The 138,057-nt window shown below is 42.8% G+C and overlaps 1 protein-coding gene and 1 long non-coding RNA gene across 2 annotated transcripts; both read right to left on the reverse strand.

Moving 5' to 3' along the window:
- Positions 1-8,536: 8,536 nt before the first annotated feature.
- Positions 8,537-52,417, reverse strand: LOC115459099. The gene is made up of 3 exons (XR_003940204.1): positions 52,221-52,417; positions 50,660-50,730; positions 8,537-8,592 (listed from the first exon to the last, which is right to left on the reverse strand). It is a non-coding gene; the product is annotated as an uncharacterized LOC115459099 (long non-coding RNA).
- A 25,643-nt stretch (positions 52,418-78,060) lies between these two features.
- Positions 78,061-131,215, reverse strand: LOC115459100 (F-actin-uncapping protein LRRC16A-like; the record flags this gene model as incomplete). The annotated part of the gene is made up of 4 exons (XM_030188966.1): positions 78,061-78,635; positions 92,528-92,668; positions 114,325-114,558; positions 131,137-131,215. Coding segments are annotated over 4 exons (609 nt in total), but the record flags the coding sequence as incomplete, so codon positions are not given.
- Positions 131,216-138,057: the final 6,842 nt, after the last annotated feature.

Raw genomic sequence — 138,057 nt, forward strand, 5'->3', positions numbered from 1 at the left:
TGGGGCCATATTCCCATGTGCAGAGCCTTTGTTCTGCAGTGAGTAAAAGCCCCCCCCCCCCCCCCAAAAAAAAATGGCCCTGTGGTAAGATTACCTCTTACTGCTATGGCTATGTGGCGGGGAGCACATACCGCCACCCCGCTACCCATTGGTAACCCCCCTGTGTATTTTTTTTTAATCCAGCAGTGCCGGAAATGGTGGGCACTGGAGGTGGAACTACTGCCGGCAGCCGCATTGGGCTAGTGGTAGTTCTGGGTTGCCACCATGCGGCAACCCTTAAGTAAAAGGGCCCCTAAGTAACACAATATCGTCTACATACCGTGTTTCCCCGAAAATAAGACACTGTCTTATATTAATTTTTGCCCCCCAAAATGCGCTAGGTCTTATTTTCAGAGGCTGTCTTATTTTTCGGGGAAACATCGGGGTTGGCCTGCCCGCCCTCCGTCGCTCCTGGAACTAACCTTAAACGCCTCCTTTCACCTTCGCAGCAAGCAGCAGCAGGGCAGGCCACTCCTTCAGTTCCGTGCCCCGCCCTCACCTGACGTAACGTCCGTGAGGGCGGGGCACGGAAGGAAGGCGAGGTCTGCCCTGCTGCTGCTTGCTGCGAAGGTGAAATGAGGCGTTTAAAGTTAGTTCCGGGAGCGATGGAGGGTGGGTGGAGGGGGGGGCCCAGCGACCTCGGGTAGGGGGGTGGCTTGCCTGGCTCTCAGCGGCCCTGCTTTCAAACAAAAATTTGCTAGGTCTTACTTTCGGGGGAGGCCTTATATCTACCAATTCAGGAAAACCTCTACTAGGTCTTATTTTCGGGGGATGTCTTACTTTCGGGGAAACAGGGTAGGAGAAATAATAAATCGTCCTAATTTGTAGAAAAGCTTCCATTCCACTTATATACAGATTAAATAAAACGTGGGATAGGGGTGAACCCTGTGGTACTCCTTGTTTCATACTCCCCTGCCAGTATACTTGGCTAGATCTCATCCCCAGGAAGTATTGGTTGCACAACTTTGGGCACGGTATATAGAATCCGGGGATGTGTATTTTCAGCCTGGTGCCAAACTTCCGATAAAACAACCTGATAGACATTGCTCTCCAAAGCAAATTTTCAAAATTTTGGTATCCGAATTACTCTCTTTATATACGGATAGAGAGCTTAGACATGCATTGGATGTGAAGCAATAAACACAGGCAAAACCAATTAGCACAAAATGTTCATAACAGTTCATGGATATTCATCTTTCATTTGTGTTCACTGATTGCTAATTTTGAGTTCGTGCTGAGTTTTGTTTATGGAGCAATGAAGAAAGTATTTGGTCTTGTAATCCTATTAGAAAGATGTTTTCCTAACAAAATGAAAGGAAAAGTGTTAATTACCATTTATCTTTGAGACGTGACATTGTCCTATGCATAAAAACAGTAGACACTCTGAAGGGCCCTGAATAAGCTTGGCATGAGGAGTGTTTTAACATAACTTGTGTTCCGGACTGGACTGAAACCGGTTTCTAGAGGAGGCTGCTGTAGTCTATCGGATATGTTGGTTCATTCTTGTGCTGCTGTTGCTATCATTTGAAAGAAGCACTTACAGGTGAATTTTGAAAGAGAAGGGCGCCCATCTTCCGACACAAATCGGGAGATGGGCGTCCTTCTCGCAAGGTCGCCCAAATCGGCATAATCGAAAGCCAATTTTGAGCGCCCTCAACTGCTTTCCATCGCAGGGATGACCAAAGTTCACGGGGGCGTGTCGGCAGTGTAGCGAAGGCGGGACTGAGGCGTGCTTAGCAGATGGGCATCCTCGGCCGATAATGGAAAAAAGAAGGGCGTCCCTGACGAACACTTGGGCGACTTTACTTGGTCCATTTTTTTTCACAACCAAGCATCAAAAAGGTGCCCGAACAGACCAGATGACCACAGGAGGGAATCGGGGATGACCTCCCCTTACTCCCCCAGTGGTCACTAAACCCCCTCCCACCCTCAACAAAAATCTTTAAAAATACTTTTTTGCCAGCCTCTATGCCAGCCTCAAATGCCATACTCAGGTCCATCGCAGCAGTATGTAGGTACCTGGAGCAGTTGTAGTGGGTGCAGTGTACTTCAGGCAGGTGGGCCCAGGCCCATCCCCCCCAACCTGTTACACTTGTGGTGGTAAATGTGAGCCCTCCAAAACCCACCACAAATCCACTGAACCCACATGTAGGTGCCTCCCTTCATCCCTAAGGGCTATGGTAGTGGTGTACAGTTGTGGGTTTTGGGTTTTACCCAAGGTAAGGGAGCTATGCACCTGAAACCTTTTTCTGAAGTCCACTGCAGTGCCCCCTAGGGTGCCCGGTTGGTGTCCTGGCATGTCAGGGGGACAAGTGCACTACGAATGCTGGCTCCTCCCATGACCAAATGGCTTGGATTTGGTTGTTTTTGAGATGGGCGTCCTCGGTTTCCATTATCGCCGAAAACCGGGGACAACCATCTCAAAAACGACCTAAGGATAACCATCTCTAAGGTTGACCTAAATTTTATGATTTGGGCGTCCCCAACTGTATTATCGAAATGAAAGATGGACGCCCATCTTGTTTCGATAATACGGGTTGCCCTGTCCCTTTGCAGGGCCGTCCTGCGAGGACGCCCTCATGAAAACGTGGGTGCCCCGTTCGATTATGCCCGTCTACATCTCCTTTAGATTGCCTACCATTCAACAAGGTAGCAGTCCCGAGAGCAGATCAATAATATGAAACTCAATTCACAATATTACTACTCCCTTGTTCATAATGTCGGTTGATACAAATGGTGCTTGTTTCTTGCTCGGCTGTGCTTTGCTGAAGCAGGGTGTCTCCTTTTGCGCAACAAAGGGCTGCCAAGTTTAGTAACGCATCGATGCTTCATGTTCATATGGCCTCACTATGGTGGTTTTGCTGCCTTCTGCTCTTTTAGGACATGTAAACTTCCCTTTCTGCTATATCACAGCTTGTTGACATGAGTTTTCTCTGATTATTACTAAGAACGATTATCACAAGATAACAATAATATCATTTATTCCCCAGACTGAATATTTCTTAGGAAGCAATGTTTAAAAGACTAAAAGGTGTCTTTTTTATTTATGTAAAAGCATGGCATTGAACAAAAACTAAGCTATTTCAGTGAGCATTGACGTTAACAGAGTTCAAGATCCAGAGTCTTACAGTGGTGTTATCAGTAATTATTTGCTGTCAAGAGTATCAAGATTTGGAAATGTCTCAAGTTATCAGTTTAATGATTGTGGCTTTGCAAAATGTCATGAGATATTATTGATGTTAAGTGTGACTTTTATGTTTGTTCTATTGAAATCGTGTATGTTTCTTTTGTAATCTGTTTAGGATTGTAGATGAGGTGGAATATAAATATTTTAAATAAATAAATAAGCAAGCAAGCTTGCTTAACAGAACAAACAAACAAACAAAATATATAGTAACAACCACAGTTGGTCCAAGGGCCTGGAAAGGGGAGGAGTAGTAAAAGTACATTTTGTTCTTAGGAAAATTATAAGCAGTTCCAGTATGTTAACTGGAATACATTATAAAGCTGTAGGGACCGGATGATTCTGGAGAATTATCATAGTATTACTGAACCTTTTATTTCTAGGACACTGGTCGAATTCCAGCCAAGGTAATTTTTGTGAAATGACACAAATCAGTGATCAGCACATACCTGGGGATTCTATATAGCATGCCTAAATTTCTGCGCGGAATTCCAGGCGCATTCTATAACTTCTCACATAACTTAATTGGGTTAACAAGCCAATCAGTGTTTTTAACAGCACTTAGCAAGCAATAATTAGCACTAATTGGCAACAATGAGAATTTATACACACAACTTGATAAGCATATGCTATAATGAACTGCGCCTACATTCTAAAGTGCACAGTTCAAAATGGGTGGATTTATGGGTATTTTGAAATTTACGTGTATAGTTGCAGAATATGGCCTAGTACATGCAAATCTATGCGCTGGGATTTATGTCAGGTTTTCTTGGTGTAAATGGACTGTGGTAGATTTAGGCACTAAAATATCAAATTAAGCGTATTCTATATATGCCTCTAAATCTAGGCACTACTGATAGAATACGCTTAGGCGGAAATCATTTTTGCACTGATTTTTTAGGTGCCATATAAAGAATCTGGCCTGTAATGTAAGCTCCTGTTGGACTCCAATGCCTCAATAACTTGTGCTGCACACCTCCTCACTGACTTGCCACAATGACAGAGAGACCAGAAGCTCCAACATGGAAAATCTGTGCTTGGCTTTCCTGTACACACCAACTTGGGCTGGTCTTTACTTTCTCTCTTCTGCATACCTTGAGTAATTTGTTAGTGTGCCCACATAAAAACTAATTAAAACTCCCAAATTAACAATTCCGTTATAAAAGAGGACACTGACAGTAAAGACTTGGTCATAATTGTCAGCAATTTCATTTACTTATAATTTCTGTGTATATGCAAATAGAATAGGTGCAAATTTTCTTTCCTTTCTGTTCAGCATTCCATAAGAAAAGCAGAACTACAAGTCTCTATATGCAATGGGGTAAACCCAGCAGGGGATCAACCTTGCTGGGTGAATCAGGTGGCAGCTGAGTCCAGATTTTCAGGACAGGCTGATCGGTCTTGGTTTTACTCTACTGCATGCATTATTCTTGCTTTATTAGGGAATGCATAGGGAAATTGATCCAGCATTGCAAGGAAGTGAACTACCACTGGATTACCCTGTCCTGAAAATCTGGAGTCAGTGGCAACCCTATAAATCCCCTCTCCATTCCCAGCTTGCCAGACTGATCTTATCTTACAAAAGAACCCTCACACTTACAGCTAAATTTCTTGTATTACATTAAGATGAAACCATTTTTTAAATAAAGGCTTGCAAGAGATTAATAACAAATTAAAGTAAAATTCAGAATTACAATACCAGGCACAGTTCTATAAAAGTCTTATGATGACATTCTGACCTTTTAATAAGAACAATGGAGCAGAAAGTGAAACACTTAACAAAGAGATATACAGTTATATTTGTCTGTATCTTTATAGAATGTTAATTCATTTTCTACTTCATATTTTCAGTGCTTTTTTCTAGGCAGGATGTCAGACTCACAGAAACAGAAGGCCTGTGTGGCCCGCGTTGTTGATCTGCAAGGGCAGGCTTCTACATGGAATAGCAACATTCCATGTAGAATCTCAAATAGGGAAAAGGAACTGGGACTTGACATACCGCCTTTCTGAGGTTTTGCAACTACATTCAAAGGGGCAATGGAGGGTTAAGTGACTTGGCCAGAGTCACAAGGAGCTGCAGTTTGAATTGAACCCAGTTCCCCAGGATCAAGGTCCACTGCACTAACCACTAGGCTACTCCCCCACTTGCTGCCTACTAGGAGCACAGCTGGGATCAAATTCATGCTATAAAAAAGCATATTTTACATGACAGAACTAAGACATTTAGGCCCTCATGATCAAAGCAAACTCAAAAGCAGACCCTTACATGGTCTGTAGCCCCGCCCAGTGAATCCCAGATGCAGTGGGCGGTGCTGGGCGCCGCCATTTTGGGCGTCGACTGACTGGAAGAGGAGGGAGGCAGGCTGCGTCCCTCCTCCAACAAAAGGTAGGGGGGCCGGGAGGGGGGGTGTGACGACACCACAGCACACCACGAACCATCAGGGAATCTAAGGACAACGCTGGGGGGAGGATTTGGGGTGCTGGAGGTCCACCGGACCTCCAGCCCCCCCCCCCCCCCCGTCGATGGATCACAGTGGGAGATCCTTTGGCCGGAGCGGCCAATCAACGATTTCTGTGGGTTTTGGGGGCATGGAGACCCACCGATCCTCCAGCCCCCCCTCCCCGTTGGTGGGTTGGGAGGGTAGGATAGTGTTTTCGGGAGGCGGCGTGGGGTTCGGGGGTGCTGAGACCCACCGGATCTCCAGCCCTCCGTGAACATGGGGGGGGGATCATGGGGGGGGGACCGGAGGTCCTCCGGACCTCCAGCCCCCACCCCCATCGCTGGGTGGGAGGGTGGGAGATGGTTTGCCCGGCGGCGGTGGCCGAGTTGTTCGGGCCTCGCAGGCTGTTTGACAGGTTTGGGCTTTTGACAGCCCAGACCTGTCAAACAAGTGCGGGAGGATTGTGCGGAGTGCATGCTCGGCACAATTCTCCCGCACTTTAAACATGATAATCAAAGATAATAGCGCTGCTTAGATTTGCATGCATTATCTTTGATCATCGATGCAGAAAAGCCCTGCGCTGTCCCGGCGCTATTTTAGGGCGCTGTTTGGAACAGCGCAGGGCTTTTGATCATGAGGGCCTTAGAGACAGGCTGAGCCAGTCCTGGTTTTACTCCTACTGCATTCACCCTCAATGCATGTAATAGGAGTAAAACAAGGTCTGGTTCAAATTGCCCCTGATGACTGGAGTTGTCTGATAGCTCATAAGCTTTTCATATGCAAACTATAGGAGCAGCTACAGCTGAAAGGAAGTATATCCTTAAGGGTTGCAGGAATGCCTAGTCCAAATAGGGCCATGGAAACCTTCCAGAGGCACAACATGCATTTATAGCCTATTGCGAAGAGATAGGCAAATGCTACCTTTAAAACATGTCCTATACCATTTTAAGGAAGTATAGCATTGTGTGCATATAACCAATATGAACCAGAATAGCTCTTCCTGGGAGATGGCTATATTTTAACATGAATGTGACAGGGTCAAGGCTGGTATGTACATGACTGAAAGATATGTATATGCTATGAGATATTTAATTGGATGGGAAGACAGGAGAAAAAGGTGCCATAGCATCTGAAAAAAAGCTCTGGTCTACTTCTCCTTTTCTCAGATAGCTCCTGCATAGTGTCTACCAGAGCAATTCATTCCCCTTGCTCACACCAGCTCTGAACCTTCCCTCTGACGCAACTTCCTGGTCCCACAAAAAGGAAGTTGCACCCGAGGGAAGGCTTGGGCCAGCACAAGCTCAGGTCCCTTCACAGTAGATGGTACGTCTCTGTACAGCATTTCCCTGCTCTGAGCCACAGTTTTTGCTGCTGTTCTAATTGTATCCGGTTTGTTGTCCTGTGATGGTCTGACTATAGCTCCATCCAAGCTCTGCCCATGGACCACTCTGGCACTGTCTGGATAATGCTGAGGTGGTCGGAGGATACACATTCATCAGCACAATCCTGTTAATGCCACTGACTATCTCTCTCGCTGGCATTTATCTGATTACTAGCACCTGCTAACAGTAAAAGTGCCTTAGAATGCTGCTGCAAAGTGTTGGATGTCTTGCAGTAATGCTAATAGAGAGGTAAAGAAAAGTTTTAAATGCTGAGGAGAGGGACAAGGTCCTTTGAAGGGCAAGTATGGAGGAAGCAAAGTATGGCTGGTAATATTTGAAAATAAGAAGGCAGACGATCCGCAAAATCCAATGTGGAAACAGAACAGAGCAGATCCTGTTCAAACTTCTTCTACACCTATAAATGTACTCACTCTGCTGCTCCCCAGTATTTCTCCACACTCATCCTTCCCTACACCCCTTCCCGTGCACTCTGCTCCATGGATAAATCCTTCTTATCTTTTCCCTTCTCCACTACTGCCAACTCCAGACTTCACGCCTTCTGTCTCGCTGCACCCTACGCCTGGAATAAACTTCCTGAGCCCCTACGTCTTGCCCCATCCTTGGCCACCTTTAAATCTAGACGGAAAGCCCACCTCTTTAACATTGCTTTTGACTCGTAACCACTTGTAACCACTCGCCTCCACCTACCCTCCTCTCTTCCTTCCCGTTCACATTAATTGATTTGATTTGCTTACTTTATTTATTTTTTGTCTATTAGATTGTAAGCTCTTTGAGCAGTGACTGTCTTTCTTCTATGTTTGTGCAGCGCTGCGTATGCTTTGTAGTGCTATAGAAATGCTAAATAGTAGTAGTAGTAGTAATGAATCAATGGTATAGTTCAAACCTTTATTCTAAAATGATCGCTTGACATAGACTGTGTTTTGCCCACAAGGGCTGCGTCAGGGGCTTGAAATAGAAACAAGACTCAATCCGGAGAAATAAAACCAGCGCGATGTCTGATTGCAGCAGGCATATGATGTCTCTCCTCTGAGCTAATTTATTTAGCCTTGTCTGGAGGGAGACACCGCGCTGGTTTTTATTTCTCCGGATTGAGCCTTGTTTCTATTTCAAGCCCCTGACACAGCCCTTGTGGGTGAAACACAGTCTGTGTCGGGCGATCATTTTAGAATAAAGGTTTGAACTATACCATTGATTGATCTGCTCTGTTCTGTTTCCACAATATTTGAAAATATTCAGTTAAAAGAACATTTATGGTGCACTGCAGCAGATATCCTGTGAAAGGAGGGCACTGGGCGAGCGAAAAGTGATTCATCCAGGAAGATGAATAGATGTGTTTTGGAAACTCTAGAAAAACTCTTAACACGTGAACATCTGACTTGGTCTCTCTCCCTTTCCAAAATGTAAAGAATAATAAAACGCACATATCAGCATACCTCTAGTATTTGTAAGCGTCCATCAGAAGTCAATCATATGCTGCCATGAATCGCTCCTTCACTTTCTGCACCTTTTCTGCTGTGAGCGCATTCTGAGACAGGAAGAAGGACAGAGGGTTAGAACGGCAGAGCCCCATTACAAAGGAAGAAGTAACATTGCTGCTAATACCTTCAGCTTGTAGGATTAGGGAGTAGTACTCACTGAACATGAGCACAAAGAGACCCAAATGTAATGTTTTGTCTGGAACTAGCAATTTCAAAAGCACAAGTGCAATGTGCACTTAGGGCCAGATTCAATAAATGGCACTGAAAAGTAGGAAAATCAGAAGCCAGTGCTATTCTCCAAAGGCACTCCAGGGATGAGCACCCCTTTATACAGTAGAGCTTAATGGGGATTCCCATGCCCAACTTTGGACACAAGGACGTCTGCCAGCTGAAACCTGCTGTAAATCCTGGCACATAAGCTGGGCTCAGATCAGTGGTGTAGCTACATGGGGCCACGGGGACCTGGGCCCCCTCAAATTTGCTCTGGGCCCCTGGTTTGGCTGGTGGGGTTCCCCAACCCCTGCCAGCTGAAAACTTCATCCAGTGCCAGCCAAGGTATTTGCGGTGGTGGTGCTTCCGCTGGCGGGGGTTGAGGACCCGCCAGCCAAGATGTACAGCAGCAGCAGTAGGTGGGGAGTGGCAGTCAGCGAGGTGGCAGAGGGGGTGAGGTGGTGGACCAAAATGTGCCCTCCCACCTTGGACTTTGACCCCCTCCCACCTTGAGGTCTGGCTACACCCCTTGCTCAGATCCCCGGAGCTGTAACACTGCACACATAATTTGAGAATGCCCCGACCTGCCCATGTCCCTCCCATGGCCACTCCCCCTTTTGGGTTGCATCCTATGGGATTTAGGCACCCAGGCTTATAGAATAGTGTACAGCCAGATGTGTGCACAACCACTGTTCCCACTAAGCTGAGCAGGAGTCCTCCACCTACAGTCCTGCCAGTGGGGGCTGCTGTTTCACTATCACATTTTCAATAATGAGGGGCACAGGACTCTAGGGAATCTGCCTATCCCTAGTGATTGAAAACACCATATTGAAGCCCACCGCTCATGGGCAGCAATGCAGTTGGAGGACTCTCACTCAGCTTAGAGGAAATAGTGTGCACAACCCCTAATTGGTGCCAATTAATGTCAGTAATTAATTGTTACCAACCAATTACTTATGTTAATTGGCTCGTTCATCAATAAAGTTGCATGCATATTTGGGGATCATAATCACATTTTGCTCTCTGTTACATCACATAGACAAGTGTCTCCATACCAGGGGCATAGCTACTAAGGGGCCATGGGGGACTGGGCCCCCATAGATTTGGCCCTGTACCCCCCTGCCGATGACCCTCTCAACCCCCCCTTCCACCATCAACCCGCCGTCGCCGTCTGCTACCTTTGCTGGCGGGGAACCCCAACACCCGTCAGCTGAAGTCTTCTTCCTTCGTTCACAAGGCTTCGTTCTGTTTCTGTGAGTCTGACGTCCTGCATGTTGTACGTGCAGGACGTAAGACTCAGAAACAAAATGAAGGAAGAAGAGGGCCTCAGCTGGCAGGGGTTGGGGTCTCCCGCCAGCAAAGGTAGGCGATGGCGGGCAGGCGGGGGGGGGGGGTCGAGAGGGTCATCGGCGGGGGGGGGGGTCAAAGTTGTTGGTGATGGTGCAGGCAGCGGTGCTGGGAGGGACTAAAATGTGCCCCCTCACCTCGGCTCTGGACCTCCCTCCCGCCGAAGTCTGGCTATGCCCCTGCTCCATACAGAACACTTTTTAAAGAAAGTATAGTACAGTTTTGGATAACAGATGATACTTCCAAAAACTAGGCACGTATTCAGATGTAATATTTCAACACAGTTTTCTTTATTACTGTTTTCTCTCGAACATTCTTCACCATTTTTTCAGAAAATAAAAATAGGGTCTTGGGTATAATCCTAGACTCCTCACTCTTGAAGCACAAATCAACCAACTATGGAAGAAATCCTTTTACCGCATGCGTCAACTAAGACTGCTGAGATTCTATTTCAAAGTTCACATTTTACAATACTTGTCCAGATGCTTGTCCTGTCCAATCTAGACTATTGTAACTCCTTATATAATGAACTGAATAGTAAACTATTATCAAAACTTCAACTCATCCAGAACACTGCTGCTTGTTGATCTTCTGACTAAGAAAATTTGAAAGTGTCTCCAGACATCTACGAAAATTATATTGGCTAAACATCAGAACTTGAATCACCTTCAAGTCAATCTGTCTAGTCTTCCAAGTGCTTTGTGGAAATACATAGTAACATAGTAGATGACGGCAGAAAAAGACCTGCACGGTCCATCCAGCCTGCCCAACAAGATAAACTATATTTGCTACTTTATGTGTATACCTTACCTTGATTTGTATCTGTCATTTTCAGGGCACAGACCGTATAAGTCTGCCCAGCACTATCCCTGCCTCCCAACCACCGGCTCTGGCACAGACCGTATAAGTCTGCCCAGCACTATCCCCGCCTCCCAACCACCAGCCCCGCCTCCCACCACCGGCTCTGCCACCCAATCTCCGCTAAGCTTCTGAGGATCCATTCCCTCGAACAGGATTCCTTTATGTTTATCCCATACATGTTTGAATTCCGTTACTGTTTTCCTCTCCACCACCTCCCATGGGAGAGCATTCCAAGCATCCACCACTCTCTCCGTGAAAAAATACTTCCTGACATTTTTCTTGAGTCTGCCCCCCTTCAATCTCATATCATGCCCTCTAGTTCTACCGCCTTCCCATCTCCGGAAAAGGTTTGTTTGCGGATTAATCCTTTCAGATATTGAATGTCTGTATCATATCATCCCTGTTTCTCCTCCTCCAGGGTATACATGTTCAGGTCCGCAAGTCTCTTCTCATATGTCTTGTAACGCAAATCCCATACCATTCTCGTAGCTTTTCTTTGCACTGCTTCAATTCTTTTTACATCCTTAGCAAGATAGGGCCTCCAGAACTGAACACAATACTCCAGGTGGGGCCTCACCAACGACTTATACAGGGGCATTAAAACCTATTTTCTTCTGCTGGTCACTCCCCTCTCTATACAGCAGTGGCGTAGCCAGACTGCCAATTTTGGTTGGGCCTGAACCTAAAGTGGGTGGACACAAAATTTTCTCTCTAACCCCCTTCCCCAGCAAAATTTAGTCACACTAATCAGATGCATTTGTCACATAGGGGTAAAGTGCTGCTTTTCAGTGCATCAGGTTTCAGAAAAGTATTTAAAAGCCTAACACCCTTTTCAATGAGCTTTCAGAGGCCAAAACCTCCTGCATCAGGTCAGCATAACGCTGTTATGGTATCCTCTCCTGACCTAAGAAGGAAGTATTGGTCTCTGAAATTTTATTAACACAGGTACCATATTACTTTATCCTAAATTAAAATAAAATTATTTTCTTTACCTTTGTGTATGGCCATTTACTTTTTCTCATTGTGTTGCTCCCAGTCTCTAGATTCTGCTTTCCTTCGTCTATCTCTTGCCAGGGTTTCCTGTCCATTCACCACCTATGGCTTTTCATCTTTCCTCACCCTTGTTCTCCACATGCCCCTTCTCTTATTCTCCAGTCTTTCCCTACTCTGTCCTCTCCCTCTTTCCATCCAGCAGCTCCCCTCTTTCTTTTGCATCCAGCGTCTCCTTTTCTCCCTACCTTTCCAGTGTCTTCCCTCTTTCTCTCCTCATCTTTCCACCCATCTACCCTCTCTCCTGATCCTTCCATCTAGTGTCTCTATCTCTCTACCCTTTTCTGTTCAGTCTCCCCTCTCTCTCCACATCCTTCCAGTCTCTCCCCTTTCTCTCTGCATCCTTCCATCCATCTCCCATCTTTCTCTCCCTATTCCTCCCATGTCCAGCGGCTCTCTCCTTCCCTCCAGTCCCTTCTTCCTCTCCCTCCCATGTCCCAGCGGCTCTCCCTTCCCTCCAGTCCCTTCTTCCTCTCCCTCCCATGTCCCAGAAGCTCTCTCCCTTCCCTCCAGTCCCTTCTTCCTCTCCCTCCCATGTCCAGCGCTCTCTCCCTTCCTCTAGTCCCTTCTTCCTCTCCCTCCCATGTCCCAGCAGCTCTCTCCTTCCCTCCAGTCCCTTCTTCCTCTCCCTCCCATATCCAGTAGCTCTCTCCCTTCCCTCCAGTCCCTTCTTCCTCTCCCTCCCATGTCCCAGCAACTCTCTCCATTCCCTCCAGCCCCTTCCTCCTCTCCCTCCCATATCCAGTAGCTCTCTCCCTTCCTTCCAGTCCCTTCTTCCTCTCCCTCCCATATCCAGTAGCTCTCTCCCTTCCTCCAGCCCCTTCTCCTCTCCCTCCCATATCCAGTAGCTCTCTCCCTTCCCTCCAGTCCCTCCTTCCTCTCCCTCCCATATCCAGTAGCTCTCTCCCTTCCTTCCAGTCCCTTCTTCCTCTCCCTCCCATATCCAGTAGCTCTCTCCCTTCCTTCCAGTCCCGTCCTCCTCTCCCTCCCATATCCAGTAGCTCTCTCCCTTCCCTCCAGTCCCTTCTTCCTCTCCCTCCCATATCCAGTAGCTCTCTCCCTTCCTTCCAGTCCCTTCTTCCTCTCCCTCCCATATCCAGTAGCTCTCTCCCTTCCTTCCAGCCCCTTCCTCCTCTCCCTCCCATATCCAGTAGCTCTCTCTCCCTTCCCTCCAGTCCCTTCTTCCTCTCCCTCCCATATCCAGTAGCTCTCTCCCTTCCTTCCAGTCCCTTCTTCCTCTCCCTCCCATATCTAGTAGCTCTCTCCCTTCCTTCCAGTCCCTTCTTCCTCTCCCTCCCATGTCCAGCAACCTCTCTCCTTCCCTCCAGCCCTTCTTCCTCTCCCTCCCATATCAGTAGCTCTCTCCCTTCCCTCCAGTCCTTCTTCCTCTCCCTCCCATATCTAGTAGCTCTCTCCCTTCCTTCCAGTCCCTTCTTCCTCTCCCTCCCATGTCCCAGCAACTCTCTCCCTTCCCTCCAGCCCTTCCTCCTCTCCTCCCATGTCCCAGCAACTCTCTCCCTTCCCTCCAGCCCCTTCCTCCTCTCCCTCCCATGTCCCAGCAGCTCAGCCATTTTTCCTGCAGTCCGCCCATCCGCATCCTTCGCGCTGTCTCTATCCCTTTTGTCCCACGGAGGCAGCGCTTCCTTCCTGTCTTCTCCCGAAGCTCCGCTGCATCGGTCCCCTGCAAGTGGAATCCTCCTTCGACGGTCGCGCTGCGCTGCCATGCACACGCAGCTTCGCTCCTCCCCTGCTGCGTTCATCCGGCCCTAAACAGGAAGTGCATCACAGAGGGCAGATAGACGCGGCAGGGGGAGGAGCGTAGCTGCGTGTGCAATTGCATGGCAGCGCAGCGCGACCGGCGAAGGAGGATTCTACTTGCAGGGAGGGACCGATGCAGCTGAGCTTCGGGAGAAGACAGGGCAGGAAGGAAGCGCTGCCTCCGTGGGACAAAAGGGATAGAGACAGCAATGCAGCTGGGCGGGCCTGGAGGGAAAATGGGTGGGCCTGGGCCCGTCCAGGCTCACCCGTGGCTACGCCCCTGCTATACAGCCTAGCAACCTTCTACTTACGGCCACCGCCTTGTCACACTGTTTCGTCGCCTTCAGATCCTCAGATACTATCACCCCAAGATCCCTCTCCCCGTCGGTACCTATCAGACTCTCACCGCCTAACACATACGTCTCCCATGGATTTCTACTCCCTAAGTGCACCACTTTGCATTTCTTCACATTGAATTTTAATTGCCAAACCTTAGACCATTCTTCTAGCTTCCGCAGATCCTTTTCATGTTTTCCACTCCCTCCTGGGTGTCCACTCTGTTACAAATCTTAGTATCATCTGCAAAAAGGCAAACTTTACCTTCTAACCCTTCAGCAATGTCACTCATAAATATTGAACAGAATCGGTCCAGCACCGATCCCTGAGGCACTCCACTACTCACCTTTCCCTCCTCCGAGCGAATTCCATTTCCACCACCCTCTGGCATCTGTCCGTCAACCAGTTCCTAATCCAGTTCACAATATGTCAGAACTACTGATCCAGCTTTTCTCCAGTTGCTTCTACAATTCTGCCAGACTCTGAGAAAGCACATTACTGAAATACCCTTCAGTTAATAACATAAAATACAAATGTCAGGCTAACTCCATATTCTCCTTTTGTGTCATTGCAGAATCCGCTCAGAATCTAATTATATTCAACTCTGCAAGAAACTGAAAACCCTACTTTTCAACAAATTTTAACTATTGATGTACCATACGTCACCATGCTAATCTAACCCTCACATCTTTTCCTTACTGGAGTGGTTTGCCATTGTCTTCCCTAGGCATCTTTATTAACCCCTCCCCCCAGGTACTCATTTACTGGCTGGCCAGCTATCTGAAAGAAATCCCAGTATGGGATTCAAACTCAGGTCATGGGTGCAGAAGGCAAGTGGCCTACTGACAGCACCCTGAGGCCTCAGATAGGTGCCACTGAATATCATGTCAGAACCTGGTCAGCAGTTTAACCACGCAGGAACTGCAGGTTAAATCCCGCAGAATATCAAATTCTAATTTCCTAGAATAACTGAATGTAATTTTCTACATAAATAGTGCCATTATTTCTATATGGAAATGGTTTTTACCATGCCATTCTAGTGTGTGCCCCATGCACCTTCATTAACCAAAATGTATTGATCCGAAAACATTGATAAGAGAACATTTTCAGCAAACTAAAAGCACAGCTCTGAGAATATCCTGTAATAATAGATCTTCAAATATCACATGAGAGTCATAAAAGCATAGCTCAGAAGATATCCTGTAATAATGGATTTTCCATTACCATTTGAGAATAATATTGGTTTAATCATGTTTTGCCTCTCTCCCATCCACTCATCCACTTTTGCCCTGTAAATACCACTCATCCCTATATTATAAAATTAAATGCATAATTTCTGTGAATTTATTCTGTCCCTTCCTGAGAGTTGATTAGAATCAAATTATGTAGTTACACAACTGGTTAGACTAAAAGAGGATCAGAGGTCCACAGAGTTCAATTTGTTTACAATTCAACAACAGTAAAAAAAGTATGGTGGTCAGCAATGCACAACTGTTTCTTCTACATTTTCCAGGGTGTGCAGATGTGTCATATTGCTTAGCACATAATTAATGCTAGTGAGTATAGGGGAAGGGTGTGGAGTGTTTCTACATAGTGCCCGCTACCAAAGTCCCAAGCTCAAGTATTTCTTCCTCATTCTCTGTATATTTCTCCTCTTAGTTTCTGTGTCTTTTTGCTTTGTTGTACCACTTCTCACTCCTTCTGAGCTTTTCTTGTATCTTTCAGCTTTCATCTATCCACCTACTCCCTTTTCCTCTCTCTCCTAGCCTTTAAATCTTTATAGTTGTCTCCTACTCCTTCTTCTCCTTATCATTTCTCATCCATAACTAGGATAATTCTATAGCAGGACACCTGGTAGGTGCTCATGTTCCTTGGTAGAATAGTTGCTTAATTGAGTATATACATACAGTGCATCCACTTAGGCCAGCCATAGAGCTGGTCTAAATGTGTGTCTATATGCCAGAGATACACATGTAACTTATAATATCTATAAGTTATATAGAGGGTGCTCAGATTTGCGTACTTAAATTTGGGCATGATTCTGAGATGCATTCACAACTAACTTGGGTAACGTGCCAATTAGCATCAAAAATTGGGTGCTAGCAATCAATTATTGATGTTAATCAGCACCAATTTAGATCTGCAGACTGCGCAGAAACACATAATGTGTTTTCACGTGGATCTGACATTTCTGCCTCGTTCTCTGCACCTTCGTCCATTAGAACGCTTTCAGTGCCAAAAACTCGCATGGAAGTAGCCATCTTAATGTTAGTGCCAGATTATATTTATTTATGACATTTATACCCCACATTTTCCCATACAGTTTTGAGTTCAATGTGTCTAACAAGCCAATGGCATTCCTAGGGGGGGCGGACACCGGGGCGGCGCCCCACCCCCCCGGGTGCAGCGCCCCCCCCCGATGCAGCGCAGACCCCCCCTCAGCGAAGACCCCCCCCCCCCGTGAAAGAGCCCCCTCGGGTGCATGCGCTGGAGGGGGGTGCCGCAGCGCGCGCCTGCTGCGGGTTTACTAACTTTGCTCGTTTGCTGCAGCTCCTCTGCCCCGGAACAGGAAGTAACCTGTCCGGGGCAGAGGGAGCTGCAGCGAACGAGAGAAGTTAGCAAACTCTACGCAGTAGGCGCGCGCCACGGCACCCCCCAGCGGCGTGCACCCGGGGCGGACAGCCCCACTGCCCCCCCTGGTAGACCACTGTAACAAGCTAAAAAGGAAGTCATTACAAAATATGAAACAAAATACATAAACCCACACATATCAATAAGGAAGAATCACAAGCATATAAAGTATTCAGAATAAAGCATAATGGGTTGAATAGGGGTGGGGGGGATTAAACACCAGGATCAATGACAGAAAAGATTTCAAAAACTTACAAACAACCAAGTTGGGATTATATATTTTCCAGCAAGGAATTCCACCAATAAGTACCATTCCCCCCCCCCCCCCCCCCCCCCCCCGGAAAGTGCCGCATTTAGGCATTTGCATGTACACATACTGTAGACATGGCATAAGAGGGCATGACTCATTGTAGATGTGTGGCTGCCAATTTACTCTAGTATTCTATAATGTAATCTGGGCTCCTAGATGCTTTTATAGAATTTATGCTCAATGCGTTGCATCTATGTGTTTAACTTTGGTGTCCAGTTACAGAATTGCTCTCTATGTGCACTTCTGGCCGACCCACTTCAAAAAAGATCTAGAGTAACTAGAAAGATTCAGTGAAGAGAAACAGAAATGATAAAGAGGATGGAGCACATTCATTATGAAGAGAAGCTAAATAAGTTAGGGCTTTTCAACTCGGAGAAAAGATAACTGAGAGGGGATATAATAGAAGTTTTTAAAATTATGAGTGGGGTGGCACAGTTAAATACAGACTGGTTGTCTAATCTGTCAAACAACACAAAACAAAAGATCACTTCATGAAACTAATGACCAGCAGGTTGAAAACAAATTGTAGAAAGTTTTTTTATGCTGCGCATAATTAAGCTGTGAAATTTGTTGTCAGAGGATGTAGTCAAGATGACAGACTGGACAAGTTCCTGGAGGAAAAGTCCATAAAAAGAAATTGTTATCCAGGTAGATTTTGGCAAGCTATTGTTTATCTCTCTGGACATGAACTAAGGGAAACGGATCTACTTTTGGGTTCTACTGGGAACTTGTGTCGAGGACTGGAAAGTTCAGCCAGGGGGAAATAAGTAACCAGGGCTAGAGAAAGACAGCAAGGCCCAGAGCAGGAAGAAGCAGACTTCCAGCCTATTCTTACAAAACAGATGTTTGACGGACCAGAGGGGTAACTGTCAGATAGAAAAAAAAACGTTTACCTTGTAAACTCTATCCACACTGTAATTCTGCTGTGGTCTGGTAAGTTTGTTTACTATTGAACTCCAAGCTGTGAGAGGAACAGGTTTCTGTATGTTTTCCTTTTGACCCACCATATTCAAAAGTATTTGTTCACTTTCAAACTGTGGTCTGGCTGTGTTTGTGAAGGCTTCTCACCCTATGCCCGCTCATACTATCAGTCCTATTGTGAACTGATAACTGGTTCAAGGATAATAAATAGGGTAGGATTACATGTCAGATTTTCCTAATGGAGAAAGGGAGAAAACTGAGAGCACTGGGACTAGTAATTAACAAATTCATTAATGATCTGGACAACAGAACAAATTTGCAGATGGCACAAAATTAAAGCGCAAGCAACCTGTGAAGAACTAAAGGAGGACCTTGCAAGACTAGGGTACTGGACATCTAAATAGCAGATGAAATGTAACATTGATAACTGCAAAGCAATGCACATAGGGAAAAATAATTGTAACTACAGGTACCAGATGTCACATGATCCAGAAAGAGGATCTTGGAGTCACTGTGGATGACTCTCAGCTCAGCATTTATTTATTTGACAAATTTATATCCTGCTCCATATAAAGTTCTGGGCTGGCTACAAAAAAACATACTTAATAGTTAATACAATTATTATATACAACAGCATACAAACAAAGACAAAAATGAAAAAAGCCCAGTTTTTTAAAATCATATGATCAGGATAAATACACTAACTAATGAGTCTCAATACCATATGCCTCTTGAAACAGCCATGATTTAAGTTCTTTATTAAACTGCACAAAAGAAATAATACTACAGAAAGATACAGGCAATTCATTCTGTAGTTTAGGTCCCATAACTCTAAACATGGATTTCCTATTAGGTTCTAATCGGATAAGATAAAAAGATGGAACCTCAAATAAATCTTGGGAACCTGACCGTAAAGTCGTAGTGGGCTGATAAAGTTAGAGGCAAGAACAGGTGAGAACATTTAGTGAAGTGGTTTATAAACCAAACAAATAATCTTGAATTTAATTTGTTGCTCTATTGGTAGCTAATGGAAATTTTTAAGGATAGAGGGTAATATGAGTGTACCAAGGTACACCTGCCAATATCCTCATAGTCCACAATACACTCTGCTTTAATCTAATACAGATTCAATAATAGCTTCATTGATAATCAACCAAGGCGTTTGTTGAAGAGACGTCAGATTAGAATACTTGCCTCTGAAGTGGCTATTTATGAGCCAAGCATTTTGAACAGAGAGGCAGTAACGCAATCCTCATATGTCCCATATTTTTACAATTTTTAAATTTTTCGTTAGATTGTCATATTCATAGCTACTTTTCTTATTTCTATTAGATTTTTTAGTTCCGTCTTTAAATAGTAATATAGTACCCAATGTCACCAACATAGATCTATGTTTCACATATTGCTGTTTCAAGGTGGTCTCCTAAAAGGATAAATCCAAACAAAATGCTCAGAGTTTAGTTCAAGATTATCATATTCACGCCTCAAGACAACATTAGAATTAGAACTGTTCTAACCTAAGTTTTAAATAGCGGTTTCAACATGGCCGCCAAATGTTTCAAAAGGCACGTATATAAAAATATGAAGAAATGACGTTATATCCAGCATCAATTGAGCTACTAGGCTGAATCAGCTGACTAGGAAAAAAACGTCAATGGAAAATTCAGAGGGGCCAATGGCTCTCATTAATTCAAATCAATGTCATTCCAGTCAATGTCACTGCCATTCTTGTGTATGTAGCCTCAATTATGAAAGCTTCCCAGGGCTCTGCGTTGCCTGGTAGCTGCATCCTTCATCTGAGGATCTGGAGCGGTTGCTTGGGGAGCAGCTTTCAACTTCTTCTGCAGCCTGCTTCTTCGCATTGGACTGCTAGGTCGCTCTCATCTCATCCTGTTGCCACTGTCCAATCCACTGTGTTCTCTACAGGCAGTGAAGGGGGATTCAACCTACACCTCGGCCTCCAAATATCATCTGAAGTCCTTCCTACCATCATATTTATGGGCCATTTTGGACTTTCTCACCTTTCCTTTTTGTTTCTTTTTATCTTTTTTTTTATTTATTTATTTATTTTTTTTTAATTTAATATTTATTCATTTATCCATTTTATTACAAGAAATATCTTGCTTAAGAAAGTATACAAAAATGAGGCAGTTACATAACTGTTAGGAAATGTTAAGAAAATATATAAAGAGAAAAAAAAAAAACAATATACATTTTCAAGGTAACCCATACTCAAGTCCATAAATTTGGGATCCAAGATTAGGATATCTAAGGGAGTTTTACAAAAGGAAATATATAACGGATGATGCAAAACTAGCTAAGTGGAGTTATCTTATAATTTATTGCTTATCCACTTTTACCGAAGCAATAAGTGCCGATACGTGGGCTGGTTCCGTGAAAACATATTTCTTCTCCCTAAGCCTTATTATGCACTTGCAGGGGTACCTTAAAAAAAAGGTTCCCCCCAAGTGCAGAACCTCAGGCCTAAGGAGCAAGAATTGCTTCCTCCGTCTTCTAGTCTCCTTGGAGACATCAGGAAATAATAATATTTTTAGGCCCAAAAAAGGTTTCTCTTTATTACGGAAAAATAAACGGAAGATCCAGTTCTTGTCTGGTAATAATGCAACCGTCGCCACTAACGTGGCGGCAGTTGCTAATTCAGAGTCAGAAGTCTGAAGCAAAAGGGAGACATCAATCGGATTATCAAGTTGGTTCAAATTTTTTCCAGGAATATAATATGCCATATGTTTCTTTTTATCTAATCAATTTCTGCTATCATTGAACTTGTATCCCTCTAATCTGGCCACGGCCTTTCAGTGCATTTCCCTTCCCTTCTCCCTCTGATTCTTCTGCCCTCTTAACTGTCATTGTACTTGATTTCACAGTTCATTGTAAGCCGCTTTGAGGCTGCTTTAAGTGGTATAAAACGGGGTATAAATGTTCTGAAATAAATAAAATATATATATATATATATATATATATATATATATATATATCCTCTCTTTTCAACCAGTTGTATTGTGTGTTTTACCTAGGACATATTTTATAAGTACCTATACACATAGGTGGAGTCTGGGAGGACTGACACCTAATGTGTGTAACTTATAGAATACTATCCAGCTTATTTTCGAAAGAGAAAAATGCCTGTAGTGCGACCTAAATCGGGAGATAGACGTTTGTCTCGCAAAGGCGCCCAAATCGGTATAATCGAAAGCCAATTTTGGGCGTTTCCAACTGCACTCCGTCGCGGAAACGAATAAAGTTGATGGGGGCGTGTCGGAGGCATGGTGGAGGCGGAACTGGGGCGTGGTTATCAGCCGAGGAGAGATGGGTGTCTTTAGCTGATAATCGAAAAAAAAAAGGCTTTTTGACCGCGATTTTGGGTCACTTTTTTTGGACCCTTTTTTTTCACAAACAAGTCCCCAAAAAAGTGCTCCAACTGCCCAGATGACCACTGGAGGGAATCGGGAATGACCTCCCCGGACTCCCCCAGTGGTCACTAACCCCCTCCCACCAAAAAAAACCCACTTTACAAACTTTTTTTCCAGCCTCTATGCCAGCCTCAAATTTCGTACCCACCTCCATGACAACAGAATGTGCTCGATCCTCTCACAGCCTTTCCCTGGGTCAGATGTGGCTCTCGGGTGCACTACAGGGTCACATCAGCATTGCATTGTGGTGGGTGTAGAGTATTGGGCTCCGTGATTTCATTAGATTGTGTTACAGTCTCACGATGTTGGTAGTTGGTAGACTCTTCTCCCATGCTGCTTTCCCCCCTGCCTACTGTGTCAGAGTGTGCCCTGTTGTGTTTCCTGTTGTAGTCCATGCGGTAGTGGCCATTTTTGTAAGCCAGTTTTAGATCCCTTTCACATGTTAGCCACGTTATAGAACTTAGTTCTTACCTTGAATGTGGCTGAAAGAGGGCATTGTACAGCATTCTGCCAGCTCTGACCTACTGCTAATCTCAGTACCAGGGAGACTCGTTGCCAGTGGGGCACAACCTCTGATCTGTAGTTAACTGTGAGTAAAGGCGGTTATTCCAATAAAGGACGTTTTCAGAGAGATTAGTCTTCAGGTGTCAACTGGTGTGCCAATGTTATATAGCAGCAACCAGTCCTAGAGGCCTGCGTGTATGCAGGTCCCTGGAGCACTTTTAGTGGGTACCGCAGTGCACTTCAGCCAGGTGGCCCCAGGCCCATCCCCCCCCCACCTGTAACACTTGTGCTGGTAAATGGGAGGCCTCCAAAACCCAGTGTACCCACATATAGGTGCCCCCTTCACCCCTAAGAGCTATGGTAGTGTTGTACATTTGTGGGTAGTGGGTTTTGGGGGAGGGGGGTTGGGAGCTCAGCACCCGTGGTAAGGGAGCTATGCATGTGGGAGCTTTTTCTGAAGTCCACCACACTGACCTTGGGTGCCCAGTTGGTGTCCTGGCATATCAGGGGGGCCAGTGTACTACGAATCCTGGCCCCTTCCACGACCAATCGGATTAGGACGTTTTTGAGCTGGGCGTTTTTAGTTTCCATTATCGATAAAAAAAACAAACGCCCAGCTCAAAAACATCCATTTTTTCGAAAATTCGGTTTGGCCCGCCCCTTCACGGACCCATTCTCGGAGATAAACACCCATGGAGATAGGCGTTTCCGTTCGATTATGCCCCTCCACGTTACACAGGTACCTCCAGTGCTTAGGTGCCCACTTACATAGTTAGGACTAGATTCAGGAAATGTTGCCCAAATTTGGGCGCTGAAAAAAATGTGAACTGAGCGCTCTTTAAGAAATGGCATCATTTATAGAATAGCGCGTAGCTCTGGGATCCGTGCCTAACTTTTGGAATGACTGTTTACACCAACTGAAACTTGGTGTAAATCCAGGTGTGTAAATGAGGCACGGATCCCCCAAATTCTATGATACTGCACATATCTTTAGTGAATGCCCATGACCCTCCCATGGCCATATGCCCTTTTCAGTTGCAGGCTAAAAGATTTATTGAATAGCGCTTAGCAAGATGCACGTAAAAAAAATCCAAATTGTTGCCAATTAACCTCAATAATTGATTGTTAAGGGCCAATTATTGACACTAATTGGCTCATGACTCAGTTAAATTGCATGCACAATTTTCAGTGCCATATATAGAATCCAGGGGTTAACGTACATAACTTATAGAATACTGTAAGTTACACAGATATCTTCATTGCTTCGGTGCATGCATTTAGGTGAGTGGAGGAGTGGCCTAGTAATCAGAGCACTCTTGACATCCAGAGGTACCGAGTTCAAAGCTCACTGCTGCTCCTTGTGATCTTGGGCAAGTCACTTAACCCTCCATTGTCTCAGGTGCAAACTTAGATTGTGAGCCCTCTAGGGACAGGGAAATACCCAGTGTACCTGAATATAACTCACTTTGAGCTACTACTGAAAAAGATGTGAGCATAATTCAAATAAATACATTTGCACCAGCTCTGGCTGGCATAAGTGCTCTTGCCTAAATTATAGGTGTGCATTTTTGCTGTTAAGCTAGTATTCTATATAGAAAATTTGACATCTATGTTCCTTTACAGAATAGGCTTCTGCTAGTGCCCACAATGCTTTCAGTGTAAAGGCAAGAACTATTTGTATTCTAATTGCCCAGCTAAGCATACAAATAAGCTGACCAAAACAAAGGCGGAGAAGAAAGAGGTGAGGATTTCCGATGCTGCAGGAGAAAATTCTGATAAATAGAACCAAGCCTAAAAGCAACCATATCATGATGCATAGGTTCGGGAGGCATGGGGAATCTTTTCAAAGACACTGAACTGGATAAGGATGATGAAGTCCCTAGCGGATGGGAGAAATGTTTCTGCATCTTGGGAAAGCACTATAAAAATGCATTGTAAACTACTTAATGGAGAGAATGGGCTCGGGGAGTCTGTTCTGCCTCGTATCACCTTATGCCTGGAACAGACTCCCCGAGCCCATACACCATGCGCCCTCCCTGCCCATCTTCAAGTCCTTACTCAAAACCCATCTCTTCTCCCTTGCTTTTGGCGCCTAACCACCTTCCCCATTCATGATACACTGACTACACTGACTACATAGTTTGTTACCTTTAGATTGTAAGCTCTCTTGAGCAGGGACTGTCCTTCCCCATGTTTTAACTTGTACAGCGCTGCGTAACCCTAGTAGCGCTATAGAAATGCTAAGTAGTAGTAGTAGTAGTAGAATGTGGTCGTCACCACCAAGGATGCATTATTTGTGCCATAGTTAAACATAATTTGATTTCTGTGAATTATGAAGTTCAAATTAGTATATGTGCAGCCCATTATAGCATTGTAATGTCATAAATGGAGATGATTTTATTATAATTACATCTGCAAAAGAGAATTGATGGTTTGAATTGGACTCTTGTGACACAGCGAGTCTAGCAACTGGGTGCAATCACAAGTCATGTCAGCTGCTTTGGCACTGGTACCTTGCTCATAGTTATGTTAATGTGATTCATCAGCTTGAGAAGGGGAAACTAATAAGAAATTTTAAAGCATAGCTATGCTGAGTGCCTGCATCCTGAGGGGACTGTTGTATTCATTGTAAGGTGGTGAGATCAGGGAGGTGATCTTCAGCTGGCAGCATTCAGTGTTTACTGCTGACAAAATTATGCTTGGATATTCAATGCCAGGCTGCATCTGTATGTCAATGTTTTATTTATTTATTAGGATTTATTTACTGCCTTTTTGAAGGAATTCACTCAAGGGAGTGTACAAGAGCAACTCAAACATAAGCTATAGACAATTACAGCAATAAAAATATTCAAACAACAATACAAAGTATGGCATAATATGCTACATTACAATGTCAACCCAATACAGAATAAAACATTTTAATGGACAGCATAGGGTGTAAACAAAGATGGAACATATAGATAGATAAGATAGAATAACAGGAGTAAGAAAATAAGGTTGCAAATAGGTCAGAAGTTAAACATTAGCTTAGCTAGGGTAGGAGTGGATAAACATGAATGGTGTCATTCTTTGTGTGTGAGACTAGCAAGTTAGTTACTTCTTCCATTAAATGCCTGGTTGAAGAGCCAAGCCTTCACCTGCTTCCTGAAGTACAGATAATCTTGTGTTAAGCAAATAGTGCATTCCAGACTGTGGGGGCTACTCTGGAGAAGGCTTACTTGCAGGTATCACATTATGTGATGTCCTTTGGAGAGGTGTGGCTAGGGATACTCCTGAGGTGTGTAGAGGGAGATCTTTTTCTTCAAGTACTCTAGGCCATTTTGAAAGTGAATAATACTGTTATTGGGTCCCAGGCCTGACTTAGGTTCAGGATTTAAAATGAGACAAAAACTTATAGGCCTGTGTCTCTGACTTGAACTTCAGTGTTGCTCAAAGGCATATAAGCTATTGGGACACTGCAGAACAAACAGAAAACCGCAAGGGTGGGGGTCTAACTGACAGGGTAACATTGTTTAGCAACATGGTGGCCACAGATGTGTTAGTGAAAAACAGTACAAAATGGCTCCTCAGGAAGATGTAGCAATATGGTGGTAACAGATGTTTTTGAAAAGCAAAACAAAGATGGCTTCATAGGAAGACGACCAGTTGGTGTTTTGAGGAAGATATGGTCAAAAATGTAGAAATGAGGGGGCTTGCTGAAATTTGTGGTAGAGAGATTCAATAACAGTTGAATCTAAAGATGTAAACATGTTTACAAGATTTGAAGCTACTCATTACCATAGTCAATCAGTGTTAACTATGACATTAACATAGATCCAATCAGGTGTGCTTACTATTATATTACCTGTATCCTGAGTGGACCTATAAAAATAAGTGTACTTCCTACTTCAAACCATAGAGATAGCCTCAGAACTGCTCTCTCCCTATGAGAAACCAAATCAAATTGTATCTGAATTGACAAGCAACTCAAATGCTTTCTCATGGGTAACTTAAAGTCTTTTATATCTATTAATTGGCTTTGGGAATCTCTCATAAGAATATGATTTTATTCATATAACTCCTCTGTGTTGCTTGCTTTGGTAAGTAAATAAAACTATAAAAGAAAATATCCCTTTTATTCTCTTCATTACTTCTTATCTGTCTTTCTATTTGGTAAGATTTAGTTCACCGGTATACTTGGTGAAGGAGCCAGTAATGATTGACAGCAGCCTGTGGTGATTTGTTCATCTCTGGCTAGTGGTTTGGCCACTGTCCAGGAGAGGATAAATACACCCTAAAATATACAAAAGTTAAACATGAAGTTTGAAATTTGGCCCTGTATTGTAATGGTGGCCAGTGAAGGTTTTGCAAAAATGGTGTGATGTGGTCACATTGTTTACAACCTTCTATTAGTCTTGCTGCAGCCTTCTGAATCAATTGGAGCTGGTGCAGACCCTTTATAGTCAGACCAGTGTAGAGTGCATTACAGTAATCCAGTCTTGATGTTACCATGGCATGCACAACTGAGAAAAGGCTTGCCTTCTCAATGTAAAGAGACAGACAGCATAGAGGTTTTGGTGTCAGGTATGTGCCCACTTGTGTTAGGGACCCATAGAAGCTCGGTTTTACTTGAGTCCAGGCAAAGTTTGTTGTTTTTAGCCCATTCTTGAATCGATGTTAGACAGGTAGTCAGTTTATGCAGGGCTGTGGGTAATTCAGGTTCAATGGGTATGAGTAGCTACACATCATCTGCATAGATATAGAACTGAGTGTCCATTGACCGACTCAGCTTGGCTAGTGGCTTGAGGTAGATATTGAATAGGTGACAGTATCAGTCCCTGTGGTACCCCACAAGTCAGTGCCCATGGTGGTGATGAGGTGCTGCCGAGCACTGTGGACTGTTGCCTGTCTGATAGATAGGATCTGAACCATGCAATTACTGTTCAACTAATACTTCTTTCTACCAGTTGTGCTAGCATAATATTATGGTCTACAGTGTCAAAAGCTGCTGAGAAATTTAGCAGTACTAACACCGAGGCAAATCCCATGTCTCAGTTTCTGTGAAGATCATCTAGAAGGGATACAAGGACTGTTTCTGTTCATAGGCAGTCGGTGGCCCAACTGTTTGGGGAGGCTAAAGGGGGCGGGGTTAGGGGTGGGGCTGGGGGTGGAGCTTAAATCCATAATTGTCTGATAACACAGAAAAAATAAATAAAAATAAAAGTCACAATTAATACCTTTTATTAAATTTAGATATTAGATATGTATCATATGTCAAAGAATAAAGTGGTTGCTCAAAGCATATTCTAAGCACAATCGCTCAACTGCAAAACACTGTGCACAACTTTGTGCAAAAACACACTCAGAACCTTACTGTACCATAAATATTACACTGGGCAGAACCTAATACACCAATATACCACCCATACGGAAAATGCAGACTGTCAACAATTTGAAACAAGGGATCATATCATCACACTTCTCATGTAGAGCCACAAAACACCCTAATTCATGTTTAATGTGGGATAAAATGCCATAAATAAGTAAATAAATATACACTTTTAATGTTGAGCACCTGATTATCAAAGTGGACATATTCCAAACACTATAATGAATATAAAATGATCTTTTCTACCTTTGGTGACTTTTTCTGATCATGCTGGCCCAGTATCCGATTCTGTTGCTATCTGTCCTCAGTGCAGGTCAGGAAGTCATCCTCGTTAAATATCTCCCTGGCAACCCAGGACACCTCCAGCCAACCCCCCCTGCTCTCCCAGCAGTAAAATAAACAAATTAAACCATAAACCCATTTCTACAACTGGTTACACAAGGCTAGAGGGCTTTCACTGCAGCTCCTGCTGTGAGGATAGAGGTAAATCAACAATTTAAACCCCTCAAAGCACAGCAGGGGAGGCTTAGCCTCTCCAAGCCTCGTATACCGGGCGCCTATGTTTCTGTTCCATAACTTGGTCTGAATCCAGATTGACAAGGATCTAGCCAGTTTCTATCTTCTAGCCAATCATTGAGTTGATCACAGACTGTTCTATAAGTTTTCCTAAAAATGGGATGTTGGATACTGGCTGGTTACTTTCAAGTTTGTCCTCATCAAGGTTGTTCTTCTTTAGCAAAGGATACAGCACTGCCCTTTTTAATGCTGTTCATACTTGCCCATTAGAAAAAGAGATGTTCACGATTTTTGTGGCGCCTTCTATTAGGCCCCTGTTTGCCTGCTGCACTATCTTTGATGGGCCGAGGTTGAAAGAACAGATAGTTCATCAAAGTTCTCTTAGGATTTTGTCAAGGCCCTCCTCTGTTACTGGGTTAAAAGAGTCCCATATGTCTGTGTCAGGAGGGGGTGAGTTTGTGCACTCCTGGTTAGCTGATAGGAGACTGGGTGGGACTGCCTGTAAATCCTGGAGGAGATTTTTTAATTTTGTTGGCAAAGTATGCAGCAAAATCACTGTAGTTCAGTTGTGACTAGGCAGGCTGGTTCTGTTGTGGATGTTGCAGTAGGCTGTTTACTATGCTGAATAGGTGGTTGGTTGAATTGGCAGCCTGTTTGATGCATTAAGAGAAATGTTTTTTGGCTGCTGTTAAGGCTTGGCGGTAGTTTGTCATGTGATTCCTACAGTTTAACCTGTACTCATCAAGACAAGATTTATGCCATCTACTTTCCAGTTTCCATCCTTCATGCTTAAAGGTCCAAAGTTCTGGAGAAAACCAAAATGAGCTTTTTTGAGTAGGGCATAGTACCTTTTTTAGTGTGCTGTTTTCTCTAAGGTCTTAGCTAAGTGTGTATTCATTAATTAGTTTCTGAGAAGCAAACACTAAATACATTACAAATTACACCATCCTGCTTATAATCGAACAAGAAAAATGCCCAAGTTCCGACCTAAATCGGGAGATGGACATTTATCTCACAAAAACGAATAACGCGGTATAATCGAAAGCCGAACTTGGACGTTTTCAACTGCACTCCATTGCGGAAGCGTACAAAGTTGACGGGGGCGTGTCGAAGGCGTGGTGAAGGTGGAATTGGGGCGTGGTTATCGGCCGATCAGAGATGGGCACCTTTCGCCGATAATGGGAAAAAAATATGCGTTTTTAGCGAGAATTTAGGGCACTTTTCCTGGACCCTGTTTTTCCACGAATAAGGCCCCAAAAAGTGCCCTAAATGACCAGATAACCACTGGAGGGAATCGGGGATGACCTCCCCTGACTCCCCCAGTGGTCACAAACCCCCTCCCACCACAAAATATGCCGTTTCACAACTGTTTATTTTCACCCTCAAATGTCATACCCACCTCCCTGGCAGCAGTATGCAGATCACTGGAGCAGTTATTAGGGGGTGCAGTGGACTTCAGGCAGGTGGACCCAGGCCCATCCCTCCCCTACCTGTTACAATTGTGCTGCTTAATGCTTATTAGTCGTCCAACCCCCCAAACCCACTGTACCCACATGTAGGTGCCCCTCTTCACCCCTTAGGGCTATAGTAATGGTGTAGACTTGTGGGCAGTGGGTTTTGAGGGGGATTTGGGGGGCTCAACACACAAGGGAAGGGTGCTATGCACCTGGGAGCTCTTTTACCTTTTTTTTGTTTTTGTAAAAGTGTCCCCTAGGGTGCCCGGTTGATGTCCTGGCATGTGAGGGGGGACAGTGCACTACGAATCCTGGCCCCTCCCACGAACAAATGCCTTGGATTTATTCGTTTTTGAGCTGGGCGCTTTCATTTTCCATTATCGCTGAAAAACAAAAACGCCCAGCTCACAAATTGTCGAATAAAACATGGACGTCTATTTTTTTTGGAAATACGGTTCGGTCCGCCCCTTCACGGACCTGTTCTCGGAGATAAACACCATGGAGATAGACGTTTTTGTTCAATTATGCCCCTCTATGTAATCTTAAGGCTCTTTATATTCATCTGATATCCCTAGTACCTTAAGAAATTTTAATTAAACAACTCTATTAAACTAAGATCCAGACAGCAGTCTAGCAGCAAGAGGGGTGCTATCCAGTCTTTTGCATTGAGTGTCACATGTATGATTATCTCCCAGTTGGTGAGAGGTTATATATGTGTGCTCAATGCAAAGAGCCCCCAGCTCCCGGAAAAAGAGTCCATTTTCTTGAGGCTAGAGTGGCAGACTTGGAGGAGCTGAGAGAGGCAGAGAGGTACATAGAGGAGGCCTATAGGGATGTTGGAGAGAAGTCCCATCTCCAGTCTGGCAGCCCCTTTGCTGCCTTGGAGTAGGGAGGTTTTCTAAAAGGAGAGCATCACCCTGGTGAAGTTGGAAGTAATCCTTAGCCAGGACCAGCCCACCAGGTGATGCAAAGTTGGACTTAGACATCATATCGAAAATGCCCCTCTCAGTATTTTATAGACCTCTATCATACCCCCCCCCCCCCTCCCCAGCTACCTGTTTTCCAAGTTGAAGAGACCTAACCTTGGAGCAGGAGGAGTATGGAAGGAGATAAAGTTAGAGTTACGTCCTTTAGGAGGGTCTTTGGTTTCCTGTAGGTCTGGAGTTGCCTGCCATTGACCAGGAGGAGAATTGACCAGGAGGAGAGAGAGGGGAGTCCTAAAAACTGGAGAGATCCACTGGCTGTGAGAGGCAGGTTGTGGCTCCAATAAGTGGCAATTGGGAGATAGTGTGCTGTGGGTGGGTAGAGGAAGGCCCAGCCCAGGAGCCGGAGACAAGAGCCAGGGAGAGCTTATCCCAGAACCAGGGTGGACCAAAGGTGGGGTCACCGCTGGAGGAGGGTAAAGTAGAGGAGTACAGCCTTTGGGGGAAAATCTCTCTCTACAGGATAGGCACAGATAGGAGAAGATGTGAATACCTGTAAATACAACATTAAATATCCTGTACACATAATTCGGGGAAGAAGAGGAAAAGAGAGTTCCCCTTTGTGAATAACAACAAGGACTGTGTTGGACTGATAATTTGCCAGTTGCCATTTACCTGTTGCAAGAGTTCACATAAAGAACTGCATTTATTTAAGACTTTTCGAGTACTGTGGAAAGAGCTGAGGGACCCGATTGGCTCCAGAGGGTAAAATATAGCCTCTCAAACCCCCAGATTGCTATTCCAGACCATTGATCCACTCCCAAGCTCAACTGTATATTGTGCTGGAACTGATGAGTGAGAGGAGATTGGTCCTGAATGTGAAACTGAACTGAGATCTGTTTTGTGGCCCAGGGACAGAGCTTGTGCACTGTTGAGACCTGGGTTACACAAGTTTCACCTCTTCTGGGTAGCCCTAGAGAGGTCAGGAAAAATCCATACTTTCTGTCCCTCAAACAGACTTGGAACCTTCTGAAAATACAAACGCATCAATGAGTTCAGATCCTGATCAAATACAAGAGTAACCGATAAAGTAGCTCTATCCACTACTGCAGTTGCAGCTTGCAAAACTCCAGATGTATCTAGACTACTATATGACTCCACCAAGGCATTCTATTCATTCCCAAATTCTCGTACAGTCAATGGCTTCTTCTTCCTTTTAGGCAAAAAATAAATTTTGCCTACTGGTGGTAAAGCTTCCGAAGGATATTATACCTCCTCAAGAAATCTTTTAAATGTTTCTAATGGAGAAACTGCACTTATCTTGGAGAAAGTTCAATAATGTATATTAAGGTGTCTCATTTGATTCTCCATTTTTTCCTTTCTTCTATGCAGCAGTTTTTTGTCTTTAATTATGGCAAATTGAATTTCTTTTATTTTCCCAGTCTCTATCTTCATCATGCTGACTTGTTCCTCAAACTCCTTCACACTACTTTGGTGTGCTACAGTCAAAGTTAAAACAAATTGAACCATAGTTGATAGTTCCAGAGAACTTTTTTGAATAGAAGCTTCCAGTTGGGTCAAAGCTTCACCCAGCAGGGGACTCCTTACCTGGGGCTACAGTCAGAGCCGCCTCCAAGGACGGCTGTATTATTCCAGTTCTCCTGGTTCCAGGGGTAGATCCCTCTGTATCTCCTGGACATCTCCTGCAGGCCAAATCAGGACCTCTGGCATTTTCCACTACAGTGGTAGGAAGTGCCGCTTCACCTTCTGGCATTTCCACCATCCCCGCCATAGTCCACATCTGCCGGAGCACTGGGTGAATCTGGTCTAAAAGGGAAAGAAATGGTTCTCCTGGTAGCAGAGACTATCCCTGCATCTCAGACAATGCTGGGACTTTCTTCTCCTCTTCTAATACATTAGGGACTATGAGTGAGTCAAGCATCTGCTGCTGAACTGGTGTACAGGTAGCCTCGGGGGGAAAGACCTTCACCTTCCCCTTAGGTTTCGAATGCATATTCACGAAAGAAACAGAAAGTGTTAGCAAACTCTCTTTTGTGAGTTTTCTCAGTTGGCCATCTTGCTCCACCCCCATTACCTTTGGATCCCTTTTTAAAAATAAGTGTTACATTGGCCACCCTCCAATCTTCAGGTACAACAAACCATTTTAATGACAGGTTACAGTTCACTAACAGCAGATCTGCAATTTCATATTTGAATTCTTTCACTACTCTGGGGTGTATACCATCTGGTCCAGGTGATTTACTACTCTTTAATTTGGCTCAGTACACCTTCCAGGTTCATTGAGATTCCTCTGCATTGTCACCCTTGAAAACCATATCTGGTACAGTTAGATCTCTTACATCTTCTTCATTAAAGACCAAGGCAAATAATTCATCAAGTTAGGACCTTTTCTGCTGTCTTCTGAGCCAGTTGAAACTAAGTGATTTTTGGAAATTTGAACCCTGAAGTTGGTTTAATAGTTTTTATGTTTAAATATTTTTATTGAATCACTAAAACAAACATATCAAAGGTTCCAAAATCCTTACAACGTGTGATCAAACAAACCAACACAAAGCCCAAGCAAGGTGATATTATAAATGAATATTCAATTTCTCTCCTCCTATCGAACCCCCCTCTCCAAAATCCCCTCCTAGATCTTGCAAACAGCCCCCGCTCAAAGATCCCATACTTCCCTCTCCCCTTCATTGCCTCTTCTTCAGAAAAAAAAACCTACACATCATCAACACATCTCTCCCTTCCCCCCCCCCCCCCCAGGGGAAAGTCAGATGTTCTCCAAATGTCCAAGAAAAAGAAATAATATAGGTACCAGAAAGAAGATAACAAACTGTCACACCTCCATTGTGTTCAGGAATGTAGAGCACACTCTCATAGATAAAGTACCTAAATAGGAATTCTAAGTTATCCAGATAGTTATATGGTTGCTGGCACTGAATATTGCTGGTCTCCAGGTAACTCCTAGTTCTGCTTACAGACAGCCTCAGTACTATATGGATAGTACCAATATGGTGGCATTATCCAGATAATCTGATCACTCCTTATTTACCATTCAGAATCCTACTCTCTCTTAATGATCAGCGACTGCGCATCCCCACTCCATGCAGGACGCAATGAAGGAGATTCTATATATGAAATCAGTGCCAATTAAGCATGTTCTATAATTGGTGCCTAGATTTAGGCGCCAATTATAGAACACACTTAGTTGATAGTTCAGCATCTAAATCTACGTGCATCCATTTACACCAATGAAAACATGGCATAAATCCTAGCACATAGATTTAGACGCACTGGGCCATATTCTGTAAATAGGCACATAAATTTCAGAATGCCCACGAAATACCCATTTCCCCGCCCATAACCATGCTCCTTTTTGCCTGCACGAGTTAGAAATTCGGCACACATTGTTACGGAACACGTTTAGCGACTTGTGTGCCTAAATTCTAATCAGTGCCATTATTGCTTGTTAACTCATTAGCTTGTTAAGCTTGTTAAGTCATGCACATTATTACAGAATCCATGCCGATTTCTGCACTGGTCTCTAAGCGCGCTATATAGAATCCAGGGGGATATGACTCCACTAGGAACCATGCATTCTATTGCACTGCACTCATTATATTATGTAAACTGTCCTGAAAGTTAATTCTCTAAGCAGTGGCGTTCCTGGGGGGGCTGGCACCCGGGGCGGATCGCCGATGCGCCCCGCCCCCCCGGGTGCAGCGCCCCCCCCAATGCAGCGCGGACCCCCCGGCGAAAGGACACCCCCACGAAGGAACCCCCCCCGCCGGGTGCACGCCGCCGGGGGGGGGGGTGCCGCACGCACCTGTCCTCCGTTGTTCCATGCTTCTTCTCTGCCCCGGAACAGGAAGTAACCTGTTCCGGGGCAGAGAGGAAGCATGGAACAACGGAGGACAGGCGCGTGCGGCCCCCCCCCCGGCGGCGTGCACCCGGGGCGGACCGCACCCACCGCCCCCCCTAGGAACACCACTGTCTCTAAGACAGTATTTCAAGTTTTAATAAACCTGAAACCTCACTTCTTATGGAATTCACTTCCAGCTGCCATATTTATGAAAGTTTAGATTTTCTTTGAAGGCTCACTTATTCTTGCAAGCCTTTGGTGTGCAAGTGGGTGACAGTACTGCCTGAAGGATCCACTGAAACCCCGTAGTCTCTTCCCCTTTGCTAAGTGGTCTTTGTGATCTGTGTGACTCTTGTCGGCTGAATGCTTAATCTGTTTCATTGTACTATTTTATGAAGCTCTAAAGTTTCTACTACTTGCTTTCCTGTATTATAATAGTGTTCCATTCCATTTTGGCAATGCTTTTGCTGTTGTTTTAGGAAAGGCAGTATATTAAATCTAATAATGCTATTGAAAATCCAGGTATGCCCCAGGCAACACTGTTTATTCAGGTAGCATCATCTGCTGCCTGAATAAATTGCTTTGTCTATTGTACAATGACAGAGGCCCAGTTCCATAAATACAAACCAAAAGACAATCTAATCTAATCTAAAATGACACTTGTAACCCGCTTATTCCCCATAAAGTTCCGAAGCGGCTTACAATCTAAGGGGTCCTTTTACAAAGGTGTGGGAGGGCTAACGCACGGATAGAATGCACCCAATCGGCAGTGCACCAGGAGGTAAGTCCAATTTTGGCATGCGCTGAATCCTGCAGTAGAAAATAATTTTCTATTTTCTACCACAGGAGCGTGCCCACGTTGGCACATGCTGCATGGTTACTGCATGGGTAGCACATGAGCCCTTACCGCTAGGTCAATGGGTGGCGATAAGGGCACAGGCTGTAAATAGGTGTGCGCTAGTTTTAATATTAGCTCAGGCCCATTAAAAAAATAGCCTTTTTCCCAGCCATGGTAAAAAATGGCCCAGCATACACCTAAAAGATGTGCCCACACTACCGCAGGCCACCGTTTACTGCGGCTTTGTAAAAGGACCCCTAAAAGAGCCTTAATACATTATATACAATTAACTAAAGTACAAATATAAGCCAATATATCTGTTCAAGCACCCAACTGAACATACTTTTAGAAAGCAATGTTTTCAAATCTCTTCGAAATAACAAATAAGAAGGTTGGAATTTTATAATGGGTGGCAAAATATTCCAGACCTGAACAGCTTGATAAGGAAAAGAAATGAACAAAACCCTTTGATATCTAACTCCCTTAAAGGAAGGACCAACCAGATCCATTTGATATAACGATCGGGTAGTACTTAGTCTGATAGAATAAGAAACCAGGTGAAGAACCTGCTCTGATATCAAACCGTACCGAATCTTAAAAATAATACAACAAGATTTAAAAAGTATTTGTGCCTGAATCGGTAGCCAGTGTAGCTCCCTTAACAAAGGAGACACGTGATCAAATTTATTCATTCTAAAAATCATGTGAGCGCTGTCTTTTGTAGCAATTGTAAACTATCCTTTAGTTTAACTGAGATACACAAATATAATACATCACAATTATCCAACTGAGCTAAAATGAGGCTTTAGACCAGCAACTCAAAATGATATTTAGGAAAGTAAGATCGAAGAATTCATAACTGTCTTAGTTTTTTTAATATCTTCCTAAATAGGTTATGAATCTGCAATTCAAAAGCTAGAGAAGAATTTAGAATTACTCCTAATACCCTGGAGGATTTTTCGACTTTCATCTTCTCATTTTGCCCTATACGGATTGATTCAGGTAGAGATTCTATTTGGTTAGTAATCCAAAGAACCTCGGTTTTACTTGTGTTTAACTTTAACATAAACGATGACGCCCAAGTTTTTAGCTTCTCTGTACATTCAGTTGCCTTACTTGATGTGTGCATTAAGTCAGCATATATTCCTCTTATCCATTTTTTAAATTTGTATGAAGTCTTTATTTAATATTAAAACATAACAATATGCTCATTTTTTTTAGAGCACATGTCAAATTGTGTGTCTATATTTGTGTGCCACTGGGACTGGTTCTTGGATTGTGTAGGTGCCTATGCTCCCTTTATAAAATAGTCTTAAGATAGGAGCCTTCTTGCATTTGTCACATAGGTGCCCTGTTATAAAATCACCCCCACTTTAGATTCCATCCGATTAATACTTCCCCACACTAAGCAGGCCCACTATGAATCAACTAGGCACAGTGCTCTTTACTTTTTGTCCCCCCAAACTATGGAATGACCTCCCTAATCAGATACGTAATGAACAGTGCTTTGTTAAGTTTAAGACACTTTTGAAGACGCTTTTTTTTTTCAGCAGGATTTTCACTCTGGGGGGGGGGGAGGCTGAAGGCAGGATGATCCTGTTCATTGGAGTAGCCTGGAATACTTTGGTTATATGACTTATCTCGGTGTGAATATGGTCCTGTCCTGTTTTATAATGGCTTTCCTGTTCCTTTGATTTTATTATTTTTAGTCGATTCTTCACTGCTTAGATCCATTTGTTTGGTGTAGGCAGACTAAAACGCTTTAATAAACATAACATAAACATGCAGCCAAGGTTTCAAGTCCATACTGGAGGGTGTCAACATGATTTCACATCACACTGGCAGCTGAAAAGTGCAACGCACCAGCAGAAATTCAAGGGAAGCCCTCTAGAGACTGTACCTGAATGTAGTTTACCTTGAGCTACCAATTGACAAGGTGTGAGCTAGATCTAAACTAATCTTTAAAAATAATGCTTTGGCAGGCATGCTTGCCAAGGTCTGCAGCACCTACTACTTTTTAAAATAATCATCTTTCTATCCCTTTCTCTTTCCCCCAAAGGAGATCTCTTTGACTGGTAATCTGATCTCCCGCCCACATCATGTCTCTGTTTGCCTGGCATGCATTCTGAGGATTTATACAATCCAGCTAGGATAATGTCTGATTGCCTCCCACTGTCTCACAGTATGCCCTGAGGCATAAGCATGTCTGTCAGAGCATATTACTTGACAGGTCTTATTGTTTAATTATTATCTGACAGAGCTGGAAGATGACAAACAAGCCTGGTGTAACACTAAGTAGTGTGTTTCCTAGGGCAACGCCCTTCACCTCTCCTGATTGCTAAATGTGTGTAATTTTTAACCAGATATTTAATATGAAATCAAGATGAACACAACAGAAAATGCAAACTGTTGCACTGGGTGAATAGTACCAATATTACTGCCAGGGCCGCCGAGAGGGGGGGACAGGTCCACTAACTGTTGTTTGGCAGTTATGTGTGCACATACACACATAACTACCAAAATCCCACCCAAGAGCTATTCTGCAAAATACCTGCTTAAAATGTATTGGGCTAGATTCTATATATGGTGCCAAAAAAAGCGCTATTCTATAAGCCGAGCTTAAAGTTGGGCACAGTTTATAGAATAGCACTTATGCCCGGAAATCATGCCTAACTTTAGGTGAGCTCAATTGCACCAACTGAAACGTACTGCAAATGTATGCGCCTACATTAGGCACGTATTCCCATTATTCTATAACAACATGTTCTAATTTTAGGAATACCCCCATTACACCCTTGCCCATCCCATATCCACAACCCCTCTTTCCGATTGTGTGTGAATATTACATATGGATCCCGGGCCTAAATTTACACGTATAAATGCCAATTAAATCTAGTTAGTGCCAATAATTGCTTGATAAAAAGCCAATTATTGGAGCAAAATTGGCTCATTATTCATTAAATTGTGCACACAAATTCGGCGTGCGCCCAAATATGCATGCATAATTTTTGGTGACTTTTAATTGGGATACATCTGAAGGTACTCAAGGAACTAGGAGATATCCATTGCCTCAGGTACAAAATTAGATTGTGAGCCCTCCAAGGACAGAGAAATACCCAGGCCCCCTTTTACTAAGGCGCGCACACGTTTTTAGTGCATGCTAAAACTGTAGGCGCAGTAAACATTAGAGACGCCAATGCATTCCTATGGGCGTCTCTAATGTTTAGCGCGCCTACAGTTTTTGCATGTGCTAAAAAACGTGAGTGTGCCTTAGTAAAAGGGAGCCCCAGTGTACCTGAATATAATTCACCTTGAGCTACTACTGAAACTTGTGTGAGCAAAATCTAAATAAATAAATTCTTACGTTGTATACAGTATATCTGCTAGGTTAGTATTCTATAAAGGAAAGTGGATGTCTACATTCCTTTAATGAATAGGCTCTTACCAGGCACTCATTGGTTGTATAAGCTGAGTATTATGAAATTTTATTCCACACATGAAATTTTATTCCTTTAATCTGAGGTGAGCATAACAGTGGCTGAGGGCAGAGTTGGTGCAGAGCTGGCATTTTTAAAAGTAAGCACCTACATTTTCTAAAATATTTTGGGTGCCCAATAGAAGGTTTAAATGTGTGTGAATGTGAGTGTGAGTTTAAGTGGAGCAATTTTCAGAGGGAAAGTATTTGAAAACTGATGTAAAAGTTAAACGGCCCATTACAAATTATCCTCCTGGAGGGTAGAAAGTATTGTGAGTAAGTGTGTAAAGTGAATCAGTTCATATCATGTACTTAGATTTACAGAAACCATATGATAAAGTCACACATGAGAGACTCCTTAGGAGGCTGGACTTCATGAACCCTCGGTCTGATATAGCATGATATCTTTATGTTTATTAATACATTTGATATACTGCTTATCTTATGCAATACAAAGCGGCACACATTAAAAATGTGTCTTATGTTCTCACGCAGGATTTAGAAGATTAATTTTCTCCTGTTTTTGTGCATATGTTAATAAAGTTGGTATGGCTACGCCTTTGGGGTATTAGTATGACCACCTGAATCTAGGGCTTTGCAAAGCATTCTGGGGAGTTTCTCAAAGTCAAAACTTTTGAGAGGGGAATAAACTTCAAGTCACACAGATTCAGTTAGTGAAGAGAAGAATCTCAGTGGGTTGTTTACTGCATTGTGAGCCATGTTTAGTCACAGTTTTCGTTCTATTCCTTTTTTTTCCTTCACCATATCACTTTTATCCTGCAATAGAAATTCAGTTTCTTGGGGGTTCTTGCTGTTATTTAGTTTAGTTTGATTTCAGTAATTTGATAAACTGCCTTTTCTTGTGTATATCAAAGCATTTCTGTGGCATAAAAGACAGCGGTGTCGTGTTGACCCTTCATTAGTCTCTGTCCCTCCATGGTTTGGCATTATAAAAGCTATACAGACCCAAATGTCTCTCTCTTCATGTATGTGCTCTGTATCTGAACATCCAGTTCCTCCCCTTTTCCTTTCAGTCTGGCCCTTGTTGAATAAGCCATCTGTTTCTCCTAACCTTGAGCAATTTCTGATAACATCTGCCAGAGACAGTTTTATCCTGGTTAAATATTTTCTAAAAAATTGACAATGACAATAGGAAAGGCACACCATTAATGTTCTGCTTTTCTTTATAATGGCAACCAGGATGCTAAAGCAAACAAGACTAAAAGGATTATGTTTTCTTCTGTTTCACCATGTGAACATTACACTGGAAAGGGCACACTTACCTTCGAATTCTATATATTGCACCTTGATTTCCACGTGGAAATGGAAGAGTATTCTATAACAATGAACAACTATAGTAACCCAAACCTTGTAATATTTCAATGCTTAAAAATAGTGAAAAAGCACTTATCTCATAGCACAAATGAAGTGCAGAATAGGCATCTGGTGAATTCTTCCAACTCGCCCCTGGGCCAATGATGGCCAGCGTTTCGCTTAGCTGCTTCAGGGTCCCAGACGGCAGAGCAGTTTTCAAAGAACGGCACTCCAGAGCCGTAACAACCATCGCATCCACAGTGGCCAATCCAGCTCACAAGTACCTGGCAAGATCCCAGAATAGTAAAACAGACATTATGCTGCTTATCCTATGGCTCTGGAGTGCCGTTCTTTGAAAACTGCTCTGTCGTTTGGGACCTTGAAGCAGCTAAGCGAATCGCTGGCCATCGCTGGCCCAGGGGCAAGTTGGAAGAATTCACCAGATGCCTTTTCTGCACCTCATTTGTGCTATGAGATAAGTGCTTTTGAGCACTGAAATATTACAAGGATTATATATAATTTTTTTTTGCTTTAAACAATCAAATGAAGTTGCATATATTTTTTGGAAGGTTTTTGCCAATGATGAAGTACAGATCTAGTTGATCGGAATAGCCCTATAATTTTTGATTTTGAGCTACTTTGAGACTTTTCCTTCCTTTTTTACTATAAGTTTGTTTCTTTACAATGAGTTTGATTTTGATATATTTGTGCTCCATATGTTGACATTACGTGGATTACTTTCTGTTTTGTTTTATTTAATTCTATAACAACACGCATAACGTAATTGGTTAACTAGCTAATCAGCACTGTTAACTGGATGTTAACAAGCAATTATCAGCATTAATTAGCATTAATTGAAATTTATGTGCACAACTCGCTAACAGGCTTATTTTCGAAAGAGAAGGGTGCCTATCTTTCGATACAAATCAGGAGATGGGCGTCCTTCTCACAGGGTCGCCCAAATTGGCATAATCAAAAGCCGATTTTGGGTGTCCTCAACTGCTTTCCGTCGCAGGGATGACCAAAGTTCACGGGGGCGTGTTGGAAGCATAGCAAAGGTGGGGCTGGGGCATGCCTAACACATGGGCGTCCTCGACATAATGGAAAAAAGAAGGGCGTCCCTGATGAGCACTTGGGCGACTTTACTTGGTCCATTTTTTTTACGACTAAGCCTCAAAAAGGTGCCCGAACTGACCAGATGACCACCAGAGGGAATCAGGGATGACCTCCCCTTACTCCCCCAGTGGTCACCAACCCCCTCCCATCCAAAAAAAAAACTTTTTAAATATTTTTTGCCAGCCTCAAATGTTATACCCAGCTCCATGACAGCAGTATGCAGGTCCCTTGAGCAGTTTTAGTGGGTGCAGTGCACTTCAAGTAGACCCAGGCCCATCCTCCCCTACCTGTTACACTTGTGGTGGTAAATGTGAGCCCTTCAAGACCCACCAGAAACCCACTGTACCCACATGTAGGTGCCCCCCTTCACCTCTTAGGGCTATGGTAGTGTTGTACAGTTGTGGGTATTGGGTTTTGGGGGGCTCAGCATACAAGGTAAGGGAGCTATGCACCTGGGAGCAATTTGTAAAGTCCACTGCAATGCCCCCTAGGGTGCCCGGTTGGTGTCCTGGCATGTCAGGGGGACCAGTGCACTACGAATGCTGACTCCTCCCATGACCAAATGGCTTGGATTTGGTCATTTCTGAGATGGGCATGCTCGGTTTCCATTATGACTGAAAATCGGGGACAACCACCTCTAAGGTCGACCGTTTCTAAGGTCGACCTAAATTTCACGTTTTGGACATCCCCGACCATACGTATTATCGAAACAAAAGATGGACAGACATCTTGTTTTGATAATACGGGTTTCCCCGCCCCTTCACCGGGACGTCCTACGAGGATGTCCTCAGGAAAACCTGGGTGCCCCTTTCGATTTTGCCCCTCCACGCGTATTCTGTAACATGGTGCTCCTAAATTCTACATCACATAGTTGAAAAGGGGGCATGATCACAGGTGGGGTATTGGCGTTTCTACAATCTATGCACATTATTAGAGAATACACCCGCTCTGTGCCCAATTTAGGCATCAGGATTTACACCAAGTAAAGCATGGCCTAAATGGACGCAACCAAATTTGGTCGTGTGGTGAGCTGCTCATTGTATTCTATATATCACACAGAAATTTAAGCTGATTCTATAAAATGTAGGGGTACGTTAGAAAATATGCCTAGGCATATGTTTGTTCCATGTGGATTATTTAGGCATCATATACAGAATCTACCCCTTAGGGGGTAATTTGAAGCCTATGTGAGAATTCAAAATGGTGCCTATTTTAAGCCTATTTATCAAGATGGACTTGGGGAAAACCCACTGTTCATTTCTAGGATAAGCAGCATAATGTCTGTTTTACTGTTCTGGATCTTGCCAGGTACTTGTGCTTGATGGACCTTTAATCTGTCCCAGTATGGCAAGCTTATATTCTTATGCTCTTATTAATAAAGGCAACGTAAGCACCCATGTGCCTTTAGACAACAGACTCCCAGAAACAACCCCAACAGCGCACAAATACTCTCACACAAACTTACTCTGTAAATATGATCATGCACTCTAGAGGTTGCTCATGTATTTTATGAAATACCATACTTCACGATTCCAACCCCACCCCCCACCACTGTCACACAGTCAAATCATGTTATAAAAGCTCTGTTCTACCTGTAAAACACAGACAAAGCCTTGAAAACATATCCCCTAAATAGGGGACAGGCAAAGGGATTAATGTACATGGGGGAGGGGGGAGTGGGTAGTGCCTAACGTTAGGTGCTGGAATGATGTATACTATGGGGGAAATTTGATAAATGGTGCTGAAAATCAGGCACTGATAAAAATTGGCGCTCAGCGTTATTCTATTAAGGGCGCTCCGAGATGAGCATTCTTTCTAGAATAGTGTTGAGCGCACAATTCTGCCCTCAGCTTTGGGCACAGGGACTTGTGCCAGCTGAAACCTGCTGTAAATCCCGGTGTGCAAATTGGATGCGGATCCCTGCTATTCTGTAACACTGCATGCATCTTTTGTGAACACCCTTGACCTTTCTATGCCCCTCCCATGGCCACACCCTTTATTTATCTATTTATATGCACAGCTTTATTTCTTCCAATGACATCAGCTAAGATGAACATTGCATTATGTCAAATGAAATATCAGCACAAATGAATGCTGTGTCTTGGTGAGTGATGTTGGGCACATTATCCCCTTGAGAAAGCCAAAGATAGTTCTGGGCGAAACGGGACCCCGTCGGGCTTATGAGATAAGCGTGCTTACCTAATTCAGCTGATTAGCTATTTATAAGAGACTTTTATAAAAAATTGCAAAAATTACAAATATATTTTTGGAAGAAATAAAGATGTGCATATAAATAGATAAAGAAAATAGTGATGATGGAAGTTTTTTGGCCAGTGATGAAGTGAGGTTCTGCTGGTTACTGTATTCATTGAAACAAGAGAGAGTACGACAGATGCGTGGAGGAATTTTTCCTCCATTTTTCATTTTTTCCTCTTTTTATTGTTTGATATTTAGTGGGTGCAATACGGTGTGTTTAGACCAAAATATATGTTTTTTGAAAAATATTTCCCTTTTATATCACCTTCATCACACATATACCCATTAATTCTATATATACCCCGGGATTCTATATATTGCGCCAAGATTTCCATTTGGAACTCGAAGCATATTCTATAACAATGTGCATAAGCGAATTGATTAACAAGCTAATCAGTGTTGATAATTGGATTTTGACAATCAATTATCAGCGTTAATTGGCCTTAATTAAAATTTACACATAGAACTGTCTAAGCATATGCTATATGTAGTGCACTCCTAAGTCATGTAGTTGAAAAGTGGGTGTGGTCATGGGCGTGGCCATGGGTGGGTTATGGGTGTTTTAAAAAATCTGTGTGCGTTGTTATAGAATACACCCTTGTCTGTGCATAATTTAGGCATTGAGATTTACTCAAAGTTTTCTTGGTGTAACTGCCCTCAACTAAATTTAGCTGTGCGGAGCAGTGCTCGGCATATACTATATACCACATGGAAATTTAGACCTATTCTATAAAGTACATCTAAATGAAGGCGTACTTTATAGAATGTGCTTAGGTGAATTTTATTTTGGTGCCGACTTTTTAGGCGTGATATACAGAATTTAGTCCATAGCACACAAAATTGCATGTGTAAATTTGGGTGAGAAATTTAATTGCTTAACGAGACAATTAGTGCTGATAATTGGGCACTAATAATCTATTATTGGCGCTAATTGGCAATAATTGTAATTTACATGCACATCTTTATAGTCACTATTCTATAAAGATGTGCATGTAAATTTTTCCATATGGATCCACAAAAGGGGCATGACCATGGGAGGGGCATGGGTGGGTCGGGGCATTTCTAGGATTTGCATATAGTGTTATAGAAGTGGGAGGATCTGCACCTAATGTAGACATGGGGATTTACACCAGGGTTCAGTTGGTGTAAATCCTCATGCCCAAAATTGGGCTCAGATCGCAGTGCTAAGCATCATTCTATAAACAGTGCTGAACCTGGAGTGCTGTTTATAAAATAGTGCTTAGCGTGCATTTTTTGGCACCCATTTACAGAATTGAGTCCATAATGCTTGATCTGGCCCCACAGAACATGTGCTCTAGGTGGCAGGAGGGCTGCAGGGAAGTTTCTCTGAAATGCTCCTTGAGCAGGTGGGGGTTGCTGCAGTAGAGTTATCATCTTCCCTCCCTCTCTCCTTCTGTGGGATCAAGTGCACTGCCTCTACAAAAGTGCACAACTCCAGCTAACTCTGGACACTAGACATAAACTCGAATCCTCTGAGCCACACAATAGAGCATTGCAGCTTTTTTACCCTTTTTTTCTGTGAAACATTTGTATGTAGCATTTTGAGGACAATTCTAAAACAGTACATCTATACTTAGAGGGGCATTCTCGATATGACGTCTAAGTCCGACTTTGGACATTTTGCAAAAAACGTCCAAAACCTAAATAGGAAAGAAGGTCATTTTTGAAAAAGAAAAATGTCTATCTTTTTTTTGAAAATACTGTGGATGTTTTGTTTTTTGGCCCATTTTCAAACAAAAAACGTCCAAGTGCAAAATGCACAAAATCAAGTCATTGGTATGTAGGAGGAACCAGCACTTTTAGTAGACTGGTCCCCCTGACATACCAGGACAGCAATAGAGCACCCTAGGGGGCACTGCAGTGGACTTCATAAACTGATCCCAGGTACACATCTCACCACTGCTCTCTTACCTTGTGTGCTGAACCCCCCCCCCAAACCCACTACCCCCAACTGTACACCACTACCATAACCCTTACAGGTGAAGAGAGCACCTATATGTGGGTACAGTGGGTTTCTGGTGAGTTCTGGAGGTCTCACGGTGTCCTTCACAAGTGTAACAGGTAGGGGGAGGTAGGAGCCTGGTTCCTCCTGTCTGCAGTGCACTGCACCACTACTAGACTACTCCAGGGACCTGCATGCTATTCTAATGGACCTGAGTATAACATCTGAGGTTGGCATAGAAGCTGGCAAGTAATGTTTTTCATCACATTTTTGGGGGTGGGAGGGGGTTAGTGACCACTGGAGGAACAAGGGGAGGTCACCCCTGATTCCCTCCAGTGGTCATCTGGTTATTTAGGGCACCTTTTTGTGCCTTATTCGTTATAAAAGCAGGTCTAGCTCAAAACGTCAAAGTTTCAGACCTGGACGGTTTTGTTTTGTTCTACTATGGCTGAAAAATGTTTAAGTCTTAGGAACACCCAAGTCCTGCCCTGAACATTCCCCTGAAATGTCCCCTTGAGATTTGGGCGTACTTCTGATGGACTTCATAGAAAAATGTCTAAAAATAGGTTTCAAAAATACTGATTTGGACGTTTTGTGAGAAGCATCCAAATGTTGCTTTATGCTACTTTTTAGACATTTTTCTCTTTTGAAAATGAGCCTGTTAGTCACCTAAAAGATGCCTATGTAGTACCTATTCTATAAAGGAAAGTAGAGCCTACTTAGGTTGCATATGTGTCTAGAATTTAAGAATGAGAACTTCTGGCAGCCATAGAGCTGGTGTGCATGCTCACACCTGAACAACACAGATACAAGGTAAAAAACTTAGATTGTGAGCTCACTAGGAACAGAGAAAGTACCTGTATATAATAAGCATAAATTGCTTTGGATGTACCGCAGAAAGGCAGGATATCAAATCCTTGACCCTTTACTCTTTACACTTGTAACTTATAGTATCCTATAGGTTCACATTTAACTGTGAGTCCTGCTTATTTTGCACCCAGACTCCGCCCATGTGTTCATCTATCTGTCAAATAACACATATGTGTATTTAGAGAATAGTGCTTATGCAAATTTTCAGCATTTATGCTAGTATTTATGCAAATCATTGAACCTAAAACCACAAGATGGGGAAAACACTAAAAATACTGGGAAAGAAACTGGAGCCAAGAACAATAGCATTCCACATTGATCTTGAGATTGTGCTGCTCATGTACAGAAGTTTTTCAATTTAAGTCTTGAGCTGAAGATATGTTTGCATGCTTTCTGAAACGTGGATATCCACATATGATTATTTTAACAGCATAAAAAGGGCATTGTATGTCCAGCAATCATTGTTATTACATCCATCTCAATGATCTAGGGATTCACGTACTACCCTACTTGAACATAGCTTTTCATATTAAAATATATTATCAAACCTTGTTAGCACATTTTACAGTTTCATGACATTTTTTTCCAATGCCCTAGATTTACATTTTCCATGGCATGCAATCCATGGGAACGTCTGATTCAGTTAGTTTTCCAAGAAGAATCTGCAGAATTTATAGCAATCTAGGTGGGTCATATTTCACGTGGTCACTGTTTAGTTTGCAAGCATGTGATTGTTATGGGCTATATACAATATCCTATTTTGAAGCACACATTTTATTTGAGACAATGGACTGACTGTGGCTCCAGTGGGGTCATTTGCATGATACTTTGCCTGTGCTATAAGTTTTATATTGGCCACTTACAATGGACTATCCACACTCGCATAGTAGAACATTTGAGCTGTATCCAGAGAGGTGTAATGGAGGCATCCCTGGTACAACATTGGATTGACAACTGACAAGCAGCTGAAGCTCTCTGTTTTGTGATTTTAGAAGTTCCATAATTGCCAGAGGATGGGAATTTATCTGCACTTTTGTGGAAGAAGGAACAGAAATGGATATTGTGTTGGCACACAGAGGAGCTATTTGGCCTTAATCGAGAGGTGGAGTGGTAGACTTTTTTAAATTAAAATTTTTACAGTAACATTTATACAATCTTTTTCATTTAACACATTCTATATTATTTTGGACACCATAATTGACATCTACTTTTTAAAATAATCTGTACTTTGACTTTATTGGTCAGTAGTTGTTAAAGCATCAAATCAGCAGCCACTCCCTGATCATGTGACCCTTTTCTTATAAGGAGGAAGGGTGACCAGGGTTAGTCAGAGTCTTTCATTTATGCGTGGATTACATCAGAATGAGGTACCCTTATCATTCAACCTAAATTTTCTTTTGAACATCATTGTTTATAAATTTACTTGATGATTTTGCTCTTTCATAACAATTTTTTCATTTTTTTAGAGATTGACACATCCGCCCCTTTTTGTGTTGAACACACTAAAAGTTTCTCATTTTGGGTTGACTGATGCAGCAAAAGCAAAACATGGTCCATGTCAGGACTCTCTAAAGATAAATGGCTTATGTACAACATGCTTTGAAAATATCTATTTATATGCACTTTTTCACTTTGAATTTATATTGTCTTGAGAAGAATGAGTTTTAACATGTGTGCAGTGATTAGAAATATGTTATTAATTTATTTTGAAAAATTTATAAGATGACATACAGAATAAATCTGTTTCAGCTTAAAGAAACAATGTTTGGTAGTGTTGGAAATGTGGGACTTGAAACTCATGGAGCTGTCAAGAAGACCACTCTATCCAGGGCATGAGCAATGAGAGGTTGCTCCTGCCCAAAGACTATTAGACCACCAGCGAAGGGAAAGGGAAATGGGACTTGATATACTGCCTTTCTGATGTTTTTGCAACTACATTCAAAGTGGTTTACATATATTCAGGTACTTATTTTGTACCAGGGGCAATGGAGGGTTAAGTGACTTGCCCAGAGTCACAAGGAACTGCAGTGGGAATTGAACTCAGTTCCCCAGGATCAAAGTCCACTGCACTAACCACTAGGGTACTCCTCCACTAAATTACTGGTAGGCCCCTTGGGGGGGTCTGGGGGCTCTTTAAGGGATGGAAGGCTTGATTGGGGCTGTAGGAGGTTTGATTGATGAGTGGGGGGAAACAATCGGGGAGAAGATGTTACAGGCTGCAGGCTCCGGCCTGGGAGTATCAGGCAGAATCTTTGAGGCCCAATGCTCCCAGACTACTAGAATAATGCTCGCAAGCATCACTAATCCTTTTCCACAGTAGACAGCAACCTGTGGATTTGTTATATTGCAGGTTGCTGGCTCACGTGATAAATCAAGGTGCAGTGAAAGCTCACCATTTATCGCACCTTAATAAGTTACCCCCTTAGCTTGATAGAACATTAATACTTATTTTAAAAAAAACCTTCTTATTAATTCCATCTATCAAGTTACTTAAAGACTGATAATTTTCCATCACTGGAACTGAAGGAGAATTATTTTCTCTATGCCTGGTTTCTAGTCTTTCTGCACTGAAATAGCAATGTCAGAATGTTTGTGTTCGAGTACAGTGTGGAAGATAAAAAGAGCACTCGGGACATTTTCCATGAGGGGGTCTTAAGAAAATGACTAAAGATTAATTCTTTTTTTAGTGACTGCTCCCTTTTCTCTTTATTCATGAGTCACACTCTGCAGCACCTTCAGCTAATCTATAGCTTACGCTTTGACTTTATGATCTGAATCACTTGGAAGAATAAACATATCTAGAGCAAGGATGGGCAACCACAGTCCCCAAGGGCCACAACCCAGTCAGGTTTTCAAGGTTTCCACAATTAATATGCATGGATTTGATTTGCATACACTGCTTCCATTATATTCAAATAGATCTCATGCATATTCATTGTAGAATTCTTGAAAATGCGATTGGGTTATGGCCCTCGAGGGCTGTGGATGCCCACCCCTGATCTAGAGTTTACCTAGGAATCAAGAAACCAATTGAATTAGTTTTTAGTGTCAAACTGTGGGCTAGATTTACTAGCGTGCTTTAGGATGCTAGCGTGCATTAATGTAATTTGACACACACCAATGCAAGCTTCATTATTATCAGTGAGGTCTATTTACTAAGGAGGTTATTTATTAAAGGTTAGCTCTTGCTAATTTATTTGCTGCACTTGTATCCCACATTTTCTCACCTATTTGCAGGCTCAATGTTGTTTACAAAATGTTATAGCAACATGTACACATTATAGGATAAGAATTTCAGAATATAGATACAGATGGGTACATAGAATATCATAGCAATCATATTAATGAAATAATAATTTTACAATTATTACAAATAAGAGTGCATAAGTAAATTATATTGGATTGGAAGTGGGTTGAAAGATCAACATAACATAACAAATTGATATCAGGACAAGATATAATATTCAGTCGTGAGGATGTAATTAGGATGAACAGATAGGGTTCCTTAATAGTTGTGGCTGGAATAATTAGGAAGTCAGATCGTTATGGGGATTTTATTGGCATTTTAATAGCATTAAAATACACTATCTGCTGCAGGGCCCATTTTATTCATGGGCAGACTGGAAGATTCACATAAGCTTTTTTGTAAAGCTCTGAAAACCTGTTTTTTTGAAAAAGCTTTTGAAATATAACACTACTTACTTAGGAAACCACTCAGGTAATTAAAAAAGTTCTCTATACCATATAGAAGATATAAATTAATGGAGACAGAGTATGACTGATTTGGGGTGTATGAATGCTGTAATGAATGTTTATGTCCTCTTCGGTATAGAAGTTGTCTGTGCTGTCCTATCATACAATGGAGGTCATAGCTTAAATTATATTATATGTTATTTGTATATTTTTTGATATGTAAACCGTTCGGATTTGCTATGCAATAAGTGACGGTATAGTAAATAAACGATAAATGATAAACGATAAACTACTGTTGGGTGTCATTTAATGTGATGCGTTGAAGAAGGATAAGGTCCCCACGTAGACAATAACAAGGTGGAACAGTGAGGCAATTGATCAAATAAAGACAATCCAATTAAAAATACCAAGACGTCTTTTATGCTATATTCATCAACCAGGGTTCATGGCACAAATAAAAGTGCTCGACACAGCTGTGTTTCAGCAAGTAATGTGTGCGTCAGGAGTCACACAATTTTAGAGATGTATTACTGACAGGAAATGGGGATGAACAACAAAGAACTGCCAAAAAAATAGACTACTGTGCACTATATGGGATTCAGAACACTCCTTCCCCTATTAGTATAAAAATATCAGCAAACAGTTAAGGTGCTCTCTCACTCTCTCTCTCTCTGGAGCAGCACTCCGTCTCCTCTAACAGCATGCACTAAGTACATAACTGACATTAACTTCCATTAAAGTGCATTAACACATGCTAACACATTAATACAAAGTAATTTAAGCCCTGTATTTATAAATGGAGTAGTGGAAGCAGATTTTTTTTGTGGTTTTATAGCTCATTGCTCCATGGAGATAATCAGAGGACCAAAAGTAAATAACCATAATATTTAATGTTTTCATGATTTCATATGCATCTGTCATAAACTGTCTCTCCATTTGAATGTGATCCTGTTGCTGAGAGAGAAAACAAATTTATCTTGTAGGTTATGCTGGTTTCTAAGGAAACCCTAGCCTGATGACCGTTAGAAAAACAGAGATTAAGCAGCACAACTTGTAATGGATGTGAAACCTTTTATTACACAAATTGGTACTTACATTTGATCCCAATTTCTTCAGCAAGTGGCAAAAGAAATCATCAAGTTCTTTTCCTTCTATGTAACCATTATCTAAACATAATTTTTAAAAAAATGTTGTGTCAATATTTTTGCTGACAGGATTCCTGCATCAGCATTTCATATGCAACCTTTTCCAGTTTATAAAAATATCCATGTGCACGGACAACCCATCCTTTCATGTGATCTTGATTTCTTTTTAAAGAAAACTATCATATTAAGCCATCATTTCTCAATACCTCTCAAACTGCCAAAATATAAATACCAGTAAGCCACCATTTTCACTTTTGTATATGTTAAAGTAAGACCATTATTTACGAGAAAATGTAAAACATTTTCAATTTGAACCCCTTATTTACAAATTTTCAGATGTAGCATGTTTAAGAGGAAGAGATGGGGGCAGATGAGAGACATAATGGTCAAGACCTCTTAATTTTCACTGTTTGCATTTTGATACACTGTACACTCAATCAAGCACATCACGTTTTTCTTTCCTTTCAGGACTATAGTGAAATAACATTCTTATCAAATTTAGGGGTCCTTTTACTAAGGTGCACTAATGGATTACGCAGCCCTTTTACAAAGAGGCAGTGAGCCCAAAGTGGGCTTACTGCATGCTACACTGGTGCTACTGCCAACCCAACGTGGGTGCTGGTGATAGTTGTAGCCCCGGCGTCAGCCATTTCCCATGCTAGGGAAAACTGGCCCATATATTTTAGCTTGGCACTATCCCGGCACTAATAGGGCAGTATCACGTACTACCCAGTTACCGCCAGGATAGCATGGGAGCCCTGCTCACTACCCATGCTCCCCCTCATGTGGCTACATAGTAAGAGAAATCATACCTCATTGCCATGGCTATTTTCAGCCTTTTTACCTGCCGCAGTAAAAAGGGCCACAGTGCACAGCAAAAATGGCCCCCAAAGCTAGCACAGGGCCTTTTTTTAACCACAGAATGGTAACAGGACCCCTTAGTGCATGCTAACGATTAGCACGTGCTAATTGCTAAGAAGCCCATAGGAACAAATCTGAATATATATTAAATTGACTTTTTTTTAACTGCCCCACAAAAATAACACCAGTATTGCTCCTAGCCTTGTCCCTGAGCACGAGGAAAAGATATTCTATAAAGTGCATGCTCCCATTTATTACTGTTATTTCGTCTCTCTCACCCTCTGGCTTCTTCCTTTGAACCATCATTTGCAGACTAAAAACGCTTATAATTCTGAAAGGTACTATGTTAGAAACGTTCAGGGCTAATTTTTCATATAACATAATTAAATGTACGGTGACAATATGGCTTTGATTAAGACAAAACGCATCGTGGCGTTTCTGAAAGTTGTCTTTTGCACCTGCTTGAAAACACAGATCTGAAGCAATTAAGAAGGAAGAAAGCAGAGATTGTGTAACAATGCAAAACAGCCAACAGGTTTCTTTTACCCATTTAACTCAGGGCAGGTTTTAGGTTTTTTCTTTTTCTAACCTTCCCTCCCACCCCCTGCAAAATGGGAAGCTCCATTCTTGATCAGTGCTGCAGTACTTACCGTCCACATCAAAGTGCTGCCAGATCTCGAGGAACTCGGCAGCGTCCAGTTTCAGGAAAGAGCTCTCCATGGTGCTGAAGTGGAAAGCTGCTGGAGCGTGGAGGGAAAACTTCGACTGCAAACTTCCCACTCTTTTCTTCTCTTTTAGCTTTCTTTTCTTTTTTTTTTTTTTTTTTGGGGGGGGGGGGGGGGTAGATTTTAGGCGCTCTCTCGCTTCTCTTATCTGATACACCGCTTCTCTAACTGAACATTTATGGCTCTGTGGTTGGGAACTGCTGCAGATGCGCTGAAGTGCAGTAGAGTGCCGGACTTAGAAGAAAAAAAAAAGGGCATAGCCCTGAGTCACACCCACACGCGTGCGCTTTCAGCAAAGTGGAGTCTGGGACGCTGGCTGTAGAAAGAGGAGCGATGCTCTACTTCGTCATACATTAAGCAGCTGATGATTGTCTTTAAACGTCACGATCTCTTGTGCTCACAGGATATGTGCACCTTTTACGTTATTTAAAAGGGCTAATCCCTGCAAATTTGCAGTTCCATCTCTCCATTCCGTTTCCATGCCATAGTAAAATACAAATGCAGTTTATAGTGTACCAAGAGAGAGCTCAGAGAGGATCTAGTGAGCACGGTGAAGGAGTTGATAGATTTTAGGAGACCAGAGTGGTCTCGATGAATTAGACAAGAGTGGATGTAGTCTAGCTTCATAAGAGTGGTAAGGAAGAGGAGGTTTGAAAATATAGGCTGTTTGGTCTTACTTCAGTGGTGGGAAAATATTTGTGTGAAAATTAATAACAGCATTACCGAACGGAAAGATAGTAAACTAGCTACCGCGAGTTGCAAAATTGGTGGAAGCAGTGCTACTTTTGTCAGATTGTGCCAAACAAATTGATACTTTTTTTTTTAATCAATTTGATGTCTCAGGAATTAAGTGAAGGACCTACTGAACATAGCTTAGATTTCAGCAAAGCTTTATTTGCATTGAGCATCCTGGGGATGAATCCTGAGGTGGTGGGCTGCTTTAGGAGCAGGTGGAGTGATAGACAGCAGAGGGTACTGGTAAATGGAAACACTGAGAAGAGAAAAGTGGTTGTTGAAGTGCCTCAGGGTTTTTTGTGAGTAATTTTGGGGGGGGGGGGGTATTTAAAAGGAAATGTCTACCTTTTGTAATTGTTTTCAGGAGGCAGTTGGCAGAATGAGAGATGATCTAAGTAAGCTTGAAGAGGAGTCAAATGCTTTGCAGTTAAGATTCATTGCAAAAAATTGAAAATTCATGCATTTGGGGTGCATTCAGTTGATGAAGGTGAATACAGTGGGTTGGTGGTGGATAAGAAGTTGACGTGCACTGATCAGGAGAGAAAACATAGGGTGATAGTATCTGATGAACTCAAGGTAGCAAAACAGAGAGATCAGAGCTAGCAGGGTTCTGGGGTTATTAAGCATAAATTTGATCATATACATTCATCCCAGTTTGGATTTAGATCATGCTTTAGTACTGAGCTCCTTCAGTTGATCTAGTTTCAGAAGTGAAAAAGATGCTAAGTCAAGGAGGTCAAATAATCTTATTGTAATTCGATATATCTACTGCATTTGTCATAGTAAATCATTCTGTATTATTATCATGATTTAATGAGATTGGTATTGCAGTACCTGTCATAAATTGGTTTGCTGAATACTTTTGTAACAAAAGTTATTATGTTTACAAAAATAAGGTTTGGTCTGCAAGTTGGAATTCTACTAGCTGAGTGTCAGAGCCAGTGTGGAGCTGGTTTATGTATCTTTCAGACAATCTGAATTTAGCTGGATGCAGCTAGTCTTGTGCTGTCCATTTCTATGTTTTAAATTGATCTGCTGGGAGCAGCTTTCTTAGTTTAGAGTATTTCCACTCTTTATCTTGGCTTGTTTCTGGCTGGATCAATGTTTCCAAGTGTCTTGTTTCATGAATCTTGTTCCTGTGGCTTAATTTGTGGTCCTGAATCCTTGTTCCTGAGTTCCAAGATTCCTGTTGTGCCTTGTTTCAGTCCTTTCCTGGTATTATTTTGCTCCCCTTGTGCCTTGACATTTTCCCCTTGTTTAAATTGTGTACTGTAAGGTAGAGTACCATTAAACTTGGTATATGAAGGCAAAGTCCATTAAACCTGCCTTTGGGATACTCTGTGGATTCAGCATTTTGTTTTTGCCATTATAAATAGAAAGGTGTGGTAGCTGTGTTAGTCCACTCTTAAAGGTTATCAATAGAAATCAAACAAAATAAAACATGGAAAAGAAAATAAGATGATAACTTTTTTATTGGACATAACTTAATACATTTCTTGATTAGCTTTCGAAGGTTGCCCAGATCGGAAATAAGCAAATGTGGTAGCAGATAGTATATATAAGAGAAACATCAAAGCATTACTTTGACAGTCTGACAGAGTGGGAGGGTGGGGGTATGCATGGGGACATCAAAGCATTTCATTGATATTCTAACAGGATGGGTGTTGGTAGGTGAGAGGAGGGTGATAAACAGAGAAATACAACTTTATGGTTTATAATGGGCTAGAAAACCCAGATCCTTATTAAGTCCTGTCTGTTGGGTGTCAAAATATTCAATCATTCTTATTTCAAAGGTCTTACATTCCTGTATTGTTTTAAAATTACCTTTCAGTATTCTTACTGTGAAATCACTGGTGCAGTGTTCTGGTCTTGTAAAGTGTTGGCCCACAGGCGTGTTTTTTCCATTGAAAGTGTTTTTTCTATTGGTTACTTCTACAAGGACCCCACATTCCTGAGGTTGCCTATGTCCTAGACATAAATACATTTTCAGATGTTTTTTTACTTTTGGCATGGTAAGATTTGCATGTTATTGCTACATTATTTTTTTTTATCTCAGTTCTATAGAGACAATGTTATTCTTCTTACAGTATGTGAGAATGTAAAGGTGACTGTCTTGTTTCCTTTTTGGTGACTTTGCTCATCTGTTTTCTCATATGGTTGTATATGATATGTCCCATCTTGGATAAAGTAGTGTAGCTGCCATGTCAATCAACTTGAATGTACACAAATAAGGGTTAAGAGAGATGATACTGGTTTCATTGGACTAAGTTAATACATTTCATTCATAGTCAAACAGAGAACAAACATAGGGCAGTGGACACTGGGGGCACTGAAGGAGATCTAATAAGCTCTTAAAGGGACCTCAGCCTGAATACCTGACAAATCATGGTAGGGGTTACAGTACTTCAATGGCTCCCAGCACCATATCAGATCCCTTCCAAGTTATTATTGCCCATCTGGTCTCTCTCTTTTTCTATCTACCTTGCCAATTCCTTATCTGCCATTAAGGCCTCTTTGTTCCTCCCAACACAATCTATTGACCATCCCCTCCTACTACAAAATTAGACTTAACAGCATTAGAAATTCCTGCTTTAGTGTATTGTCCCATCTGTATGGAGTGATTTACCCCTAGACTTAACACCTCTGTGAAAAAATTCAAATCCTCAAAAGCCTATTATTTTGGTCAAGCATTCCTTAAGTGTTAGAGATAGCCCCATGTTCTTCTCTATGGTAATGCCCATGTGTTGGCAGTTATAGTATGGTTTGTATATCCTTCCCGTTTCCCTTCGTTCCTATTGTACCACATTTGATTCTCTTATTCTCTCCCTATTAGTCACTAATCACAATGCAACAATGATTTTGCTACTGAGAGAACAACATGTGATTTATACTAAATTGAACCCGCCGATTCCAAATATGAACTCCGAATTTGCCTGACATGTCTAGATTTTAAGTTATACATGCAAAGCCTATTCACTTATAATATTAATGCTTGGGATGCATTTGTGCTAGTAGTGCAGAACTTCCTTGGGAACAGACGAGCTGAAAACTATGCTGACAACATGCTTAAAGCATATGTACAACTTGGCTGCCGAATGTCATTGAAAATGCATTTTACATTCCCATCTTGACTTTTTCCCACCCAATTTGGGACACGTAAGTGACGAACATGGAGAGAGATTCCATAAAGACATTTCTACAATGGAGAACAGATATCAAGGCCGCTGGAATCTCAACATGATGGGGGACTACTGCTGGTTTTTGCAACGGGAAAATATGACCGGTCACAAACGCAAAAGCAGATGCCTGAAGCACTTTTAACAGTACTGGGCCTTGCTGAAGTAAGACTTTTAAACTGGAATATGAGAGCTTTTTGAAATTTTGTTATTCCATTACATTTTCATATACTGTTTACTATGAAAACTTTGATGTAGATCAGGTAATTGTTGGAGTAAAACTCGTTCTGTAAAAAATTATTCAATGCTTTCCAAGTGCTTAATTCATTTGGGCAAACTTATGCATAATAAAATTTCCTGATGTGTTACAACAATTCTGACTTCGGATTTGGAATACGCACTGAATTTAGTATAGGACAAATGGTTTTTGCCCAGTAGCACACGAAAAGTTTTTGTTGTTGTGCTGTGATACGCTAGACTACTGCAATTTCATTTATCTAGGTTGTTCTTGTGCTAATTAAAACAAAAACTCCAATCCATAAAAAGTAGAGCTATTAGATTACAATGGGGCTCATTTTCAAAGCACCTAAACTTACAAAAGTTCCATAAGTTACTATGGAACTTTGTAAGTCTAAGTGCTTTGACGATATGCCTCCATATCATGCTCAGAAATTTGATCATATTTACTCATTACCCTGTTATCATCACTGACTCCCTGCTGAGCAGCGAATAATATTAAAACTATTGACTTTTAAGGCTTTCAGGACTGGTCTCCTCCATTTTCTAGCAACTCTTACTATTCCATATTCTTCCACCCATCTTCTTCGCTCAATTAATGATCATCATCTGGTTCTTCCCAGCCCCAAATCTGCTCAGCTTGAATCTACAAGACACCAAGGGGCTCATTTCCAAAGCACTTAGACTTGCAAAGTTCCATAGGTTGCTATGGAACTTTGTAAGTGCTTTAAAAATACACCTCCACATAACTTTGTATGTCTAAGTGCTATGAAAATGAGCCCCCACACCTTCTACTTCATGGCCCATTTCTTTTGGATCTCTCTTCCCCTGAACATCTATGCCAAATTCTTTCAAAAATTTCAAATATGCCATAAAAACCTGTCTTTTTCATCAAGTTTTTAACCCTACATAAGATCCCACATTGCATCATTACAGCGGAATCCACTGCTATTCCACTACCTTTCTCCCTACATACCTTTCTTTCTTCTTTTCTCCCCCCTATTTTTCATTATGATGATCTTTGAGTCTGATTGATTTTAGGATGAGTGCATTGTTCATTCCTGTGTCTTATTGTCGTTCCTTTCGTACTTTGAAATTTGATTTTAGTTTGTAAACGCTTAGATCTGCAAGTTACCATAGGCGGTATTGCAAGTTTTAATAAACTATAAGCTATTATTTAGGAATTCTGGTACAATAATTTAGCTCATCTTGTCCTGCCTTCTCTTCCCTCATTATTTCTTTGTTTTGCCCCCCCTCCCCCCATCCAGTTTTTGTTCATTCCTTGAAACCTTTATTTTATTGTTAACTGCTTAGATTTCTCCAAAATGATTTGTGGTATATCAAATAAAGATGACTATGAAAGTATGAAGTTAGAGTACCCACAGGAACAGCAGAAAGTAGAGAGTTGGAAGGATGCACCTGCCTTTTCATCCTCTTCTCCATCCTTAACTCAGGTCCAGCAGAAGCCCTCCTCTCTCCCTCATCGCACTCGACCCCGGAAGCTGTCTTGTAAAATATTAGAGGTATGGAGACATTTTAATGTACTTGAGGATCCATGGTATGCACACTGCAGTTACTGTAGGAAGCACATGAATAGAGGAAAGCTGAGGGGTCATCTTACCAACTGTGACATAAAGCATCAGACACAGTAACAGCACCCTCTCCAGGCCGGTACAAGGGAAAGCGCTGATCCTAGGCTGGGAAATTGATCCAGAAGTGGAAATAGAAACAGTGGAAAAGCATAGCCCCCAGTGAGGTGGCATGCCAGCAGCACCAACATGCATCAAAGCAAATCAATGTGAAGATGGGGTGGTGTTCAGCCACACTGTCAGAGGACAAGCAGCCTCACAGGTGATGACATGGTACATTAAGGAATTACGTGCCCTGGATGACCAACCCCTGCGGGTGGTTGAGAACATACTGCCTGATATTTAAATCATTTAACCAGCCAGGAACGGCTCCTGGCTAGTTAAATGGCACTTAACCGGCTATCCAGCAATATTCAGCAGAAGATTGCTAATTAGTGCTTAGCAAATAACCGGTTATACCGCGTGATATAACTTGCTATCTGCTAATATTCAGCCCATTGCCGGCTAAGTTTGGTGGCCAAATTAGACTGCTGATGTAGCAGGAATGTCTCTGACTGGTTTCAACTTAACCGGCCATAAAACACCCGGCTATTCAATAATAGTCACTGGAAATGGCCCAGCATTGAGTATCCATGCTCAGCGCTGACCGCAGGAGTGAGTCCAGCTAACTCCCATGGTCAGAAGGTCAGGCCCATGGAACTTAAGAGGCTGCTGATTCTCTTAGCTCCTAACTCTCAAGTGCTCTACAGCACAGCTTTCAATAGGCAGGTGATCCCCAGTCTGTTTAATCAGTTGTATGCGCAGCTGCAGGCAGAATAAGTGACCACAGACTAGAGAGAGACACAAAGTGAACTGGAAACCTCAAGAAGGCAGATTCTATATGCAGTATGACAACAGAGAAATAAGAACAGAAATTAATTTCCTCCTGCGCTGTGCAAAATACAAAGATATCAGAGACACACATTTCTCAACAGTAACAGAGAAAAGTAAGGACTTCTCAAAAAAGAATGAGCAGGAGAAACTCTGCATAATCCTGGGGAAAAAAAAGAGAACAGCAATTACAGCGACAAAAGATGTTGAATCCTGCCAGCAAGCATGAAATATGACCTGATCATGGACAATGCAGACCAAGATCAGAACCAGGGAATTGCTTGTTATTAACCTTTCTGTACATAACTTTATTTTACTGTGGTTTTTTTCTCTTTACCAGTAAATGTATTACTTTGGCAACATCTATAAAATTGTCATGCCACTGGCTCTGGGGGTGGAGTCAGCACTTAACCAGTTACGATAACTGCATAAATAAGACCACATCAAACGCCTATCTTTATGCGGTTCTTCGTAGCCAGTTAAGTGCCAAATATTGCACTTAAGTGGCTGTGTTTTAGCCAGCTCCCTACACCTGGAAATTCAATGCTGGAGCCCAGACAAGGCCGGGCATTGGATTTCTGGGTTTAACACTGGCGGCAGTCAGCAAAATGCTGATCACTGCCAGCTGAATATCGGGCTCATATAACACGCATGTACATTTAGTGGGCCTTTTACAAAGGCTTGCTAGTGTTTTTGGCAAATGGTAAAAATAAGCGTGTGCTAAACACTAGAGATGCCTATATATTCCGATGTCATGGTCTAGTTAAGCAAAGATACTTTAATAGGATCGTCAGACCAGCGTGTCTGCCTCTATAATGGCTAAATTGAGCCAAGCATGTTTCAAGGGCAGTACCGCAATCCTCATCGATCCTAATTTTTATCGATTTTCAATTTAATACTTAGCTTTTCAGCTTCAGCAGACATGCATAATGGAGACTCGGTATCACCGACATAGATCCATGTTTCGCTGTATGCTGTTTCAAGGTAGTCTCCTATTTTCTCATAGCGGTTTTCTTAGAAACAGCATACAGTGAAACATGGATCTATGTCGGTGATACCGAGTCTCCATTATGCATGTCTGCTGAAGCTGAAAAGCTAAGTATTAAATTGAAGATCAATAAAAATTAGGATCAATGAGGATTGCGGTACTGCCCTTGAAACATGCTTGGCTCAATTTAGCCATTATAGAGGCAGACACGCTGGTCTGACGATCCTATTAAAGTATCTTTGCTTAACTAGACCATGACGTTTTGAATAAGGATGTACTTTATGTGAATTTGAAGCTGAGTATAATGAGATAGTTTATTTAAGCACTCCCTTCACCATCTAACAGTTATGTATGCCTAGTGAATACTCTGATCATATATTCCGATGGGCATCTTTAGCTTTTAGCGTGCGCTAAAAATGCTACCATGTCTTTGTAATAGACCCCCTTAGCATTTGCACTAGCACTACAGATGTGGTCATACGTAAACACCACTAATGGATATTACCTGTTATGCTAGTATTCTGTAAAGGAAAAGTAAAACCCACTTTTCTTGGAGTGGAGGAGTAGCCTAATGGTTAGTGCAATGGTTTTCAGACCCTGGGGCAGTAGCCTCTTCTTAAGCATCTGGGGCAGGGCCAACAGCCACGCGCCTGCTCCGCACACCTCTTGCTGGGAGGAAAGGTCTGGTGATGCGTCTGAGGGGAGGCACAGCGGTGACCTGCCCCGGATGGTGAACAGGGAATGTCACACCCTGGGGAACTGGGTTCAATTCTCAGTGCAGCTCTTTGTGACTCTGGTCAAGTCACTTAAACCTCCATTGCCCCAGGTACAAAATAAGTACCTGTATTTAATGTGTGAATCACTTTGATTGTAACCACAGAAAGGTAGTATATCAAATCCCATCCCCTTTTCTTTCTTTGTTGAATAGGTTCTGAAACTGGAAAAGTATAGATTATCTATGTGCACATATGATGGTGAATCAATAACCAAAGTAGTGTCAATAGCAGGGCTTCAGTCCTCACATTTAAAGCGAGTCTTTTAGACTATGCATGCATGAACACTGAGCATATGCAGCAGGGCCAATGTCAGCGTCAGCTCGAGGCAAGTGCTGCTGGCTACCCAAGGAGGAGGAAATCTTCAGCTGCCAAGGTTTAGAGGTCCCAGTCAGCCACAGTAACAGTGCCACAATTTTGGGTGGGCCTGAGTCCAAGATGGGTGGGCTCCAGCCCACCCAGGCCCACCTGTAGCTACGCCACTGCCTACTGCTAATTCCTGGGAATTGCAATCAGAACTTAGTTTCATTACTAGACTGATTTTTCTTTTAAATACATTTAAACTCATTTTTCAATAGAACACATTAATTACTTGTGCAGAGTACCATGTTAGGTACAGTGACCCATATGTACAGTACTCTCACTCAGTCTGCACTTTGATATCTGAAACACTTCATTTTAATGTTATAATGAAATAATGGAAGCTTTAGGGAGAAACAAATATGGTAAGTAGGCAATGAGCAGTAATAAACACTGAATAATTTATTTCTCCCAATCCTTAAACCATTTTTTTAATTTTATTTTTTTCTCTGTGTGATCAGTTGTCTGGTTTTCTCTTAGGAAGAAAAGGGACATTCTATTCTTGTGAGAGAAGCAGAACAGCCATACTTGTGACTTGTCTTAAAAGACTTTCTTAAGAAGTGCTTAGAGAACTTCATGGCACGTTATCTCAGGAACGAACTGATGGGAAACCTGGGAGGAGCGTGCACAGTTTATTTTTCCTAACCCATAAACAGTTTTTTAAAATGTAATAAACACTGTAGCAAGTGCTACTTTGCAAGTGTAATGACAAGTTTAATAAACCTCATCATTACACTTGCAAAGTAGCACTTGTAACAGAAAATGAAGGCAAAAATTGTCATTCCAATCTGAATCCCAGTTATGTTATGAACAGCCTCATATATTGTAACAACTCAAAAACATCTGAATGCTTTTAGACACACACAAGCCTCTTAGGAAAATATTGGAGAGATTAAAAAAAAACTCAACTCAGAGAAGAAAAATGAAACAAAGAACGAAAAATGAAATAAAGAACGAAAAATCTCCAGCAGCCACCACCAACAGTCCATCACTTTAGCTGCAGTCAGTATTCCTGAAATATGGATGAAAAGTAGACTCTCTTTAGTGCTATCTTAAGGTTAGTCTCCTGTCTAAGGTACAGGGGAAGAGCATTCTTAAGGATGGGTTCAAGACAAACAAATATCAGGTTAAAATTAAGCCATTGGTGGTCACTGTTTTTTAAACGTTGACCACTCCAGACAGAATTAGGCCCCAATATTCAATGCTGGGCCACATGCAGACACTGGCTTTAACCCATTAGTGCCTAACGTTCCCATGTCAATTTGTTCCCATGCAGTCAGGCCTCTGGCTCTTATGCAGGACCCAGCCAATTTTCAATTGAGATCCACATAGTAACATAGAGAACCATAGAAAATGAAGGCAGAAAAAGATTGTGTGGCCTATCCACTCTGCTACTCTCTCTTCTTATTCCTTAGTGATCCTATGGGCTTGTCTCATGATTTCTTGAATTCAGATACAGCCTCCATCTCCACCAGGAAGCCGTTCCACACATTCACCACCTTTTCCGTGAAGAAATATTTCCTCAGGTTACTTCTGAGTCTGTCCCCTTTCATCTTCATCCTATGTCCCCTCATTCCAGAGCTTTGTTTCAATTGAGACTCACCTCCTGTGCATCTACCCATGGCTGGTGCTAGGGTCCCTGGTGCTCCCCTGCAAACTATCAGTCAGTGATCCCTCCTCTGCTCCAGCATCTCCTTTCTCTCTTCTCTCTCCCCCTTCTCCCATCCCGCCCTCTTTTTCAGCAGCCCAGTGCCTTAAAAAGTGGAGAACAAAAGTGGTTTGTTTTTTTTAATTTATTTTGACAGCTTCTTAATTTATTTGAAAGTTTCCCATATCTAGATATATGAAATAAAATTGAATGTCACTAAAACAGTTTCAAGAATTATTGTAGCTGGTAGAAACAGCACTAATAAAGTCTGTATTTTGTGTTCATTTTTCTATACTGTTCTATACGATATAGTAATACATGGCCAAATTTCAGGGAGGATATCCTGTTTACTGATGGGAACATCTTAACTGTTGTAATCTGCCTTGGGAAGGAATATACTGTGAAATTAAATAGAATTAAAATTAAAATCTTCTTTCATTGGGGCACATGGAATCACATCTTCACCGCATCTCTTTTGTACAACTGGAATATTCTGTTTTGAGCATGTTTCAGGGACAGGTAGTTTTCATAAGTCAAAATAATAAATATAAATATAAATATTTTCTTTCATGCAAATCTCTCATTTGTTTAAACATAACTAAATGGCCTATAAGCCCCTAATGCAATCCATTAGTTTTCTTATATCTTGTCCTTGTGATGAGTGTGACATACTGTGCCCAAACCTACCCACCAGCCCCTCCCGCACATAGCCCCCTCCCACTACAGCAGTTGCCACCACCCTTTCCCACATTCTACAACCCCCCCCCCCCAACTGCTGCAGTTGCTGCCCCCTTCCCACACACTAAAGACCTCCATGGTTCTACCTTGAAGGGCCCTGGTGGTTTAATGGCTTCTTTGGGGGCAGCAAAGAACCCCACTCTTTCCTGCCCACTGTCACAGAGGCCACTACACCACTTGGGCAGGCCCTTCAAGGTAGGACTTGGGAGGGCTGTAGCGTGTGGCAGCAGTGGCCAATGGAATGCAATGGGTAAGCATTGACAGTTTCTGGTGCCCCCTACCATGCATACCCTGCTTAACGCGTTCCGCAGGTCTTGCATCTACCCCACATTCAGCTTACCTATAAATATTTAGAAGAAAGGTGCATGTACCTTACAGATATTCAAAATGATTTAACTGGTCAGAAATGGCCACTGACCGGTTAAATCATTTGTTTGGGGCTATCTGCTAGTTTTCAGCGGCATTTAACTGGTTATGGCCACTGCAAATTAGCAGTTATTACCTAAATGAAAGCTGGCTATTTTGGGGACATTCTGGGGGCAGAGTCAACACTTGGTCGATTACGTACCGATATTCAGCACTTAACCGGCCAGGGTATAAATGGGACTGCATAAAACACAGTCTATCTTTATATGGTAACCATTGACTGGTTACGTTCCGAACATCAACTTAACCGGCTACGTGTTATTTGGAGCTTCATAAACTGGATGTTAAATTCTGAAGCCCAGAAATGGCTTGGAATAACTGCGGTGGAGGAATAACCACTCACCATTGCGGCTGAATATTTACCCCATAATCACTGAAATATATGACTACAAACTCTTCACGAGAGCTGTGGATGACTCCCACTGCAGAAGGGTCTAAGTTCCTGGTATAAAAATTACAGTGCTTACTAAGCTCACACACAGGTAGCTGTGGGAGGAGGGGAAAGCACAGTGCTCCCTCTGCTGGGAAAAAAAGTAAAGGTGCCCACGTACTCCAGAGTAACATTTTAAAACTGGATTGCTGGCAAACAGTCGCATCTCTAGACAGAAATATTTGGGATGGCAACAGGGAGGCAAGCCATAGGCGCCGACTCCGTGGGTGCTGTGGGTGCTGGAGCACCCCCAATATTTTTCAAACCTGTCCTCCTTGCCTTCCTGCCGCTCAGCCAGCGCTTAAACTCATTTTACCTTTCTGAACTGCACTGCAGTGAAAGAAGCAGAGTACAGCCGGCTCCGTCTTCAGCAGCTTTCTCCTTCCCTCTCAGCTGTGGTGGTCCCGCCCTCATTTCCTGTTTACACAAGGGTGGGACGCTGAGAGGGAAGGAGAAAGCTGCTGAAGAAGGAGCTGGCTGTACTCTGCTTCTTTCACTGCAGTGCAGTTCAGAAAGGTAAAATGTATTATCCGGTTTTTCTGCGGGCCTCCGTGGATGTTTTCTGCTTGAGTTTTCCTTGTTGTGGATAGAGGGACGCTCACTAGTTTTGCAGGACTGACAGAAAGCTTTTTTTTGGGGGGTGGGGGTTGTCGTTTGGGCTGGAGATGTGAGCCTTTCTGCGTTTGAAAGGTTTTGGGCTTGCTTGCTGGGAGTTGGTGCTGTTAAGAATGACGGAGAGGTGGCTGCTCTATCCACAGAGTTAAACTTTCCTCACCCTAAAGGGAAGATTTCACAAGCGTGGGGAGGGATACTCTGAAGATTGCTCCCAACTTCAGCTGTCTTCCGTGGATGTTAATCCTTTTCTTGAATAAATATCACCCTAGACTTTTCTTTCCTTCTCACGGGCACCCCTGGAAAGGAAGCTGGCAGGGATGTCTAATCTCAGGCATAATGATAACTTGCCAATGCCAATGAAACCAATTCTGCGTTTTCTGAAATAGGAGGCTAGTATCATGGGTTCAAAGATGAAAGATCTGTCCTTAGCTTGTTCTTTTCGTAAGCAATATGAGGAAGGTTTTCTTTTGCAGATGATACCAAGATCTGTAACGTCATGGAAGGCATGGGTAATGTACTAATGGAGGTCAAGTGAAGCTTGACAGTCTTGATTTTGGCTGCTAAGACTTAATCCTAAAAAAATGCAGGTTCTTGAATTCAGGTTTTCGGTGCAGTACATGGGATGAAGCATTGTGTACCAACGAGCAGGATCTATGGGTGATAATATCTGATGAGTTTAAATGGCTAAGCAAGTAGATAAGATAATGCTTAGGTATAAATGGTCAGGGGTAGCAAGCAGAAAACAGGAGGAGATGGCAAAAGTTTTTAGTAAGACTTTATATGGAGTATTGTGTGAAGTTCCTTTTAAAAAAAGGTAAAAACCAGATGGGGTCCATCCAGACTCTGGTTACTAAAATGGTCAGCAGCCTTCATTATAAGTGGTATAGTAACAGTTAAAAAATACTCTGGAGGAAATGCAGGATGAAATAAAGACAGACCTGTTCAGAAGAGCATACCCCACCGACCCAACATAAAAATACCTGGACACTTGCGACACAATGTAACCAAAGACCATAACGGACATTACCTGACTCTTCTTCCCCCTTTCCCTCTCTAAGTTCTCCCCAATTGTACCTACCATACATGTACCTCATTCTACCACAATATCACTTTGTATTCATTCATACCATGTATTTGTTCAGACCGGAATCGGCTAACACCGTTAACAGCAATATGTAAGCCACATTGAGCCTGCAAAAAGGTGGGAAAATGTGGGATACAAATGTAACAAATAATAATAAATAATAAAAGAGGGGAGAAATCGCTTAACATGGATGCAGGGGAGGGGGCAGGGAAGAGGGGAGAAATCGCTGAACATGGATGCAGGGGAGGGGGCAGGGAAGGGGGGAGAAATCGCTGAACATGGATGCAGGGGAGGGGGCAGGGAAGAGGGGAGAAATCGCTGAACATGGATGCAGGGGAGGGCAGGGGAGAGGTGAGAGTTGCTGTAAATGGATGCAGGGGAGGGCAGGAAAAATGCTGGACATGGAGTGGAGGAAAGACAGGAAGTAGATGCACATGGAGGGGAGAGGAGAAATGCTGGACATGGATGGAGGGAAGGGAGGACAGGAGGAAATATACATGGATGGCAGGGAGAGAGGAGAAATGCTGGACATGGATGGAGGGGAGGGAAGACAGGAGGAGATGCACATGGATGGAGGGGAGAGAGGAAAAATGCTGGACATGGATGGAGGGGAGGGAAGGGAAGAGAGGAAGTGAAATGCACATGGATGGGAGGGGTGGAGAGAGAGGAAAAATGGTGGACATGGATGGAGGAGAGGGAAGAGAGAGGAAGGAGTTGCATATGGATGGAGGAGAGTGAAGAAAGAGGAAGGAGATGCATACTGACAGATGAGGGAAAGGGAAAAGAGGAGAAAAACTACACATGGATGGAGAAAATAGACGCTGGATGGAAAGAGGGAAGAGAGGGGGCAGACGATGGAAAGGAGAGAAAGAGGGGTCAGATGCTGGATGGAAAAGGGGGAAAGTTAAAGATCGAGGAAAGAAGAAACAAGAGACTGGGACCAACACAATTAGAAACAGTAAACGGCCAGACCACAAAGGTAGGAAAAATGAATTTTATTTTTAGTTTAGGATAAAGTAGTGTGGTAGCTGTGTTAATAAATACAGAAAATGGAAGTAAGGTGACATGTTTACTGGACTAATTTTAATACATTTTTGACTAATGTTTGGAGACCAAACCCTCCTTTCCCATGTCAGAACAGAATACCGTAACAGCAGTATACTGTCCTGACCTGAGGAAAGAGGTTTTGTCCTTTGAAAGCTAATTGAAAAATGTATTTAGTCCACTAAAATGATATCATATTTTCCATTTTTTGTTTTATTTGTATTTGTTAACCTATAGTATAGTGATTGAAATATGTCAGTTTTTGAAATTTGCATCTCTTTATATTTGCACAGTACAAGGGGACTGAGGGGTGGGACTGTTCAGGGAAGAAATCCTGGTGCAGGTTGCAGGCAGCCTTTGAGTGGTGCTGCCACTGCCCAGGTGAAGACTGCAGCAGACAGGATTTTAAGGTATTTGGGGGGGGGGGGGGGGAGGGGACGCACTGCCTGTAAAAAAAAAAAAAAGTTTCAGCACCCCCAATCATTTTGAAAAGTTGGCTCCTATGAGGCAAGCTAGGTATGGAGGGGAACAAGGCAAAGTGATATTTTCACATATGTCCACCACCCCATCACACACTGCTTCCCCAACTCTCTTTTTTAAAATTAGTAACATAAGATAGCGTGAATTTCTAGGCAAATGATCTGCAAGATCCAGAGCAGCAGAAAATAGAGACCACGGAAAAAAATAAAATGATATTTATTTCCAAGTCATCAAAACAGCAAACAATTTCCTTTAATCGCCCAACATGGCTATGTTTTGTCCTACAAGGGCTACATCAGGGGCTAAACAAATAGCCAGCAGGAGCAATCCAATGTTTTCCCTGTCAGGTTACTGTAATACAGCACTACAAACTAACAAGAGGTTTGCATTTACAAGTAGTAGCTACAGCAGCCACAGCAACCTGACATATAGGCTGCCTTGAAATGAAAACAGCTGCTTTTGTTTTTTTTAATTTTTTAATAACACTTTATTCAAACATCAGAAAATAACACAAGCTGATTGCCAACAATGAACAATATTCCTCTTCATACAAACTTTACCATCCCCAATCCTCCCCCACCCTAAACCCAGCACTCAAATTTGTAGGGTAGGCTAACGCCCGAGTACTGTTAGTTAAGTAACACCCAACCATTGGCAATAGGGCTGCCAAATAGCTGAGAATTGACCCATAGTATCATGTTTGAGAGCAGTCAATTTAGACATCAAATGAATGTAGGAGTGGCCTAGTGGTTAGAGCACCAGTCTTGCAATCCAGAAGTGGCTGGTTCAAATCCCACTGCTGCTCCTTGTGATCTTGGGCAAGTCACTTAACCCTCCATTGCCTCAGGTACAAACTTAGAATGTGAGCCCTCCTGGGACAGAGAAATAGCCAATGTACCTGAATGTAACTCACCTTGAGCTACTACTGAAAACGGTGTGAGCAAAATCCAAATAAATAAATAAAATAAAAATTGTCCAGTGGGATTCACCTGTTTCCACACAGCTGCCAAGCATAGATGCGCAGCTGTCACCACCATGGTTATTAATTATAGCACAAAACAGAGAGAGGGTTGAAAGCACAAAATAAAGTCCAAACAGCCTTCACAAGCAGGGCACAACCTTTAATTCTACATCATATATCATTGACCCGACATGGGCTGTGTTTCGGCACAAAGAGTCTGCATCAGGAGTTGTTTGCTCTTAATTGTCTAAGATGAGAACAGCTGAAAGCTGAGTTCACATCAAACGTGACTAAAATCCGCTCCAAATACAAGCATAAAACACCTGCTTGAGTGCAGCATCCTTCCTACTTCAGGCATAATCAGTGGTGGTGTTACCAGAGATGCTCCCAACATCTGTAAAGCTTTAACAAATATTAGACCCCCCCCCAATCTCCCTCACTTGCGCATCTACAACTGTCTCTGGCAGCCCTTGCAAACGCAGATTGCAATGGTGTGATCTGTTCTCCATATCTTCTATTTTGAGAGCTGCCGCCTCCTGCTGCTGCTCCAATTGTGCCACCCAGCTGTGTAGCCGCTCAATATTCTCTCCGTGCATCTCCAAACGCTCCTCCGGTTCTTCCACCCTTCTGCCCACCTCATTCATGTTCTTTTTCAATTCCTCTAAAGTCTCCTGAAGCTCTGAACGCACAAAAGTGATATCAGATTTTATTTTCTGGAGCCATTGCTGCATTTCATTGTGAAGGGATGTGAGCTCTACTTTCGCAGGTGGTACAGGACCTGCCCACAAGGCTCCATTCGCCACCATCTTGCCGACACGGTGCAAGCCTGTTCTCAAGCACAGAATCAAAATGCAAACAGCTGTTTTCATGACTTGGAAATAAATATAATTTAACTTTTTACGTGGTCTGCTTTTTATTCTGTTGTTAGCATGAATTTCTATGCATAAAGAAAACCTCTCCCTCCAGCTAGTTTCAGCTACCAAGTAAAGCCACCATTATAACTGATAACACCATTTAATAAATTCTACTGTGTGGCATGGTTTGGATTCTCTAAAGGATTGGACAGAATCCTAATATAAACCCTGAAATTCTAGTTCTTGTATCACAAACTCCATATAGCAACGGAGAACACATCATACAAAAAATATTCAAATTTTGATTACCACTTCAGGAAAAGTACACCCTCCTTCCACCGACAGACACTTTGGGTTTTTGCTTGTGCAACAAATGTACAGGATGTGGAGACCATTAGTCTAAAACATTTTTATTTTGGGTGACAAGGGTATACTTTAAAAAATGACACTTAGCAAAATAACACAAAACCCTACAAAGACACATTCAAAACCTACACAGCAAACTTACCAAATCATAACAGCCCTAGCTCACCAATGAAAGACAGTGCTATAAATATTATACTGGACCCTAGAGCTCTAATATACCTGCCACTGGGAAACTAGACAAACCGGACTGTTACAGATTTCTACACAGACATTATATGCCAGCAGAATCCTTCACCTCAGTCACACATGCAGAACATGGACAGACCCTCATATGATAAAGAATAGGAACCACAAAAAACATGTAGACAAAAACTGAAATGGAGACCCCTATCCCCTCCGTCCAAGAAATCCAGACTTAATAAAAAGGGCAATATTGGTAAAAAGAGGAACAGAAATGAATTTCCTCCTGTACTCTACAAAATACAAAAAAAAAAAGAAAAAAAGTACATTTCCAACAATGGACAAATCCCAATCCTTACAGAGCATTAAAAAGTATTTTTCTTTTCTACCTTTATTGTCTGGGCATGTCATTTCATATTAGGCTGGTCCTAGTCTTATTTTTTTCCCCCACTTTCCTTGGGTCACTCTTCTCCTAAATGTTTTTCCAGGTTTGCTTTTCCATTTCTTCTCTCTCCTCTTGCCTTCTTCCTTTCCTTCTCTGCATCTATCTGGCACTGATTTCCTTTTTATGTTTTTTTTTAAACCACTTTTCTGTTCTCTGCATTTATATCTGCCCATTTGATTTTACCCCTTTTACCCTCTTCTTAGTCTCCTTTTCACCCAACTACCTGGCTTTTACCATCTCCCTCTCATCACCTCTCCTGTACTACCCATTGTCCTCTCTGTCTCTTTCCTTCCCCAATCTCCTATTCCCCTCCCTCAGGACAGATAGGGATGCAGAGGGAATGATAGCAGACCAGACTTCTCAGCCCTCATCTGCCTCATCTCCTCACCAACCCCAGCTCCATCGCTGTCTCTCCTTCCTTTTTTTTTTGTTACATTTGTACCCCGCACTTTCCCACTCATGGCAGGCTCTATGCGGTGGGCAATGGAGGGTTAAGTGACTTGCCCAGAGTCACAAGGAGCTGCCTGTGCTGGGAATTGAACTCAGTTCCACAGTTCCCCAGGACCAAAGTCCACCACCCTAACCACTAGGCCACTCCTTCCCTTCAAGACATTCTTCTACTACCCACTATCTCATCTCTGACTGCCTCTCCTTCACCATCTTTTTAACCACATTTCCTTCCTAACTCAACCCCCTCAGAGATTTTTCTTCCTCTCATACCCATCTCCTAAGTACCACAGCCATTTTCAATGCCTCTCATTCTCTCCAGTATTCCAGATCATTCATATTATGTTTCAGCTGTTCCCTACACTTTACCCCTTCTCTCTTAGCCCCCATTTCACACCCTCACTCATTCTCCCAAACCAGCAACATACCTACACTCATACCTACCAATTGCCAGGTCCCTCTCCATCTTTCATGTCCATAATGCCTTGATCTGCCTCCCCCCCCCCCCCCCCCCCACCCAACACTCTCACACCTGGTCACCTTCTACTCTGAATCTCATCTATCTTCTGCTCTTTCCAGGGTCTCTGGTCCATTTGACATTTCTCTCTCTCTCCATGTTCACTATCATTCTCTCTGCATCCCTGTGTTTTCTGGCTCATATTCATCATTTCTCTCCCTCCCTGCCACCCCTGTGGTCAGGTCTCTGTTTCCCTTTCCTGCTGCATCTCTCCTTCTTTCCCTATCGCAGACTGGCACCTCCTTCTTGTTTTCCTTCCCTGCTGTATCTTTCCCTGTTCCCCCACCCTCCCCTGGTCATTAGCAGTGATAGTGATCATCTCCTCTTCTTTCCCTTCCAGTTTGTCACGAGCAGCATTAGTGATCTCTGGCTGACCCCAGAAGACTCGTCTCTGCCGCATCCCATCTATGTGGAAACAGGAGTAGCATCAGAATAGGCGGGACACGACAGAGACAAAGCTTCTGGGGTCAGCTGGTGATCATTAACACTGATCACCACAAACTGGAAGGTTGGAGGACTGCTGGGGGGCAGGAGGAGGAAGTGAAATGAGAAGAGGTGTTGCTCTGCTCTGATAAGAGAATGAGGGAAGAGGGTGAGATCCCCAAATTTGAGGAAGGGTGGGTGGAAGATGCCAGGAAAAACTGGGGTGAGCTAGCAATGCCTATGCTGGCAAATATCTCCTTTTTTTTTTTTTTTAAACTTTGGTTGTACAGATTTTCTTCCACTAAGAAGACAATCGGGATTGCCCAATGAAGGAGACTTCTTTAAGAAGACATTAAAGTATATCAGCACCATTTTAGAAAAGTCATGAATCTTGGAACACAGACGCTTTAGACAAAATGTCTAGAGCCTGTGACATAGTTTACAAGCACACGACTAAATGTAAAAGTGACATTTCTCTGTCCCTTGACCAAGGTATCCTAAAGGCATTCAAAAATACATGGCACAACAGCAGCAATGTCTCAAAATGAGGTAATGTAAAATGTCTGCCAAAAGTGTACCCAAGGTGCCATGAAGCTGAATATAAACCACACGAGCTTACATCATCATGCCCTGCCCCCACAGGACAAGTACATAACCTCTGTGAGGTCCCTGCTGTGTCCCTGGTGTCCATTCAGTACCTGCAGGGGAAAAAGTCTAGTGCTACCTGTGGTGGATTAAATGGTAGGCACAGAAGTGGAAGCACAATGGTCTAAGCAGGGATAGGGAAGAAGTGAGAAAGTACAGGCTGGAGCTGCTGCTGAAGGAAAAGATAGTTAACTTACTAGAATCCAATGGGTTGCAGGATCCGAGGCAACATGGCTTTATCAACGGCAAATTCTGCAAAATGAATTTGATTGATTTCTTTGACTGGGTGACCAAAGAACAGGATAAAGGACATACACTAGATTTAATCTACTTGGATTTCAGCAAAGCCTTTGATACAGTTCCTCACAGAAGACTCATGAATAAGCTTAGAGGGTTGAACTTAGGACCCAGTGATGAACTGGATTGGAAACTGGTTGACCGGCAGGGCACAGAGGGTGGTGGTAAATGGAATCTGCTCAGAGAAAAGGAAGGTGAATAGTGGGGTGCGTCAGGGGTCAGTACTGAGACTGATTCAGTTTAATATATTTGTGAGAGATATTTCTGAAGAATTAGAAGGAAAAGTTTGCCTTTTTGTGGATGACATGGAAATAGCCAATAGAGAGGATACCCCAGAGGGAGTAGAAACCATGAGAAGAGATCTCCAAAAACAAGAAGAATGGTTTGGTAAAGTTTAATCAGACAAAAACATAGAAGAACAGGCCTTCACAGGTCTCAGAAGACACCACACACACAATGAAGGTGACAAACAAACACCAGATGATGCTCTATGTGTCAAAGGTTCTTTATTCTCAATAACCAAGACTCAACACAGGCCGTTTCTTTGCTGATTCACAGTCTGGCTAGTAGCTATGCCAGTGTTTGTAAGTGAGGAGTTCATCTTGGTTTGATCAGTGAATCATCCTTTGATAATTGAGTGTCTGTTCTGGCATAATTAAGTCTTCTTTTGAGGTGTGATTACGGTTCTAATATACAATTACAATCAGATTTATATTCTGCTACAAGCCATTTTCAGGGTCAGTGTAGATCACAATACATAAGAAGCTAGTACATTACTAGGAAATACATCTATAAAAACCCATCATAAACACAGTTCAAAGTAATCTTATAAACCATATAAATAATAACCCTTTATCCCTAGCATCTCTGAAATAGATGTGTTGTCAATACATTTATGAAACCTTATATAAGAAGAAAGTCAATCTAAGATCCAGAGGGAGTAAATTCCAGCACTGCACAGCTCAATAAGCAAAACACAATGAAGGAACTTAATTTTACCCCCCCCCCCCCTCAGAGTTGGATATTGTAATATACAAGCATCTGTCGACTGGTCTGTGAACCTTATTGTAACTAATCCAATCAAATACTCTGGAGAGTGTCACTACCGTATCTAAATTGACAGCAAGCCTCAATCGGAAGCCAATGAAGACATCTTAATAAAGGCGTAGCCTGATCTGATCTCAGTTTACTATAAATTAACTTTGCTGAAGCATTTTGCAAAATCTGTAGCCACCTCATACATGTCTTGGAACATACATAAAGAGAATTACAGTAGCCCTACTGCAACATCAATGTCTGAACTACCTGTTGGAAATGTTCCTGACTCACCACTTTCTTTATATGTGGCAAACATATAAACATGAGAATCAAACATGAGATCTGATCTTTCATAGACAAATGATAAGTCAAACCATAACCCCCAGAACCTTCAAAGATTCTTCCAGGGAGAAAAACACCCCTGAAATTGAGAACCTACCTCTAAGGGGAGAATTGTTTGGATAATTGCAAAAGGTAGAAAGGTTTTTTAGGCCGTTGAATGTTAGCCATTTGGTTTTTGTCTGTGACCACAGTAGCATTCCGACGGTATGTATTTGCATTGTCTAGCAGATATTCGACATTACAATTAGGGTGTTTCTTAGTACAGGGTTATCTAGATGGGTTATGGATTACGGGGATAGGATTAGGCACTCAGTTATCTGGTAGGTTGTTGCCTGACGTGCTCAAAGGGGCTAAACAAATCCACATTCATGGTGATAGCTTTTGGAACTGTTTAAGTCAGTCAGGTTTAGCACTCTTTTTCATTCCTAAACATGCACTGTTGAAGACTTCAGAACGGAGTCCTCCTTGAAGGTAGATGCTACTGTTGGTGAGGAGGGGTCATGGTGTCTCAGGTACTCATAAGGGAGGGTTGTGTGGATGTGCCGAGGTGGCAGGCTTCAAAAAGATGCTATTACTCGCTATAATTAGGTAGGGTTTCTCATTTAAGCTGCCATTCTTCCATAGTCAGTCATGCAGCAGTCAGGGAGAGAGGCTATATTGTAGCGCTCCTGTTATGTTGTTAATTTCCTTTGTTTGCTGTTTGAAGTATGGTTATAAGTACAGAGCTGAACAGGACAGGTATTTGTAAGACAATGGCGAGAATTGACCATAAGTAATCCTTGGGTTCCTCTATCAGGCTGCTGTTTTTCTGTAGTCAGTTGTGCAGCATTGAATGGACAGGCCACAGTGTAGCTCACATGGCTACAAAACCAGACAATTCTCTTATTCAAGTTATAGGATTGGAAATACTGCAGGCAATGTGAGAGGCGGCGGTGATCTAAGCAAATTCAGGTATTTGAAGGACAAAGGGGCATCATTGACCTTAAGCACACCTTGGAATATAGCCAGGGAAAATGCTAATACAGTGCTATTTTTAAATCTTCACAAAACTCGGGTCTTGATAATTACCTTTGGTTATCTTTGTTAATACAAAATGTTGAGTCAGTTTACTGCTCAGTTCTTTTTCTAAATTTACTTAAACAGTCTCATTTAATCAGAAATATTGTTTTTCTTGGCTAGGAAATTCACTGCATGTAGACTTGTAGCATTTCAAAGTATAGCTAAAGATGGTTTGTCTTTAGGAGCAGTTAACAATGATGTGTTAATTTTGTAGACAGTGCTTGCAGAGGGACTGAGACCCTTTGAAGTATCACTTCCTAGAGAGATGAGCTCTGTTGTTGATTCAATAAAGATTTCGTATTTGGAATGAGATATGAAGTCAGTCAGCTAATTCTACTACATGATAAGAAGACATGGTGCCTCTTAGATGACTTTTGTATTGAAACTCCAACGTGTGACCTCTATTGTTAATTTAACATTAATTTTTACCATCCTGTACAATCTTTGACTTTGTTAAAAGTTTTAAACGTTAATAAAAAGATTTATAAAAAAAAGAACCTCACACCTTAATTGGGGATGTGGAGTATGATCACTCATTCAATTTTACTGCTAACGCTCACTGTCACACTGCATTACGCCAAAGAGAGTTTCCTTCTGGAGTTTATGAGATGTAATGGGGTAATATTCAGCCAGAAGTAGTCAGTGTTTTTTTAAAACTCTGACCATGGCTGGCTAAATTAGCCTTGGATATTCAATGTCAGGCCATGCGCAGGCCCTGGCACTGAATATCCTGGGGCTATTTGTCCTGCTGCTAGCTGCCGGAGCTTATGTGGGTCTCAGCTGATATTCAGCCAGGGTCAGCAAAAGATAGTTATGCGAGCCCTGGCTGAATATTGTCTGGACCCCAGAAGCGCAGCCAGGTTGTGCTGTCAGGGGGATCGGATTGGGTGAAAAATAGGCACTAGTAGGTTTTTAAAAATTCATAGGCGCCATTTTTGTTGGAAGTCTGTTTGGGAGAGTGGTTGTTTTCCTTGCCCCCCCCCCTGCTATACCTCTGTGGGACCCACATAATCTCTGGTGACTACCAGCAGGATAATTAGCCCTGGATATTCAGTGCCAGGGCCCCTAACTCCCCAAGTCTAGACAGGGCCCCCCCTCAGACCTATCTCAGTTCCCCAGTACTCCAGAGGGGTTGATGGGGGCAGGAGTGAAGCCCACTCACTCTTGTTCCTTGTGGCTGCCTGAAGAAAATGGCTGCTGTAACCTTTCCCGGTAATACACAAGTACCATGAGCTACCACAAGAGGCTGCGGTAGCCATTTTCTTTGGGCATCCACAAAGGGCAGAAGCAAGTGGGCTTTGCTCCTGGCCCCACTGGACTACAATGGAACTGAGGTAGGCCTGGGGAGCATACTAGACTGGGAGGGGGGGGGGGGGTTTGGGTGGACTGTGGCAAGCTGGGAGAAGGGGGAAGGGGGCTATTTTGTGCGGGGGGGGGGGGGGGGGGATGGGATGTGGCTCAGAGGGCTCCAGGAAACCTTTCAATAGTTATGCAGATCCCAGCCAATATTTAGAGTGGCACCTGCATACTTAAGTGGCCCACTTAGCTATGCAGATGCCAGCATTGAATAAAGCTGGCACCCGCATAACTGCTGGTTCCTCCCCAATGATGCCCCCTGTACTGTCCCTGACCTGAAAAGGCAGCATTTGTATAGCCAGCATTCTCCATTACATCCTCTCTCATGAGCATTTTCTGTTTTTTTCATTTTTGTAACAGGCAAGCTGTAAATGTTGCCACCCATACAGAAAGAAATAAGAAATATTTTGATTGCAAAATCATTTTATTGATACAAATATACATATGAATAAATTCATATGAATAACTCCCTTCAACCTGTAATATACAAGATTATGTCATGTTTCTGTTCAATATGACATTACAAATAATACAAAGTGCAAACAGTAACCCTCCAAGAAACACCAGCTATATATTTTGATTAGAACTTCCCCTATTCAAATCCACTGTCTACATCAAAGAACTTAGCAGAAAAATATGTCTTCTGAATAATTCTCCTCTTTTAGTTGTGCTTATTGATTAGTGCACAAAGATTAAGTGATTTAGTTCTATGTACAAGAACAGAACAGTAAAAACCATACTCAAGCATCTAATTTATATATTTTAATAATTTATACAACTTGTATTATTACTGTGCTCTGTTAATATAATTACAATGTGCAATTGCATACAGAAATATATTGAGTGTATATACATATACACAGAGAAAAAAAAAGATAAATCACATGCAGATTTGACATATAACATGTCCAGCAGACCAACACACTTTCTGCTGAGCAGTGATTTAACTAAGTGCTGGACCAGGAGTGTCCAAACTTCAGTCCTCACCAGGCCAGGTTTTCCCTAATGAATATGCAAGAGATCTGTTTACATACAAAGCAGGGGCGTATCTGAACTTCAACGGTAGGGGGGCTAGAGCTGAGGGGGCACATTTTAGCCCCCCCCCCCCCCCCCCCCCCGCTGAAGACGACGACACCACCACCACCACCCCCCCGCCCGCAGCCAACACCACCTCCAACTACTTTAAACCCCCCCCCTCTCGCCGAAGACACCACCACCCGGCTCCAACTACTTTGAACCCCCCCCTCCCGCCTCACCTCCCTTTGCTGGCGGGGGACCCCAACCCCCGCCAGCCGAAGTCTCCTTCCTTCCTTCGAGTTTGGTTTCTGACGTCCTGCATGCACGTACAACGTGCAGGACGTCAGACTCACAGAAACAAGTTCTGTTTCTTTGAGTCTGATGTCCTGCACGTTGTATGTGCGTGCAGGATGTCAGAAACCAAACCCAAACGAAGGAAGGAAGGAAGGAGACTTCGGCTGGCAGGGGTTGGGGTCCCCCGCCAGCAAAGGGAGGTGAGGCGCGACGGCGGAGTGACGGAGGGAGGGTTGAAAGGGTCGTCGGTAGGGGGGGTCCAGGGGCAAATCTACAGGAGCCAGGCCCCTGTGGCCCCATAGCAGATACACCCCTGATACAAAGGAGACAGTGCATGCAAATAGATCTCATGCTTATTCATTGTGGAAATCCTGAAAACCTGACTGGATTGCAGCCCTCGAGGACCAATGTTGGACAACCCTGTGTTAGACAATGTCCAGTTAAACAGGATATTACCCCCCACCCCAAAGGCATTTCATTCTAGCAGATTCTGAGAGCTTCAAGTACAATAAGTGATAAGAAATGATTGCTGGCTTTAGTGCAGACACAAAGGAATATACGAAATAAAACATGAGAAAAATTAAAGAAGTAGTACATATTGATTGTTGTCTCAAGCTATCATCTGTTTTTCTAGAGAAAAATGCATTCAGCATGAGACAAAGGCTGGTGAGTAGAAGAGCCTGCTTTTAGCTCACACAGTTGCACCCTGATTGCTACAGATTGTACAATTGTCAAGCACCTGTATTAACATTTAGAGGAAAATAAACTCTTTATCTGCTTCTTCTCCAGAATCGTTAGACTTGTTGCCATCTTTAGTTGCAGGCTTCTGCTTCACATCCTGGCAATCCTGCTGTTGGTGTCCGGGGCTTCCTTTGGGAGATGCCTCAAACAGGGATGGTGACCTCACTATTTAGATATAAAAGAACATAGAAAAAAAAAAGAGATTATTAAATTACAGCAGCAAGAGAATACCTCCAACTAAAGGTACATATAATTTTTTGAGGACTGTTAGTAGGAATGTGATATAATTAAAGTATTGTATTTTAAAGCAATCCTCATTAACTAAAGATCACCCTTAAATCAAGAGGTCCCCAAATCCAATCCTTCAGTGTCACAACCAGTTAGGTTTTCAGGATTTCCATAATAAATATTCATGAGGTATATTTGTATCTCATCCATTTTCATTGTGGGAATTCTGAAAATGAGACTGGTCTGCAGCTTGACTGAATTTGGGGACCTTTGCTCTAGAATTATCTGCTGTGCTGAACTGAATCTTAGTATTTCACCCTCTAAGGCATGAGGTTTCATTGCACTAAATTCAGTTTGCAAAACTCCACAGAATCCTGAGAACTTGCACACATTAACGCATAAGTACAAGGGGGAACTATTCTACTAAACCTATCATCTCATTTCTTCTCAATCAAATGAATATTTTCTCATCTCCAAGGAAGGACTTTTCTACAGAGAAATATGATGTCTTCTTGTCCTGCACATGTTTAGGAGGAAGCTGGATGAGTTTAGTTTGTATATTCAATGTAATGCTTCATTTTACATTCCAAAGTAAAATCTCCAAGTAAATTACATAAACAGCAAAGAATAATTTAAAAAAAAAAAACACTTTACATAATGGGCAACATCCAATCTCAGTCAGAGCAATAAAAAGTTTAGGGCCCTATTTAAAAGAAAAAAAGATCTAAATTTTTTACCTATTTTCTGCCAAACTGAGGATCCTAAGTTCATTGCAATTTAGGAACTTAAAAGTAAAGCTTATAAAATGTAGGCCCATCATTCATTTGTCTAAATTTATGAGCCTAATTAGCCTAGTGTTGGAAAATCTGTGCTAAGTCCCTATCCTAAATCCACCCTTGTTGATATCCTCTTTTGATGAGACTAAATTTGGGAATTTAGTGAAATTTTGAGTTTAAATGTAGACACTCAGCCCTAGTACATTTCAGAGAGGCTTATTTAGGGGCATAAGAAAGTTAGAGTATAAATCCCTTGGCCTGGATTGGCCGCTGTCGTGGACAGGATGCTGGGCTCGATGGACCCTTGGTCTTTTCCCAGTGTGGCATTACTTATGTACTTATCTGGACCTTACTTTATAAATCATTAACACCCAACCACATCTTTAACCTTTTCCTTAAATCTCGGTAAACATAAGCTCAAATGACAATCAGTTCCAAACAGAAGGACCTTGATGCATAAAGCAGTTGTTAAGAAATAGCAAAAAGATCTCACTGGATCATCTACTAAGATTTTGGGTAATGTTCCAGTGAGATAATTTTGAAAACTAAACGGCAACCCTTCCTCTACAAGACAAATGTTGGACAAATAGCATTTTTATTGTTTGCTTTTAGTGTGGTTAAGAATGATAAACTTGGCCTTCCTTCAATCTAACCAGCAATAATATGATCTTATAGCCAACTTTTTCAACAATTTAGTAAAGGACTTATCCAAGATATGCTTCCTAAAGAATAAATTGCTGATGGTAATGAAGAAAATGGTGAATCAACCATTAAAAGGAGACTTTGAAACTCAGTTAAAGATTAATAAGATCTGAACTGCACTCTGCCACACTATTGGAATACTGCAGAAGTATCTAGGACCTGCTTAAGCTGCTGTCTGCATCTCTGCTGGCACTGGACAGCAGAATTCTATTATCTTCCCCTCTATACTAGTGTTTGTGACCTTTCTGCTTCCCCCCCTCACAAAACTCAGTAGTATCTCAATCATCACTTTCCCCATCCCCACCTGCATCTGTTTCTCCCCTCACCCAAGCTACAAACCACCTAGAGTCTAGAGAAGTCAAATGCATAGTAAGTGCTGGTCCCTGGGCAGGGTGAAGTCTATATAGCAACAAGCAGCACAATATGGAGCAAGTGTGAGAAATCACAGGCCTAGAATTAACAGCACAAAGCTCAGTTGAGACTCATATCTAATTCCTCCAGAAAAAAATAAAGGCTTTTCATGTATTCCTGGTGTAAGCTTTGGAGTGGCAAGAACCCCTCCAAATCTGTAAGGATTAAATGGTCATTTCTCTCAATGGAGGAGGATGAACAGTGGAGTGCCGCAGGGATCAGTTATTGGGACCAGTGCTATTTAATATATTTATAAATGATATGGAAATCGGAATGAGTGAGGTGATTAAATTTCCAGATGACACAAAACTATTCAAGGCTGTTAAAACATGTGCGGACTGCGAAATATTGCAGGAAGACCTTAGGAAATTGGAAGGTTGGGCATCCAAATGGCAGATGAAATTTAATGTGGACAAATGCAAGGTGATGCACATTGGAAAGAATAATCTGAATCATAGTTACTTGATCCTAGGGTCCACCTTGGGGGTCAGCACTCAAGAAAAAGATCTAGGTGTCATTGTAGATATGCTGAAATCTGTCCAGTGTGTGGTGGCGGACACAAAAGCAAGCAGGATGCTAGGAATTATTAGGAAAGGGATAGTGAATAAGACCAAAAATACTATAATGCCTCTGTATCGCTCCATGGTGCAACTGCACCTTGAGTATTGTGTTCAGTTCTGGTTGCTGTATCTCAAAAAAGATATAGCGGAATTAGAAAAGTTTCAAAGAAGAGCGACCAAAATGATAAAGGGGATGGAACACCTCTCGTATGAGGAAAGGTTAAAGAGGTTAGGGCTCTTCAGCTTGGAAAAGAGACAGATGAGGGGAGATATGACTGAGGTCTACAAAATCTTGAGTGGTGTAGAACAGGTAGAAGTAAGTCAATTTTTTACTTGTTCCAAAAGTAAAAAAAAGCTAGAGGACACTCCAGGAAGTTACATGGAAATACTTTTACAACAAATGGGAGGAAATATTTTTTCACTCAATTAATAGTTAAGCTCTGGATGTGGTAATGGTGGCTAGCGTACCTGAGTTAAAAAAAAAAAGTCTGGACAGGTTCCTGGAGGTAAAGTTCATAGTCTGCTATTGAGACAGACATAGGGACGCAACTGTTTGCCCTGGGATTTGTAGCATGGAATGTTGCCATGATTTGGGTTTCTGCCAGGTACTGCCACTGTTGGAAACAGGATACTGGGCTAGACGGATCATTGGTCTGACTGGATAGATTAAATTCATGATTAAATCAACAATGAATGTGATATTATATACTTTATCAAGAGTCTTTCTTTGGCGTTTCTGGGACATAGACCGTAGAAGATCGCACAGCTCTGTCCTTATGTTTCACCTACTGAAGTTGCTGTCAAAGCTCACTCCAGCCTATCCAAATCTGTCTTGTCATTTGCAGTACCCAGACCATAAAGGTCTGTCCAGTACTGTCCTCGGTTCCAGCTACTGAAGTTACAATTGAAGCCTTTTCCAGCCTATCCTAAATTGGATTGCCACATGCAGACACAGACCTACAAAGTCTGCCTGGCACCAGCCTTAGTTCTTCACAGCTGGAGTAGCCATCCAAGTGTCACTCACACATCCATCCCCTGTAGCCATTTAAGGGTTTAACAAAATATTTATTTTTGTTTTATAGGGTTCCTGTATGTTCATCCCACGCCTTTTTGAATTCTGTCACTCTTTTTGTCTCTACCACTTCCCTCGGGAGGTCATTCCAGGCATCGACCACCCTCTCCGTGAAAAAGAAATTCCTGACATTACTCCTAAGTTTTCCACCCTGCAATCTCAGCTCATGTCCTCTAGTTTTACCATTTCCTCTTCTCTGGAAGAGATTTGTTTCTATATTAATACCTTTAAAGTATTTAAATGCTTGTATCATATCTCCCCTGTCCCTTCTTTCCTCTAGGCTATACATATTCAGGTCTTCCAGTCTCTTCTCATATGTCATATGGCACAGGTCCCTTATCATTTTTGTCGCCTTCCTCTGGACCACTTCTAGTCTTTTTATATCCTTAGCAAGATGCGGCCTCCAAAACTGAACACAATACTCCAGGTGGGTGCCTCACCAACGACTTGAACAGGGGTATCAACACCTCCTTTCTTCTGCTGGTTACTCCTCTCTTGAAGAAACCTAGCATCCTTCTGGCTATGGCACCACTTTGTCACACTGTTTTATTTCTTTAAATTCCTGATACCATCACCCCAAGGTCCCTCTCCCTGTCTGTGCATATCAGCCTCTCACCTCCTAGGACATAGAGCTCCCTTGGGTTTCTACTCCCCAAATGCATCACTTTGCACTTTTTTGCATTAAATTTTAATTGTCAAATGTTAGACCCTTCTTCTAACTTTTGCAGATCCTTTTTCATGTTTTCTACTACCTCCGGGGTGTCTACTCTGTTACAAATCTTGGTATCATCTGCAAAAAGTCAAACTTTACCTTTCAATCCTTCAGCAATGTAATTCACAAATATATTGAACAGAATTGGCCCTAGCACCGATTCCTGAGGTGCTCTGCTACTCATCTTTCCTTCCTCTGAGTGAATTCCATTGACCACCACCCTCTGGCCTCTATCAGCCAATTTCTAATCTAGTTCACCGTTTTGGGCCCTAACTTCAGCCTGTCAAGTTTATTTAAGAGTCTTCTATGAGGAACCGTGTCAAATGCTTTGCTGAAATCCAAGCAGAGTTACATCTAGCGCACAACCTTGATCCAGTTCTCTGGCCACCCAAAAAATTCAATCAAATTCATTTGTCATGATTTACCTTTGGTAAAACCATGTTGCTTCGGATCTTGTAACTCATTGGACTCCAGGAAATTCACTATCCTTTCCTTCAGCAAGGCATCCATTATTTTTCCAATAACCAAAGTGAGGCTTACTGTCGTTTCCCCACTTTTTTTGTTGTTACATTTGTACCCCGCGCTTTCCCACTCATGGCAGGCTCAATGCGGCTTACATGGGGCAATGGAGGGTTAAGTGACTTGCCCAAAGTCACAAGGAGCTGCCTGTGCCTGAAGTGGGAACTGAACTCAGTTCCTCAGTTCCCCAGGACCAAGGTCCACCACCCTAACCACTAGGCCACTCCTCCACTTCCTTCTTCTTTGTTGCCACTTTTGTGAAGAGGGACCACATCTGCCTTCTCCAATCCCTCGGAACCTCTCTCATCTCCAAGGATTAAACAAATCTATAAGTGGACCCACCAGAATCTCTCTAAGTGCTCTCAATATCCTGGGATGGATCCCATCCGGTCCCATAGCTTTGTTCACCTTCAATTTTTCAAGTTGTACATAAACACATTCTTCTGTGAATGGTGTGATATCCACTCCATTCTTATATGTACCTTTATCAGCTGATCGTGGTCCTTCTCCAGGATTTTCCTCTGTGAACACAGAAGTATTTGTTTAGCACATTTGCTTTTTGATCATCATCTCTCCAAATAGCTATCCACAGTATCTTTCAGTCTCACAATTCCATGTCTAGCCTACCTTCTTTCACTAATATACCTGAAAAACTTGTCTGTCTCCCTTCCTTGCATTCCTAGCCATTTGCTCTTCCACCTCTGCTTTCGCTATCTCCTTCTTTACTTCTTTCAGCTTCTCCCAGTATATTTTCCTGTGTACCTCTCCTTGAGTTTTCCTGTATTTCATGAACGCCACCTCTTTTGCCTTTATTTTCTCAGCCACTTGTTTGGAGAACCATATTGGTTTCCTTTTCTTCTTGCTTTTATTTACTCTCCTCATGTAAAGGTCAGTAGCTCCTTTCAGCCTGGATCATTGTCTTTTCACTTCTCCTATCCCATGACTCTCCAATTTCCTTTGGAGTCTTTCATGAGGTACTTTGCCTTCTGAAAATTCAGATACACAATATCAACCGGCTCACCTTTATCCACATGTTTGTTCATCCCTTCAAAGAAATGTAGTAGATTGGTGAGGCAAGATTTCCCTTCACTAAATCCATGTTCACTTTTTTTTTTGTTACATTTGTACCCCGCGCTTTCCCACTCATGGCAGGCTCAATGCGGCTTACATGGGGCAATGGAGGGTTAAGTGACTTGCCCAGAGTCACAAGGAGCTGCCTGTGCCTGAAGTGGGAATCGAACTCAGTTCCTCAGTTCCCCATGGACCAAAGTCCACCACCCTAACCACTAGGCCACTCCTCCACTCCTTTGTCTCATTAATCCATGCTTTTGAATATGCTCTGTAATTTTGTTCTTAATAGCCCCTACCATTTTGCCCGGCACCGACGTCAGACTCACCGGTCTATAATTTTCAGGGTCTCCTCTGGAACTTTTTTAAAAAATCGGCATTAATTTGGCCACCCTCCAATCTTCCGGTACCACGCTTGATTTTAAGGATAAATTACATATTACTAACAATAGCTCTACAAGCTCATTTTTCAGTTCTATCAGTACTCTGGGATGAATACCATCCAGTCCAGGAGATTTGCTACTCATCATTTTGTAGAACTGCCCCATTACATCCTCCAGGTTTACAGAGAATTCATTAAGTTTCTCCGACTTGTCAGCTTCTAATACCATTTCCGGCACCGGTATCCCACCCAAATCTTCCTCGGTGAAGACCAAAGCAAAGAATTCATTTAATCTCTCCGCTACAGCTTTGTCTTCCCTGATAGCCCCTTTTACTCCTCGTCATCTAGTGGTCCAACCGATTCTTTTGCCGGCTTCCTGCTTTTAATATACCTAAAAAACATTTTACTATGCGTTTTTGCCTCCAACGCAATCTTTTTTTTGAAGTCCCTCTTTGCCTTTCTTATCAGCTCTTTGCATTTGACTTGACATTCCTTATGAGGTTTATTTTCAGTCGGTTTCTTCTTCCATTTTCTGAAGGATTTTCTTTTAGCTCTAATTGCTTCCTCCACCTCACTTTTTAAGCACGCCAGCTGTCGTTTGGTCTTCCGTCCTCCTTTTTTAATACGCGGAATATATTTGGCCTGGGCTTCCAGGATGGTGTTTTTGAACAGCATCTACGCCTGATGTAAATTTTTGACCCTCGCAGTCGCTCCTCTAAGTTATTTTTTCACCGTTCTTCTCATTTTATCATAGTTAAATGCTAACCTATTTGATTTCCTATGTATACTTACTTCAAAGCTAATATCAAACCTGATCATATTACGATCACCATTATCAAGCGGCCCCAGCACCATTACCTCCTGCACCAATTCATGCGCTCCACTAAGGACTAGGTCTAGAATTTTTCCTTCTCTTGTCGGCTCCTGTACCAGCTGCTCCATAAAGCTGTCCTTGATTTCATCAAGGAATTTTACCTCCCTAGCGTGCCCCAATGTTACATTTACCCAGTCAATATCGGTTAACTGAAATCACCCATTATTATTGTGTTGCCCAGTTTGTTTGCGTTACTAATTTCCTTTAACATTTCTGCATCCGTCTGATCATCCTGGCCAGGCGGACGGTAGTACACTCCTATCACTATCCATTTCCTCTTTACACATGGAATTCAATCCATAGTGATTCCAAGAAGTGTTTTGTTTCCTGCAGAAGTTTCAATCTATTTGATTCAAGGCTCTCATTAATATACAATTCGATCCACCCTATCACTACGATATAATTTGTACCCCGGTATGACAGTGTCCCACTGGTTATCCTCCTTCCACCAAGTCTCAGAGATGCCTATTATGTCTAATTTTTCCATTTAGTGCAATATATTCGAACTCTCCTATCTTATTTCTTAGGCTCCTGGCATTCGCATATAGACATTTCAAACTATGTTTGTTGTTCATATTTACATCGTGCTCAGTACTTGACAGTATTAATTTGCAATCTTTTGTCTGTTTTTTTTATTTTTATTTAAGGACACCTGATCTACTACGGTCTCTTTTGCAACCTCACTATCAGGATACCCTATCTTCCCTGTTTTGGTGATATCTTTGAAAGATACCTTATCCCGAACCATGCGCTTTTGAGCGACTGTCGGCCTTCCCCCCATTTCTAGTTTAAAAGCTGCTCTATCTCCTTTTTAAATGTCGATGCTAGCAGCGTGGTCCTACCCTGGTTAAGATGGAGCCCATCCTTTCGGAACAGGCTCCCCCTTCCCCAGAATGTTGCCCAGTTCCTAACAAATCTAAAACCCTCCTCCCTGCACCATCGTCTCATCCACGCATTGAGACTCTGAAGCTCTGCCTGCCTCTTGGACCCTGCGCATGGAACAGGTAGCATCTCAGAAAATGCTATCCTAGAGGTTCTGGATTTGAGCTTTCTACCTAAGAGTCTAAATTTGGCTTCCAGAACCTCTCTCCCACATTTTCCTAGGTCATTGGTACCCACATGTACCAAGACAGCCGACTCCTCCCCAGTACTATCTAAAATCCTATCTAGGTGACGCATGAGGTCCGCCACCTTCGCACCAGGCAGGCAAGTCTCCAGGCGATCCTCACGTCCACCAGCCACCCAGCTATCTATAATGCCTAATGATCGAATCACCAACTACTACTACTTATTTCTATAGCGCTACAAGGCATACACAGCGCTGTACATCATACACAAAAAGACAGTCCCTGCTCAAACAGCCTACAATCTAGATAAGACAGGCAGACAGACAGAACAATTAAGGGTAAGGGAATAAAGAGGTGAGGATGAAAGGATAGGGCAAGTGAGCAGTGGTTAGGAGTCAAAAGCAGTGGTAAAGAGGTGGGCTTTAAGTTTGGACTCGAAAACGGCCAAAGAGGGGGCTAGATGTACAGGCTCGGGAAGTCTATTCCAGGCATGAGGTGTAGCAAGATAAAATGAATGGAGTCTGGAATTAGCAGTAGAAGAGAAGGGGACAGATAAAAGAGATAAGACAGATAAGAGAGAACTAGAACAGCTGTCCTAACCCTTCCCTCCTGGGTAGCACTTGGAGACATATCCTCGGTTCGAAAGGATAGTACATCCCCCTGGTGGGCAGGTCCTGGCTACAGGAGTACTTCCTACTTCACCAGGGTAATGCTCTCCTTCTAGGAGACCTTCCTCATCCAAGGTAGCACAGGGGCTACCAGTCTGGAGGTGGGACTTCTCTACAACATCCCTGTAGGTCTCCTCTATGTACCTCTCTGTCTCCCTCAGCTCCACCAAGTCTGCTACTCTAGCCTCAAGAGAACGGACACGTTCTCTGAGAGCTAGGAGCTCTTTGCATCAGGCACACACATATGACACCTCACCAACTGGGAGATAATCATACAAGTGACACTCAACGCAAAAGATTGGATAGCATCCCTCTCGCTGCTGGACTGCTGACTCCATCTTAGTGTTTTTGAGTTTTTTAATAATTTAAAACTTGCTACAGTATTAAGGATATTAGCCTAATATAAAAATGTCTTTTAGTTTATATAGTACATTGTATGATTTATTTAGTGTTTCCTTCTTAGATGTTAATGAAATGTATTTAAAACTCTGTAAGAGCACTCCTTGCTTGTTACCCTAATTAGAATAACTGACTATAAATGAAGAGTTGTCCTAGGGGTGGGCAGGTGTTGGGGAGGGTGGGTGGGAAGACTAAACTAGATCCTGCAGTGCCTGCTAGAGTCTGTTAATGCTGTGGTACAAAGCTTTTAAAACTAAGGGGAAAAGACTATGGAGATTAGTTGATAAAATTTTGCTTTTTTATATTTTTATTTTGCCTACCACTAACCTACAATTCCTCCTTTAAACCCCAATCTTTAGGTTCACAAAGCACAAAGCAAAATAGTGTTCACTTACCAGAGAAATGTCCTCTTTTCTGAGAACTTCTCAGAAAAGGGTCAAGAATCTGCAGTGTGTGTAATTCTATAAGTACACTCTAACACTTAGATAATTCATGTAAAATCTCAGGCACAGTACCACACAGCCCATCAGATCCAGAATTACATAGATGATGGTCCATCATTTCCTAATTCTGAAACAATTACATTTTCTTCAGTAAGAGGAATCTCTTGCAACCTAGTAACTTAACCTGGTCTGATAGATGCATGGTGAGAAAGGTCTTGAGAAAGACGAAGGGCATGCTACTCCCAAAAGATGAGTGATCTATACACCCACAATGAGGAGATAGTGTACCAATGTTACAGAATGGTTGAGGTACAGATAAAGATGCCATTCACATAACAGAAGACTAACATCCTCAGCAGGATGAGGCAGCCCAGCAAGGCCTTGAAGAACACACTCAGGCGAGTTGCTAGATCAATAGCAAGTTTCTGAATTGAATGTGTTGGTTTTCCAGAACAAACTTGAGGTATGTCTGATATATTTTTGCAATAGGAATTTATAGCTGTGCACACTGTAAAACTGAGAGAGCACAATAAGTCTCCCAGTCATACTGCTTAAGCAAAGGAGAACAAGGATTCCATCCTGAAGTGCCTCACTTAAATGGTTCTGTTAAATTTTGAGGTCCAGAAAGGTTCATCTGGCTACTCTATGATCATAAAACAGTTTGAATATACTCATAAAAATCTATGATTTTCACACTCAGTGGCTGCTTAGAGTTTGCTCAGTCTAGCAACACCCTTGGGCTGTACTTGTTTTGTCAGGATCGACTCATTCTCCCCATCTCCTTCCTTTGATTTCTGTGCTTTAACAGGAAATTCAAAAGGATTGTTGGTCAAGGATTCCAAGATCTCTAAACCAAGAGACATGACCACTTTCTTAAGAAGGAAGTCCACAACAGACTCCTTAAACCGGTCATTTTCCTTAACTGGCTGTTATTCTTCTGCATCAAACATAGCAGGAAGTCCTGAGGGTGGATAATCAGGTCAGGAGGGTTCTTGAGTGTTTGAGATCAGAGAGAAAATGGTAGATCAAGTCTCCTGGAAGATTTTTCCTAACCCCATGAAACATATTGCACAAAATCTGGTGTTGGCCTAATGTATTTTTTAAGCCAGTGGACAATGCTGTCCATGCTGAATTCTGCCACTAGGACATTTGAACCTGGGCCCAGCCCTTTTGGCCTACCCAGCTCTAATACAGATTTGTTCATGTTGTCCCAATCAGACAGAGCCTCCTCACACATTAGCTAGAAAGACCCAGCTCTAACACAGATTTGTTCATGTTGTCCCAATCAGACAGAGCCTCCTCACACATTAGCTAGAAAGACCCAGCTCTAATACAGATTTGTTCATGTTGTCCCAATCAGACAGAGCCTCCTCACACATTAGCTAGAAAGACCCAGCTTCAGAAGCTGAAGTCCTGTCCTGAATAACATACAACACACCATCCACGCTGGGGAGTTTTCCCTTGTCTGTGAGCATTCTGACAGATTGATGAGATATTGGTTGTGGGAGACTGGCCCTGAAAGACCAACCCTTGAAGCAGAAGCAACTTGGGATAAAGGATAAGTTGTAAGTTTTTTCTGCTGGTAACCTTATTTAACAATCTGTGCACATAGGGAGAAATAGCCCTGTTGGTCTGACCCTTCCAGCAAATGCAAAGTGTATAAGGTGGCAGAAAAAAGAAAATAGGTATATTTCGATTTTATGTTACTATAGGAAAAACACCCTTTTTGTTGTTGTTTGTTTTTTAATATATTAACCATTCATGGGATACAGAAAGGGCAACAGCAGCACTCAGGGCCTTTCTTGTGACACACACTGCTGAGCTGAAGATGGCAATGATTCCTGAGTTGTCAGGACATATTATCAAGAAGAACAGCAACCCTTGTAGCCATACAAACAAAACAGTCACAAGGGCGATGGGAAAAAAAAATGGGGGGTGGTGGGGGGGACGACAACAGCAGATGATGTAAAGAATCCCACTTTATTGAACATCCAGGATTCGACACAAGTGGAATTTTTTACAGCTTCTGCTGTCCCCCTCCCCCTTTTTTTTCTGTCGCCCTTGTTGTGACTGTTTTGTTAGGACTATTATCTACCACCATTTAAAAAGAAACAAACTGAAGGAGTGAATAGGAATCTTTCTTTGAACGCTCCGACTCCACTGGATATTCTTAACATGTCATAAGACTTAGACAGTTCTGTTGCAACTTTATAGTTGATTTTGCTCCAAGGCCCAATAGGGATTGAGATTTCAAACTTTTTGGGAGGTAAGAGATGTGAATATTCATGAGTTTTTCCTGACATAGCAAGGCCAACCCAGAGAAGACGACAATTTTGTTTGATGAGACCATGGGTATTGCAGATTGGGGCACAATTTTGGCTTAACTATCTTTGTAAACATGTAAGTATGTCTTTTTTGAGCTGGCTCAACTGACAAGTGTTTCTAGTGGGCAAAGAGCCAGCTCAAATTTCCTCCCTTTTGACTAGCTTCCTCTTAGATGTTTTTTTTAAAGAATTCATGTTTGCTCTGTGTAATGGTTTAAGGAGCCTTTCCTGTCCATTTAATAGTAATCAGTTTTACTGGAATGCTATGGATTGAGTCCATTCCCCCAATTTTTGCGAGCTATACAGCTTTTTCATACTGTTAGCTTCAAGTATTTTTATTGTTTTTTTCCCCCTATATGCTATATTTTAATCATGTTTATATACCGGTACTTATTTTTAGAAATGCAAATTAAGACAAAAAAAAAAAGGAGAGACCTAGAAACATTAAGCAGTTTGGTGGTTACTTTCCTCCTATACTGAAGTTTTCTTTGTCAAAGACTATCTCTGAGTAGTAGGGTAGGTAGGCCTTTGACTATCTTCAAGAAACTGTACTTGGAGAATACATGGAGGCATTAGTGAAGACGTGGAGGGGCATAATCGAACGGGGTGCCTAAGTTTTCCAGAGCACGTCCCCGCAGGACATCCCGGCGAAGGGGCAGGGAAACCCGTATTATCGAAAACCACTCCCCATGACTGTACAACACTACAATAGCCCTAATGGGTGAAGGGGGGCACCTACATGTGGGTACAGTGGGTTTCTGGTGGGTTTTGAAGGGCTCACATTTACCACCACAAGTGTAACAGGTAAGGGGGATGGGCCTGGGTCCTCCTGCCTGAAGTGCACTGCACCCACTAAAACTGCTCCAGGGACCTGCATACTGCTGTCAGGGAGCTGGGTATGACATTTGAGGCTGGCATAGAGGCTGGCAAACAATATTTGTAAAGTTCTTTTTTTTAGGGTGGGAGGGGGTTAGTGACCACTGGGGGAGTAAGGGGAGGTCATCCCCGATTCCCTCCGGTGGTCATCCGGTCAGTTCGGGCACTTTTTTGAGGCTTGGTCACAAGAAAAAAATGGACCAAGTAAAGTCGGCCAAGTGCTCATCAGGGATGCCCTTCTTTTTTCCATTATCGGCCAAGAACGCCCATGTGTTACGCACGTCCCAGTCCCGCCTTCGCTATGCTTCCGACATGCCCCTGGGAACTTTGGTTGTCCCCACTACGGAAAGCAGTTGAGGGCGTCCAAAATCGGCTTTCGATTACGCTGATTTGGGCGACCCTGGGAGGACGCCCATCTCCCGATTTGCGTCGAAAAATGGGCGCCCTTCTCTTTCGAAAATAAGCCTGATAATCAACCAGCCCATATTATACAGCTGAAAATCTGAATTTTTAAAAAACTAAATGGCATGACCTTGATACAGCAGATGGTAGGCCTTATAAGATATTTAAAAAACATCTAGTAAAAATTAAAAAAAAAAAACAAGAAGAAGATATAAAAATTTGACATAGTGCCATTTAATAAGTTCATGAGCTCATGCAGGAATATTCAAGACCAGATGATGACAATGTAGTGACTATAATTTGATCTATGGCCTGAAGGAGCCAGTGTTACTAAGCGCAGATTCCCTGTATAGATAGACTGGTACCCAGTTATAAAGAAAATAGTATCAACCCTGCCTGGGAGTATTCAGCATGAAACTAATGTAAATATTGATTCTAAACTTCTCATATCTGCAAAATAGAATACTGTAAAAGATTATTTCATTAACAAATTAAATGTACCATGAAATAGTGGTATTTTAGCAGGCTTGTGTGTCCAGATTTGTGATCATGGTGACCCAGCATGCTTGCTTACCTTCCTGTGAGAATGATCTGGGGGCGGGTTGAGGGCTGCTCTGACCATCTCTCTCCTTATCTGAAGGGACTCTCTTGAGAAGAGGTGGAAGCAGGGCAACTTTAGGAGAACCAGACGCAGATGGGGAATCTGGCATATCCTCTAAGGGAAGGAGGACACACAACAAAATAAACAATTCCATATCATCGGTGTTTAACAGCTTTATTTTATAATGTACATAGACTGGAACCACAAACATAGCCATGCTTCCCCCCCCCCCGCCCCCTTTACGGTCAGGTCCATCCAGTCAGTGGCTGCATAACAAGTGAATATGGGGAGAACTGGAGGTGGTGGTAACATCCACACTGCTCACTACCTACCCATGCTGATTCGGTCCTAGCTACACCACTGACTGGAATTTGCATAAACACATTCACTGGTATCTTGTACAACTAGAGCTCCTAACCCAATTGTTGACACAATGCATCCAATTATTATATTAATTTGAGCATTAAATCCTCATAAATCCATACTGTGCCAGAAAATGTTAATGGTGATTCCTGCAATAAGACACAACCTAGTGGATTATATGCCAGAAAAAAAGGAAAAGTATGTAAAATAATTAAAAACTAATTGCCAGAATATTTTACATAATGTATTATGCAATTTATAAATCTCTTATAGGGAGGAAGGGTACAGTTTATGTGTGAGAGCTGCTGGAAGGATATTAGGGAGGTGTGTTACACCAGGACCAAGGGGCTAAAATGTTGTGTTTATACTGTTGCATGTGTATGCAGCTTGTGTCTGTGCTGCTGCACAGATGAAAGGCACAATACAAGCGAGGACACAACAGGTGTCCCCTATAACCCCCATGCTCTTTCTCCCTTCAGTACTGACCAGTCCTGTCACTAAGCAGACTAGGCTTCCACCTAGGGCAGTAGCATTTTTGGGGGGAGGGGGGGCAGTGTTTTTTTCCCCCTTTTTCAAGGTTTTTTTCACTGCTTCTTTTGGTTTTGCTTGCCACCCATCCTTCTCATATTATTCCATTACTTTGTTTTTTTTTAAATTTTTTTATTTGGTTTCATATTTTTTCTTTTTTTTTTTTTTTTGTTCCTCAGGACCTTCGTTGTTGTTGTTCATAGTATGCTGTGTAGCCATATGACTATGTTTTATAGGTACAGCTTTGACTAGTTACATACAGAACTTTATAACACGATGCACTTGTCTACAAATGGCACAACACCTAGTCTGTCAACTCTTCACTCGCTATTTCTATTAGGGCAGTATAGTATTTCTTTAACAGAACTTTATCATAGATGGTATAGCCACGTTTTATTATTTTGTACACATTTGTACATTTCTTGTTTACATGTAAACTCTGTTGTCACAAAGTTTTACTACTTTTATGGTGGTATTTATACTGTTTTTATGTGGTAGCTTTTTATTACTATGTTGTTTTTATGTCTCCCAATGGTTGTGATTTTATCAATGTCTTAGATCTATATCTAAACTTTATGTTGTCAGTTTTTTCTAGGTTATATAATCTGCCTGTATGCAATGGGTTACAATGCCTGTTCTACACATGTATATGACTTTTGTTTAACTGTGTCATTACTGATTTACCTTATATACAAGCCTTTGTTTTTATGGCAGTCTTTTTATCTATATGTTTTTGTTAAGGGAATCCTGAGGCAGGCCTTTGTGGCTGAAATACAATTCATGTCAAGTCCGTTTTACTTTCAAAAAAGCATCCGACTCCACTTTACTTTGAATAAAGCATCTGATGTGAACTTTTTAGTTCATTAGATGCTTTTTTATTCAGCATCATCCTTTGTGTCACCCCTGCTAAGTTCGCTCATCTAGCATTACCAAACCCCTTTCCTCACCCCTGTCCCATATCCAACATCTCCCCCCTCTTCCCAGACCCCGCTGCTACTGCATTACTTGTTTTTGGACCCAGGCCGAAGTTGCACTCAAACTCAGTGCCAGCGCAGGGCCATTAAATACAGATCCACTATCAAGCACTACAGTGTCCCCCCCCTCCCCAACTGTTGGAAAGGAGAATGATGTGGCATCCCTTGTGTGTGGGCCTATGTTAAAAGGCTGCGTGCCAATGCCGAGACTAATTGCAATTTCAACCTAGGTTGAGAAAGAGGAAGAGTAGTGACAGCAGAGACAGGTAAGAGGGGAAAGGGAAAATTAGGTTCTTACCTTGGTAATTTTCTTTCCTTTAGTCATAGCAGATGAATCCATTAAGAGTGGGTTGTGTCCATCAACCAGCAGGGGGAGATAGAGAGCACTGAAAAACCATAGTGTCTCTTGGCCAGCTAGCTCCATCTGCCTCTTCAGTATTTGACGCTTCCAAAGCAGTGTTACACCGCAAAGCATAACAACATGAACTTTCCTCACAGCGGATGAACGCCCCAAAACTGGAGCTATAATTCAAAGGAGGGAATGAACTCATCCTTCTGGAGGGAATGAACGATCCTCCTGTAACTGAACAGAAATCCTGAAGACTGTTTTCCAACTTCTCCCAGTGAGGGAACATATCTACAGGAAAAACTGAACATAAAAGGCACATAAATCACATAATGAACCACTGAGGGAGGGCTCATGGATTCATCTGCTATGACTAAAGGAAAGAAAATTACCAAGGTAAGAACCTAATTTTCCCTTCCTTGTCATCAAGCAGCTGAATCCATTACGAGTGGGATGTATCAAAGCAATCCCTAGATAGGGTGGGAACAAGCCACACCATGTGCCAGCACTTGTGCTCCAAAATGCGCTTCTCTCCTGGGAGCTACATCCAGCCTGTAATGTCGGGCAAACGAGAGCTTAGAAGCCCAAGTAGCTGCACTACATATCTCTTGAAGAGAGAGTGCTCCAGTTTCAGCCCAGGAAGAGGATATCGCTCTTGTGGAATGTGCCTTAAAGGCTTCAGGCGGAGGCCGGCCAGATAGCAGATATGCTGAAAAGATACCTTCTTTGAGCCAACGGGCTATAGTGGCCTTAGACGCTGGAGACCCTCTGCGCGGACCTTACAAAAGAACAAAAAGATGGTGAGAGGTCCTGAAGGCATTTGACATGCACAGATATTGCAACAGAGCCCTTCGCACATCCAGAAGGTGCAACTGCCCATAGGCTTCTGGAAACGCCTCTTTAGAAAAGGAGGGCAGGAAAATAGGCTGGTTTAGGTGAAACGCTGAAACCACCTTAGGCATGAAGGAAGGCACCGTACGGTGGCCGTAAGTAGAAGGTTGTTGGCTGCATAGAGAGGGGAGTGACCAGCAGAAGAAAAGAGGTTTTAATGCCCCTGTATAAGTCGTTGGTGAGGCCCCACCTGGAGTATTGTGTTTAGTTCTGGAGGCTGTATCTTGCTAAGGATGTAAAAAGAATTGAAGCGGTGCAAAGAAAAGCTACGAGAATGGTACGGGATTTGCGTTACAAGACGTATGAGGAGAGACTTGCTGACCTGAACATGTATACCCTGGAGGAAAGGAGAAACAGGGGTGATATGATACAGACGTTCAAATATCTGAAAGGTATTAATCCGCAAATGAACCTTTTCCGTAGATGGAAAAGCGGTAGAACTAGGGGGCACGATACGAGATTGATGGGGGGCAGACTCAAGAAAAATGTCAGGAAGTATTTTTTCATGGAGAGAGTGGTGAATGGTTGGAATGCTCTCCCGCGGGAGGTGGTGGAGAGGAAAACGGTAACGGAATTCAAACATGCGTAGGATAAACATAAAGGAATCCTGTTCCGAGGGAATGGATCCTCAGAAGCTTAGCTGAGATTAGGTGGCAGAGCCGGTGGCGGGGCTGGTGGTTGGGAGGAGAGGATATTGCTGGGCAGACTTATACAGTCTGTCCCAGAGCCGGTGGTTGGGAGGCAGGGATAGTGCTGGGCAGACTTATACGGTCTGTGCCCTGAAAATGACAGATACAAATCAAGGTAAGATATACACAAAAAATAGCACATATGAGTTTATCTTGTTGGGCAGACAGGATGGACCGTGCAGGTCTTTTTCTGCCTCATCTACTATGTTACCACTACTCCGGACTCTGAGAATTGCAGAAATAGGTCTCGACAGGTCAGCGCCTGGAGCTCAGATACCCGTCTCGCCGATGTCACGGCCACCAAAAAGACCGTCTTTAAGGTCACTTCCTTCTCCGAAGCTCGCCTAAGCGGCTCGAAGGGCGAACACTTAAGGGCCTTTAAAACTAACCCCAGGTTCCAGGCCGGACACGGAGCCCGAACGGGAGAACGGAGCCGAAGCACCCCTCTAAGAAACCGTGTCACATCCGGGCAAGCAGCCAGAGAGAGGCCAACGACCTTCCCTCGAAAACATGCTAAGGCTGCCACTTGAACACACAAACCTTTTTGTAAACCATCCTGCAAAAAGTCAAGTATCGGCGAGACAGAAGCCCGCGTGGGTGTAATCGCTTTAGAAGCACACCAAGCCTCAAATTGGCGCCAAATCCTGGCATAAGCCATGAAAGTGGAACGCTTGCGGGCCTGTAGGAGAGTGGAAATGACTTTACTGGAATATCCCTTGTCTCTCAATTGCGCCCTCTCAATAGCCATGCCGTAAGATAAAAGCGGCAGGCGTCCTCCATGGTCACCGGGCCCTGTGACAACAGGTTCGGTACCAGAGGTAACGGCAGGGGATCCTCTACCAGCATCCGCCGGAGGTCTGCATACCACGGCCTCCTGGGCCAATGAGAACCACCTTGCCTTGGTGGAGCCGAATCCGCAGTACTCGCCCTATCAAGGGCCACGGAGAGAACACATACAGGAGGCCCTGAGGCCAGGGTTGGACCAAGGCATCCAATCCTGCCGAGCGAGGATCTCTCCCGTCTGCTGTAGAAGCATGGGACTTTGGCATTTGTGCTTGACGCCATAATATCATAGGGGTAGTTTGACTGATTCATTTGGGGGGGGGGGCAAAGGATGGGGTGGAGCATATTAGCATATTCATTTGCATATATACATATGCAGATGAATATGCTAATATGGAGGAAGGAAGGAAGGAAGGAAGGAAGGGAAAAAGAGCAGGCTTTTTTGGGGAATAACCATAATGAATATGTATGAGATATCAAGCCAGCACTTTCTCCCTTCCTTCTTTCCTCCTTACCCAGCACTCCCCTTTTCCACTCCAGTAGTATTTCCCCACCCCCTTTCCCATACCATGCCAGTGTTGACCTTAGAAATGCATAAGCTGACATATTCCAATTAATAAATTCTGAATAAAATATTTTTTTCTACCTTTGCTGTCTGATCATTTAGTTTTTCTATTTGCTTTGGTCCCAGTGTCTTCTGTTTTATGCAGTGTCTTCTTTCCATTTGATATTCCATTTAATAGATTCAAAATAAAATACTTTTTTGTACCTTTGTTGTCTGGACATTTTACTTTTCCATCATGCTGGTTCCAGTTTCCTCTTTTCCTGTCTTTCTGCTAATTCTCCTTCAACTGCTTGCTGTCCATTTGTCTTTTCTCTTCTCTCCTGTCTTATTCCATTCCTTCACTACACCTACCTTTGACACATTATTTCTTTTTTAGCTCTTTCCTCTCTGTTTTGTTTCTTTACTGCCTCTCTGTTCACTTAAATTTCACCCTCGTCCTCATCCTTCTCCTTTTTAGTTTTCACCTATCAAATTCCATTTCCTTCTCTCACTCACTAGCTGCCCCATTCCTCTTCTCAGTCCTTCCTCCAACCTTCCATTTCCTTTCATCTTTATTTAATCAACTCTCCATTACCACATTTCTGCCCCCTCCCATCACTATCATCCTCTCATTTGTTTCCTTCCCACCTCCCCTTTGGCCTCTCCCAAATAGTTCCACCGTTTGCAGCATCTTCCTCCCTCCAACCTTCTAGCCCAGCACGCCTGCTCCCTTTCTCCCCTCCCCACCCTTGTAGCCTAATATCTCCCTGTCCCTTCCACACACACACAACCCCCCCCCCCCCAGCATCTTCCAGCCCCCCCCCTTCCCTGTGGTCCAGCATTTCTTCCTCTCTCTCTCTCTCTTCCCTCCCTCCAATTGTCCAGCATTTCTCCCTTCTGTCCTTGGATCCACAATCTCCCTCTTTTTCTCTTTCCCCTCTAGTGTATATCTATCCCTCCCTCTCATCCATCCCCATGTACAACCTCTCTTCCCTCCTTCTTCTCTCCCACTGCCCACATCACTCTCAGTATCTCCCTTCCTTGCACCCTGGGCCCAACATCTATCTCTTTCATCCTCTTCCTTCCCCTTTTAGCAACCCTTCATAGTTGAACACTTTAAATACCTTGGTGTTACCATTCATTCCTGTTTATCTTTTTCCTCACAGATCTCTTCAGTTTGTGTTCCAGTTTTCTAGCTCTCTGTAAAATCAGACTTCTTAGACTTTGCTTCTCTTCACTCATTATTTCACGCCTTAATCAGTTCCCTGCTGGATTACTGTAATGTAGTCTACGCAGCTGTTACCAAGTCTGAGTTAAAAAGTTTACAGATTCTTCAGAACACTGGGGCTTGGGTATTATGTAAAGCTAAACAAAGAGACCATGCTACTCCACTTTTCAAAAAGCTCCACTGGCTTCCGGTTGAATTAAGAATTCAGTACAAAGTTTTGCTTCTTATTTTTAAAGCTCTCCATACAGGATTTCCAGATTACTTGGCTAAACTAACCATTCCTTACTCCATGCCACGACTGAATGTACCGTTCGCCGTCAGCGCTGCCATTCATTCTTCTCACAGGCAGCCTCGTTCCCACTCCCCTTTGCCGCGTCCACTCCTCTCCGGCTCTCTCTGATGCACTTCCTGTTTAACCCTTCTGCGCTTGTCTTGCAGCCATCTGTCAGGGGAAAATGCGCCTGACGGTAATCCAAGGCCAGAATCCACTGGAGGGGATACAGAAAGCAGGGCCACAGAGGACCCCTGCGGAAGAGCTCTTTTTAACATGTATGCATTATGCAGCAATAAAACAAATTCAGGGGAAAATGGCTCACCCTGGCCTCCCAGTTCCAGTCTGGAGGAAACAGCTCTTTTATTAGCCTCTACACGAAGCGCCCCTCCAGGCTCAAACCCCTCCGCCTCAGCGGGGGTCGCGCCATGCTGTTCCAAAATGGCACCCGCTGCCAGCTCCACAGAGTGGGAAGGACCATCGCTCAACCATGCTCGGGCCGGCTCTACCGTCTGAAAAGCACGCCTTACAGAGCCCCGCTGCAGATTTGCGCTTGCCACAAACGGAACAGCGCTTTACTTTCTCAGCAGCCATCGCCGAAAGCGGCGAAAATTCAAAATGGCGGATTCGCGCTAAAATCGTCCCGAACGCGGGCCCTCCCCGGATGAGCTACAAAATTCTCTTACCTCACCAGACCGAGTCTCCGAGCTCCGGTCACGCTGCACCATCAGCAGAAAACCTCTTTTCTGGGATCGCAGCGCCAAAGCGCGACACAACTTTTTTTTTTTTTTTACGCTGTGAGGAAAGTTTGAGGCAACAGCGAAAGAGGCAAATTTCCAACTCCAGAGGATCAGTAGCGTGGGAAAGGCAGGGAAAGGGCGAACCTATGTGCCTGCATCCACAGTGTGGGCAAAGACAGGGACAGGGCTTGCCTATTTGTCTACTTCCACATCGGGGGCCGGGAAAGGCAGGGAAAGGGCTAACCTATTTGCCTTTAAAGTGGGCACCATCAGCCACAACACCCCTGCTACAACTGGCAAATGCACTGGAGCCACCCCAGGCAGATTTTCTGAAGGAGCTTGAACAAGCTGCAACCACCCTGTTGGGGAGATAGAGAATACTGAAGAGGCAGATGGAGCTAGCTGGCCAAGAGGCACTATGGTTTTTCAGTGCTCTCTATCTCCCCCTGCTGGTTGATGGACACAACCCACTCATAATGGATTCATCTGCTTGATGACAAGGAAGGGAATGATGGACATTTGTATTAAGTAGGGAATGGAAAGGGGGGATCCTGGCCACTTGTGGGGGGAGGGGAAGGGGTAGGGGAGATGTTGGACTATAGGGGGTAGGGAAAATAAGGGGAGATACTAGACTACTACTACTACTACTACTATTTAGCATTTCTATAGCGCTACAAGGCATACGCAGCGCTGCACAAACATAGAAGACAGTCCCTGCTCAAAGAGCTTACAATCTAATAGACTAAAGGGGAGCAGGGCCTTTAGCTGCTCTGGGGTGGGGGGCATGGCTGAAGGTTCACCTAGGGAACCAGATCACCATACATCAGGCCCTGAATCCCCTTCACCCCTGGTACTATGATCTCTCTCCTCCTTCCTCTCCCCAACTTTGAACTCAATCTATCCTCGCCTCCCGCTTTTCTGCTGCTGCTGCTTCCTTGCTCTACTGCTCCTCTGGCCAGTGGTACGTACCACTGCTTCATCATTGCCTTCTGGACACAAGGTATCTTTGGCCTTCTCTTCACCAACAGTACACCCTCCTCTCCCCTATCCCCATCATGGAATCTCCTCTGCTCCCTTCTCCCCATTTAGGCCTCTTACGCCTCTCTTCCATCAGATCCTCTCTCTCCAGGAACCATCTCTCCACTCCTCCATTTTCTCAACCTCCCCCCACGCTCTACACTCCATGGCAGCAGCTGCATCTCAAGTGCTCCAGGCCCATTCTAAAACAATTATTTTATTTATTTGTCAAATCTGTGATGCTACCATACATTAACATCCCAAGGTGAGCACAATAACAATATAGGATAAAATATAAAACAGTGATTAAAATCAGTAAATCAGAATAAAATACGTAAAACAATAAGTTAATAATAAAATAAGTTCTGATCAATGTAAAAACTAATATAACAAAAGAGAGGGAACGAAGTACAAACTAAAGTCCAAACAAAAAAAACAGCACCACGGGCCTTTAAAAATGGAACACAGTTCTTTAATGAATGAGCCTTGACAAAAAGACCCGACACGGGCCGTGTTTCGGTGACTAGCACCTGCGTCAGGGGTCACAGTGATGACGTGGAAAACTTGGGGAATAACTCGAATATATTCCTCTACAATATATTATTCCTTACCCCACATCTCATATAGTAAAAGCTACAAAGCACCAAGGCACTTTCACTTTGGATACAGAAAGTGAAAGTGCCTTGGTGCTTTGTAGCTTTTACTATATGAGACGTGGGGTAAGGAATAATATATTGTAGAGGAATATATTCGAGTTATTCCCCAAGTTTTCCACGTCATCACTGTGACCCCTGACGCAGGTGCTAGTCACCGAAACACGGCCCGTGTCGGGTCTTTTTGTCAAGGCTCATTCATTAAAGAACTGTGTTCCGCTTGATGTCCAGACGCGGGGTTGCTGGCGGGACAGGGATGGTAGATATGTGATTGCAAAAGTCAGGATGAACAAACAAACATTTTTGCTGGTGAACATCTATGCCCCCAATGTTCCTAATCATAAATTTTTCAGGTCGATGGTCCATATTCTTGCCAAGCATGAGGGTATTCCAATAATTATGGGCGGGGATCTGAACACAGTGAATGACCCTAGTTTGGACTCCTCAAGAGGTCAAAGGGCGGAAAGAGGGTCTCCGAAGGAAGGGATTCCATTACTTTGTACGGCCCTAGATCTGGTGGACGTGTGGAGACTGCTGTACCCAAGTGATAGAGATTATACGCATATTTCTAGAGCCCACTCCTCGCAATCTAGAATTGATTATTGGCTTCTATCTAGGACCCTATTCTCTGGGGTCCAGGACGCGGGTATCGGTCCATATGGGATATCGGATCATGCTTATGTCTGGTGGACCATGAGGGACACGTCCGGGCAGAGTCAACAGTTCCACTGGCAATTCCCATGTTATCTGTTGCAGGATAATGAATTCCGGGAATACTTAACGAAGCAATGGGTAGACTATCAGACACATAATGCCGCTCACCGGGAGGACCCGATACTATACTGGGAAACTGCTAAGGCGGTACTGCGGGGGGTAATACTGGCTTATACGAGCTATAAAAAGAAGATGAGAGATAAAGATATTATTCGGCTCAGCAATCAGGTGGGAGAGGCCAGGAGGCAATGGGCATCTAGGCCCACGACACAGAATAAATCGCATCTTTTGGCCGTACAGACTACCCTTAATACTCTGCTGCACGCTAGGGCAGTTAAATCAATGCAGTATTATAAATTCCAGTTATACCTCCATGGTAACAAACAAGGGAAACTATTAGCTGGAATGGTAAGGCGAAAAACTGGAAAACAGAAGGTACTACAAGTTTTAAGGCCAGGAGGAGGGTTCGCAAGAACAGATACAGAAATAGCTGCAACTTTTCAGCAATATTACCAAGAGTTATATACCTGTCCGAACACAGACGACTTGGACAGTAGGGCCTATTTGGAGGGGAAAGACCTACCAACCTTGCGGGACTCACAGCGGACTGCACTGAATAACCGGATCACGGAAGATGAGGTGCTACTAGCGATACGACAGGGAGCTCTATTTAAAGCACCGGGCCCAGACGGTTTTCGGTATGAGTTTTACAAAGTGTTAAACCACCAGATTGTAACACCTCTGACAGATTTATTTAATACATTTATGGAGACTGGTGATATATCAAACTCTTTGAAGGAGGTCAGGATGGTGGTTCTGCTGAAACCAGGCCGGGATCCGGAGCGAGCATCCTCGTATAGACCCATCTCGCTGATCAATGTGGAAGCCAAAATATTTGCTAAGATCTTGGCTAACAGACTTGCGGTGATACTGCCATCACTGATAGAAGAGAGTCAGGTCGGGTTTGTGAGGGGGAGGACAATAGTAAAAAATATGAGGAAAATTTTGTCCTCTATGGAATGGGTGGAAAGACATGGGACGCCTTCTCTGTTGATCAGTTTTGACGCGGAGAAGGCGTTCGATAGAGTACGATGGGAATTTTTATTCACGACTTTAGAGATATATGGCTTTGAGGGCAATTGGGTACGGGCAGTACGGGCACTGTATCAAACACCACGGGCAGCGATATGGGTCAATGGGATCGTTTCAGAATTTATAGATATACAACGGGGGACCAGACAAGGTTGCCCGTTATCGCCACTGCTGTTTGTCTTGAGTATAGACCCGTTGATCAGAGAGATAGTGTCGCACCCAGAGATTGCAGGAGTAATAATGGGAAGGCAGGAATTTAAGATATCGGCCTTTGCCGACGATTTGTTAGTACATCTGACTGATCCCAGGAAATCTCTGCCTGCACTGATGGAAAGCTTCGCTGAATTTGGAGATTTCTCCGGGTTTAAGTTAAATTTGGATAAATCTTTGGCCTTGCCAACAAGTAGTTTAGTGAAGAGACAGTGGGAGGGACCCTTTCCTTTGAAATGGGCAACGCGCTATTTTAAATATCTGGGCATAAAACTCCCATATAAATCGTTTCTCATACACGACTTGAACGTCGCGCATTTAATGGAACAGACAGATCAGTCCTTGTCGCATTGGTTGATGTTACCCATCTCGGTTCATGGGCGCCTCCAGTTGTTCCACATGATCTTATTTCCTAAGTGGTTGTATATGCTTCAGGTCTTACCACTTAAACTCAGAAAAAAGGAAATTGGTGCACTACACAAACTGGTATCAAAATTTTGCTGGCAGGGTAAGAAGCCAAGAACACTCTTCAAATACTTGATCGGGTCATGGCGTCAGGGGGGACTTGGAATGCCGGACTTGCAAAGCTACAACTGGGCAAGTTTGTTACGTCATTTGGGGGACTGGGTACTGGATAGTCACTTGTATACACCTAGGATGCTGGAACAGGCCACATATGGTAAGTGGAATTTTTTTCACTTAGTCCAGTGTCCTACCACCAGACTTCCTGAGGAGATGCGCTCCAGCTTACTTTTGAAGTCGATGAGGCTGACATGGAATTATCTGGTACCCCTGTTGGGAGGGAAAATACATCAATCCGATATGTTACCCTTGGTGGGTAATGCAGAGTTTACACCGGGGAGCGATAATATTAGTTTTCGACGATGGGCCTCTAGGGGACTTCAGTATGTAGGTGATCTTTTAGATACGGAAGGATTAATAATGACGTGGGAATCGCTGGTGATTTCTGGGAAGGTGGAAAGAAGCGATCTATTTGCGTATAGACAGGTCTGTCATTATATTAATAGTTTGGAATTGGCAGATGAACGATTTTCTTTGAGACAGAGACTAACAAATTTTTTTGAACCTATTCAAGATAGAGGTGTTTCGGTGTCCAATCTTAAAAAGGCATTAGAGGCCATTCAACGACCACCAGAGAGGGGGAATTTGCAGCGAAAATGGAGTACGGATTTGGATATACCGGTCGCAACAATAGACGTGACTCAACTGGTAGGGAGGATCCCATCAGGGTCGGTGAGTGCGGAACTCAGAGAATGCAATTTTCGTGTTTTGCACCGAGCTTATTTTACTCAGGAACGTCTCTTTAAAGCGGGAGGCATTGATTCGCCGATTTGCAAGAAATGTAAGACAGAAATTAATTCCTTTATACATGCTTTTTGGAAATGCGACCGGATTCAAGCTTTTTGGAAGAAACTTGTTCATTACATGGACAGCCTGGGGGTTGGGCCAGTTAGGTTATCACCTAGAGGATGGTTGTTAGACCAGTATGAGGATTTTGGGGTAAATAATAAAAATTATAAATTGTTAATTAGGAGGGCAGCAATGCTGGGTAAGAGAGTGATATTGGGAGCATGGACCAGCGATCAGACACCCTCATATTGGCATTGGAGGAATAGACTGCATAGTCTAATGCTGCTTGAGTTACAATATGCTCGAGTGACGTTTAAGCGGAAACAACAATTTTTGTCAGTTTGGAATAATTATGTCCAGTCCTTGTCTCACAGAGCCCGTAGTCTGGTACTGAACACGTTCTCATGAACATCATTTAGAGCATGTGGAATAGGGAACGGAAGGGGGGTGGAGGATCCAGAGGGGATTGTAGAGGATTGAGAATACTCCCACTTGGAGAACACAGAGCCAAAGAGAAGAGAGGTGGGGGGATGGGGTGGGGTGGGATTTGGTACTAATTTTTAATTTTATAAAAGGCTTGGAACGTTCTTGTCCATTTACTTCTCCCTTCTACCGTTAAAGACACACTATAGGACCCTACCCTACGGGGCCCTTGGGGCCATAAGAGCCCAGGCTCCAGGGGATACAGAGGAGGGGGGGATAGTTTTAGGTGGAAATGAGAGATAAACGGTAGTGAAGGGTCAAGCATAATAGGAGAATGAATGGGAGAAGGACAGAGGATAACGGGAGGGGGGGGTATTAGGGAATTGGGGAGAAAATGTTGGAAACAGATTATTGGATATTGAGCTCTGTTATTATTACGTGTACAATACGAGATGTTATGAATATTATGAATACCCTGTTGATGTAGCATTGTACAGTTGCACTTTCAATAAAAAATATTTAAACATAAAGAACTGTGTTCCATTTTTAAAGGCCCGTAGTGCTGTTTTTTTTGTTTGCAATGTAAAAACTAAAGCATCTCTATAACTAGCAGCACCAAAACAATAACTAAAACCTAAGAAAAAGCACTGAAAAACAACAGTAGTGGCAGCAGCTCCTCAGAACATCCTGCTATCAGCATCAGAAAAGTGGCCGTGGGTTCTTGGGCTAGCCCAAACCCTGTTTTTTTTTTTTTGTTACATTTGTACCCCGCGCTTTCCCACTCATGGCAGGCTTAATGCGGCTTACATGGGGCAATGGAGGGTTAAGTGACTTGCCCAGAGTCACAAGGAGCTGCCTGTGCCTGAAGTGGGAATTGAACTCAGTTCCTCAGGACCAGAGTCCACCACCCTAACCACTAGGCCATTCTCTAAACAGCCAACTTATATTCCCCTAATGCATGATGTGAGGGGTAAAGCAGCCGCAGGGCAGGCAAGGAGGAGAGTGCTGGAGGAAGGCTTCTGCTGGCAGGGACTTGGGGACTCCCACCAGACAAGGGATATAGTGTTGCGGCAGGGAAAAGGGAGGTGGGCAAAATGTGCCCCCCACTTTGGGCTCCAGCCCCCCAAATTCTTGTGGTCTGGCTATGTGGCAGTCCGGGGGGGGGGGGGGGGCAGCAGCGGTCCTGTGGAGGGAGCACGGCAGCAGCGTCCCTGCCATGGGCATGGCTCGGTCTTCTCTGCAGTCCTGGCTGATGTGAAGGATTCTGCTAGATTCTGCTGTGAAGGATTCTGCTAACATGTACTCTTTATTTAGGAATCTGTAACAGACCAGCTTGTTCCAGTTTCCCAGTTGTAGGTATATTGGTGTTCTCGGACCTAATGTAATATTTATAGCACTGTTAGGGCTGTGATGGTGTGATAAGCTTCCTATGTAGGTTCTGAATGTGTTTTTGCAGGGTTGTGTGTTATTTTTGAAAGCCTCTGGCCCTATTTGAATGCAGTCCCTTGTCAACCCAAAATAAAAATGCTCAGGACTGGTGGTCTCCATATCCGGTAGAATCACTTCACAAACCAAAACCGGTCTGATTTTTAACCAAAGTGTTTGGCAGCAGAAGGATTATGTGCTGCTCCTGAGGAGATAATCACAAGTTGAATTATTTCTTTTATTTTTTTTTTATATTGTTTATTTATACATTTTTCAATATCAACCAAATTCAATATTTATAACTTACATAACCATTTTGTATTTGTAATAACTTAGCATATTAAACATAAACATTGAGAAACAAGGATATCTAACAGCATCATCTATTATCACTCAGTAAAGCCTTGACCTTATTTCCCCCGTTCCCTCCCCTTTTCCCCCCTGCCCTACGTCTGTGTGCGTAACGTAACTGTTGCTATGTTCTTGGTGGCCCATGTAGTGTACAGATCCCATATCTTGTGATACTGAACAATTTGCCCATTACGTATTGCTGTAAGTTTAGACATCAATTGAATGGATCTCAGTTTATTTATAACCACTGACAGATCAGGTAAGTGTGGTTTTTTCCACCATGCTGCCAGGACCATCTTTCCTGATACAAACACCTGTGTGGCAAACCTGTGGATGTGATTTTTGAGTCCTGGTGGCTTGAAATGTAGTAGGCATGTGTACAGTGTCATTGGGTATTGTATCCCCGTCACCTGGTTAATAAAATCCCCTATCTTTTCCCAATATCTTTGAGCCTGATCGCACGCCCACCATATATGATACATATCTCCTATCTCTCCGCATTGCCGCCAGCATAAGGCAGATCCCGCTCGGTACATAGCTGTCAAGCGGCTGGGAGTGTAGTACCAACTATATAAAACCTTGTGTCCACTCTCCATTAATGAGCTGGATATCGATACTCTCAGAAGAGATTTAAAGGTCTGTGCCCATTGTATAGGTTCGAAGGATACTCCCGTTGCCGATTCCCATTTTTGTGTGTAATGTTCCACCGGCTGGGACCAGGAAAGCAAGGCCTTATATATCCTTGAAATACAACCTCGTTCCCCTCCTCCCATCATCCCCCTTTCCAACACTGTTTTGGCTAGGCTCAGCTCCTCCCCTGCGTCACGGCAAATAAAGTCTCGCACCTGGTAATATTGAAACACTTGGAGAGGTGAGAGCCCATGATCTTGACGCAACACCTGAAAGGAAGGTACCTGCCCCTCCTCCGACATTTGCCCCAGAGTACATAATCCCATGTCCTCCCACTCCTCATATGTTTTATCAATTGCTCCTGGCCCAAATTGGGGTGTGAATCTAAGGAATGCATGCTTAAAATACTTCCTCTCTGGGAAAAACTTCTCCCTAATCTTGTACCATGTATTTAGTGGCCATTGGATCAAGGGAGGGCTGTCTTTTATTACCTTTTTCAATTGTTGCTTTTGTAGCCAAGGTATAGCCCTGAGTGAAAATGGTTTCAACCAGCTCTGTTCTATGCGCTCCCAAATCTTTCCCTTATTTTGCATCCATATCGCTAAAATTCTTAAGTGGGCTGCATGGTAATATTCATGGATTGCCGGAACCCCCATACCTCCCCTATCTTTTAATTGACACAACACCTCCCTTCTGACCCGGGGCGGTCTTTTCCTCCAGATAAAGGAAAATATTTTTCTTTGCAGACCCCGAAAAAAATCTTCAGGAATGTCAATTGGTAAGGCCATGAATAAATACAGAAGCTTTGGGAGAACCATCATTTTAATAGCGCTAATCCTACCTACCCATGATAATGTTAAACCCTCCCATTTCTCCAGTTCCCTAAACAATTCTAATGCTTTTGCTGGGAAATTACTTTTGTAAACTTCTTCTATCCTTCGAGGTATATTTACCCCCAAGTATTTGATATATTTATGTGCCCACCTATATGGAAACTGGGCTTTTAAGTGATCTAATTGTGTATCAGTGATGTTTATATCCAGTGCCTCTGATTTGTCAAAGTTTATTTTAAAGCCTGATACAGTTCCATAGACTTGTATTTCCTCTCCAATCAATGGAAAAGCTACTTTGGGATCTTTTAAGAGCAGCAGAATATCATCCGCAAAGAGAAGTATTTTAGATTCAATCCCCCCTCCTCGTAAACCTCTTATTCCATCGTTTGCTCTGATTCTGGCTGCAAAAGGCTCCATAACCAGAGCAAACAGCATTGGTGACAATGCGCAGCCCTGCCTAGTGCCTCTGTGTAGAGAGAATGGCCGGGACAAAATCCCGTTAACTCGTACCCCTGCTCTCGGGTATCTGTATATAGATTTTAGCCATTCCGCAAACCTCCCTTCAATACCCGCCTTCTTTAATACTGCAAAAAGAAAAGGCCAGCTGACACGATCGAAAGCCTTTTCTGCATCTAGAGAGAGTATACACATTGGAGAGTTTGTGAGCTGTGCCCCTTGAATTACTTGCAGTGTCCTCCTTATGTTATCAAAGGTTTGGCGGTTCTGTACAAAGCCTGCTTGATCTTCATGTATTAACGTGGGAAGATATTTCTGCAATCTAGTAGCTAAAATCTTAGTAAATATCTTATAATCTACCCCCAGTAGTGAGATTGGCCTATAAGAACTACATATGAGAGGATCTTTGCCTGGTTTGGGTAGTACTGTAATGGTCGCCAAGTTCCAAGTTGGTGGTAAACCAGTGACCTCATTTATGGAATTGAAAACCTTTAATAAAATGGGAGATAATATCTTCCCAAAGCACCTATAAAATTTGTTGGTAAACCCATCCGGGCCTGGAGCTTTATTAAGTAACAATCCTTTAATCGCCTGCTCAACCTCTTCTATTGTGATGGGACTGCCTAACGATTGGTCCGCTTCTGTTGGGAGTTTTGGGAGGTCTATATCCTTTAAGTAATTGGCTACTTCCTCTGGGCTCTGTGTTATTTCTGGTTTATAAAGTTTTTTATAAAATCCTCTGAAAGCCTCTTCCATATAGTTTTGATCAGATTGTATATTTCCCCCTTCATCTCGTAACCCTTCCACTCCAGTTCTGGTATTTTGTTGTTTTAACTTATGAGCTAACAGTTTACTTGGTTTATTACCAAATTCGAAGTGTGTCTGGCGCGCACGCTGCAATTGTTCATTTATATCAGCTAATTCCAAATCATGTAATTGTGAACGCAGGTCATGTGCTTGCATCTTAAGGGTTGTGAGGTCTGTGGGTTCTCCCCTTTGCAATAGTGCCTCCACCCCTGCTAATTGCTGGCGAATATTATTCTCCTGTGCACAGCGAGCTTTCCATACCCGTGACTTTAGTGCTATCAAATAGCCTCTTGTTACAGCCTTGAGGCCTTCCCATAAGATAATTGGAGATACTTCTCCATTATCATTAAAAGTTATATACTCTTTAAGGGATTGTTCTATCTGTGTTACATTATTTGCATCTGTTAGTAATGCATCATCCATTCGCCAGGGAGGTCTCGATTTTCTTGGCCCTACTCCCCTGATTTGTAATATAACCGGTGAGTGATCTGACCAGGTATGTGGAATAATCTGTGGAGTTTCAGCTCGTCCCAGAAGGGAGGCATCACCCAGCCACATATCTATCCTAGATGAAGTATGATGTACTGTTGAAAAAAAGGTATACGTGCGTTCGCTAGGGTTATCCTTACGCCAGTAGTCTATCAACTGCCAGCGTGTAAGGAAATCATGGAAATTTCGCCTGTCCTGCTTAGCATAGTTTGCAATGGTTGAAGAGTTATCTAACTTCGGATTCAGTGTAAGATTAAAATCACCTCCCATTAATAAAGCTCCTTCTATATTCCCACACAACAGGAGGTCTAGCTCTTTAAAAAAGTCCGAATGTTGCGTATTGGGCCCGTATATATTTACCAAGGTATAGATCTGGCCTGCTAGTTCAAAAATTATCAATAGATATCGCCCATTTTTATCTTTTATCACTTTCTTTATCCCCCAGGGTTTGTTCCCTCGAAACACAACCATCACCCCTTTGCTTTTCATATTATCCCTACTAGAAGCAAAGTGATAATCGGGTAATGCCTATGCTTGCATAGATATTCATATTTTGTTTTCAGATGAGTTTCCTGAATCAGGCCCACATCTATTTGTAACCTCACCAGTTCCCGGAACAACAGCTGCCTTTTTCTGGGAATATTTAGCCCTTTTACATTCAAAGACATACATTTAAATTCCCCCATATTCACACAGTGTCGTTATTCTTTCCTTATTTTCCCTGCTTACTCGTTGGCCATTGCTTTTTAATAGCTCTTTGTTCTTTGTTACACATATCTGAGCCCCCCTTGTTATCACACAGAACTGATCTCCCTCCTCACCCTCCCTCCGTTGAATAAATCCCATCCCTTCCCCCCAAATGTCCCTAACAATTGTGTAATACCCCGTGGTGTACCCGCGGGCGTCTACCTATGGAGGAAACAGCCGTCCCGCTTCCAGCCCACCCCACAGAGTTATCATAGTTCCATACCTGATATTAACAGATTATATGCGATTTATGCTATAACAGTGTTCTTAAGTCAATTTGATATCTGCTTAGTTTCAGATGATTCGTGGGGCGGATTGTTGGCGTTGTAATTTTCTGGGCCCTTTCCCCACTCTTTGCCATCTTGGTGGGAGGGGTCTTGTGTTATTCTTTTTCTCATGACCCCCTGTTCTTCTCTCTTCAGGTTCCGGTGTTTCAGGGCAAATAGCCCTCGCCTCTTCTATAGATTTTACTTGGTGCATAGTTCCATCTTTATAAAAAGCTAATGCAAAAGGATGCCTCCACCTGTATTGAATTTTAAGTTCTCTCAAGTGTCTGGTGAATGGTTTCAGGTCACCCCTTCTTTTTAATGTTGCTGCTGCCAGATCCTGATAAATCTCAATCGCATAAGAGTCCCACTGGAAGTCTGGTATCTGACGAGCCATTTTCAGCACCCGCTCTTTTAGTTTAAAGCTAGAAAAGCAAGCTATGATATCCTTTGGTTTATTGCTCCGATTTGCTCCCAGGGCTCTGTGAGCTCTTTCTAAATGTATGGTAGTGGCTTCCACGGTTTCTCCATTGTTTGAGAGCAACACACTAACCAGTTGCTGTATTACATGCTCACAGTCTTGGTACGTGGGCACTTCTGGCAAGCCTCGAAACCTTAAATTGTTGCGCCGGCCCCGATTTTCTAAATCTTCTATTTTATCTAGAAGCTGTTGCTGGATCCCCTGAACCTCACCAATTTGTTGATCCATGTTTCCCATGGCTTCACTATGTGTTTCCATCTGCGCTTCGATGTCCTCCAGGCGCGAGCCCAGTTCCCGGATCTCCCCTCTCAGATCTTCTTTAAGCGTCACCATCTCCGCCCGAAGTGCTTTCAAGTCAGAGCTAATGTCCTGTAGCCAAGCCTCTAATTTCTGGGGGACCTTTTCTTCTATATCTCGCTCCTTTTGGGGCTCTGATGCGTTTCCCGCCGGCTTGGTTTTCCCTCCATTCGCTTGCTCCGATGCCTTCCGCATATCCGCCATTTTGTTTCGGGACGGCGCTGTTCTTGCTACAAAAGCAAAACGGGAGAGATCCGCCACTTTGATTTCCAAACTCAGGTATGTTCGCCCCTTTAGCTTCGCTATGCCTCTCTAACTCCGTTTCAGCTCTCAAGCAACGCTAAATCCTCGTTTTTTTGCTTTAGTTCTCTGTGGGGCTGTGGGAGCTTCGTTCTTAAGCTGCCATGCTGTTGGGTGACGTCACTTCCTCCTGAATTATTTCTTTTATGATGTGTTGTAAGAAGAATGTTTATGTTGTTTAAGTTTATGCTTATTGAGACTTGTTATATCGCTCGAAGTGCCAAAGGCAAAGTACAGCAGTTTACATTTAATACTAATATTTATAATAAAAACAGAGTGGAAAAGAAAGCCAAAAACAGAATAGAAAACATACTCCGTTGTTGGGGAATATAGAGTTTGTGATATGGAACTGGAAGTGGAGGGTTTATATTGAGATTCTGTCCAATCTTGTAGAGAATCCAGACTTCAGTCCACACAGAAGAATTTATTGAATGATGCTATCAATTATAATGGTGGTTTTAACTGGTAGCTGAATCTAGCTGGAGGAAGAGGGTTTCTTTATGCATAAAAGTTTATAGCATCTTATACTTCTTATTAAAAAAAAAGAGGTTGGAGAGGGGTGTGTGATGTGGTGGGCATGATATGTGTTGAAATGTTACTTTGACTTGCCCCCCCCCCCCTCCATATCTAGGTTTCTCCCCTGTTGCTACCCCAAATGTTTTTGCTAAAAGATGCCATTGCCGGGCCTGCAGATCTTCCACTCCCCCCACAAGGACCATTGATGGTCAAAGGTGGTCCGGGGGCTCTTCATGTGTATGAGGGTGCTTGGGGGGAGTCATCCTGGGGTTCCAGGGGGTCTTCAGGGGCCTGGGGGGGTCTTTGGCTGAGTGATACCCAGTCACTCCTGCCTTCTGCAGTGGCTCCTTGAAAATGGCACAACTACCACCAGGGGTGCCATTTTGAGGGAGCCACTGCAGAAGGCAGGAGCAACTGGGCATTGCTCCTGCTGAAGACCCCCCTCGGAACTCAAGGATAATGCCCTGAACATCCGGGGGGGGGGGGGGGGGGGGGGCTTCTGAGGGGGGGGGCTGCTTGAAGTGGGGGGGGGGGAGGGGGTAGACTGGCTGGAGGATCTACAGGCCCAGGGGCATCAGGCCATAGCTTTGCAGCTTGATACTCCCATATGGTAGAATAAGCCCAGCTAAAAGCTGGGGTTATTTTACCGTGATTCTGAGGCCCTAATGCGACTTGTGGTAAATCACTGCAAGTTATGTTGGGGCATCTGCATAGTAATGAGATGCAAAACATGCATTTGCATATTTTGCATCTCATTATTCAGTATCCTGCAGCAACTTAAATATTGTCATGGTATTTTTAGAAAAGCGCTACGGGCCAAATAAAATGCATTATAGGCCATAACCCTGCTTGATGAACCCCCCCTAAGTGCTGCTGAAAATGAGCTGTCTCTGGCCGGTTAAATTACTTTGAGTAACGACCTGACAAAAAATAACAACCTGCATAAGATAGAGCAGTGGTCCCCAAATCTGCCCTGCATGCAAATCTCTCTCATGAATATTCATTGTGGATATCCTGAAACCCTGACTGGCTGGGGGTTCCTGCAGGACAGATTTAGGAACCATTGAGTTAGTGTGTTAATGCACCATTATATTTCCACTTCTAACAGTGAAAAATACAATGGAATTTGAAAACTAATTAAAAAAAATTCTTAATAGGAATATTTGACCATCTGATAAAATGGAGGGAGCTCTCTTTAAGACAAACACCCTCACCCTAATTACAAACACATGACAGAAACAAAAATAGGAAATATTGAGCAGAAGTGACTGTTTTATACTCTATGACACAACCTATGTCAGACCTCAGCGTCATCAGTCATGATAATCTGCTTACCGTTGCGGGAGCTAGTTCGGGGTTTCTGTGGCACTGCGGGGCGTCCTGGCAGGCTAGGCTTTGCTGACTGAAGTGGAGGCTTAGGACTGGTAGGGGTATATGAAGAGCTTCTAGACCGTGTACAAACGTCTGCTTTCTGTTCAGATTTTGCATTCTTTTCCGGGGATGAGGTGGTGGAGTCAATTTTGTTCAGTGGAAAATGACTCTCCGTGGTAGTCTGGTGGTGTTTAGAGACTTAAAAGAAAAAAAAAAAAAGACCCACACCTAAATCAACGAGAGAGATCTTTTACAGGGAAAATATGGATATACACAGAGCAAAAAAAATGTAATTTTAAGAAACATATTAGCAATTAATTCAATGATAAGATGTACTCTTCTGAGCCTTCTCTTTAACTTTCTGCGTTGAATAGTGGCACATATTTTAGTGACATGCAGATGCATGAACCAGATCATCACTATTTTAGAAATGGGTTCATATCTCACTTTCCAACAAAAGTGAAATTGGTTTGATAATGTGAGATCTGCTCTAAGGTTAACATTACTACTACTACTACTATTTAGCATTTCTATAGCGCTACAAGGCATACGCAGCGCTGTACAAACATAGAAGAAAGACAGTCCCTGCTCAAAGAGCTTACAATCTAATAGACAAAAAATAAATAAAGTAAGCAAATCAAATCAAATTAATGTGAACGGGAAGGAAGAGAGGAGGGTAGGTGGAGGCGAGTGGTTACAAGTGGTTACGAGTCAAAAGCAATGTTAAAGAGGTGGGTTCTCAGTCTAGATTTAAAGGTGGCCAAGGATGGGGCAAGACGTAGGGGCTCAGGAAGTTTATTCCAGGCGTAGGGTGCAGCGAGATAGAAGGCGCGAAGTCTGGAGTTGGCAGTAGTGGAGAAGGGAACAGATAAGAAGGATTTATCCATGGAGCGGAGTGCACGGGAAGGGGTGTAGGGAAGGACGAGTGTGGAGAGATACTGGGGAGCAGCAGAGTGAATACATTTATAGGTTAGTAGAAGAAGTTTGAACAGGATGCGAAAACGGATAGGGAGCCAGTGAAGGGTCTTGAGGAGAGGGGTAGTATGAGTAAAGCGACCCTGGCGGAAGATGAGACGGGCAGCAGAGTTTTGAACCGACTGGAGAGGGGAGAGGTGACTAAGTGGGAGGCCAGCAAGAAGCAGATTGCAGTAGTCTAAACGAGAGGTGACAAGGGTGTGGATGAGGGTTTTGGTAGAGTGCTCGGAAAGAAAGGGGCGGATTTTACGGATGTTGTAAAGAAAGAAACGACAGGTCTTGGCGGTCTGCTGGATATGAGCAGAGAAGGAGAGAGAAGAGTCAAAGATGACCCCAAGGTTTCGAGCTGAGGAGACAGGGAGAATGAGAGAGCCATCAACAGAAATAGAAAAAGGGGGGAGCGGGGAGGTGGGTTTGGGGGGGAAAATGAGAAGCTCGGTTTTGGTCATATTTAATTTCAGGTGGCGTTGAGACATCCAGGCAGCAATGTCAGACAAGCACGCTGAAACTTTGGTTTGGATGCAAGGTGAGATATCAGGGGTAGAAAGGTAGATTTGGGAGTCATCAGCATAGAGGTGGTAGGAAAAGCCATGGGATGAGATTAATGAACCAAGGGAAGAAGTGTAGATAGAAAAGAGGAGGGGACCAAGAACAGAACCCTGAGGTACACCGACAGGCAGAGGGATAGAAGTAGAAGAGGATCCACCAGAGTGAACACTAAAGGTGCGGAGGGAGAGGTAGGAAGAGAACCAGGAAAGGACAGAGCCCTGGAATCAAATATATCAGTTTGACAATTTACTCTCTTTCAATCCTTTTTAATAAGGTGGCCAGTGATAAGTCTACAGCATTCACTCAATTTAAAACTGCAATGACTTGACAGAATTGTACAAGAAAGTTCACACCAGAACGCACACTGTAGTGTGTTGGCTGGCCGGCCCTGACTTTCTTCAGCATTAAAAGAAACATTACAAATCATCAAAGATACCCAAAAGGGAGAAGCCTAATGGTCAGAGCACCGGCAAAAAAAATACAAAAATCCCCAGAAAAGTCCAATTCAAATTCATCTGCTGCTGCTCCTTGTGATCTTCATCAAGTCACTTAAACCTCCATTGCCATTGCCTCAGGTACAAACTAACTGCGAGTCCTCTAGAGACAGGAAGATATCTAGAGTACCTGAATGTAACTCACATTGAGATAAACTCAAATAAATACCAGTATGCTAAAACGTTTGCACATTTCTTGTTTAGCAGACACACTATAATCCAACACAACATTCCTTGTATTGTTGGACCTCATTGCAACCTTTGACACAGTCGACCATTCTATTTTGATAGACTGGTTGAGGCTCATGGGCATTCCTGGAAGGTTGAAGGCAGGAGGTCCTAGAGGGCATGAGTTGAAGCTACAGTGTGGTAAATTTAAAACGAATCGGAGAAAATTTTTCTTCACCCAACGTGTAATTAGACTCTGGAATTCATTGCCGGAGAACGTGGTACGGGCGGTTAGCTTGACGGAGTTTAAAAAGGGGTTAGATAGATTCCTAAAGGACAAGTCCATAGACCGCTATTAAATGGACTGGAAAAATTCCTCATTTTTAGGTATAACTTGTCTGGAATGTTTTTACGTTTGGGGAGCATGCCAGGTGCCCTTGACCTGGATTGGCCACTGTCGGTGACAGGATGCTGGGCTAGATGGACCTTTGGTCTTTCCCAGTATGGCACTACTTATGTACTTATGTACTTATGTAGGACGTGGGGGTGATTGTGTTTGATCTTAAGGTGGCCAAATAGGTAGAAAAGGCGATGGCCAAAGCCAGAAAGATGCTTGGGTGCATAAGGAGAGGGATGACCAGAAGGAAAAAGGAGGTGATAGTGCCCTTGTATAAGTCTCTGGTGAGGCCCCATTTAGAGTACTGCGTGCAATTCTGGAGACCGCACCTATGGAAAGATATAGATAGGATGGTGTCAGTCCAGAGAGCGTCTACAAAATTAGTAAGTGGTCTCTTGTCATAAAACATATAGGGACAGGCTTAGAACCTCAATGTGTATACACTGGAAGAGAGGCGAGAGAGGGGAGATATGATAGAGACATTTAAATACCTCAGTGGCATCAATATACAGGAGGCGAGCCTTTTTCAAATGAAGGAAAACTCTGGAATGAGGGGGCCTATGATGACGTTAAGAGGAAATAGACTTAAGAGGAATCTAAGAAAATATTCTTTCACCGAAAGGGTGGAGGATGCGTGAAATGGCCTCCCGATGGAGGTTGTGGAGACTAGGAATGTGTTAGAATTTAAGAAAGAGTAGGACAGGCATGTGGGATCCCTTAGGAAAGGAAGAGTTAGTTAGTGGTTACTGAGGATGACCACACTGGATGGGCCACTTGGCCCTTATCTGCGGTCATGTTTCCAACTTTCTGCATTCTGCTTCTAGGCCATCAAAGACTGGTATACCGCAGGATTCAGCCCTGTTGGCTATTTTCTTTAACCTGTATTTACGACTACTTTGTCAGCTGCTGCGAGCCCTTGGGGTTGAGTATCACATACGTGCCAATGATATTCAGTTTATTTTTCTTTTCAGTGCCTCTGTTCTTATATGTCTGTTGGGCGATTCCAGACACTATTTGATGCTATTTTTCATTGGATGAAGGACAATAAGCTTATTTTAAATATTTCAAAAACCAAGATTCTTTTGGTGAATCATTCTATTATAGATTGTGCTTTCTAGAGATGTGGTGATAGTTTCTCATCAAGTGCATAATTTGGGGGTTATTTTAGATTCTTCATTGGTGTTTAAAATCCCAGAAACATGCAGTACTTTGAAATTCTTATTTTAAGCTTTGATTGTTAAGTAAACTGAAGTCTTTTTTTCAATGGATAACTTTAAAACTGTAGTGCAGGCTATGGCACTGACTGGGCTAGATTACTGTAATATTGTGTATTTGGGCCTGTCTGAGACTTGCATTCATTCGCTACAGAGTGTCCAGAACTAGGTGGCCCATCTGTTGTCACATGTCTCTTGATTTGAACATAACTCTTGCACATATCTTAATCTTGGGGGCTGGTCTCAATTTCTCTTTGGATATAGTTACCCATAACCCTTGACACACATCTGAGAGATAATCTGGATTTTAAGGATGCAAAAATGCTGCAAATGGACCGTAATAAAGGCAGACCCTTGGAGGCAAAATGGCAGTGAGCACTGATCCACCTAACCTGTTTGTAAGCTCTGATTGGACTGCTGAGATCGATCGAGGCAGCTATCAACAAGAGGCTTCAAAAGTTTTTGGATAAAATTGACAATGGTCACGAATGACTTGATAGTTTTGGTTTAGAGGTGGATGACATCCAACGAAGGACTAGTGATGTGGAGGATAAGTTACAGGGCACTAAGATTCAGCAAAGAGCTATGGAAAAACAACTTCAGGCTCTGTCTGACAAGATGGAGACTTGGAAAACAGAGCATGAGGTAATCATTTACGCCTGCTTGGGATTCCAGAGTGGATACAAGATTGCGATTTATTGCACTTCTTGGAATATTGGATTCTACAGACTTTGCAGCTAGGAAATCAGCAGGGACCCTTTAGGATTGAGTACGTGCATCGTTTGGGCACCAGAGGCCCTAAGGAGTAGAGAGTTGCACGGGGACAGAAATGCAACCCATCCCCGCCCGTCCCCGCTGGAATCAAACCCGTCCCCGCTCATCCCCGCCAGAATCTAACCCATCCCCACCCGTCCCCGTGAGTAATCTCCTCCGTCCCCGCCCGTCCCCGTGAGTGATCTTCTCCATTCCCGCCCGTCCCCATAAAAAAAGGAAGTATGTATTTCTGAATGTTAATTAGTCTATACAGCAGATTCTGAATTATGACTAGCTAAGAAACTATTTTTTTTAATTCTGTTTCTTTCTCAAAGTTTTATAACTGCTGTGTAAATTGTCTCTTTGCTTAAACTTGATCACAGTCCCAACGTTTCTCATCATATACAATATAGCACACATAGGACATCAGGGTAGCACAAAGGTATAATTATTCATACTATACTTGAGAAGCACAGCAAGCAAACTGCAAAACTGGCGGTATTAGGGAGACCATCCAGCAAAACATCACATAAAATCACAGACAGCATTTCCTTCCCCGCCCGCTTACAAAGCTGTGTGGCAATGCCGACAGCCCATTCAAAATGGGCTGGGCTGGCATTACAGCACCAGCAGCAGCTAGTGCTGCTTTGTAAATGGGGTGGGGTGTTATTAATAACAAAAAAAGTGAAATGTAGTCATTACCCTTTTATACACCTACATTAAAATCACATTAGGTACCCGACCTAATTTACGTATGTGCCACTCCACAAGGACATGTAAACTAAGGAGCCAAAACAAAGCTGCCTATTCAGGTCACAAAATCTGAACAGTGTCTGTGTGATGATTTGCAGAAGCTGATAAACATAAAAAGCGGGTCAGGATTAAGTACAAGTTACAGGGTTACAGGGTTCATCCACTGCTAAAAATAACTTTTTTTTTTCTAGGCACTGTATTTCCTAAGCAGATGCTTTGAAATAAGGTGGAAGTGAAAATACTAATACTCGCAAAATAAATCTCAACAGTTGTAAAAAAAAAAAAAAAACCCACATCTCCAAACAGTAATATTAATAGCACCTACCATTTCCACAAACACATTAACAGGAAACAAGGAAGGAGCTCTTTATTTTCACATGCTCCTACTGAGCATGAGTGGAAGAGTTACAACGAGCCCTTCTTGGAGGACACTGGGATTGCAGTCCATTGCCTTGCACTGTGCACAATGTACACTGACCCAGAAACCACAAATCCCAGAATTCCGAGTAGTCTCTTTTTATTGGAAGCCTCCCTAAGCACAGTATTGGTTGGTATGGCAGATGATCCAACCTCCTTGGGCATGACGCAGCAGAGCAGGAAGAAAAGTTGTTGCCGGGTTAGAAATTACGGAGCATCGGAAAAGGAAACCTGCAGGATTGTTGATGATTGATGAGAAAGGTATGTGTGCGATGTGTCCCCACGGGAATCCCGCTTTTTTTTTTTGGCTGGCCTCGATTTTTTGGCGTTTTTTTTTTTGGCCGTCTGCAATTTTTGGTCAGCCTCGATCCCCGCGGGAATCCTGCATGTTTTGTTCCGTCCCCGCGGCACTCCCGCTGACAATGGTTCCGTTCCCGCGGCACTCCCGCTGACCAGGGGGGGAAACCCGCGGGGTTCCCGCGGATTCCGCGGGATTCCCGCAAACCCCGTTCCCGTGCAGACCTCTACTAAGGAGTCTCAGCCTAGAGTTGTGATCCTGAAAGAGCTCACGTTTGCCCAGAACATGGTGGTTTTGAGGGCCCTTCGTACTGGGAAACACCTGTACTTGGATAACCATAAAATACTGTGCTTTCAGGATTATTCTGCGGCCGTGGCTGCCCATTGTAGAGAGTTCAGCTCAGTTTGTTCAGTCATGTTTAATTATCAGATTAAGTTTGTACTTCTTTACCCTGCAAAGCTGCGAGTTGTGTGTGAAGGCCAGACAGTGTTTTATGAGATGACGGCGGATGCACAGTCCTTCTTGGTGACAGTGATAGATGACCTCCAGGCCTTGAAGTTTGGGACCTTGTTTTCAGTCACTTGCCAAAGGGTGATGCCAATGGTTTCTCGGCTCCCAGGTGGTCTAGGAGGGTTACCCAGAGTGAGAGGCTCTTAGGGCTTATCACACCTCTACAGTATAATCAACTGTTTGATTCTGCTTCTTGGTTATTGGGGTATTGGGCTTACTTATAGTATGTGTGTGTGTGAGTAACTGAATGAATGGTTTGTTTTGGGGTTGGTTGGTGACCGTATGTGTGAGAAGGGGGGTAGGGCATTCATTGGGGGGGGGGGGGTCTACCCTGTAGGCATACAATGGGGAGGGGGATTACAGTGAGGGAAATGTATGCGGGTAGAATCAGTGCTCTAGGTATTATACGGGTGTTGGGAATGAGTGGCACACCGGGAAATTGATTGGAGCTCATAGGATTCATGAATCCAATGAGAGCTGGGTGTTGGGACCATTTTATTGATTAGACGGGGTTTGGAATAGTATGGTAACGTCCTTAAAGATATACTCTTGGAATGTAATGGGGGTAAATTCCCCAGTAAGGACAGCCAAAATCCTGCAAGAAATTAAAAAGAAAGGAGTGCATGTTGCCTGCAGAGCATCAAAAATTAAAACAAAGATGGGTAGGTGATGTGTTGTATTTTTCAGGTAGAACCCATTGTGCAGGAGTAGCTATCTTGCTTAGTAAATTTGTTCTGTGCAGGTGCACCAGGAAACAAAGGATGTTGTGGGTAGATACATATTGGTCCATTTGACAATCCAAAATACTGAAATGGTTATTCTTAATCTTTATGCTCCTAATGTCTTTAACATCAATTCTTTTTCAACAGTTGATTAATATCTGCAGCCCTTACTTACAACTGCTGTTAATTGTTGTGGGGGATTTTAATGTAGTCTTGACTTCTTTGATGGACGGGTGGGGGGAACCAACCATACCTGACTTCCGAGCTAGTCGGGGGTTTCAACAATTTTATAATGTGCTAGATCTAGTGGACCTCTGGAGAATAATGCATCCCTTGGATAAGGATTTTACACATATGGCCCATGCACACCTGACCATGTCTTGTTCGGATTATATGCTTGTGACATCAACATTCCCCTGCGTTCAGGAAGCGGTTATAGGACTTCCGACATTTCAGATCATGGGCTGATCTGGTTGGACGTGCAGAGGGTTTAGGGGATAGAGAGGGCAAAACTTGGCATTTTCCAGCCTATCTTTATTGGGACCCCCAGTATAACAACTATATAATTCAGAAATGGAAACAATTTGTAGAGGATAATAATCAGCATGTATCAAACCCCATTTTACTTTGGAAGACCACTAAAACTGTATTAAGGGGGGAAACGAAAGCTTATGTTGCAGCAAAGAGGAAATGACATGCAAAGGAATTGCTGTACTTGGAAAAGCAGGTTGACAGATCTAAAGGAATTTGGCTTGCCAACACCTACTTCAAGTAATGGAGATCATCTGCAGGCTGATAGGGTGGCTTTGAATGTAGAAGTACATGAGAAGACAGTAAAATCCAGAATATAATAACATAAATTGTATCGATATGGTAATCACACTGGCAAGCTTTTGGCACACTTGGCCCATCCATGGATGGGTCTGCGGTCTTACAGAGGCATATCTAATGGGGTAAAACTGTTATGAATAATAATCAATTGACTGCCTTATTTTCTCAATACTTTGAGAAATTTTATCAAAGTCAGGCAGTAGCCACTGGAGATATTCATGATTATGTCTCCTCTTTAGCATTACCCAAAGTCAAACAACAAGATCTGCAGTTGCTTCATGACCCAATCTCAGGTCAGGAAATTTTAGATGCTATTAAGTAAGCCTCTTTGGTGAAAACTCCAGGTTCAGATGGTGTGACTTTAGAATTTTACAGGATATTACAAGAGCGCATCTCTCTACCATTGGAGGCATACTATGAGCAGGTCTGTCAGATTCAATAATTTCCGGCACATGCAAATTACTCAATCACAGTTGAGTTGCCAAAGCCAGGAAATGACCTCTTGGTCTCTGGACTCGTACTAACCAATGACCAATCTCTTTACTGAATTTCTAAATGAAACTTATGGCAAAGATTTTAGCGACTAGAATGGTTGGCATGTTAACTGAACTGATACATGAAGCTCAGGTGGGCTTTCTCTAAAATAGACAGGCAGTGTGGAATGTTAGACGAATCACAGCAGGACTGGGATACTGTACCACCGGGGGAATCCCTGGGCTATTTGGTGAGTTTAGATGCCCAAAAAGCCTTTGTGTTAACTGGGATAATTTGCTTCTTTAAAGGGAAAAAATGGGATGGGGATCCCTTTGTAAATATGATAAACATTTTGTATGCCGACCCTGTTTTGGCAGTGCTGGTGAGCAGTACACTTTCTGATTATTTTCCATTGGCTAGGGGCACTCATCAGGTTTCCCCTTATCCCCCTGTTTGTTCTTGCACTGGAACCTTTATTAATTGCCTTTCGGGCTGATCCTGATGTAAGAGAGTTGCAAATTGGCAGGGAAGAGGTGAAATGTATGGCGTTTGCAGATGATATGCTCTTTGTGCTGTTTCATCCCAAAAACTCACTACTTAGATTACTGCACATGGTACAGTGTCTGGGTTGGCCCTTAATTTATACAAATCTGAGGCTATGTCAATTGGTTGGGGGGTTACTCTTATGACGAATGGCACGTTATCTTTCCTCTCCAAAAAGTGGACAAAATATTATATAACCAAACAAGTAACTGATGCATATAAGGAAAATTTTACTGTATTACTTAAAAACTCTGCTGATGTGTTACACCTGTGGACCTCATTACCACTGACATTGCAAAGCTGTCTAGCTTTATATAAGATGGTCCTGTTTCCAGGGTAGCTATATGTATTGGAGACTTTTCCTATGTACTTCACAAATAGAGACATTAAGACCTTCACTGAACATTTGACTAGATTTTTGTGGCATAATAAGAAGCCTTGAGTTCTGTTGCAGCAGCTTCCTTTGCCCATAGGAAAAGGTGGATTGGCTTTACCAGACCACTGTAGGTACAATCTGGCATGTATTATAAGACATTTGGCGGACTGGATAAAAGTCACTGTATATTTTACCCCGCTGGCATTGGAGCAACAGCTTCTTGATTCTACTAACCTGTTATATTATCTGCATACAAAAGCGCCTACTCATATACTTAACACCCAAAAGTCACCCTATTTTGAAATCTATGAGGTAGGGATGATGCTGGCTTTGCAAGCAATTGAAACTTTCTTCCCACTCAGTGATGCTGCTTCCTTTGTTGTGACATAAGGATTTGGATGCTGATGCTACTAAATTGTATTTGAAGTGTTAGTTGATTAATGGATTAATCTTTGTCCATGATCTGGTGACAAATGAAGGGACAATTAAACCCTTTGCGGTATTTCAAGAGGAAAGCTGCCTTCAACCAACTGACTGGTACGTGTATATCTAAGTTAAACACTTTATCACTACTCTGGATGCTGCAACCTTGAATGAGGATGCAGTAGATTTGCTGATCAAAACACTGCTTTTAACAAGACAAACTAAGGCTAATCTATCATTTTACCAAATCAGTCTGCGAAGTCTAGCCCCAAAGTGGGGACTATGACTAACTAGCCACAGCCTGGAATGTGGACAATGCCTGAGGAACAGGTAACTGTAGAGGGCCTGAGACTCTTGATGAAAAACATTGAAAAACTTACCCAACTGGCGGGCTTACAAGAGCAGCAATATAAATATCTTCTGAGATTATATATTTCCCCACATCGAGCCTATCTGGCTCAAATAGCAGGCTCACCTAAATGTCCAAAGTGTAGAACTGTCTCAGCGTCTTCGGTGCATACGTTTAAGACATGTGAATATATTTGGTCATTCTGGAAGAGTATGTTGAACTATTTTGGCCCAATTTTAGGGAAGTGAATACCTTTGCGGGTGATAGTTTGCTGTTCTTAAATTTTATTTTTTTAGGCTTACAGAAAGGACCAAATTTATTGTTGCATAAGGCCTTTTTTATTGCATGGAAATGTATACTGCTTCAGTGGAGACAACCTGTTGCGCCATCGCTGACTGCTTGGAAAAATGAACTTTTCTATCTCATGAAGATGGAGCGTTTGGATGTCTGACTTGAATCTCCTAGTGCCTGGAGACATTTTCAGCAAGCCTGGTTTTTGTTTTGGGACCGGTTACCACATCGTGCCCACAGTTATCTTTTAAATTTGTGACCTATTATGGGACTTGAATGTTCACTGTTCATCTGATTTTTTGGGTCAAAGTGGTTTTCAATTGAGTATGTTTAATTGGTGGAAGTGGGGAGGGACTTTAGGGTAACTTTTGGTTAAAAAGGGTTGATAGGACAGGGTAGGTGTTGAATGTGATGACTCTGTACTTAGAGCCACTAGCCTGTATGGGGGAGGCATGGGTGGGTTTTTGGGGTTGGGCAGGAGGGTAGTGTGATGGATGGGTAGTTGGCAGGAGAGGAAAGGGAGGGGCTGCTGAGTGCTGGGGATCTAAAACTGTGTTCTTGGGGTGCGATTTTTTCACTGTATAGGGTTAGGAGAGGGAGTCTTTCTAGATGGTACGGTGGGCTATATTTTGGAGGGGGGGTTGTAGGTTGGGACAGCCCTCCCCATCAGTTTACATATGTGTTTTCCGTGTTGTGAGCAAGAATTCATACTGCTCCAACGTGAAGGCTGTGACCTGGAATGTGTGTGTGTGTGGGGGGGTATAACCTCCCCGATTAAGAGATCTAAAATTCTGCACCAACTTCAAAAGTACAGGGCTGATATTGCTCTCTTGCAGGAAACACATCTTACTGCAGAGGAGAGTGCAAAACTGAAGCAATGGTGAGTAGGGGACTGCATAGCAGCCCTGGCTAGGGGGAAAAAAGGGGGCATGGCTATTTTAATCAGGAAAGGAGTGGATGATGGTGTCCAAACTCTCACATCTGATCTTGAGGGGCACTGTCTGACTGGTCAGGTGTACGGTATTTATGCCTCCAACCAGTTTGATAAAGACTTCTATAGAAGGGTGACATTACCATTCCCTCATAGTAGGCGGCGATTTCAACGCTGTCTGGGACCCTGCTTTTGAGAAGTCCCATCACTCACTCTAAAAAGGAGACTTAATATGACCAGGGGCTTGCCAAATCTATGCCAGCAGCTGGATCTGGTAGATGCACGGCAGGTTCTACATCCCACAGACAAAGATTATACCCATTTATCAAGGACCTGTTCCACACAATTTCGCATTGATTATCTTTTATTTTCCATTACCTTGTTTTCAGGTGTTTCTACAGTAGAAATAGGTCCCTATGTGGTGTCGGACCACGCTTGGGTCTGGGTAGATTGGCATCCTTCAGGGGCTCACAGTGAGAAGCATAGGTGGGCATTCCTTCTGGCTTTGTACAAAGATTTGAAGTTTCAGGAAAAACTGTTGCAGTGCTGGAAGGACTACAAACTCCACAACAGAGTGCATGAGGATACCCTTCTCGTTTATTGGGGAGGGGGGGCAGCCAAGGTTGCTCACCGAGGGGAGACCATTAGTTATGCCAGTTATGCTAGCTATGCCCGTAAAGTTAGGGACAGAGAAATTTTGCACCTAGAACAGCAATTGCACGTCGAACGTCAACGTTATTGTAAACCCTACGCAGAGAACCATAAACAAATAGTTCTCAAAACCCAAATCGCCCTTAATGAGCAGCTCCATCAGCAGGCAGCCAGTCTCTAGTCTATTATAAATACCAACCCTAAAGACATGGGAAAAAAGGGGCCAGATTTTTAGCTAAGTTGATTGCTAACAGGGTAGGCTCTAAGCGAGTCTTGGTGCTACACACTGACTCTGGGAGGAAGGTTACTTCTGATGAGGTGATCTGCAAACTTTTCCAGGAATATTACAGGAAGCTATATGCTGCCTCGGAGGTCATAGGGCTCCCTAGATGTATGTACTTGGTGGGCCTTCCTTTGCCCCGACTTGATTGCGCAGCAGGGGAACTTTTGAATTCACCTATACAACCCGATAAGGTATCTGGGGTAATCAAGCAAAGTCCCTTATTGAAAGCCCTAGGGAAAGATGGTATGAGGATGGAATTCTATAAGTTATTGGGGGAAGCGGTGGTGGAACCGCTAGCCAAAGTATTCAACTTTATGGTGGAGAATGAGGCCATACCGCCTGATTTAAATACGGCACAGGTAGTGGTGTTCCTGAAACCTGGGATGGACTTGTGCCTTCCTGACTCTTACAGACTGATTTCACTCCTCAATGCTGAGGACAAAATTCTGGCTAAGATTTTGGCAAACCCGTTGGCCAGGATCTTATCCACCTTGATACATGATTCTCAGGTGAGCTTTGTGAAGGGGCGGTCAATAACAAAAAATCTTAGGAAAATCTTGGCATCTTTGGAACAACATGGGAGAGAACACCTGCCTTCCCTATTAATCAGTTTTGATGCAGAGAAGGCATTCGATCGGGTACACTGGGACTTTATCTATGCCATCTTAGATAGCTACTGGTTGTCAGGGCGGTTTGTGTCTGCGGTTAAGGCCTTATATTCTTCAACCTGTGCGAAAACCTTAGTTAATGGACTTGAATCAAGACCTTTTCCCAATGAATGGAGTACAAGGCAGGATTATCCCCTTTCACTTCTGCTTTTCATTTTGACCCTAGACCCATTATTATGTATCTACATGAGTCCCCAGATGTCCAGGGTGTGCAGATAGGTCCTCACAGCTTTAAGGTGGTAGCATTTGTGGACGGAAATTTGTTCACCTTTTTAACCCAGATTGCTCGTTAGCAGCCTTGTCGGAAATAATTGAGTACTGAGATTCTGCGGGTCTCCGCCTAAACCTGGCCAAATCAGAAGCTATTCTGTCCTTCGCTCATGTATTAGGTGGGCTGACACTTCCTTTAAATATTTAGGTATACAATTGGCAATGGATGTGTCCTCTCTATATGTCCTCAATGTACCTAAAATGTTGGAAGATACTCAGAGGTGCTTGGAAGGGGAACCTGCCTTTATCCTTGCTAGGGAGAATTAGCTTGCCTCTGTGGCTCTACCTCCTCCAAACTCTCTCGCTCCATCTATTGCACAGGGATCTAAGTTAAATAAATAGTTCTTTAAATTTTGTTGGGCTAATAAAAAGCTGAAATTGAAATTTACAGCGCTAGTAGGGAATTAGGGTCAGGGAGGGGTGGGGTTGCTTAATTTATATACGTATAATCTTATTTGAGACCGGATAACCACAAAATCTCATTTTACCATCATAAGAAGAAAAAATAAGGCTTAAACATTTCACACACACCAACCATGTTACCTATAACACTAAAAAAACTGCAGATTAAGGTGTTAATTATAGTCACAGAAGAAAATATATTTTATTAAAAAATAAATATTAAATATTATAAGTGTGCTCAGAATTTTAGTACCACCAAATCAAGGGAACACCATCTAATCCCATCACTGCATACAAGGTGCATTAATCTATAGTGGTTTCTTCATTGATATCTCAATTTCAAGATTTTGCATGCTGATGCCTACCCTCATTGGAGGGTGCGGTCTGAATCAGACTGCTTACGGACTTCATTACACCTTGTGTATAATGATGGGATTGGAGGGTGTTCCCTTGATTGGATGGCACTAAAGTTTTGAGCACACTTATATTTAATATTTATTTTTGAATAAAATATATTTTCTTCCATGACTTCAATTAACACCTTAATCTGAAGTTTTTTTTTTTTAGTATTTTACCATCATAGAGATGGAACAGGCTTATTACACACCACACAATATTCTTTCATTACTGCACAATTCCTCCCAAATCCCATGACCACTGAGAAGGTGCTTGTCACTTCAACCTTTGCATGAGGTTGGAAGGCTCTTATCGAGGGTCTGGGGGGAAACCCTTTGGTTACAGATCAGATTACACTGAGGGGAAATGTGGCTTTTGAACCAGGCCTGGATAATACTGTTTTTGTGGCCTGGGAGCGTCAGGGGTTGACCTTGCTTGAATATCTCCTGAATGGGGAGAGCCATATTCTCTCATATGATGAACTCCAGTAAAAAATAGGGGTAAGTTGAGGCAATAGGTTTGCTTGCTGCCAGATTAAACATTGTATATCCTCTTTAGATGAACCCCATCTTAAATTACAAATAGATGCAAAAGTAAGTCTTTTTTAATACCATTTCTGAGTGACAGATTAGTATTTCAGGGGCACATAAGGCTTTAAAACAAACTGGAGAAACCTAAAAAACCTATAGGATATATGGATGTGATGGGCAAGAGACTTGGGGATGGAGCTCTCTGACTGGAACTTGATAACCAATATTAGGGGCATACCTACTTTAACTGCTTGTGCTTGGTTGCCAGAGAGCTGCTATTGGATTCTTCATAGAGCCTATTGTGCCCAAATGCAATTTTATTGGGGTGGGTGGCATATCAACACTTCTCTACCTTAATGTAGTTGTACAGATAACACATTTATTCATGCTTTTTGGCAGGGCCCCAGTGACTAAGGGAGTTTTTGATTGACTAAGGGAGTTATTGATTTGATTTGCTTACTTTATTTATTTTTGTCTATTAGGATTGTAAGCTCTTTGAGCAGGGACTGTCCTTTCTTCTATGTTTGTGCAGCGCTGCGTACGCCTTGTAGCGCTATAGAAATGCTAAATAGTAGTAGTAGTAGTAGTTTTGGGATGAGATGGTAAGATACTTATCAGTGGGTTTGAGTGGGCATGGCTTAGTGGAACAACTATTACTAGATAAACCAGGAGAATTTCAGGGGCCATCCCGGGGTGCTGGTCTGCTGCTTCGGAAAATGTGCCTAGTTGCATGGAAGTGCATTATGCAACATTGGACAGGAACAGGAGTCTCCCAATCATTGGCACTGGAGGAATCAAATCCATCTCCTGGCCATGTGGGAAGCCCAGGATACTAGAGGATTCCCAAAGAGAAAGAAAACATTTTTGCAAGTTTGGGAGCTCTATTTGCAGAGTTTACATCCTCATGGACACAGTTTGATACTGAACACTATGATTCAATATTGTGACTTGCGACTCTCAAGGTGGAGGAGATAGTTAAGGGTAAAATTTTAGACTCTGATGAGGGTTGGGTAGCTTTCCCTACTATGGGTACGGAGGGCACAAGACCACAGGTTCTCTGTACAAGCTTTGGTCATACCCTATTTATATTTTGTGCTCTGTTCTGTTTTGGCTGCAGCACTCTGGTGGTGGTGGGGGGGGGGGGGGGGGAGGAGGAGGAGACTGGATGGGAGGGGAGTGGGGAGGTTATATGTTGTAAAAGATAAAGAAAATCTTGTTACTCATGTTCCTTTGTAATTTCAGGTTTTATTGCCAATAAAAATTGTTTAAACGAAATTTGTGACTTGGAGCATAGTTCCAAAGGGAGTGGGGGTACGGGAATTGGAAGGGGTTATTTGTTCTGAACTGGTAAAGGGTGTGGATCACCATGAAGAAACAACCTGTGAGGGCCTGATCTTGGACAGTGTGACACAGAGTTGGGGGTTGGTAATGGGGAAGTGGGGGTGTCTTGTGTAAAAAAATTGTCACATCCTATTGAGGTATTGATGATAAGGTTGAGACAACCATTGAATGATGCTGTTCCTTTTCATTGTATACTGTGATTCTAATAAAAAAATTTAAACAAAATAAAAACTGCTGTTAGTTCATCAAGCACTGTATAATTTTTCCTCAGAACTTGTTTGGGACAGGTTTATATCATTTATTATGATCTCTGCATTCTGAGAATGTCTGTCTAATTCTGTTCTGCAATCTTTTTCCACTGAAGAAACTTGACACAGAACTTTGATTGTTGCACCGAGAGAGTAGAATCACCTTAGCATTTAAGAAAGCTTTAAAATGCCGTTTAAGGCAGAATAAAATGGAGCTACACTCGTACATGACCTAATCTATTACTGCTCATCCAGTGATTCTAAACCATTGGTTTGGATATTAGCATCGCCAAACAGATTTGGTTTTCAGAGTAACAAAAAAATATGGAAGTTTATAAGTTTTTTTTACTTAGTCCTCTTTTACCCAAGGCAGGGTACAATAAAACACTCAATTAAAAAAACACATACATAACGCACAAATTAACTACAAGTACAAAAAGGTGTTTCTAATAAAGCGAGTCCTATTAGGGCAAAATAACCTAAAAATTTTGTTTCTTTGTTGTAAAGCATCTGCTGTACCTGCACCACTTCCATTGGAGCGTTCTAAGGCTGCTGACTGATCAAACGCATCCCTGGAGCCCACATCATTCCCAAGCTTCTAGAAAAAAAAAAAGAATAATTGTGACCAAGTTAGCTTACATTTTGTATTTTATCTGTCATACATTTGCTTTCATATAAACTACAGAAACTGAAAAAAGTCAGATGTACTTGAAAGGTTTTGCAGTACAAATTGTGCAGTTAGTGACGTTAAAAAGCCGTGTTGAACAACTAACACAGTTTAGGAAATACGTTTTGACCTACATATTGCTTGACTAAAGCAAACACACATAAGTAGGTTTTCTTAGATTATTGCTGCTAGAAACAATATATACAAAAATGTGTGCCTGCTTTTCTTATGGGGTTTTTCCCCACCCAAAAAACATGAATTTGAGAAGGATAGGAGGCTTGCAGACATATCTATAGTCATCAACAGAAAACAGCTAACAAAATTTCACTATCAAATTTGTAGAAGCCTTTTTGAAAACTAAGGAACGATTATTAACTCATTAACATGTGTTAAAAGAAGTAATATAATTTGCAAAAAAAAAAAAGATTTTTTTTTACTACAAATGAAGAACAGAAATGACTGGGCTACAAAGATATACTTCATCAACCTAATGCAGAAAACTTAGAAATGACAAAAGAAAGAACTGAAGCCCAACCAAAAGACATTGGTAACATCAGGACAGGATGCGGGGGGGGGGGGGGGGGGGGAACAAGAGAGAAGTTCAGATTTGTAGTAAAGAACTGGACGCAGTCCTAGGGTTACTATATTTGTGGAGACAAAAGAGAGGACACAAAAACTAAAATGCTGTCCTGTCTCAGCCACCTTTATCCCCAAGGAAGCCAAATTCTATAAGCAGTGAAAATACTGGTAAAAGTAACAAATATATTTCCTTACATAGTCTAAATACAAAACTAGAAGCACAAGCAGCTGCCTCCTTCTCTTCCTCCCATTCATGAGCAGCTTTCCCCCCTTCTTTCCCTCTTCTCCTGTCCTCTCTCGGGCCTACCTTGCAGCCCTGGTGGTCTAGTGGCATCTTCGAGGCAGAAAAGAACCCCACTTTTTTCTGCCTGCTGATGCTGACCTCTCCGCCACCGCTGCTTCTTGAAAATGGCTGCTGAGACTTCAAGCGGTGGTCTTGCAAGTCACCCACAAAGTCTCACGAGGTCTCTGCTTGAAGTCTCGGCAGCCATTTTCAAGAAGCGGTGGTAGCGAGGAGGTCAGCGGGCAGGAAAGAGTGGAGTTCTTTCCTGCCCCACAGAGGCCACTAGACCACCAGGGTGTGCTACGATAGGCTGAGGGGGAGAAGGCAAGCCCGTTGTCTGCCAACCAACCCGCCAGTCCAGAATCCCAGAAAGACGGGCTCGCTGGAAAGATACCGACCGGATCCCCAACAGTACCTTGAAAAGGAGGACATGTTCGAGGAAATCCAGATGTATGGTAACCCTACACAGTTGCCCAGATTCTCAGTAAGCTAGTAGGGCTACCCATTGGGAATTTAACACTAAAATATCTGAGTAACAAATAAACCCTGAAGAAGTTATGTTCAACATAGGGCATTCTTATCCCAACAGATACACAGCTAGATGCCAGAAAATCACAAAGCAGTGAAAGAGAAAAAGAGAAGAATGTTTATAGAAATATCAGTTCCCAGTGACAATTCAGTACAGAGGAAATCTCGGTCAACATAAATTTCACTAACTTGAAAGGAAAGAACAGGATGTACAGACTGTTCTGGTGATGTTATTGTTGAAGAAAAGTTAAAACAATGCATAGTCTGCAAAGTTAAAGACTATGATAGTCTGTACCTAAGGGGTTTAACTCCAGGACTCAAGGGTCACAAACCAGTGGGGTTTTGAGGATATCCTTAACATATAGGATAGATTTGCAGGCACAAATGCATACAATTCTAACCCATGTATGTTTATTAGAGGTAACCTGAAACCCAGGCAGATCTAAGGCCTTACAGAACAGGAGATGGATTCAGGGCCGGAGTTGGGGAGGAGCAACCAGGGCAGTTGCCCTGGGCCCCATAGCTCCAGGGGTCCTGCGGCCCAGGGAACTCTTCTCTTTCTCCCTTCCCAATGTTCTTTAAAAATTTATTTCCTTATTCAGACGGACCCCAGTGTGGCAGCCATTCTCACAAGCTGTCTGTAGCTACCCCAGATTGCAGCAGAGAGCAAAAGCTTTGGGAGACAGGCAGCTTGTGAGAATGGCTGCCACACTGGGGGCCCTCTGAAAAGGGAAATAAACAATTTAAAGAAAACTGCAAGGTGAGGGGAAAGGAGAGAGATGGATTGTGGTGGAGGGAGAAGGGGAAGAGATGCTCGGACCACATAGCTGCAATGCAGGTGGAGAGATCGGGGGGGGGGGGGGAATCAGGGGCTCCCTCCTTAATTCCCACCCTGGGCCCCATCATGTCTAAAACCGGCCCTGGCTGGATACCCCTGTTGCACAAGATTTTTCTAAATGTATTGACAAACAAACTCCATTTCACAAGATGACAATTCAGGCCTCACTGGTACAGCAAACAGAGTAAGGTAAACAACCAAACTTGTTAAGCTTTATGACTCTATCAAAATGAGTCATTACCAAGAACACCCTGGAGGGCAATAGCAGCAATACCTGGAATGGAGCCAATTATATTTTAAGAGACAATCTAAACATAGTATAAAGGTAGGCAACAGTTTAAAAAAAAAGTTTGCATTAAAGCATTTCTGTGGGTTCTCCTCTTATATGTCTTTCTTAAACAAACTTATCCTCAGTTATACAAACTAAACGCTTTATTACACACGCTCACTGGATCTGATCATCTAGCGGGAGCAAACACAGGCGCAAGTATGGTGCTATTGCCCTCTAGTGCCTGTGTTTGCTTCTGGTCATCGGTCCATTAGATTTTATGCCTGTAACTGAGGGATAAGAGGGTGACTGACACTTTTGAATGAGTTTCCCTACTAGATAGACAAAACAAATAATGGATCAGTATAATGGTGCATTACTATAATGGATTCTGTATATCACTGTATAAAATTTAAACCAAATTCCAAGCCTGAGTCAGGGGCCAATGCAGATCTTTTACTAATGGTGATACACTATTGAACTCTTTAGCTTTCAGTGCAAGTCTTATGGCGGTATTCTGAAGAATCTGTAACTGCTTCTGAACATGGAACTAACTGCCCATGTATAGAAAATTATAAAAGTCAAGAAGTGGAAAAATTAACAATTGAACTAATAATCTAAAATATTCTGGTAGAAAATATCAACATGATAAAGTTGTTGCAACTTGTAAAAAAAAAATCTTTCTAAGAACATTAATCTGATGTTCCCATTTTAATTGGGAGTCCAAGTAGACTCCTAGTACCCTTAATGCCAAATTCAATTTGAATGTAGTTCCATGAAGAAGCAGACCATCATCCTAGACAGAAGGAGGTAACAAAGAACCCAGTCCAGCAATATATCCGGGCATGAGACTGATAAACGACATTTAGGGCCCTGTTTACTAAGCAACGTTATAGACGCGTTAGCATCTTTAACATGTGTTAACCGTGTACGTGCCTACAATATTGCTATAGACGCCTACCCAGTTAGCGCGCGCGCTAATTGTAGGCACGTTAAAAATGCATTGCGGCCTTAGTAAACAGGGCCCTTAATGTAGTACTTGAACTAGAACTAATAGATTAATACCTGTATATGAGAAAAAAATGTATTCCCAATGGCTGCAAAAATTTCCTCACAGTAGAGATGAGTACATTAAATAAAACTGAAAAGAGCAGGCAGCCTTGAGGGACACCACCGTACTAAACAGTGCTTTGTTTGTACAACAGAAAGGAAGATGAAATTCATGACCCCTTTCTCTTTTTAAAATGATTGACAAATATGGTAATCCACAACACAACACTTTGTGGATTTTATTTTTATTTATTTATTGCATTGTATCCCACATTTTCCCACCTTTTTGCGGGTTCAGTGTGGCTTACAATAGAGTTGAATGTTGGAAATACAATTTGTTACAGATAGTTAGGGATTATATTATGCAGGGTTAAGCGAAACAATTGAGGTGTCGTTAAGGGATGTAATAATGGAACATAGGCATTGCAACTTTGGAAGGAAACAATGGTAGCTTAGGGGCGATTAAAAGACATGAAGTCATATGGTATATAACTTTCTGTGAGTAAAGGTACGAGTGATGTGATAATACGGGAGTGGGAGTTCCGAGATGAATTACGATGCATTAGTGAACAGTAAGTATGGACTTTATGTGTTTTGTTTTTTTCCGTAGACTTGTTCGAAAAGATGGGTCTTCAATAATCTGCGGAAGGAAGCTTGCTCGTTGGTTGTTCTTAGGTTGCGCGGCAGTGTATTCCAAAACTGCGTGCTCTTGTGAGAAAAGGTTGACGCGTGTAACGTTTTGTATTTCACGCCTTTGCTATTGGGGAAGTGGAGGTTAAAGAAGGTTCGATATTTTAAATCTGATCCAAAAGCTGACCAGTAACCAATGTAAAGACTTCCAAAATTGGGGAAATACGAGAAGAAAGGAAACTCCTCAAAGAACACGAGTGGCCACTTTGGATTAATGGCAGGAGCCTAAGGCTCTACAGTGGCAAATCCAAATCATTACAATAATCAAGCTGTACAAAAATCGAGCACTGCTAAAGAGTTCTAAAATCCTCAACAGTCATCACTGGTTTAACTCTATAGAGCAGGTAAATCCTATAGAAGGCAACACTCAAAGTCTAGAATCTAAAATCACATGCAAACTTTATTATGTGCAAACTTTGTTATGTTACACCAAACTTCTATTCCGCAGATACCTTAACAGTTCTATGTGGATTGCATAAATTCAAGACGACAAGATAAACAAACATGCCAAGAATTACAAGGCACCTGCCAAACACAATCTAATTTCCTATTAGTTTATATTTGTAAAATAAAAATGCTTTCAAAGTTTTCCCCAACACTAAATAATCATGGAGTAATCAATCTGAGATGGCAGCGAATTCTACACTAAAACACTGACATCTGGTTGCGGGTGCTATGAAAAAGACTTTTTAAAAGAAATGCAATCCATTCACATACATAATCAGGAGCATCACCACTTATAATTTTAAAAATAATAGTACATAACTTTAATTGCATCCTGGTTTCTATTAGGAACCAATATACCTCCACAAAAAACAGGGTAATAGAATCAAATTTGTAGGCTGTATACCAGCTGTGCTGCTGTATTCTGTATGACCTGTACCTGTCTACTTAAAGCCTTGGAGCATCCAACATAGATAAAATTACAATAATCTATCCTAGATAGAATTAATGTTTGGACTAATATCTAAATTTTGCTGGTTCAAAGTATTTACGGATTGCTCTCAGTTTTTTCAAAGTATAAAAAGACTTTTGTACTAGAGATTTCACATGAGATATAAATGACAGAGAATTATCTACCTCCACCCCCAAAATCTTAGATAGAAACTCAACGGTGAACTTGCTGATTAGAATTGGAGAAGGTTCAAAGAAGAACGACCAAAATGATAAAGGGGATGGAACTCCTTCCATATGAGGAAAGGCTAAAGAGACAGCTGAGGGGGATATGATTGAGGTCTATAAAATCCTGAGTGGCGTAAAAGTGAATCGATTTTCACTCTTGCAAAAAGTAAAAAGACCAGGAGACACTCAATGAAACTACATGGAAAAATTTAAAAATAAATAGGAGGAAAAATTTCACTGAAAGAATAGTTAAGCTCTGGAACTCGCTGCCAGAGGATGTAGTAACAGCGGTTAGCGTATCTAGGTTTAAAAAAGGTTTGGACAAGTTCTTGGAGGAAAAGACCACAGACTTTTATTGAGATGGACATGGGGAAGCCACTGCTTGCCCTGCGATTGGTAGCATGGAATGTTGCTACTAATTGGTTTTCTGCCAGGTACTTTGTGACCTGGATTGGGCACTGTTGGAAGCAGGATACTGGGCTAGATAGACCACTGTTCTGACCCAGTACAGCTATTCTTATCTTCCTAATTGTAGTACTATGGAAGTGAAAAAGGATAGGACTTCATCAAATTTCTGGAAACTATCAACATTTTTGTCAATTGGAAGACCCCCCCCAAACCCCCCACCCCCAGCAAGTAAACCTCCCAGGAAAAACACAAGAACCCCAAAGAATGGGAAAATTAGGTAATTTTCTTTCCTTTAGTCACAGCACATGAATCCACCAACTGATGGGCTGCATCCGCCCACCAGCAGGCGGAGACAGAGAACACCAAAAGACCACAGCACCTCCAGGACGGCCAGCCCCAATTGCCTCCAGCATTTGAAATCACCAAAGCAGTGTGAACCATAAAGGTATAATAACAGAAACTTTCCTCACATCGAACAATCGCCCCATAACAGGAGCATCAAGGAGGGACGATCTCAACCTCCTGTAGTAGAACATCATGTAGAAATTCTGATAACTATTTTCCAACTTCTCCTAATGAGATTTATATCTGCATGAAAGATCTGAACAAAAACAAAGTCAGACAGGGAGGGATCATGGATTCATCTGCAGTGACTAAAGGAAAGAAAATTACCAAGGTAAGAATCTAATTTTCCCTTCCTTGTCATCAAACAAGTGCTAAATCACTAGCTGTGCGAGTGGTGGCATAGCTGCAGTGAATAGCTTGTTTGATCCCAGCTACGCTTGCTAAACATTAGTTACTGCTTTTAAGTCCATATTTGTGAATTGATGGATGTGAGTGTAGTCAGATGACTTATGCCAACTGATTTGTAAAAACAAAGTGCTGTAACAATAAAAAGTAAGGTGTTTTGGTACATTACTGGAGTTTTAGTGTGTTAAGGTATCAGTATAACTCCGGTATAGATTTGTTATCCCCTATCAGCAGAATGGGTATAAATATAACTTTCA

The sequence above is a fragment of the Microcaecilia unicolor genome, unplaced genomic scaffold (genome assembly GCF_901765095.1).
Source record: "Microcaecilia unicolor unplaced genomic scaffold, aMicUni1.1, whole genome shotgun sequence".
Classification (NCBI taxonomy): domain Eukaryota; kingdom Metazoa; phylum Chordata; class Amphibia; order Gymnophiona; family Siphonopidae; genus Microcaecilia; species Microcaecilia unicolor.